A 108,626-nucleotide genomic window follows, 5' to 3' on the forward strand; every position below is an offset into this window, starting at 1 on the left:
GTTACACGTCCGCTTCCTCTTTCTACTGGTTTAATAGACTGTGGTAAGTCCTGCTACTCCTAACGGTTCTGCAGTAGGATGCAAACAACCCTGGAAACAGAAGGATAATGTAGCAGCATTTTTGGGAGGGTAATAATGCATTCTTGCGGGTGCTGTCACACCTCACAAAGCACTGAGCAGTTGCTTGCCCTGAAGCACTTACTAGTCCCACTAGGTGGAGTGATACATTAAAAATGGATTTGTCTTTGCTGAATCAAAGTTCCCCCAACTACCAAAAAATAGGGGAATTTTTCCATTGGTTTCAGCATGCTGTGATCAGGCTTTGCGATCTTATCGGCACCAGGGTTATGATTGCAGGTCTCTGTGAAATATAAATTCATTTCAGTGGCATGTTTTACAAAACTGGCAAAAAATACTTCTTAGTCCTTTTCTGAGTACAAGGGAAACCTTCTCTAGTATTACCTGAGGCAGCCACGCTTATACTGACATTACCATTTATGTATAAACAACAGGATAACTAAAACACAAAACCAATCAACCAACCAAAAATACTAAAGACGGTGAGAGGAGATGATTCCTGACTGAAATTCCCTTCCTTTCCCGGAAATGTCACTGGGTTTAGAAATCTGCCTTTTTCTAACTATTCTTAGAATTGGTTGAAAATATAAATTCTGAGGATTTGTGAGGGAGAAAAAAGTGTTCCTCAGGAAATAAACCAAATAAGGAAGATAATAATAATAATAATAATAATAATAATAATAAAAGACTGACTACTAAGCCATGCAAATTATCCCTTGTTAAGTGGATTTCTCAAGTATGTTTTTGCTGTCTCTTTTCAATGTTAGAGTCTATGAAGCAAGAAAAAGGCCTGAAGTTTTCCACAACCAACTTTGTGCAATTAAAGGAAATTGCAAGTTTATAATTTGGGCATTTTTAAGGGCAGTGATCTCTCTTTTCTCATGCTCTGTTGTCAAAAAGTCTGAAAATCCAATGTAATCCCATTTTGATCCTCCAGTTTGTGACTTTTTGCTAGAGCAGGGATGCTGGTATATCTTACTGACCATACAGGTTTGTTCCCTTCATCGAGGACCCACGGAAGAGCTGCTTTCTGTAGCAGTCGGCAACCACATGGCATATTTTTCATAAACTGCTAGCAGTTCTGCTTTACAAGTTGGGCATCTCCCTTTATGAAGGGGTTGCCTCTGACATGGATAATTAAAATTCTGCATTTAAGTTAGTTAAGTTCTTGGTGCTGGAGGCTGGAATTGGGATATTTCCTGATATTTACACTAGAGGTATTTGGCTCTTTACTCTTTCACAGAGAAATCTGCTGATGCTGAAGATCTGACCCGGACTGTCAGCACATTTTAGGACTTGTGAGTGGCACTCAATTGACAACTCCACTGCAGAAAGCAGGGAACCCTGAGCAGCAATTTTCTGGGCTGGGGTATGTTGCACCATCAATGTACTTCAGAATTCATGCTGTGGGTGACAAAGAAGCCAGGAGAGGGTGATATGAGCAGTGTCTGCCTCCTACTGCAGATTAAATTTTGCTGGTCTGTTTTCAGCCCCTATCTATCCCCAAGTGGTTCTTGTCCTGCAGTGACTGTTTGGGTCCTATTCCTAAAAATGTCTCCTGTCCCCACTTCAACTAGAAATTAGTTCTCTTCCAAATTTCATCTTTTTGAAGTATTACTTAATCATTAATGGGAAGTTATTTTTTAAGGGCAAAGAGCACAGAATATGGTTAATAAGGTTAATGATAGTCTTAGCGCTCATGGTCAATATGTGGCAAAAAAAGAGTACTTAGTCTAGGTTCATCCTACTGAATGCATCTATCCAGAAGATTGTTCTCCTTGGGCTAGACTATGATTCCTTGAATTTAGCAGCCCAGATGATAATGCAAGGTGCAGTTGAGGGGACTGCTACTTAACTGAGACACTGGCTTGAAACATGCCCCTTGTGACATTCAGCTTTGGCTGGCTATGTTTCAACACTATTTTTTAGTCTTTTATTGCATCTTGCATTGGTTAGCTCAGATCACATTACCTTGATTGGCCCTGGGGAGTTAAATCTGTTTAGCAGAGGGTTTTTTATGATAAAGACTTTCTTCCTCTCTCATATCATCAGTCCAGCCACGTGATCTGTTTCCTTTTTAAATCCCGAATTCCTAGACTGTCTGCTCATGCCAGGTCTGCTACAAACTATATGGCTCCACTGGCTTCTGGAGATCTGATTAATTGCTTGTGCTTTGCTACTGCTTCAGCTACTGAATTGTATTCCCAGGCAACTCTGCAGATATGGCCTTTCCACAGCAAGGCAAAAATCATGCCCCAGTGCAGAGACAGATTTTGGGTTGCCCTACCTAACAGACAGAGCCAACATTCAGCCACTCAGCACCTAAGGGGAAGGCAGTGTAGTGTAGCAAGGAATGTATGAAGTCTTCATTTGCCTTAGCTGCTAAGGCTTGGGGGTCTGAGATGCAAGATACTGCATGCTTGTCTGCTACAGAAACTCAGCAGAGGATAAAACCCTAGCTGGAAGCTCCCTTTCTAGTCCTTACTCTTTCACATCAGAGAAACACTGCATGGCCACGACTTCTGCTTGGTACTGAAGAGCCGGGGGCTGCCTGCCAGTTGGCTGTGAGGGTGACAGAGCACCGGAACAGGTTGCCCAGTGAGGTTGTGGAGTCTCCTTCTCTGGAGATATTCAAAACCTGCCTGGATGCAATTCTGTGTACCATGTGTTAGGTGACCTCGCTGGGCAGGGGGGCTGGACCAGGTGATCTCTGGTGGTCCCTTCCAACCTCAGCCATTCTGTGGTTCTGTATTCTGGCTGCTCAGGAGATGTTAACGCAGTGTGTGCGTACACTACACGTGGCTGAAGCTAGTGCTGCTTTGGTCCTCCAGGTTTTGCACCAAAAATACAGGCAGAGAAGAGAGGTCCTTGAATCTCTCAAGCTGGCTCTCTGCTGAAGCCAATGATCTGTATTTTTGCTGGCCTGGAAGAATCAGTTCATGTGCAAGGAACACGCTGCTGTTCTTGTCCTCCATTAGCTGCAGGGCAGAGGACACAGAAGACTGCAACAATTCCTCAATTTGAATGGGCTGCTCAAGTTTTGTGAAGTTACACGAGACAACTGGGCCTGAAAAATTTACATCTCATTCAACAAACCATGCTAAAAAGTTGATGCTCAAAGCACACGGTAATAGGACAGATCTTAGTCTTTGGTTTTCCAAATGCATGAGTTTGGCTCTACCCTGTACTAAAGTTCTGCTTGCTGCTTTGTGAAGCATTTGTTCTGTTCGAACACTGACCTGTTGTACATGGGGAGACATGCTCTCTGCTCTTTGAGGTTATGCCTTTCTGAGTAAATAGATCTTCTTGCTAAGAAATATAACTTGGATTAAATAGGTTCGGACCAACAGCATTTGTACATCTTACTCTTGCACTCAATTCTTTTCCAGTTCGTTGTTCCCAGCTTGAAATTCCCAAATTACTCCATTCCATTTTTCCAATTTCTCAAAAAGCAAAGCCCCAGCGCAGGATCCCAAGAATAGTCACTGGTTCTTTCCATCTGTGAGTGGTGATGCTCCAGTACCAAAACTCCCAGGAGGAAGAGAGGAATCTTTAATCATCTTTGCAACAGTAAAGACCTGCATTGTATCCCTGGTTTTGCCACAGCAGCTACAAGCAGTCAAGTTTCTGGGACAATTTGATAAGAACAAGGGTGCCACACAGTTTGCCATGTTTAAAAAAAATTAAAAAATAAAAAATTAATCATTTGGCTTTATTAAGTTTTGAGCAGCCCTTCTTAAGCCTGGTGCCTTTTCCTGAGTCACTGGTTAGGACCCTTTCAATTGAAATCTTTAAAAGGTGCATTCTCAACTCTCCAGTGAAAACCAGCTCCCTTCTAGCGGTAGGTGCAGGTTATTTACAAACTTGTGGAGAAACCAAAATTGTAGAAAGGGAACTCGTAGGTCAGACTACAGGGGATTTCTTTTTTTCCTTTTGGTTTGCTTTGATTCTATTACTTTGCCAGGGACTGACCCAAAGGACTTGGAAGTCCGATGGAAAGCTCAACCACGAGCAGCAAGGACATGCCTGCTGCTAGGCTGGAAGCCACCGGCATCTTTCCAGCATCTTTGGTGGGTTTTGTGTTAGCCCCTGGAAATGTTTTCCAATTGATATTAATTTTCAAGTGACATCTTGATTTCTTCCCTGTACAAACAGACCTGCTTGTCACTTACACATATTTACCTGTGTTCAACATACAGGTTTGTTGGTTTTTTTGGTTGTTATTGTTTCGTTTTTTGTTTTTTTTTTTTAATTATTTTCTTACAAAAACAATATGCTGCTAGATACATTTCCTGGAGGGAAATGGACACCTACCTACACTCAAAGCTATAGAGCTAATTTATACCTTGTTGAATTTATAATCTTGTCTATGCTTCTATGGACACTTTGTATGGGCTGCAGCTCAAACCTTAAAATAGTCAAGAATTTTTCCTTTCCCATATAGTATTCTATTTACTTTGACTTAAAAAAAAAAGCGTATAAATGCAATAATGCAGGTAGACTAGAAATACTAGATTGAAAATTAAAGTAGTTTAGCTTGTCCCATTGTGACTGACAGTGTTGTATGACACCCAACGCTGTACCCTAACATTTTCCAGGCTTTCTACGTAGCTGAATCTAGTATTAGCTTTGAAAACCCATTGTATGAGTGGTGGGTGGATGGGTTGGAAATGTGTGCTCTCTACACACTGTATGTTACTCACATCAGAAGCTGTATGGCCACTCCATATGCTGTGAAACTGTAAATGATTCCCAATACACCTGTAACTCTTACCAGGATTGTGAGAAATAAACTATATATAGATATCTATATATACATATAGATATATTGAATAATTCCTCATGTGAGCATCTTTGTGTATGTGGTGTGTGAGTGAAAATGGCTATCCTTCCTCTCACTCCTCAGCTGTGACCATGTTTCCTGCAGGCTGAATATTTGCTAGGATTAGAGATCCCAGTAAGAACCACAATGTAGGGCAGTCCTTGCTCCGAATCAATGCCAGCCTACCCAAGGAAGGTAGGCAAAGAAAGATTATTTTATTATTCCCAGAGAGAGATGAGGTGTAGAACAGCTAAATGACTTCTTCAGAGCCACCCAGGAAACACCTCCTGATTCCAATGATCCCCATTCTGCAGGCTGGTCTCCAGCCTTTGCTGCAGTATGAAATGCTCTCCCCACCAAATAAACTCTCTGATTTGCTTGGTTTTGTTTTTAAGTTGCCCTGGGATTGTCCATCGTCATGAGGAGTAAAACGAGCATCTGGCTGGTGTCCATGTCTGACGAGAGGGGAGGAGGTTTGGCAGTACACGTCACTGCGAATAGCGGCCATCACGCTACACGCTAGCTCCAAACAGGGGCTCTGCAGATATCTGCAGGCTTTTGGAAGTGAATCCCGCAAGAACTGGGAAGACAAAATCCCTCATTGTAAACCCCTTGGGGCCAGGAGAAAAGGGCAGCCTTTAGTTGCCAAAGCTTTAATTGCCTGTGATTCTTGCTGCAGAAACACAGATGAGGGCTCAGGTTTTTAGCTTGTCTTAATATTCATAAAAGCAGAAGCATAAATAAATTCTTGTCTGAGTCTGAGTCCTGAATCTGAGGACCTGGGATGGGTGGATTCCTGGCCCTCCAGCTAGGATGTGTAAAGCATCACATATACTGGGACAGTGAGGAAGTGCAGAGCCGTCCGGGCAGGGGTGGAAACCTGCCCTGCCCTACACGTACTGCGTGAGATCATCACTGCAAAGGAGCTGAGGCTCCTCTTCAGTCCCTAGGCTGGGGAAATGCATCCTCTGGCCAGCGAAGGCCAGCCCATCTCCTCTTAGCAGAAGAGGGTGTGCAGCCGTGACAGGGAAGGCAGCAGGGATGGCGTGACAGCAGGTGATGCTCCAGCATGGAAGGTTTCCCAATAGTTTGGAATCAGTGGAGGTGCCTGCACAAACCGTCCTCCTTGGACATGAAATGGAGCCGCTTGCTTGAGGGAGAGGAGGGAGAATGGTCTAGGCATCTTTCTGTTGTGCCTCCTTCAAACAAAAATGGCTTATGACTGCCAAGGAAGGCAGCAACATCATTGGCAAATTTACAGTGAGCGAAAGCATTTCCCAGAAATGTTCTTGCTCAGTCCTGAGTGTCCCAGCAGGTGGGCACGGCTGTGATGTAGCTTATTTGCAAATGCCCTATGGAATGCAAGGCACGTCTGCACACAGACGCGTCTTAGATAGCCCCCATCCATCCTTCCTCGTTTTCCCCCACCTTTTTCCCTGCACATGTTAACAGAAATTTAAAAAGTATGAAAAGCAGAGGAAATGTTTACAATTATCTTAACCTATACACTGCTTTTCCCCACTCCTTTCAATTCTAGCCCTCATTTAGCCAAACAACATGGTGTGATTCCAAATCACTGCACTCTAAACAAGAAACACTGTGGTTATGTTTTACCAGACCAGGTTCAAAGAGGAAGCACTCAGCTAACTTAACTGAAACATCCAGGCTCTACCAAACTGAACAGTCTGCATGAGGTAGCAAATAATTTTTATTGTCCTTGTTATCCTACTGCAGTGCTAGTTAGTACTCATGCTTGTTACCCTCCCAAAATAAGCAGACAGAGAGACTGCAAATTTCATCCAGTGCTTGCTGGAAGAGAAACCAACAGAAGAGCATTTACATAACCTACCAGCATGTGCTCTGGTAAAGCTGAGATGCTGGCACCTACTGAGCAGTGACCAAGTATTAAGACATCACTATATAGTTTAATTTCCTAGGAACTGAGGCTCTCACATGCATTTTTTTCTTTCTCTACGTCTTCACTTTCAATCATTGTAAAGTCCTCCAATGCTTTGTATTTTGGACAGTCTAGGGAGGATGCTAAGAGCTGATGGAGCAGGATTTGAGACAGCAGTTGCTTTCTGCTCTTGGATTTAGAAAATAAAATAAAATGGACTCACAAGTAAGGAATAAGGAGCATAAATCTAATGCTCAGTGCCATAAAGGCTAAGGCTGCTGGAGTGTCACCAACCTCCCTCCACAAGGTGGCTAAACTGAATAGTGCAAGGTACGCTTTGAGTTTTGCTTGGTTTTAATCTTGTTCTGGTAGCTAAGCTGGAGCAAAGAGAGAAGAGCATCCAGGTGTCTCTGCAATTAAGCAGTCTGCCGTTCAGAATGCGCTTTTAGAGAGGAAAGGAGACTGACGGGCAGGTGATTGGACAGACGGACAAGCAGACAGTAGGATGGCGTGATCTTTATTTCCTTTAGGAAATCTGGCTGGATATCAGGTCTCTTCAAATAAATAAACAAAAAAATAATGGCAGAATTGTATTGTCTTCATTTATACCTACCATTTTGTAATGGCATTGTTTGTTTATAGTGCTCTAGCAAACATCAAGACGTAAACCTATTAAATTACCACAGAGATGAAAAATGTAGATCCAGAAACTAAACAAGGCTGGCAAAAAAATCACAATTCTTCCAGTGACCCATAGAGCCAAAAGCAATGACATCTGCAATAAATGAATGTTTTTCTTGAGGAATAATATTAGTCATTAAAAATCAAGAGTAAACACAATTAATTTGATCTGAAAGAGAGATGAAGGTTGGGAAGGACACTTTCAAGAAGGTTTGGATGGCTTTATTTAGTTCCTTCTTATCTCCTGTGTCAGAAACCCATGTTCATGGGGCTTCACGGGGAAGCTTTCAGTACTCAGCCTGCTGAGGAGGGATTTCAGAAGTTGGAGCAAGGTGGGGAACCCAGCATCTCAGCAGGCCACGGCCTCTCAGCTGGGCACTCAACATTTGCTGACATTGCAACATTAACATTTGCTTTTTCATTTCCAACACGCTGACACTGCCTTCCCCTTCTCCAGCGTGGGGTGGCCAGCACATGCCTTCAGTCAATATCAATTGGGAGGGGGGTATAAAACTAGCACAGAAAGCCCAACTTCCACACAAAACCCGATGAGGAGAAGCACTAAAACCTACACAGCGCTGACTACGAGGGGAAATACAGGGGGCATCCACCGCAGGGTGCGGGGGCGGCGGGCCGGAGGGTTTAAAAGGCGCCGCGGGCCGCTCATGGCTGCTCCCCTCACGGCCGCTCCCTCTTCTTCTCCTCCCTGCGCATGCGCGGCCGGGCCGCATGAGGAGACGGCCACCGCCCCCGCCGCCCGGCTCCGCCATGTCGGAGCGGCTCGGCAAGCCCACCTGCCTCATCGTCGCCAGCGCTGCCGCTGCCGGTGAGAGGCCGCCGGGCCCCCTCCTCCTCTTCGTCCGGGGGCTACGCACCCCCTCTCCCCTCCCTGGGCTTCCCAGGCACGCCTGGGGGAAACGAGCGCCTTCCCTTCTGCCCTCCTTCCCCTCCTTGTTGCACCCCAACCCGCAGGGACGCGGTGCTCGCATCCTTATTTCTCCCCGTAGAAGGCTGTGCTTTTGTCTTAAAATAACTCTCTGAAATTCTGGAGAGCTTTTAGGATGAGCAGGGAAACCCAAGTCTTTGCGCCTTGCTAGGTGAAGCGTGCTGGTGTCGTGGATGCTAAAACACAGATGTGCTTTCCTTAAATCGCTGGGCTCCTGTTTTCCAGGTGTGTCAGCCCAGTCCTTCCTTCACTGCTTTACGCTGACCAGCTCTGCTTTTAATCTGCAAGTCGCCACTCCTGGGGTAAGTAAAAATGGGCAGTTGTTGTGATTTCAGCCTGAAACCAATTGATACCTTAATTGACAAGGGAGAAGTACGCTCATTTCTTTTCTTCAAGATGTTTTATTTGCTTACAGATTAAGGTACGATTCTTTTTACTGCTGGCTTCTTAATATTGAACCTGAATGTGAGCATGCCATAGTATGGTTCTGAACTTCTCTGTTCGGTATCCGCTCTTAACAATGAGTGGCCAGATGAGTATTTGAGAATCACTTCAATGGAAAAACTTGAAAACTTAAGGATTTTGAGAACTGAAGTCTCTCAAAATCCTATATTCTTATCTGTTAAGAAATGTAGCAGAAGTCTGCAGTGATACTAACCACAGTCTTTGAACCATGTTTCCACTAGGGGAAGTCAATTGATTTTGTGGATGTGAATGAGAGCAACATGCGCTGGATACAGGACTTCCGTATGAAGTCGTATGCAAGCCCTGCCAAGCTGGAGTCAATTGATGGTAAGGTCTTCGCTGTTGGCTGGTGCCTCATTTCTATTTATGAGGGAAATATGCTTCTTCATGTTAGAAGGCATAAAACCTTGCGTTTTAAGAGGAAGCTGTGGCAAGTACAGTTTATTTTTACTGATCTTACATTGGTAATTCCCTCTTACTATTCTGTAGTATATTACATATTATTAATTTTTGAAGTAAACGTTTTCCTAAAGTAGAAGCTAGCAGACAGTGCTTTTAAGCTTTGCGTAGGTAAGAATGTCTCATTAAAAACTTGTGTTCTCTGTTCTAAGAACCACCTCTTTTTCTCTACTCCACATGGATCTTGTAGTTTCCTTAGTTCTTCCAGTTTGTGAAGGTTGAGTGACTTATGTGATGATGTCCTAAATTTGTCAAATCTGAAATGGATTTATGGTCAATTTTTAAATTTGTATTACAGTTAGTTTCTGTTCCTTCTTACTAGGTGCTAGATACCATGCATTGCTGATTCCAAACTGTCCGGGGGCTGTGACTGACCTTGCAAACAGCGGGTACCTGGCCAAGATACTGCAGCATTTCAGCACTGAGGATAGTAAGTGAACATCATTAGATATTTTATTAAATCAAGTAATCCATGCTACCTTGCTATTGTTGCAAGGTAACAGTCTTGCAATGACTTGTTCTGGGGAATTATTTACATAGTAGTTGTAGAGTGTTGCAGCATACCGAACTGGAAGAGCTATTTTAGAAAAATGTCTCTTCTCTTAAAAAGTACTATCTTTGTGCAAATTATAAAAATAATAACAGTAGCTTTGGAATGTCTTTTGTAAGAAGAAGGTTCTCTCCTCAATGATGCAGAAATTGCTCCCTCCAAGTCAGTAGGGCTGAAGGTTCAGAGTGAGATGTGGGATGTATCAGAGTAGTCATTAAGGCCCCAGTAGATCAAGGCTTTTGGCTATTTGCAGATGTTCACAACTTCTCAAATATGCTTTGATTTTTTTTTTCTCTAGAGCCTATCTGTGCGATTGGACACGGTGTTGCAGCATTATGTTGTGCCACCAATGAGGATAAATCCTGGGTTTTTCAGGGATACAGTCTAACAGGGGTAGGTTGAGCTTTCATCTGACTTGTGTGGGGTCTTTTTCTGTTATGAGGCTCTCTACCTGTCCAGGGGTCTGTGACTTGAGGTGATGGTGCCAATGTTTCTGGTCTTATCCTAGAACTTCCTACACATGTAAGTTACCAGCTTGGTATGCTTAGTTTACATTCAAGGTGTGGAGAGTTATCATTGGCAAGGGGTCCCAATACCATGCAAAAAGGGATTGTCTCACTTCAGCTGTCACATGTTTTCCTTCCCACTGTTCTATAAACTTGAGTCTATAGGATGCTGGAAATGGCTGCTGCAGCTCTTTGGTTTAATAGCTGAGAGCTCTTAAGAATTACTTTTTTCTGTTACACAAATGCTGGAGGTAGACTTTATTTCTCAAGGTGCTCCATTGTTTTAATGGGTAGAGAGTTTCAGGGGTTGAGGAGGAAGGTGTTTAGCTGTTTCTTAGTTAAAAGCTAGTTTGTACAAAGTATGCAGATGCTGATGCTTTATCTACTGTACTGCCTTATCTCTGACCTTACAGGCCACTTATAGGGCAGTTACACCTGTGCACCAAGGTAATGCAAGCCTATATAGTATTACTTCTAGAGTTGAAAATTTACACCCAAATTAAGTTTATGGGACTCAAAAGCTATCATAGTGTCCTGATGTGCTTGTATTTGGTATTACAGTCTATGATGAAGCTTCTTAAATAAGAGGCATGATGTGGGCTAGCTATAGTTGGTCTGGAAACTGTAAAATTCAACTTTTTTCTTCCTGTATAAAATGTCAACCAAATACTTCTAATTTTTCTTCTCTTCATTTAAGCTGTTTCTCATATTCAGCTCCCAGTAATGGAGTAATGTTATTTGGACTCCACAAGTGACACTCTAAATGTTCCATATGTACATTTCAGTGCTGAACATCTAAGCAGGTCTTGTGCTTTTATGAAGTTAATTGCATGCATGCTGTTCAGTGCCCAGGCCTGCACCCTCTACGTAGTTAAATATCTGATCTATACCACACTCACCTCAGTGCAGATACATGATGTTCTTTTATCCTGTTTTGAATGGCTTATCCACAGGGTAGCTTCCTGAAAACCACTTGTACTAGAAATATTGGCTAGTGGTGTTGCAAAATTGGTACATGCGTAGCTTCAAGGTAAATGATCAGTGCTGCAAGATTAGGTTTTAGTTGAGAGTAAACACGTCTTAGGTTTGAGGACTGAATGTTTGAATATCAGCACCTCTAGACGTTGATGACCTGAAGATCAGGCTTGTCTGCTACTGGGCAAGAAGGTTTCCTAACACTTATATCAAGGTCTTGACTTGTTTCTGGTGTCACTGTATGATGATGCAGGAGTTCTCAGTGTTTTTCCTTGACTCTGTTGGGATGCTTTCTCTTTACTAATACCTCAAAGTGCCTTCAAAATATGGAACAGATATATTTTTGTTTCTGCTTTAAAGCAGTTGGTATGGTTAAGTAAGCAAACTCGATGCTGAGAATATCCAGCTGCAATAGCTTCTTATTTGGGACACTAATCTTGAGATAAAAATTGAATGCTTCCTGATATCAAGATCTAGCGTACTCCAGCAGACTTGCTGTGTGGGATGATGCATTACAGCTCTGCAGCAGTGTTTCAAGATCTTTTTTTTTTAAATTAGTTTGCAATTCTGTCTGTTCTGTGGATGCAAGGTGTTTTCTTTTCCTGTAATGATGATAACATCGAATTCAATTCCTATGGTGGCCAGTATCTTATCACCTTATACTTTCTAGTTCAGAATATTTTAAAGAAGCTCAAACTAGTAGTTTGGAAATTGAATCAAGTGGAATTTAAAAAATGCAATTGCAAAGTATGATGCTGTGTTAGTTCTTGGAAAGCTTCACAACTGAGGGGAGAGAGAGAATCATAGACATGACATCTTAGAGATGTTGCTTAGCTATTCTAGTTAAATAAGAAGTGTTTAAATATCAAATGTATACAGTGCAGGTCTCTTTGATGGCTTGAATTCAGGAACCCTTCAGCTGATCTGCAAAAAATGAGTTGTCACTTTCTTTTTCTCACATGGGAATCTTCAGTGTGCTCCCTATAGAAAGTCTGTAGAAGCTGTCTGTGGTCATCTAGTTTTCTGCTTTGTTTCTGTTGCATTTTCTATGTACAGCTGGGAGGATGGTAGTGGAAACAGAAAAAAATGACAGTTTTGCCTGGCTTATTTTCTATAAAAGCAAGAATTATTTCTTTTTGATCTTTTTCAGCCCTCTGTGTATGAACTAATAAGGCAGCCTAATTTTGCCAGTTTATCCATTATTGTGGAAGACTTTGTGAAAGATTCTGGAGCTACATTTAGCGGTACGTCACCCCCATTGTCCAGCACTTCATTTCATGGTCACGTGCTGGAAATTAATGTCTGTATACCCATTTTACACAGGTGAACGGGACTTTGGTGTGATATTTAATCTTGCGTTCTCATTTCAGATATAACTGAATACCCTAGTGGATTTGAAAAGATGAATAAGTGCTGTGAAATACTGCATGTGGATAAATAGGGCAGTACAGTAGAGCATGTTATCTACGTGGCTGTCCATACATACTTTTTTAACCTATGGTAAGCGTGAGGTAGCTTATCTTGCTGTGAAGACGGAACACATACTGCAGGGGAGAGTGTCTGCAGGAGAGTTTCCACTGATCTGCAGCTACACAGCCCATACCTGCAGGGAGACGTCTGTATGAAGGCAGTGTGCTGCAGCTGCTTCCTGGCTACACAGCAGGGAGCATGTGCTGCGGTGGGAGAGGTTAAGTCATAGGGTCTGGCTCTTTTAAGCAAATCTGTCTTATTGAAAGCCAGAGGCAGTATACTGAATACTTCTGGTTATTCTGATCAGTTGTCCTCTAGCTTTGAATAAAATACTTGATGGTGAATCTGGTTTTGTAGGTTTTTTCATTACTACTAATTTTATTAGTAGTAAAAATGTAGAAGTTTGCCTTTCAAACTGCTAAACACAAAGTTCTGTACTGCGTGAGAGGAAAGATCCATTTAAACATGTCCCTTCTTTCTCTAGAGTATTTCTGGATGTGCAGGGAAACATGTAATTTCCCTTTACAAGCTGCTGTCTTTCAGTACTGAAGAGCTATGGGGAGAATTAAAGAACAGAACCATTTACAGCATTTACAACCATTATTTGGTTTGCAGCTGTTTAGTCTCCTATTTTGCTAGTTTGAGTATGCACTTAAAGTTAATGAGATGTCTATGGTATTTAAGTCAGCCTTTATTTAACAGAATAATGCCAGCCATTGAACTGATACAATTTGAAGTGGCTGGATTAGATATTACATATGTGGTGTAGAACCAGGATCCTAATGCTGCATATCTATTTTTCCACTGACAAGAAAAAAGAAATGCCACACTTATCAAATTGATGTATACTTTTTGCTTAATCCTCTTCAGTCCATGCTGCCATCAGACTGTGTGTGCTTAAAATGACATCTTTATGCTTTTTGAATAAGCTGCTGCTACCTCCTTCTGCATAATTGGTTCAGTACTACCAGTTTAAAAGTTGTTGTTTCAGTGGTATGTTATGTCGTGTATTTGGCTGAAGAGGCGTTGACAAATGAAGCAAAAGAAGCATGTGTGGTTTGAAGGCACTTTGCTATGCTTAGGTCAGTAAGAGGCTGGGAGGGGCGGAGGAGAAAGTGAATTGGTTATTACTGACAAAATAAGGGTTCTGTCTGGAATGAAGTAACCTAAAAGTACTGCTTGGAGTACTGAACAATTAACACATCAGAATTATAATTGACCATAAAGTGTTTTCCTGAAGGTTCTCTGTAGCATCATGATCACAGCTTTGATGTCTTGCATAAGAAGAGTTTATACAAGGCAATTAGAACTTAAAGTTTTCTCTAAGGCTTGTGTTAGGAAAATCTCTTGATATATGCTATTTACCCATCTGGTGTTATTTGAATTAAGGGACCAGTGTTGCTGTCTTACCACTAGAAAGTCCTCTGAAATTCAGGACTGGGGGCTTGATGTTGTCTGTCTGTTGGGGTTATAGTTCAGCACGTCTGTCACCCAGGAAATCCTGGTCTTGTGCATTAGAGTTCTATGAGATGAAATACTGAAACTGAAATAGTGTCCGCTAACGTAATGCTTGTTGTTTTTCTCCTCTTGTATGTAGCCAGCAAGCCAGATGCTGTACATGTTGTGCTGGACAGGCACCTTGTGACAGGACAGAATGAGAATTCCACTCTTCCAGCGGTCCAGAATCTTCTTATGCTTTGCAATGTCAGGTGAGGCCATATGGGAAATGAGAACAAGACCAGGTAGTGTCAAAGCATCCTTTGCTTTCAGCAATCTTGTCCCCTAGACAATTCTTTTTCTCTGGCTGCTGAAGTGCATGTTGTCTTTGCTTGATCTGTCTGTTCAGTCTGATAAGTCTTTTGGTAAAAAAGCATTTGTGAGTATTTAAATAAAAGTTAAAAATGGGTTGGGAAGTACACAGCTATCCATCGAGGCTGGTGGTGTAAAACAGAGTAGGCTTTGCTAAATATTTCTGTTAAGGGAAACATCTGTTTTTTATGTTTTCGCAAGTTAGCATTTAGTCAGCTGTATTGTAGGATTCTGGAAACGAACAGATTTCTATTCTTTGGTAAGAGCTTGGCTATTTGACTGTCTTTCGTCTTCTCAGAAGAACACTTAACCACAAAAATATTCTTTCCTTCAGGTGAAAGGGTGTTAGAAGCCCCTTCCTGGCTGTGGACTAGCAAGTCATGTCATGTTTGGATGTTTCATTCAGCAAGAAATGAAAGAGCAGGTCTCTTTGCAAACAGAATGGATGAAGAGCCAGCAGGCTAAGGATTTTCTTGCCTGTTAACTGGATAAAACATGTCTTTAAATTTCTATCCTGGACTATGAAGCCACTGACATTGAAGTGGCAATGTCAGGTTTTGCACACACTGAATGGATGAAGGTTGTGAATAAGAAAACTTGGAAGTGCATCACACTTCAGAAGCAATTATGAAACCACCTTGCATTTGTGTTACTACATCTTTTTATTGCTTCTCTCTAGACCATTAACTTAAAGTTGTGGGAAACTATCTTTTAAAAAAAAGATCCGTGGCCATGAGTATGATTTGGTGAAGCTGAAGACCCTTCTCGAGGCTGGCATTATACTGATCATTAGTAATTCTACTCCAAAGAGCACTTGAACATTAGGGAATCATCTGGCATTTGTGGTTCAAATATAAAAGTCTACATCTAGTGCTTCAGTGAAATGCAATTTCATGTGTTCTTACCTTTCTGTTGGTAGGTCACAAAGTTACTGTCCGAACTTTAAATATCTGTGGTGTTCATGTATCCTTAGAATGGAATGCAAAATGTATAGCTAAACTGAATAAAGCAGAGTCGTTTGTTTGAAGACATTTTGCTGTAGTGCTACTGTTGGCATGATGTGTCCTTGTTTTGTTGCCTTGTATGTTCACATTAATGGGCTTGTTTAAAATGTCATCTCAGCTGATTTTTTAAATGGTCTTCTGTTAGCTGTTCTGCTTTGTGGCGTGTTACATTTTTTGTTCTTTTCAATGGTTGAAATATTTCTCTCTGGCAAGTACATTGCAGTTGTTGCTGGAATTTTACAGACAAAGGAAAAAGTGTAGTAGATAATATGGATCACATCTTGTGAGCAACAAACAGATCAAATCTGGCTTTCTTTCTTTCTGAGCAGCAGGTGTGACTTGAAGTTGAGCATGGAAAGGAATATGCATAAGAATATTTGTAGATCTGGTAGCTTAAATCTTTGTTTCTGACAAGCCTTCTCAGGGATTTAACCTCTGTCACCACCAGGACATAATTTCCATCTGGATTTCCAGTGGGCTATGTGGTGAAATGATGTGGAAAACTTTCTTGTATTTGTATTGCAGAAGTATTTGGAGTTAAGGTAATTTTGTGTTGAACATTGCAAAGCTACAGCAAGGAGACCTTGTCCCCAGATATTTTATTTAAATAAGTGAAGCTCCCCAACATAGATTGCCTGAGCTTCTGTGTAGGGAACTTAACAGGGGCTGGAGTCAGGTTTTCAGGATCCTAGAGGAGGTAGATGCAACTTCTGTGGCTCCTAAGATGAGAGCTTTGCCCCTCTTCATCTAGCCCCTGACTGCAGCTGCAAAGAAAATCTTTCCAGGAGAAACTGAGAAGCTACATGTCTCTGGTACCTTTCAGACTGCTTCCATGCACCTTTGCCAAAATCATTACACCTTTCATTGCTTACCTGTAAAAATGGAATACTGGTGACTACCATCTGTCCTGACTACCCTGTGTCCTGTTTTCTTAAGAAAATTTCTGTCCAGTCTCATCAAGAAGCTGCCAGGTGAAGAAGCAGTGTTCAGACCACTGCAGGTTCTGATCAATTCCATTGTATGTTCTTTCCTAGCAGCCAGGACCTGTTGAAATTGCCTTGTTTGTGCCAATATCAGGAAGTACACTGAAGTACAAAGTACATTGCCTTTAGATTTTTGCAATGCTTCCTTCTTGCCCTGTGAGAACATATGGAAGAGTTGGTGTCTATTTTCATTCTTCCACATTATCTCCTCAATCTAAATGGTCCCTGGTGTTGAAGCTGCTTCTGAAAAAGAGGAAGAATTGCATGATCCAATGCAATCCAGCAGAAAGTGGCTGGAGAGGGGATGTGTGTACTCCTGTGTCTACAGTTTTCTAATGGGGGATGGTGAGGAAGGAAGGATCCTGGCTGTGTGGATGTGGCTCAGCTTCTACCAAAACAGAATGATTTTGATAAAACACCCCTGTCACGTGGGTGGTGGGATAGCATAGTCATCTTCTGCGATTTCATTGAGAAATGGTGAACAATTAGCAGCAATGATTGTATGAGAACGTAAACAAATGATGTGACCAATTTTGGCCAAGGATTGGAAAAAAGATTATTTTTATTGCTGTGTTTAACAGTGGCATGGCCTCACCATAAACAGTGTGTGTGCTTCTGGGCTCCACAATGTAAAAAAAGATGTTAAGGTCCTTGAAAGTGTGCAGAGGAGGGCAACAAAGCTGGTAATAGGGCCAGAAGGCATGACCTCTGAGGACATTTGAATCCTCCAGTCTGCAGAAAAGGAGGCTCAGAGGAGACCTCATTGCTCTCTGCAGCTTTCTGAGGAGTGGAGGTGGAGAGGGAGGTGCTGGTCAGGATGGATATGAAGCAAAATTTCTTTACTGTGAGAGTGGTCAAACACTGGAACAGGCTTCCTAGAGAGGCGTAATTCCTGTCAGTGTTCAAGAGGCTTTTGGATGATGCCCTCAATAATATGCTTTAAGTTTTGGGTAGTCCTGAAGAGGTCAGGTGGTTGGCATGGATGATCTTTGTAGGTCCCTTCCAACTGAGCTTTTTTTTTTTTTTCGAAAGATGGAATTGAAGTAGAAAATGTGTAGCTGTTTAATGTCAAGCTAGACATGAACGGTGGAAAGGACTGCCTGGGATGTTGCAGCATCCCACAAGGTGGTGGTGCTGCTCCACACAAACCTTCACATTCCTCCTCTGCCACCAGCAAGCTCCATCCCCAAACACCAAGTACAAAAATGTTACTTTCCTCTTGTCAGTTCCCAGTCTGTGTACCTGGGCTGGGCAAGTGGCATACAGCTGAAAGAGAGGCAAAAAGCTGCGACGCTACCCAGCACTACGCTAGCATGAAATGCATGTTAATGCTGGATTATACATTAATCTATATGCAGCAAGCTGTACCCGTGGCTCTCTACTAATTTATAACCAGAGGGTCTGCTGCCCCATGCTCCTTCCTTTCTTAGGAGGATGAGGGTGGTATAGTTAGAAATCCTTCTTGTCATGAAAGCCTCAATAGTTGTCATCTTCCGGTGCCTCGTTCATTGGTGCTACCCTCCATGCTTTCCTTGCTAGGACTTATCCCCACGTGGAACAGGCTGTTGCTAAACACTTTTTCTCCATTTTTCTCCACCTTGCCCTTTTTCTTTATGTAAAGCCAAGGGCCAACTCCAAATCGTGTCCAATTCTTTCAAGTTGCTCATGTCTAATCTTGGGCAATCGAGTAAGATTTAAACAGCTGTGCTGCCACCTAAGGTGAGTCTGAGGAGCTCCTTCGGTCTGCTTGTGGGTTTGCTCTGGCCCCTTGATCTCCTAGATCAAACTCCAGCGAAACTGGAGCCATGTATCCCTGAGAATGAGGGAACAGGGCTTGTGCTGCGAGGGCACTGCAGAGATGAGGCTGAATTTCTTCCTTGTGCACAACATCCCCGGTCATCAGTGCAACGGGATGCCAGGCTGAGCATCAGGCTGCAACTGGGTGATGCAGTTTGTAGCAAGGCAAGTGTCCCCTCTGCTTTCTAGAAATGCTACATCTCCTAAGGCAATTTTGTCAGGAGGGTGCTGCGATTGTGTGAACTTTCCAAGACAAGTCACAGACTCCTTTGCAGGTACCCTGCATGATCCAAACACATCTGATCCCAGACTATAAGTTAGACCCCAGGGGTAAAGCAAACCCAAAATTGTACAGGTTAGATCATAAGCTTTGTTCCATTATGCTGATATCAAAACTGAGCAGCAGGGCATGCCGTGGCCCTTGACAGCCCTCACCCTGATGGTGCAGCGGCCACACAGCACACAGAAGCCTGGTGGGGTCACCTGCAGGCCCTGCTGCTCAGTTTTGATTTCAGAAGAAATGCAGGTCTTCTGATCCCAAAGGAGCAGTCCTCCACTGCCTTTTCCACCGGGAAGAAAAGCACAAAGGTGTTCTCTTTGCTCTGTAGAGCTTCCTCAGCAGCTACTGGCCGTGTTTGGAGGCAGGATGCTGAGCTAAATGGACCTGCAGTCAGACCATTCCGGCTTTTCTTAAGGAGTTGGACTTGATCCTTATGGGTCCCTTCCAACTCGGGATATTCTATGATTCTATGAGTGTTAGAGATGTATATCTGTTAGACTATTTTGAAGCCTCTTGTTCATAACTGATAATGTTAATAACACGGAGTTTTCTATTTCAGCTACTTTAATAAATAAACTTCCCAGGATCCTGTAGCTGGCCTAGTAAAGGGCTGATTTTTTCCCCCACAGCCTTGGCAGTATTTCCTTATATAAAAGTAGGCTTCTGTGTTTTTTTGCTTTTATGCACAGCTTTTCTCCTCTTGCTTGTAGGCCTGAGATTGTCAATTGATGTGACACGCAAACCAAATGTACTTGGGGATGCATTTGCCTGTTAGAGTGAACTGCAGAGGAACAGAGGAGTGTTAGCCTCCCTCCGTTCTGCTCCTGAGGCATTGTATGGGTGAATCTCCTGCATCTAAAGCCTGGCTGTCTGCATCAATACTTTCCTTGGGAAATCCTCAGCTATCAGTTCCATGGGATATGTCCCTTCTGAGCCCATCCCATTGTATGTTACAGCACAGCTTTCCTGGACCAGAAGGAAGACAGAGCAGAAGCACTGGCCTGGCCTCTAGGTGTCAGCTGGGAAATCATGAAAGTTTGCAGACCCTGCCTCGCAGAGAGAAGCTTTCATGGTAACAGATGATTTCACCTGCTAATGAAGGCACGCAATACAGATAAAGCAAATTCATGAGCTATGTGTAATTAATTTTATGAAAAATATACAAACAGAGAATGAAAGGAGAAACAAAAGTAAGAAGAATACTTTTAGTTTGTTTGTTTGTTTTTGAGACTATCATTAGTGTTACCTAAGCAGAAATTGTCAGGAGGAAAAACCTACTCAGTGTACCTCAGTTTCAAGATGAATTTGGGTATCCTTGGGGGAGCCTCTGCATGTACGTTGGTCTAAGCAGAAAGAGTTGTGCAGCCAAATCTCTGTTCTATCATGTTCTACTATAAAAGTAGCCAAATCCATATAAAAATATTGGATAGGATAATATTGTAAGGTAAAAAATCATACTCTAAGGCTCCTCAGAGCGCAGTAGTTTCTTCTTGCATTTTGCCCTTTAAGTTGCTGCTTCAGCTGGCTTGTACCTCCAAAGGTTCCTGATCCTTTTACTTCCACATGGCTAAAGCGAAGCTAAATTGTGCTGAACATGGAAAGTCTTTTTATTTATCCAAGAAGATGCAAAATCACTGAAATTAAATTTTATATTTTCTTTTTATACTAACAAATATTTTAAAGGCTGCAGAAAAAGCTGGGAGACAAAATGTTATATTTGATCCCAAACAAAAGGAATTTTGGATGTTTAATTCCATTTAGCCTGCTTATAGTAAGCCCCAAATTTATTTTCTCATGGTTTTTATTGTTTTATGTGATTTTTTTCAATTCTGTGAGCAAATCAGAAATCATTCACTTGCCAGCTGTATTCTGTGCTCCCAAGCTAAAATGTCTGCACAGTCTGTTAAACAAAATTTCCTTTTTACTGGGGTCTTTTTTTTTTTTTAATTATATTTCTACCATTTATTTCCCTGCCTAAGAACTACAGTGAAAATAAAAGCTTAAAATGCCCTTTTAGATCCCTTGCTTAGGTACTTGCCTGAGCAAAGCCTGCTGCTGTTGGAGGCTCTGTAACTTTAACAAATGCTTTTCTCTTGCAGCAATGATCCAGGACTCAGGATCTCTATGCACAGACACTTTCAGTATCCCACTGCATGAGCCAGACCCACATGTATAGGGAGTTACGGCACTGTTTCCTCTCAGAGTTCGGGAATGAAGGACAGAAAGTACAGCTTTGTCCAGCTTGGCATGCCATCAGACTTGTGGGGCATATTTGCATTCTCCCTGCAGTTGCAGGAGGTGTCCATAAATGCAGATGTGGATTTGCCCAAGGATAACCTCTGCACCATCACTGCATTATTGGCGTGGTTGATTGTCTTGTCCCTCCTCGAGACAAGCCCAGCCCAGAGAAATGCCTATTTGTTTGAAGCATGGGGTCTCTCTCCCTGACCATCTCCCAGGGAAAACTACAACCTTACATGTATGTGGAGTTTGTGGTGCTCTATCACTTGGACTAAAAGCACTTGGAGGAGGGCACAGTGCAAAATTTTGTCAGGCAGAAGACTGATCTCAGCCCTTTGTGCTGACTCTTCTGGTGTGGGGCTGGGGAAGCCCAGGTGAAGTCCATCATCTGGGGAACACTGGTAATTGGGCTTAGGTGTAGAGCGGGTTTTTAAGGGAGCTTTTACTGCCCTAAAAGTTTGCAAAGGCTTTGGGGAAGTTTTGGTTTATGTGTCTGGGAAGTGTCACTGGTTCTGGGTCAGTTTAATAAAGTTTAATAATTTTTAATTCAAGTTTTAAAGTATGCATATTGGTTTTTGGGATTTGTCCCCTGTTTTTTGTCCATGCTGGCTGTGTCTGGAGGGTGAGTTTCAGCATTTCTAGGCTTGTTGTTATGACTGTGATAGCTAAAAGCTTTTCTGAGAGACATCAACCCTCAGTTTCTTAATCTAATGAGGTTATAGAGACCTAGGCAGTTGCTAGAAGGAGTTTGTAAACTGGGTTCAGATGTGACCATGGGAGAGATGAATGAAACCTGAAAAAGATTGTGAGGGCAAGGGTGCTCTGTGTGCATGTTTTTCCTGCCTTCTCTTCCCCTGCTACTGCAATTACTGTCTTTTGAGCAATTGTAAGTGCCTGAATACTGATGCTGGCCCTGGGCAGCTCTCCCTCAGCTGCACAAGGTTCCATGTCCTGTGGCTCTGCTGGTAGTGTGAGGGCACAGGGCACTTGCCTCGCCCAGGAGGAAGAAGGGGTATTTCTTGCAGAAAGTGGAACCAAGTTCCTCCTCAAGCACGTAGAGACACCTTGCAGTGTCCCCATCATGGCCCCAGGCATTCAAGTTGTATGTAGGAGGGCAGTTCTGGAGAACTTTGGGGGGAAAAAGCAGCAGTTAGAGTGGGGCAACATGTGCTCCTTTCCCTCTGCAGTTTGTAATTTTTATAAATCCTTTCTTTCCTGAACTCATGCTTATGGTTTTTGTGTGTCTTGAGGTGAGATTAGCCTATAGACTAAACAAAGCTGGAAGAAGGATGTGAAGATCTTGAACTGGTTTAGGGTGGAGGGTTGAATATATGTTTTTGGTCTTAAAATAATTGTTTGTGGTCTTCTAGTTATGGCTTGATGTGAGTTAAGTGCAAGGGGGGTGGCATGCTATTAATTATCTGTGGTTGTTTGTTTTTTTTTTTTTTTTTTTTTTTTTTTTTTCCCCTTCCCCTCCCAAGAGCTGTGTTGCTTTGGTTGGGAAATGAGGAGTAGGTGTTTCCACAATTAAGTTATTGAGAAATTTAACAAAACTCCAGAAACAGGTGAAAGGGGCTATTGTGAAACAATCTGAGCTACCTACAGAAAGTGCTGTGCTTCTGTTTTGTGCTTTATCTTCCTGCTTTGCATAGGCTACTGCTCTAGATGTTTCAGACCCTGTCTTTTAAACTCAGGTTGAACCAGGCTGAGGGACTTATCCAGGTTTTTTGCAAAATGTGTTTTACCTCCAGGCTGTGAAGTCACGTACAAGGCCCACTGGGCTAGAGGACAACTTTACAAAATCTGTTTCCTTGGGTTCTGCCCCGTGCTTTTATGTGAAGGCAAACACAGTCTCGTCTGTGTCTGAGCTTGGAGATGTCTGATCTTGCTGCTTCTGGATGTGTGTTAATGGGGTCCTATGACCTGAGCTGCATTTTAAAGGGTAGTAATATTTTTTTTTCCTTGAGTAACACTCTCAGGCGTGTGTGTGGGGAAATTACTGTTACTGTTCTTCTCTTTACTCTGAGGGTGATGAGATGGGAGCTCAGAGAAGCTGTGGATGCCCCATCCCTGGAAGTGCTCAAGGCCAGGTTGGATGGGGCTTTGGGTAACCTGGTGTGGTGGGAGGTGACCCTGCCACAGACGGTCTAGTAGTTAGACTAGATGATCCTTAAAGGTCACTTACATCCCAAAAGATGCTATGATTCATGATTACTACTGTTAAGACCTCATTTGTGGTTTGGAACTGGAAGATAGCCAAACTCAGCTGCTTGATCTTATTATGAATGTTTCCAGTCCTGATCTGGTGTTCTTGCTGCAGCTCAGAGGAGCAGGCAGTTGTTTTGGGTTTCAGCAGAAATTGCCCACCCTGCTGTTGAGGGGCAGCAGGGAACCAACCTACAGCTTTACATGTAGTGCAGAGATCTGTAAATGTTTCTTTCCTTATTGTGTGGCTGAAGTAAATTCATGTTTTTCAAAGGAATAGGAAGAAATGTTTCCTTATGACAAATGGGAAGCGGGGAAGGAGATAATAGATGATTCCCCCCCGCCTCCCATGCCTCACTCTGCCTAGGAAATGGTTTGAAGCTGGGAAATAATTTGGTTCAGTAGTCTGCCAAAGAGTACTGGACACAGATGTGATCTGAACTGGGAGGAGGAGTGGGGAAGAAAGGGAGTGTTGGTGTAGTTAGGAGCTGATTTCTAGCAACTGGTGTAAAGGTAAAGCCCTTCCTGTTCCCTCAGTAAATCTTCAAAAAGTAATCAATTCTATCTCTAATTTCCCTGTAGCTTGAGAAGCAGTCCTGGCAGAGAGCAGAAGCCCTCTGTGGGAGCTGAGAGCCCAGCAGCTTGCAGTTTTACTGCTGAGTGCAATGCAGCATCTTGTCCCTAGCTCATTGCTGCCCTAAAACTGCTTCCTTGCTCAGAGCTGGTGTGCTGGGGATTTGAGTGTCCGTGATAGTGGCTTGAACCAACCTGCTGCCAGGAAATGCCTGGGGCTGTATATTAGTGATTAGCACTCAATTTGATTTCAGTCCTGAGAGAGGAAATCTGTTTATGGGAGGAATGTTCTGTACGCCTTGATGAGGTGCCTTCTGGAATCAATTTTCTGGAGTCTGCTGCTGATGTTACCTTATTATCTGATTGCTTTCAATAATGACTGTCAGCGAGAGCTGGCAGCTCTGGTGCTCCTTGCCTACACCAAGAAGTGCACAGAAGCATGTGTTAGTACACCAGTACCCACCTGCCGTGGTTTCACCACTATGCCTGCAATACCTGCTGGGCTGAGCAGCTGGAACAGGGAGGTGAGCTGTTTTATTTTTTTTTCTCCTGTTTCAGACGATGCAGGGTCATTCAGCTTTCCTTTTAGCCCTGCTTCATAATTTTATTCAGGGAAATGTCCATGGTTGACTTTAAACCTCAACTCGACATCCTCTTTTTTTTTTTTTTTTTTTTTCCATAAAAGCTCTGCTCTGGCATTCCCTAAAGTCATTAATGACAATGACTTAAACCATATTTCAAATCTGTGGTGTGAAACATCAACACATGAGGCAGAACATCTACGAAAAGCAGCTAAAGTATAAACTGGTTAAAGAAATAGCCAACAAAACATCCATCAGGATCACTACGTGTGCCTTTAGACAGACACTGATGAGGCCAAGCCTGCATGAGAACCCCTGCACCTCACGTGCCCTGTCACTGCTGTTCTCCATGGAATTATTTGTGGAGATTCCTTTAGGAAAGCAGCACAATGTTAATATTTTTTGGATTGCTGTCACTGTTGTTTCTCATTTCCTTGGGTTTTCCAGCAGTTGAAACCTTGGAGGACCTGGGATCCTGTAGGTTTATCAAGGGACAGCACGTTCCATGGCTTCCTCAGAGGCAGAACTTTGCTGTGCTGTGAGCATATCTCATGTATCAGTCCCTTATATGTTTGCGAGAGCTGGTATGGGGGAAGTGTAAGCTCAGCTCAATCCATTTCATGGCTCTAGGTGTGGGCAGCTGAGGCACTGATGACTGTGTCTCTGCATGACCCCAGGTAAGGGACTGGTAGACCCAGAGCCACTGGAAGATCTCCCCCAGTAGAGAGGAAATCTGAGTTCTATTGCCACATAAAGTACAGAGGCGACGAGGGGTTTTGCTGGATTTTCGTAGCCCTGTCTCGGTGATGAACTTTATCCCACTTATATCAATTTGCTTGGCTCCTGGTGGATAGGCTGCAGGTAATGTTCCAGTGGTGCCTGAGGCCTGCTCTGTGTGTGTGGTGGAACCTTGGCTCTTGTTCTTCCCTCCATCAGGGATGCTGCCTGCCATCATCCTTCTGTTTTTTTATTTATGTTTTGGCACAGATCTTGATTTATATATATATATTTTTTTAATTGTAGAATCTTTCAGGGACAGGATAGACCCATGTACCATATGTGTTTTATTAGTTTATGGTACATGAATGTGCAGGAAGAAATCTTCAGGATCAACTGTAAAATGTGCCTTTCCTTATGTAGAGAGCAGTAAGCAGCTCTGAGTGGGTAAGTCTCATCCCAAAGGATGCTCAGCCACCTGATCCACAAGCTTGTCAGAAGTTTAATTGGCTTCCAAAAAGCACTTGAGCTGAAGACTGCATTTAACAATAAGTTAACAAATGCAATAAGTGTGCTCTCCTGCTATTGCTAAGGCCCATTTTTTATTTGCTGTGAGTCCTGGTCTGAGGGTCTGGGATCACTTGAAAAATTTAATGATGCTTTCTGTCTCATGTCTAAGAGCTGTATGACAGGGTAATAACCAGCGATCCCATGTGCTGTCTGACTGCCTGTGGTCTCAGTTTGAAGGGCTGACAGCTTAAATAGTCTAATAAAGGTTTGGAAAGCCAGCACTCCTGCTGTCTTAGAGACAAGGAAATGGGACAAGGAGGTAGCCAGCTCTTCCTGTCAAGTCACTCAGGGAGGCTATGGCAGAGCCAGGAATTTCATCCAAATCTCCCAATTATCTGACCTGCTAAATCAGACACCCCTTCCAAGGGAATTTTGGAGCTGGAGGGAGACTTCTGCCGAGGCTGGTGTAGTAGAGCAGTGACTGAGATGCTGTTCTCTGCTTTGAGGCTCCCATTTAAGCTGCTTCAGGGCTACCTCAGAAGCAACAGAGGCAAAAGCAGCCTCTTGCTTCAAATCAAAGCTTGGGTAACAGCATTGAAAGCTGTGCCTTACCTCAGGTGGGAAATCTTCCAAATCTAAGTAGAAGAGCTTGGGGAGTGGTTACTTTTCCCATGGCATAGAACTGTTGCACTGGTTTCTGTTTCTGGCACTGGGAGCCTGGAAGTGCAGTTCACAGCCCTGCAAATCCCATCTTCGGTAATGGAATAGTGAGAAGCAATCCTTCAGTAATATAAAAATACCTGACAATGGCATGAGAAGAATTAATGTGATGCTCCCTAACAGCAGGAACACTGTCCACTTCTGGGAACCTTTATCTGTCTGGAGAGGGGAAATCTGCTCTTGGTGATGCAGCTGAGAGATGTATTCACAATTACTTGCTGGCAGAGGGCAGGGAAAGCATCACGTTGGTGTTGAGGTTGTACCAGCACAGCAGCATGGAGCCTTCCAGGAGGTATGTTGGTCCTAATTCTGACCGTGCTGCTTTCCATGGCGTACTTTGGAAATGTGATGTACAGCCTGCACACCCATGGGGAGGCTTTTGCCTTTCAGAGACCTCGCCGATGTTGGTGAGCAATCTGTAGGGTGCTGTGATGAGCCACTGGAAAGGTTCCTCTCTGCTTTCCCAGCCTTTTCCCTGTGTAAGCATCCGCTCTCCCCTGAGCTGTTTCCTGGCTGCTTGTAGCAGCGTGTGACCGCCAGGCTGCTGGAGAACATCTGGAACCTGCTGTGAAAGCTGAGATGACAAATGCAAGTCCTGTGTGGTTTATGTTTATGCACACTTCTCGCTGATGGTCCAGCCTTGTGGAAACACAGCTATGTCTGATGGGTCTGGAGCGTCTGTTAGCTCACTGAGCCTGAGCATTAGGATTTGTTAGCTGCCGACCAAATCAAAGCTTCCTGGGCAAAATGGCAGGGCTTTACTGGGACCAGTGGATCTGTTCATCCAATGCTGGAGCAGATCCTCACCTAGTGAGTCTCACTGCCTATAATGCACTTCAAGTTTCTGCTTTTCTGGAGTAAGGAAGCCTCAGCATCTCAATGTGTTGCAGTGCAGGAAGTCTCAGAGCAACTTAAACCAGAAACAGGCACAGCTCTGCTGAATGTGCTTTGTCCAGCTCTGCTTTTTAGCTCGTGACTGCTAGCGTTTGTGTTTCATTATGTGATATTTCAGGTGGTGTAGGAGCTATTTTCTCACAGCTAGGCTGATGCTGATGGCTTTTTGCCTCATTTAGGATGGAGGGACAATAAAGAAACAGCCCTGAAATACAAGTCAGGAACATCCAGCTGGTACTCATAGCTCCCCAGCCAGATGATGAATCAACTGAGCCTTCTTGGGGGCTGCTGGAGTTTATGGCATACCCATGCTTGTGGACGTGCTGCTTTGTGCAGCCATCCCAGGGAGAGGCTTTTAACTGGCATAAGGGAGGTGGTTTAGGGTGCAGATGCCAGGAGGGCAGTAACAGGCTGGCTGAAAACAAAGGCTTCTTAGGAGAAAGATCCATCCATGGTCGTAACAGGAACTGGCTGAAGTGGGGTTCAAAGTCTCAGCAACTCAGCAAGCCCCCAAGTTTTGCATGCCTGAATTCCCCCCCTGACACGGTGCAAAGCTGGTTGCTCACAGAGATGTGTAAAAGGTAAAGGGATCAGCAGAAAGACTCCTGTTGATACCAATGCACAGTTCAGACAGGTCCTTCTGTGCTGCGTCTGGAATGAAGCTGGTACAAGGACTGACCAGCCAGGCTGGGCTATCCTGGGGAGCTCAGCTCCATGCAGCACTGTGCAGTGTAATTATGCCTGAACCCTTCCACCTGTAAGAATGCAGTAGTGGCCTAAAATACCTGCTAATTCTTTTGCTAAGAAGTCAGGCGTCAAGACATGCTTGCCTTTATGTAAGCTGTGGATGACTGAATATCATCCTGCTACATAAGTGAGGTAATAGCCTGTAGAGAGGTTATCACCTGTCAGTGAGCCTGAGGAAGAAAGACCCTTGCTTTTCAGGGAGACCAGTGGCAACTGCACAGCCTTCTCTACACAGCAGTTTGTATTTGCCTCTTGTACAGCTCCAGGTCTTCTTACTCTTCGGAACATGGGATACTCAAGCTCTTCGTGTGTAATGTTGCATGTGGTGTTCACAGTTTGATAGACTAAGTAGGCTTGTTGCTGTGAGGAAACTTTTTTTTTTTGGCTGAGGATCCCCATCCTACCCTGCAATCTTATCTGACAGGATTATTGTAACAGCGGTTTTTAGAAAACACATTTAATTCTCTGCGTATGAGTTGTGTTACCTTTCAGGTGTCATCTCTGGTTGTTCTGGTTTGCCATGGTCTCGCTGGTCTATGATGTCTACAGTTGTCAATCTCACAACAGTGGTGTGTAACTTTATTCAAACTATCCCAGGGAATTTGTGACTGGATAAAAGCTTCATCCAGTGTGAGGAAGTCATGACTTAATACTTTTATGTATTAAGTCTGTTTATGGCTGGAAGTAAATTTGCTTGTTCTGGAAGTTGTGGTCTGCTAAAAAGCTAGGGATCTCTACTCATCTCATGCTCTGGGACAGAAATCAGTTTGAGAGAGATCTGAACAGCCTACAGGCTTGGACAGTGGCATCTCTGCAGTCCTTTAAGTTCAGTTTCAGGATTCAACCACTCAGTTTTTAAAGATTACAGGGCTCTAAATCACTGTACTGGCAATTTATGACTTGTAGCAGTAGGTTGGACAGCTGCGTGGCACAGCGTAGGGCGGTGTGGGCAGGGTATAAAGCCTTTAATGCTAGCTTGACCTTTGAAAGGAGGGGAAGAGGCTACCTCCCTCTGCACAGCTTGCTTTCTACCATGGCCTGCTTCTCACAGTTGCCTGCTGCAGTTGAGAGCAAAAGGGGCTGGAACCATCCTGTGAGGCAGCTTCATCTCCCCTTGACAGACTGGCACTTTTCCCAGTCCTGTGCAGGGCAGATCCAGGACAAAGCTGGGAAGATGTAGCACTTTATAGACATGTCTGGCACAATTTAACATCTGGTTTGCAAGCGTACAGCTATCTGTCACTTTAGTTGAAACAACAGCTTCCAGTTTGTTATAGCAATGTTCTGACAATACTGCTGAAGTGTCAGACTGATCTTACTGATCCGTTGCTTCCTTGGCTTGTTTTTCTTGTGTTATTCAAGCAGGATATTGCTTGTGTATAACTATTATAGCCTTAGTGTTGTTGGTTTTTGTTTGTTTGTTTTAAAGGCTAAGTTCAGGCCACTTCATAAGCAAATAGTTAAACATGTCTACATACAGACAGGAAACTCTTGTCTACGCTTGATGGAACTGGACCTATACAAATCAATAAGATATTTAATTAGTCTTTACAAAATACGCCATGAAATGTAAACAGATGCATCCCTACTTAATAGAGAGCCCTGTAATTGGGAAGTGCTGCATTTAGGATTAGGTCATTCCTCAGAGGAAGACTGACACACAGCTCTCATTCTTTTACAAAGAAGGAAGCTTAAAGACAAAAAGGAACAGAGGGAGTAATACAGAGGGTGTGTTTTTGGTTGTTTGTGGCTTTTTAAGTCATTTGCGTGATAGGGAACTGCTGCCAATCCTAACTGTCATAAAGAGATACACTAACTTGCTCTAAACATGATATACAAATCTGTAACATTTGAGTGAAACAAAGCTGTAACAAACAATCCTGAGTTACATCCACATGTTCATTTTGTCAGTTCAGATTAAACAGTTAAAGTTATTTATTAACTGCTTGGAAGACTTAGCTATCTAGTTTTGAAAAACTGTAACCTCCAATAATAACACAAGTTGTAGCTTATGCTGGTGTTGTAATAGCAGTGCCATTTTCAGCTTCAATCAATTGCACTTGTGCTCTTACCTTGCTCTGGGCTCTTAGGCAAGTGTTTGACAGAATCCCTAAAAATTGCTTATGATGCTGTTTTTCTCTTCCCCTGACAAAAAAAAAAACAACTTTAAAAGCTTCACCATTTTTGCTAATCGGTAAATTGCTGCTGCCACCTTAGTTGCAGAGAGAAGACAAATGACTGGAGCCATTGTTCCATTGTACATGTGTCAGATAAGAGTACTTCTGGGTATGTATAGAGAACATACATATGTTCATATGTATGATAGAGAGCTTTTGGAAATTTGGTTTTTTTAAAGTCATGGTAAGACAGCATGAAAGAAAACTGCTTTCTTAATGTGTTAAGTATAAATTTACAATTAGGAATTTAATACAAACAGCAATATCAATATTCTAGTAGAAATTGAACTATCATGTCAACTGAATCACCTGATTCCCCTGCAGCAGTGAACACATTACAAGGAAAGTATGTGTTAATTGGCATGTATTGACAAAAGTGCCACAAAAAAATTGAAGTTATTTGTCCCTTTGCAATTTGATAAAAAAGCATAATACAGAAATCTATGCATACACAGCATAAGACTTTTACAGGTAAGACATTTGTACATCCATTTAACCTCTGGTGATCCACTCATTCAGCCTTGACAAGTCAGGAGAATTCTGAATTTTCTACTTTCCATTTTCAGCACTGAACATTCGCTCCTAGAAGGAGAAGTGAACAAATAAGTGGCAGTTCGGGAACTGCGCTGTGCATTAGTAATGCAAGTTAAATCACTGTTAAGTAGTTGTCAGTCAACAAGGGCCTAGATGACATAATTGGTGTATTTCTGCTCCCCAAAGCACAAAACTCAGTTAATCCCATCAAAAGACTTATCCTACACTGACAGAAAACTTTCATATGTCCTAGCTATACTCATATCTGTGCTTGGTGCCTCCTACAAGGAGTACAAGCATGTACTATTTCTAACTCACTCTCTGAAGATTATTATTGATGTTAACTGTCAGCAGTGATACAAGTCTAGAATTAGACTTTTCACTTAGCCAGTAGTGTTATTTTGATTAGCTGCTACTCTGAACATTGCCTTAGGCCTAAAAAACAGGTGTGTCTATATACACCTGGCATGAATATAAAGTTCACTGCATCTCAAAAATAAAAAGTTCATTCCATGGAGGTGTCCAGTCTGCTAGCTGCCTGTCCTACATAACATGTACCACCTGTACAAAACTTGATCAGGCTTGCTGACACATTCCTAATCCTCTGCCATACCACAAGCAATTGAGGGTTAGCTGCAGTACTTGAAGGAACATGAGAGGTGGAAAGAGGCAGCATGACATAGCACCTACCTTTAACATTGTCTCCAACTTTATTGCATCTGCAGCAAATTTTCTGATCCCATCAGATAGTTTTTCCACAGCCATTTGGTCTTCATTATGGTGCCAACGGAATGCCTTCTCATCCAGGTGGATCTTCTCAAGATCACATGCCTGAGCTGCACAAGGGAAATTCAAAAAGAAACAAAATTGTATTATCAGATTGATATCAAAAGCCACCGGTATCTCAAAACCGTGGCCATCAACAACTGGAAAGTTTTGAACACTACTTTCAGTATGACTTTCTGCAAGACTGAAAGTGTTCCTACACTGTGTTCTGAAAAAAAGTTATACAGAAATCAGTCTCCCTTAAAACACAATGTTCATAGGTATGCCATTATCTCTTATCTGCTTCTGAATGGTACAGTACTTTCAGGCCTATTATCAAGAACTATGCAATGGTCCTACTGCAGCAAGATATTCTAAGCAAATATGCTGAACAATTAAGTCTTTGATTATTTGGCAAGCACCTAACAAAAGCTCAATTGATAACGTGCCTACGAGCTAGCTAGCACCCTGTAAGCAGCAACCCATGACAACAACTCTGTAAATCTCATCATCTGAGTTGAAAAGTAACATTTTAGTAAGGGAATGGAAAAGCAAGAGCAGTGCAACAGGAACATACGCTCAGAACTACTGTGGCATAATATCACTAGAACAAATTATTCTTGCATATTACTTCATTTCTAAAGTTTCTGGAGGAAAAAAAAAAATCTTTTGGCAGGCCTAGAGCTAACAATATCCTGATGCAATATCAGCATAATGATTAAACCCTGTTTGGCATCTTTGCTAACAATCAGTAAAAAAATCATCCCAAATATATGAAGTATAAAGTTCCTTCTTCCCTCCCTGTCCTCTTCGGGGAAGGTGCTCAAAACCCATATTAATTCCAGTTAGCATACTCAGAGGGACCCAAGACCCTAAGGAAGTAACTATGTATAGCAGTGGTAGTAGTACAGCTGTAATGTAACCCCTTCAGAGAGGGGTCAACATTCAGTCTTAAAACAGAATGGAAGCAGGCACTGTAGAGCTGAGGGGAAACAAATGCTCTTAATGCTCAAGAAGAAAGGGAGTCAAAGCAAGCCTATATTACGTAGAAGTAGACTTACCATCTTTAACACTGAGCGTGGGAGTTAGCTTGACATGCTCTTTGCTGAGCTCTGCCAAAAGCTTGGGTGAAATAGTGAGATAGTCACAGCCTGTAAGTGCTTTTATTTCTCCTGTATTTCGAAATGAAGCACCCATCACAATAGTTTTGTAGCCAAACTTTTTGTAGTAGTTATAGATCTTAGTGACACTCTTCACTCCTAAAGAAGAAAAATTGGCAGTTTTCAGAATAATTCATTTGAAGCACAGATGATTATTTAGAACATGCTGAAAACCATTTGTTTCACAAGGGGATTTTTAGAAGTAAATTGCAGTTCAAATGAGTAGATATTGGGGAAATTTTTTATTTTTTTTTAAAAAAAAAGCTTACCTGGATCCTCTGAAGGTTCATAGGTTTTCTTATCTCCGTTTGCAACATACCAATCCAGGATGCGTCCTACAAATGGGGAAATCAGAGTAACCCCAGCTTCAGCACAGGCAACTGCCTGGGCAAAGGAGAACAGCAAGGTCATGTTGCAGTGAATCCCATACTCTGCTTCCAGAACCCTGCAGACATAGGCAGGCTTAAATGGCATTTTCCTCACCTAATAAACTTACATTCTAGCAATGTTAGTAGGTTAAACTACTGATTTCTTGACTTTAATTAGAGATGTGGCACAGTTTATAAGCTTTAAAGTGTAAAGGTAGCAAAGCAAATGTTTTGCACTGCTGGTGATCTATTTAATATTGTTCTCTGAACCAAATGCAGATGACTTAACACAACATTTCAGGAAACTGTTTACAAATGGCCCAGCCCTTGTATGAACAAACTTTTCCTCATTCAGCAGAAAGCTTCAGTATAGCACCACGCTTGCTAGCTGTAGCCCTGGCAACAAGTTTCCTGGTGCAGTGCTTTCAAAACGATGCTTTATTTTATGTGTCGAACGTGTTTAAGTGTCCAAACAGCCAGAAACATACTATGAATCAGCATACCAGTTACAGAAGTACTTACTTGCCAGCCTGGATTCCTTCCCATGTTGAAGAGAGCTTTATGAGAATCCGATCTTTACCAATTCCTGCTTCCTTATAAAGGTCAATAAGACGCCGGGCCCTCTGAATCATTCCTTCCTTATCAAAGGACAACCTTTGGAACAAGAGCAGGACTTCTTAAGTTTTATTAAAAAAAACTCTCCGAAAGAAACAACATTCAGAACCACCATACTATGTTAGCAGAATTTATGTACTAGTAGCAGGTTTTTCTTCTCAGAGATACTTCCTTGACTGTCAAGTAGCAGTGACGCAGCACTGCTGCTGTTTCATTTGGAGAATCCGGAGCTCAACATAACTTTCTCAGAGAAAGTCATATTTTCCTCAGGTTTTTCCATAATGAATGTAGAAGCTGAGCCTTAGAAGTGACTTGACAAGGAGCACATGGACAGACAAATCCTATGCAAGTCACTAAACAAATTGCTAAAGCAGATCTCTTGGAAAATTGAGGACTATCACACAGAAGAGAATGAGCAAAGTTCTAGGTATACTAGAAGCATGATGTTTCCCTTGCCTAAGGACCAGAAGGAGGACAACAAAGATCAGATCTCTACATTACTTGTTCTTATGAAGTTTTGTCACCAAGTTATAACAAAGTCCTGATCAAGCAAATGAACTGCAATTCATTGTCTAAATATTAACAACACAAGCTCCTGGTAGTCTTGTAACAGTGAACTGTCCAGTCAAGAACATATTTCTTCAGCTCACATCATCTCTTTTTGTAGGCATAAATATACAGGGTAACCCAGAGGTAAGAGAGCCAACCTTGCATCTACTTCTGTGGACACGCGGCCAGGTATCCTCTTCAATATTTCAGCTCCAAATAATACAAAAAGTTTGTCACAAGCATTTTGTATTTGCTCATCTTCTGACCTAAAAAACATGAAGAACAGAATCATTTATTTTTTTTGGGGTGGGTAGCATGTTCAAGACTTGCCATTGATTTCAAGATCAAATTTCACAGTCCGTTTAACGTTAAATTCCTGCATTCAAATAAACACTTCTGCTCTGCTCCATGTTTGTTCTGCCCTCTGTGTACCACCGATAGTATTAGCCTTCAGACACTATTTCCTATTATGCTGTCAACTCAGGAATGTTTTCTGGAACAGTCCTAGAAGGCTATATGAGAACTGATAAATGGAGATGCATTTCTGAAACTTGTAACAAGCAGCTTTTCTTTAGGGTTGAGGCTTTCTGGTACAGGAGGTAAACCTACAAGCACGCAGGGGGAAAAGCCCTAGTATGTTGCTAGTAGTACTAAACACTATTTGCATAAATGAAGTATCTTAAATATAGACCTACGGGGGGAGGGGAACAACAACATTTTTCTTACCCGCCAAGTTTTTTTCCGTATGCAACCGCATCATCCACAAGTTTCTGGTAAGCTGGCATCTGAGCCGCAGCTAGTATCAGAGATGGGTTTGTGGTGGCATCTAGGGGCTTGTACTCGTCAATTGCTAGAAAAACAGAAAGAGTTCATTTAAAATATTAAATTAAAAGGATTTTGCTCAGATATGTAAAGATGGAAACACTTATGGCCATAGGGTAGTTGCATTCATGACAGAGCAGACTAGTGGATGGTGATGTTCAAATATCACTGCTTGAATGTTGGCTTGCATCAGAAGTACCACTACAAGGCTAACAGCACTACAGCAATACAACAGAGCAAAGCTTACTCACTACTTTAGGCAAAAGAAATAAACTTGTAGAAATGACAGATGAAGAGAAGTGATAGTAGACCTTCATATCATATTCACCATCATAGCTGAGTTCCAGGAATTAGAGGGGAAAGTAAAGAAAAAGGATTCTCTTCCCTTCTAGGGTTAGGCATTTGGGGTTTTGTTTGTCTACAACTGTTAGAACCAGAGAAAAAGAAAAATTCATCTGTCAAAAAAAACTGTTAGTGTCTTTTAGCATTTTAAAACCTCAAGTAGTTGCAGATGGCTTTTTGTTGTCAGGTCTTATAAGTTCCTTGTACTGCCAGGCTGCCTTTCGTATATAAGACACTTGAATGTTTGGCTTATCCTAATCCCTGGACTACACCTATTTCAGGTGGCAGCAGTTGTTTACCAAAGTAGGCTGTGACTGTGCATTGTCAGGCCCTAATCAGAGCTGAGCTGCCCAGCATGCCGGGTCTGACTCAGCAAACGGGTCAGTGCCTCTGCAGGCTCTTTGGTGACTGCTGCTTACAAGCTCTGGAGAGTTAACCAGAGTTAACGCAGCTGAATGTCCAGAATAACAAAATATCATCAGCTCCTTTTCCTCTGCATTTCTGCATGGGGATGAAAACACAAGTTAATAGAATATGACAGTTTTTGTAGAGATAGAAGAAAAATATTGTTTTTTTTCATAACTTCCCCATAGGCAACGATTGTGATCGTGAAGCAAGTTCATGCCATATAAACACATCTTTCAAAAAACACTTTAATTCACAGGGATGCCGCTCAGAATAATGTGGTACATTTATAAAACTGTATTCTGAAGCAGACACAATTTTAGAAAAGTATATTTTTGACAGCTTATTACATCTCTACAGTATTGCAGCACTTAAAATAATCTTATGGGTTTCTGGCAAGATGCATAAAGTAATCTCATTAAGTCTGTCACCCATCCTAAACAAGACAATTAAGCATGTCAGGCAAGAAACTGCAATTTTCCCCTGTAGAGGGCTAGGTAGGTATTCCAGGGGATGTTGAGGAGATACTGGTAATGATATGGTTATTCAGTATTTTCCAGATGCCTGTTCAATGTGAGGGTAATGTGGCTGATGGAAATGTTTAAAAAAAAAAGTGGTCTTGTGGGAAGCTCTTAGCCTGTATTTCAGCTGCCTGGTACAAGCTTTTGCAAGGGGGCACCTGTGACCGGTGTGCCACCTTTTCTCACTGTGAGCACAAGGAAAACTGTGCAAGAGTAAGCATAGGCTGGTCTGCCTTGCTTAAAACTGCAAAGTTATTGCAGCTACTACTGAAGCCAACCACCACTTGGTGCAGATATAAGTGGGCAGTTTGTCTCTTGCTTTGGGAACCGTTCAAACTAGCCTCTTTTCTTACACAGCACCATACAGACACGTTTATGTAAAAATCCTGGCAATTATGTTAGCAACAACTGCACCTTAATTAGTAGCAGTGTTTAAGCTGAACAGGGAGGGAGCCAGATGTCACCCGTAGCCTTGTTTGCACAGTAAGAAAGATCCACAGGTGACAACAGGCAGTCAGAGATCAACTGCAAAAGCATTTCAAGGAGCACATTTAAACTTTCCAGCAGGCAGCTCTCAGCCTCCTTACTGCCACCAACACTCAAACACCCCCCTGCCATCACGAGGATTCTTTGTTATGCTTTTCTGAAGCCAGGGTAGCCAGTGTAATGCCTTAAATTCATGTAATTTCACCGCACGCTGGTTTTTAACTAGGTTTGTTGCTACTCCAAGGCAGGTAAACCTGATGAGGCTCAAGCTGTTCCTGACTGCCTTAATTTCATCTTGACAGAGGCGTGTGAGTGCCCTGCGCCTTTCAGGTGCTGCAGTTGTCTGTTGTGTCAGTCAGAAAGGAAAGTAAATTTCCCTGTAATGTTTCACTTAACCGGACACTTGAAATCAGGCAATCCCAAGCACTTAACAGACAGACGTGGCCGAGAGCCAGTGCATATATACAGGCACACAGTCATCTTTGGGGCACGAATCTCATCTCTGACCACCTCTGTGCATTCCTAGCCTTAACTTTATTAACATAAGGCGGTGGATGGTGAATGTCTGGGGCAGTGCCTGCAGGATCAGGCAGGTAGGAGGCAGATGGCTGCGTTATGAGGGGCGGCAGGGCAGGATTCACCACACGATGCCTGTAAGACCCACAGAGGTTCAGGGAGGGGGCTCGGCCGGGATGTGCTGGGAGGGTCAGCGGGGACAGCCGGGGGCCTTGTGGACCAGCCCCACCACTTCCCAGGAAGCGCCAGCGCCTTCTCGTCAGATAAAGAACGCCAAAAAAACACCCTCTTGCATTATTTTATTGCTTCACAGCTGCTTTGCTTCCGCCTTCTGAAGAAGGGGAAAAAAAAAAAAAAAAAAACCACCACCACCCAACCGCACACAGCGGCTATCGGAGCGAGCTCCCCCCAGCCTGTTAATTACCAGCGAGCCCCCCGCAGACCGCCTGTTAATTACTAATAAGCCTGGCGTGCCCCTGCTCCGGCGGACACCCCGCAGGGCGGCTCAAAGCGGATTTCCAAGGGGCTGGACCCGGCAGCAGCGCCGTGCCCCTGCGGCCCCCCAGCGCCGGGAGCCGGGGTCTCGAACCCGCGACCCTGGGGGCAGCAGGGCAGCGCACCTGGCGGGGGGCGGCGCGCTCCCAGCCCCCCCCCCATCTCGCCGCGGTGGTTCGCTCCCCCTCCGCCCTTCGCCCCCTCGGCCGGACGCGTCCATTCTGCGCTGCGGGGGAAGGTGTAAGAGCCGCCGCCAGCCCCGCCGCTTTTCCCCTCCACCCTCACCGTTGAAATCCCCGGTGTCGGCCACCACCGTGGTGTGGTGCTTGAGCTGGTCCAGCGCCGACTCCATCTTCTGCCGCTTCACGGGGGACACCGACATTTTCCGCGGGGTGGGGGGGGGCTGGCGCCGGCCTTTAAGGGAGCTGCCTGCCCGGAGGGGAGCCGGCCTGCGCGCGCACCCGCCGCTCGTGCCCGACACCCGCGGCCTCGGCTCCCGGGGAGAGGTGGGGCCGCCCGCCCGGCCCTCCGCCAATCCCGTCTCGGGGGGGGGAGCGGCGAGCCAATCAGAAGCGCGGTGACAAGACGGACGGCGGCCAGCAAGAGGGAGAGAAGGGCGAGGGGAGGGAGGAAGCTTCTGATTGGCTGCTTTCGCCGCTCGGGTGGGCGGGAGCTCGTCACCTTGGGGACGGGGGATGCGGCTCCCCTGAGGGCAGCGCGGGGACGGGCGGGGGGGGTGAGCCGCCGTGTGGGCGTCCGGCGTCCCTCCCTTGTCACAGAATCACAGAATCATCTAGGTTGGGAGAGACCTTCAAGATCACCAAGTCCAACCTCTGACCTAACACTAACAAGTCCTCCACTAAACCGTATCATTGAGCTCTACATCTAAACGTCTTTTAAAGACCTCCAGGGATGGTGACTCAACCACTTCCCTGGGCAGCCCATTCCAATGCCTCACAACCCTTTCAGTAAAGAAGTTCTTCCTAATATCCAACCTAAACCTCCCCTGGTGTAAAGTTCTCTGTGTTCAGCTTTGGGCCCCTCACTACAAGGACATTGAGGCCCTGGAGCGTGTCCAGAGAAGGGCTACGAAGCTGGTGAAGGGCCTGGAGCACAAGTCCTGTGAGGAGCAGCTGAGAGAACTGGGGGTGTTTAGTCTGGAGAAGAGGAGGCTGAGGGGAGACCTTATTGCTTTCTACAACTGCCTGAAACAAAGGTGTAGGGAGCTGGGGGTTGGCCTCTTCTCGCAGATAACTAGTGATAGGACTAGAGGGAATGGCCTCAAGTTGTGCCAGGGGAGGTTCAGGTTGGAAATGAGGAGACATTTCTTCTCAGAAAGAGTGGTCAGGCATTGGGACGGGTTCCCAGGGAAGTGGTGGAGTCACCGTCCCTGGGGGTGTTCAAGGAAAGGTTGGATGTGGTGCTTAGGGACATGGTTTAGTGGGTGACATTGGTAGTAGGGTGATGGTTGGACCAGATGATCTTGGAGGTCTTTTACAATCTTAGTGATTCTATGATTCTCCTCAGGCACCTGCGGCTCTTGATGCGCCTCAGCTCCATTCAAGCTCCGGAGAAGGTGATCCTCTGCGCCAGCCATTTAAAAGCCCTGTTAGCACAGTTGCGCTTCAGAAATAGGGAATGGGACTTGGCCGCAGATGTTGCAGAAGCTGCCACTTGGCCTTCAGACAGAGGCAATTTGGATCGTGGTGTTCCCTTCGTTTTGTCTCGCATTGTTTCAGTTGTGGAAGCTGTGAGAGTAATTTCCCTTTCTGATATACAGGCACATGCTTTTCTAGAAACCTCTCACACTTTGTCCAACCCAGAGAGAGGACAATGGAAAGAAGCATTAGTTTTAAGTCTGCTTTGAATTCTATGACTGTAGGAAACATATTCTCATTGTCTCCAGGGTCCTTGCCAACACTTGCAAACCTTGAATGTCTCTGCTGCATATCCCTTTCCTTCTCTTTGTTCCTGGCCCTCCATTAGCTGTCATTGACCACAGTTGGGCATTTTTATCTTGTCAGTGCAAAATGTGGTCTTGGACAGTATCTGTTTGTGTGAGTACTGTTATTCTGTCTCAGTTGCTTGTTCCAGAGGTAACAGATTTTTGTTACTCAGCATGCCAAGAAAGGGGATGTTTTGGATTCAGCTGGTAAGTTTCCCAACATTTGATTGTTATCGTATGTGGAATTTTTACCTAGCACTATTTTTAGACGTGAATTATTATCAAGGCCATAACATCCTTTCTTTGAATGGCAGTCCCCAAGAAATGAAAGGAAACATGCTGTTTCAGATATTCTGCTATGTATCTGAGCAGACTCACAGCAACAGGTCATTATTAAAAGCCAACCCTTAACAACAGTTATAAGTCCTGTTGCTTTCTTTTATATTCAAAAGAAAGAGACAGAGATGAAGTTATAAGTATAACTTAACTATTTTAATAAATCTTATATAGTGCATGGTTATATCATTTTATCCTTCGTTCAATTACATTAATGTACAGTGCATTATAGCGTTATCTGCAGGCGGTACAAATATAACAGATGCACAGCTCAGTTGTAAGGAAATTTTTTAAAGTGACCTGCTATAAGGTTTACTGACACTCTTATTTTACGAAATGCTCCCCTGGCTCTTAGTTTCACAGAACTGTTGTGTACAATTCTATTAAAATCCCAAGTAACTATAATTCCATGTGATTCTATGTTTAACCTCATAGACAAAAACAAGAAAGGTATCATATTCCCAAGCTCACCATTTGTTTTTATTTTAATTTTAGAAACGATTCAGCTTCCTGTGCTTGTAACACCAATAGTTTGCCAGTATTCACACCTGCTTCCCATCTCCACCCAAATCCGGAGCCAGGGTTTCTCAGGAGAATTGTCCTCATCATCTCTCCCTGACCAGGTGAGTGCCCTTTGCAAATTCCAGCCACTGTGGCAAGCCAGAGGCATTGTGACTGAAAACATAATCCTCCTCTTCAAGCTCTCTGCCTGCACCCTAATTCTGCTGGTGCTAACAATTAGCTATTTAAATATTAAGCAAAATATATCATCAATTGGAAACACTGTTGGAATAACTAAGCCAAAATTGAGAGATGCGTCAGTATGCTCAGATTTAGACCCCTGTTTCCCTGCTGCTGCTTTGCATCTGCACAGCCTTGTTTCATTGAATGTGCAAGCGCAGGCCCAAATTATACAAAGACTTAGGTATGTGCCTAGACTTTTGAGGGGTTCTCTGTGAAGGTGGGGACCTTTCACAGCACCTACAGGAAAGCACGTGTGTAAAGTGTGCAAGTCTTTGTGGGGTCTGGGCCTGAATCCCCATTCAGCCAAAGTAAACACGTGAATGAGAGAAAGGTGAAGTCTTCCCAGTCCGTGAGCACTTCCTGTAGATGTGTTTGCCTTAGTGTATTCTTACCAAGTTTGTAAGTAAAACGTAGACCTAAATATTGTGTGCCAAACATGCTGTGGACAGGAAATCTATTATATGCTTGCTTGAGTCTTTAAAACTTTGACTAAAATATTGATGCACAATCACTTGATTATATCTCTACGGACAGGAATATTTTTCCTCATCCCTATTTATAGATTGTAGAAGTAAGGGGATATTTCTCTAGAAAGATATATACATATGCACATAACATTATTAAGAAAAACTGGAATTGAAGAACAGCAGCATCTACTAAATCAGATAACTTTTTTGCATTTTTTTTTTCCTTGTGGCTATTTATTTTATATTAAAACAGCCGTTCCAATTGTGTTTTGTTTTCTTATTTAGGAAGCATCTCAGATTATTCTTTGCAATGAAAATGTGAAGGTGAGGCTGAGTGGTGAACACCCAGAAAATGGCTTTGGGTGTGGCTAGGTGGGGAGCAAATGGTGGGGGCTTTTCTTCTTATCTGAGGCCTGGCTTCGGCAATTCTGCAGCTTTCGGATACAGGCTCCATGCCAAGGTGAAGGGCTGCGCAGCTGCCCTGAGCCCCAGCTTCTGTGTAAGTGGGGATGATCAGGCTGAGCTCACCTATTTGCAGATTAAAATCACTTCAGTTGTCACTCAGATCCTGCTCTTTATTACGCAATGAAAGCTTATTTCCACTGTTCAAAGGCAGCACTAACTGGTACGTGTATTTAAAGCAGCCCAGTCTTATGTAATGTGTGTTGCAATTCCAGAGGGCATAGGTGGACAGGAAGGGCACTGAACTGCCACTGAGCCTTTACTAGTGGGCTGCAGGGGATATCTGCCACCAAGAAGGAAACAAAAGGTAGGGAAAAGACATATTTCCATAGCCCAGACTCTAAACATTCAGGCTGGCTTGTTCTGTGCGGCGTGCCATGCCCTCCATCCCCGAGCCGTGCCGGCGAGGGGACCAGAAGCATGTACAGCCCTATGTTAAAAGCTCTGCGGGGTCCAGCCATTGTCCTACATTCAGACCTGTGTCAGTTCTGATCCACTCTGATCACATGCACATACAATTTCAGTATAAAATATATAGATATATATAAAAAAAAAACTTCATGCAATATTAAAACACCTTTCCCAATGGGACATGGTCTTAACATCTATCCTTATCAACAGTGTTCAAGGAATTGTCACTTTGATGGCAATTACACTGCTAAGTGTGGAGCACTGCTCTCTCTCGTCTGGACTGGGGATCATTGCTTTTGTTCCCTTTTTCTGCACTACTATGACTAATAGCTGAAAAAAAGCAGATAGATTTTAATTAGCAGAATCAATCCTCTCCTGGCGACGCTTCATAATTTCTTGGAGCTCTGTCTCCCCTCTGTTTTTCTAGAATGGAAACAAAACAGCAAGTTTGAATTTCGACTTCAAGCTGTGGTTAAATTATAATATTTAACTAATTCCGTAAGAGTACAGCGAATATCAAAGGCAGCAGTAAAAAGGCAGTCTAGTGGAGACAGAGCGATCTGCCTTACAGATTTGAGGCCTTTTTGCTTAAGAGAATTCTTAGTGTTTTTAGGGTCGGGTTCATTTGTTGGTTGTTGTGTTTTAACTGTGTTTCTTAAAATGCATGTTTAAAGCACCATCTGACACTGCTGATACAGGCATCCATTTGGGTGGGAGTTGTCCAGAAAGCTACTTACCTCCAGTTGGTTTTTTTCCACCGTGATTTTACTGTACACTCTGTTTCCCTCATCGCCACACACTTTCTTCAGTTCCTCTCTGTTCAGGGAGAAAAGCTGAGCTCCAGTAAGGATGCCAAGGTGTTCCACTGTCCTGGGGAGACACAAAACGAGGAGATAGTTGTGTTATACGTGGCCTCTTGCCAAAGGCGAGGATTCAGAGATAACAGGGCTGGGAGCAGATGAAGTACAGCCCCTGCACCAGGACCTTTTCACATGCAAGGCCCTGGCGATGTGGCAGCTGTTGGGTAATGTGAGCTCTCAGTGGGGTTGACAGCAGGCCAGGAGGAGCGGGTGAAGCCAGTGTCACCCCGGCATCCAGTGCGTGCCCAGCCCCGTGGTACTGCAGTGGTTTCACGCCAGACGCATTGCATTTGGGGAGTGATCCTCCAGCTTCTCGTAGCGCACTGCACAGAGCGTGAGTTGTAACTTGGGACCCTTGCCCACATGCAGCGTTTTGGTCTGTGTGGCTGGGGCGATTTCTTAGCCCTGGCTGAGTATTTGTCTCTTCCTCAGCTGTACTTCAGGACAGCTTCTCCAGAGATGGGCAGTCATGTGGAATTTGCATTTCAGAGCCTCTCGGGTCATGGGGTTAGTTAGTGAGTTAATTATTTTTCCTCTAAGTTCAGTACTTTGAACTGGCTAACTGGGGCCAGATGAGCAGCAGTGGAGGATGTTGTTCAGCATTTGCCTGTCGGTTGTGTGGATGAGCAAGGCCCTTGCTTTATTTGCAGCTACTTGTGAGATCTTGCTGTACTGTAAGACAGCGTTTATTTGATAGTATAGAGGAACAAAAGGGATTTGATTTGTGCTGAATGTACTGGTTATATAGCCTACATTTAATATGATTGAAATCTAGTTTGCAACACAGTCTCTGTAAGTAAATCCAGCTGAAATGTTGCAAGCTGCCTACCCAACTCCTTTTTAAATGAAGGACCAGCATTTCATATGGCAGCGATGCAGATCTTACCCTTTGCTGAATGACTTTGCCTCCAGCCAAGCTTTGACTTCTTCAGCACTGGATTCGAAGGTGAGGGGCACAGAAACTTCCTGAGGCTTTTCCACTTTGAAATTCCTGTGGGGAGGCTGAATTTTACTGTTTGTAATCTTCTTTAGCAATTCATCATTCACTTCGTCCATTTGATGCAGAAGTTCTGTGGAAACAAGGCACACCTTTTAGAGCACAAGGCTAAGAGTGGAAATGAAACCAAGTCTTCAGTCACAAGTCCAGTTAAATTAATGTTTGCAGTGAAATTGTAAGAAAGATCAGAATGTGGCTCAGCATTATTATTAGCTTTGTAAACACATCAAAAGATAGTGCTTACTTTTGTGTTTTAGTTCTAAAGAACAAGTTCAAGTACTTAATTAGAGCAATAGGTTTGCTCTAATTTGACATTTTGGATCTTCAAACTTCAATCAAGAACAGATGGGATACCACCATGGTTTTGGAGACTGGCACACTGATGGAGCAGGATTTGCTTGCCTTTCCTCCCAGCTTTTCAACTTCATTTGGATTTTGAAACCTTGCTTTTCTCTCTGGGAGAAACCTATATTTCTACACTTTTTCTCCAGAATGATGGAGAGGAGAAATCACAAAAACAACAGCCAAATGCTCATCATCCGCACAGCAGTCACTGAATCTAAAAAGCTGCTTAAGAGTTTCATACAGTTTAACCGTCCCCCAGGATTTTGGCCCAAGATTTTGACCTCACTGCTTCAGCAATGTCCATTGGACTAATCAGAGAGTCTTGGAACAACTGCTACTGTTCCTAGGAAAAATGGAATTTCTAGCCCTGATGATGCCTTAATAGAGCTGTGTAATTGCTAGAGAAAAGTGCAGAGTGCCAACTGGCAGACTGAACTGTCTCATTTAAAGCAAATCTCCAAATCTTGCTTAACTGGGCAGAGGTTGGTCTGGTGTGAAAGAGGAGAGCTCACATCTACAGAGGCACTTGCTTTTAGCCAGCAGGAGCTAGGCTACCCATTGAAAATTCTTGTTCAAAAGCACTTACTGGGGGAAAAGTATATTATATTGGGTAAGATATTAGGATAAGGTTTTAATAAGAACATGTTCGTTTTGCATGACTGGTATCTATAGCAGGTGCTGGTAAGGACCCATATTTTAACCTATTTTATATAAATATATATACATGTTGCAATTGATCTCTTGTTTCTTGTGTTGCTAACCTATCCCGTTCATCACACCTCATTCAAAGCACATAAACCCCTCCCCAACACCACCTAGCAGAAGTTTACTCAGTGGTGTAAAACACCTGATCTGGCGGTGTCTTTGCTACCAGCGGTGCTGCCAGGTGGTGACAAGGGACCGACTCTCTGATGTCTTGCTCTGCTGTTGAGTTTTTGCTTTAGATCACCATCTTCCTGTTTTTGAGTTACTTAGTTCCCTTCAGACTATTGAAATAAGGAAACTGCCCTGTAAACTTTGCAGCAGAAAGGCGGGGAAAAACAGACCACATGAGACAGCAGTGGTCAGGGAGGCCTGACTATATGTTCTTCAGAACAGGTTCCCATTTTTGTATACCTCTATGTTGCCATTTATTTTCCTTCCTGTTGTCTCTTTGCTGTTACCCAATGTGGAAGGCCAAGCCTGGGATCACCAGAGTCTTGGTTTTGAGCTGTAGTCCTGCTCCCTCCACTTTTCAGTCCTCACTGCTACTCCTAATAAGTAATTCACTGACCCAAATCCTCAGCCCTCCAGCTTTTGCTGTGCAGCTAAATAGAAGTGGCAGGAAGCTTGAACTGGCAGTTCACTCATAAAACTCCCGTGACGCATCGTCCAGTATCACTTTTTCCATGAAACTCTTTAAGACTGCGAGGAAAATGACTTGGTGTTATGAATAGATGTGTGTCTGTGATGCTGGTGTTGTGGGGCCTTCCCTTGTCCCAAAAGGGCTTCTGCTTTCAGGAGTGTGCAGTAGGTGAAAGAGGATGAACCCTGGCTGTGGCCCTCAGCAGCCCGTTCGCTAGAAGTGTATTTAAGGCGGTGAGGTGTGCAGGGCTCCTGGTATTTCTCATGCTCTGTGATCCTCTATGGCTTGTGCAGGGTGTGGGAGGGATGTGAGTCTGGTATTGACAGATCTGGTGGCTGGGATTTCTCTGAAACCTTGTGAAGGAACAAACCAGGTGGGCACTGCGTGTGCGACTAGAGGAAAGGAAGCAAGAGAAAGGGCTTGGCCTGAATACCGATGGTCGCTTAGACACGCTTAAATCATGCTGGGGGGTGAAAGGAAGCTCTCTCCTTGGGAGGAAGGGGAGGGTTAAGCTGATATTAAATCACCTTTTTGCCTGCCTTTTCTCAGGCTCCCTGGGAGCCCATGGCATGAGTCACTAAGCTCCTCAGGACTGCTCTGTTGGCTGCTGCACTACTTGGAATTTCCTCTCTACATCACTGCCAGTCCCTTGCTTATCACTAAAAGGTGCAGCCACTCCTCGCACAAAGCCGTGTGAGAGGGGCCGTGTGTTTGGGTAGGTCACTGGCTACATGCACACAGCAACCAAAAATAGCAAATAGCATTATTGCAAAAGCCAAGAGAGAAAGAAAACAGGACAGAGAGCATGCAAAAGCACATGTTCACAGGAACTTTAAAATTAAGTCCTGAAACACAAAGCCGTGGTGCCAAGCTCTTGGGCTGCCTGAGCCTGCTGTGAGCACAGCGTGGGACACATACGTTCTTTGGCGTCCTGGGGAGAGTTGCGTGATAACATTTCACTTCCCCATTTATCCCCAGCATAGCTGGCCGGTAGCTTGTGAGTTGGGCTGGATGGTCCATAACCTCTGGGGCTCAGGTCTCCTTTGTACCTCTGGTTAGCCTAGATGATAAGAAAGAAAAGCAAGGTGTAAGATTTTCTTTACCGTTTTTTATTTTCTTTAACTTTTTGCCTCCCCCCAATGGTAACAAGGAGAGGGACAAATTGCCGTGTTCTCCCTGTGGTGATCTGGGACCCCTCAGCTGAGTCTCATGTGAATGCAGGAGGTGCTGTGTGGAACAAGTTTGACTCTGGGCTCTCATGGGAATTAACACAAACCAAACCAAAGGCTGAACGCGGCATGAAGGCATTTACACCCCTAGGAAGCATGTCACACTTGCCACGTGGAGAGGCATGGTGATTTATGTTTGCTTACTACTGCTGTGGGTGACTGCTGTCACGTGCGTGACTTGGCACTCTAGCCTTTTGCTGTGCAGAAATTACTGCTCATAGGACTTCTCTGGAGATGGAGAGCAAAGGAAGCAAAAAGATTCTAATAAAAAAAAAAAAACAAGCAGAAATCCCATTTGGAGCTAAAACATCAGTAACTGGATGTTGAGTGTGACTATTTCTAAGTGCCTGGAGCAGTCTGGAAAGAGGCTTTTGGTATTTTCATGATTAAACTAGCAAGGCTTTTGTCCAGAGGCCTACTGGGGCACTTTATGCCTTGCCCAAACTGAGAAATACAGAAGTGGGGAATCAATTCCATGCTTCCATAGGGCGTTTGGAGCTCTCCACCTCCACATTTTTAAAATACAAAGTGCTTGAGAACTATATTCACTTAATACTCAGATGGTATTTCCATCTACCTCCACTCCAGCAGCTTATTCCTGCTGCCAAACTGAACTGGATGAGAGAACTGTCGTTTTTTGATATAATCCCCAGTAAAAAACTTCAGTATTTTGGTGGCAAAATGTGCTTTCATGACTGCATTAGCTCTCTCATCCTGTTCACAGCACAGCCCTGAAACCAGCAGAGTTTCACAACAGAAGGTGATAAACCAGAGGCTGAGAAGTGAGTGGGTTTGGGGGGAAGGCACTGGCAAAAGGTGGAACTATTTCAAGCCACCATAGCCAGCAGATGTTTGGGGACACCTCAGTGTCACCTTTTCTGTGTTTGGGATGATAACACGTGGTGCTAGGCTTGGGGTGGGTGTCCCTTTGAGCGAGGGTCTCGCTTCATAGCAGGCTGCTGTCTGTCCCGTACCCCTGCTTGCCAGGTGCCACTGGCAGCAGGCAGCGTGCTTGGCATCTTGGAGCGGGAGAAAAGCACTAGGCTGCTGCATGGCAGGAGGAATAGGCTTTTTTTTGGGTAGGGGGGATAAATGGTGGGAAAATGTGGGAATTTTATTGTAGGAGACTCAGGACCCTGGCTCATCTACTTGTGAGGTTTCACGCTGTCCTGCACGTGGTATCCTAAGAAGTCCAGGGAGGTCTAATTACAAGGTTATGGTCAGTGACTGATTATGCCCTGCACCTGGCTACAGGTTAAATATCACCTGACTAGAGACCTGTTCGAGCTCTTCCAGTTTCACCTCATCCAGGATGTTATAAGGGACGTAACCAGCCTGTCCGCTCCGGTTGAGCAACTTCCACCACTGCTTATTTTCTTCCAACACCTGAGACAGAAAAAAATACAATTTTGGTAGTGAGAACATCAGATTTCTGGCATATATAAATGGCACATAGTGAAAAGAAACCAGGCAGTAATGTGAAGTTGCCAGAATAACATCACTGGGGCCAGGAGCTGACAAACAGATCTGTTGCACTCATTTGCAATTCAGGAGTGAAGGCTTTCCTGCAAAGCATCTGAACTTACCCTAATGGTGAGAGGAGAGCACCTCTGGGGTGCTTAAGAACTCATAGTTCCTACTTAATTTACTTGTTTCTCCATCTTTTTTCTTTATTTTTATTTTTCAGTGATTGATTTTGCATTCTCTTTTTGAATTAAAATAAAAGCAATTCCTGCCAAAGGTGCTAGAGGGTTATCATATGACTTGATCATGTGTCACATCATAACCATGATGTGGCGAGGAGATCACCCACTGCTGAGATATCTCCTATTGCACCTGTCCCCCTGCTCCTTTCAGCAGGCTTGTTTCTAAGCAGATTTAAAAAAAAATAATTTTATTTTTAAATAATCACTTTGCGGTAAGTAATCTCCCTGGAATGGGTGAGCTTTGCTGGTAGCTACAGTTTGAACATTTTGAAGTCTTCACCTCAAATCTTAGGTCCATTACGGTTAGTGCGTAGACCAAGTTGTGTCCTACCTTCTCCAGTGGTGCAGTAAGAGAGAAGTTATGAGAAAGGATTATTTTGTAGAAAAGAATTCCCTTTTTGGGGGACAGGAAGGGGAGACGATAATGAGCATAGGCCTGGTAAGTGCATGAGCAGTATACTACAATGACTTGTTTTCTTTCCTCCTCAGTACTTAAGAAAAGATGCTACTGACGTGTTTCAGCTGAGCAAATGACCCGAAGCATAGTCAGCTCTAGATTTGAACAAAGCTTTGTTGCTGCTCAGAAAATACCAAGCAAAAATGAGCTGGCACTTGGTAGTACCTTGAGATCTCTCTGCTGTTCCTAGAAAGGGGAGGAAGGCACACCTCTTCCCTGAGCACATTCACTTACCTCCAGGATTTCATCCTTAAGCACTGAGAGTTCATTGGCATTTCGCGCAGTGAAATCATAGTGGATTTTGGCATATCTCTTCGGCAGGGCCATTCCCTGCGCCTCAAAATTCCTGCAGGAGGGGAAAAAAAAAGGACTGATAATGGAGGCCAGTTGAATAACTAAGGCATTATAGGGCCACTGGCAAAAGGCAAGTGGTGATGGCTGACACCGTCATTGGTGACGGTGAGGCTGCTGCTTTCAGGTGAAAGAAAAGGCTTCTTCCCCTGTCAGTTGCTTTTCTGCTGCAGGAAGGACTGAGAAGACTGACAAAGCACAAAGAAATGCTCTCATTCTACCCCTTGTGAAAAAAGTTTGTGAAACACTCGTATCCTGATAAGTGGAAATGACTGTCCTGTGTGCCAAGGCAGAGGAGAACCAAGCACCAAAGCTGGGAGAAGGGTGTCAAACATGAGCACAGGTTGAACTGACTGGAAATCTGTGGCCTTTTTCATCAGGCAGTGCTGAGCTACTGAAACAGAATTCCACAGGTTCACAGGAAAAGTGAGTTTGAATGTTGCTGTTCTAAGATACCCTTAATGTGGGGAGGAACGTGTTCAAGTGTTTTGCTTGGAAATTTTTGACACAAGAATACACAGCTTTCAGTGTTAAACCGGCTTTTCATTTGGAGAGAGAGATGAAATAAATATGTTAGATTGTCAAATGTGGAGATCTGAAATGCAAGATTTTGTTTGGCCCAAACTGAAATGTTTTGGGTTTAAGTTTTGTTTTGTTTTGCCTGGCTTAGCAAAAATTTGCATATCTTATCTTTTTCTTCTCCAGCTAGGATGGGAGCATAGTATTATTTTTTAATTCCAAAAACATTTGCAGTGTGGAAAAACTGGCTTGCCTAGTTGCATAAGTGTATGCAGGAACTATTTTAGTGCACCTTCTGTGGATCTTCTGCTTATGACTTGCAACCAGCTGCACAATACAGAAGAGTCCCAGGTGCCCATATCCACAGTGAGCATGGCAACAGGGGAGATTCTCCTCCAGTGGAGCTACAGCAGTTTATATCAAGGTCGGTGTAACTCAGTGAAGGCAGTGCTTCCAGCACCGCTAGCAGCTATGTTTTTTAGTGTTATGTTTTTCCATTCCTGAGTTCTTGGTTTTGGTCCGTGATTTGTGGGTCTTGGTTTGGTGTATGATCTGTGGAAACTCCTTTGTTTGCAGACTACCGCTGAGGCATCCGTAAAACCCAACTTTGAAAAGCAAGTACATTGTTTAGTTTAGTTCTTTTTTTACGTTTAGTTTTAGTTCATTTTGCTGTCTTCATTAGGTAGCTTTTGGTGGCCTGAAAAAGGTTGAAACCATTGGCTCAGTGGTTTAATACCATGCATTGTCTTTAGTTCACTTCATTTGGGACAGTGCTTGGTCTACTCACAGCCACGTGCACTACAGAAGTTTGGAGCAGACCTTTAGACAGAGTGAATCCACCAGTCAAGAAGGGGAGTGGTGGCCTTACCCGGCAGTGCCTGAAGGCAGGGAGGGGGGCAAAAAGCCTGAGTTATGTAGAAATTACTTCTTTTGTAGCATTCCAGAAGGTAAATGAGTCACAAGAAAAGGGGACAGTTGGAGGAGTATGAGGATAATGTGCATTCTGCGTGCACCTAGGTTTTACGCGAGAGACATTTTCTGGCTATTGTAATATTGCTTGGGGCTTTCGTGATGCTTCTCTGCAGCCCGAAGCCCTGGTTTAGCTAATAATACTGATGCATGGGTGCTTTTGCTAATATAGGGTCTCTCGGTTAGAAAAGTGGTTCAAACTACCCAGAAGACAGTGTGAATACAGCAGGAAGTACGGCTGTCCGAGGACTGTGATCTTGGCAAACAACTGGGCGGACTTGGTTGAAGTCCGCTCTGGGCTGAAGAGGCATGGAAGCACATTCTCAATTTTAGCATCTGCTTCAGTGCCGTTAGCTTAGATGTTTTTTCTTAAATGTAACACAAGGGAAAGTTGCTGTTGTTAGTCTGAAAGGTAGGTAAAAAGGTAAAACACCTGTCCCAGGAGGAAGGACATCCTCACCTATTCCTCCGTGAGCTCACGCTGTAGTTAGGCTGGGTGGTGTCTCAGGGTCACCTTGGTAAAGTGGCACGCTGCTAATTTGTATTCCGGAACTCGATACTACTATTTGTCATTTCCCTCTGCTGAGACTAACAGGTGAAAATATTTCTTACGCAAAATGTCTACCAGTCACTTAAGATGGGCTTAAATTTCTCATGTAAACTAATTCCTTATTTTTCATAACATCACCGAGAAAAATGGAATTGGACAAGAGAATTTGTTACCGTAATTCTGTCTCCACTCAGCACACTGTATCTGTACTGTTTTATGTCCCACCAGGAACTTTATTGGGACAAATGGGAAGAATAAATTGTTTTGCTGATACGATTGGATTTGAGGATTTTGCTGTGAATTTGAGCTTTTTGTAATAGCAGTAGAGCTCATAAATCTTTTGGATTAAAATATGAAAACATGAAACAAACAGTCTGTCTTGCATCTATTTTCCAGTCTAGTGCTGGCTCTGGAAAAGTCCATGGTTAACTGCTTTGCTGTGTCTGGACATCAAGTCTTTAAAATTTCATGGATCATTAGTGTAATCTGGGCCTGTTCTTGGGCAGAGGGGAAGGCAGTTCAGAACTTCATGTCAAATTGCTGCAACGTGGAGTGGCAGAGAATTCATTTGTCCTTTTGGAAGAGTTTGAAACTCAGAGGTCTCAGGAAATATCCAAAGGCACATGCTGTTTAATTTCACTTTGGTGGGCTGATGTTCTGAAACAACATACTGGTAGACTAATGAAATCAGCCAATGTTTTTGCCTCTTATGGTGGAAAACACATGTAACCCATTTCCTTGTAGACCTGCTGATGATTAAAAGCAGACAGCTTGTCTGATCTTGGAGTTCTCTTGATCTTGTTAACAAGTCTGAATTTATAATGGCAGAGAGCGATCTGCCAGGATGCCAAATCATCCTGGTACCATGATGTGGCGCAGTGCGTGCTTATGAGGTTACCGAGGGGAGCCGAGGCACCATTTTGGTGCTGGTACGTTACCTATTTACATGCTGAGTTACGTTCTGCTTAAAGGCATCCACAGCTTGTGTCTGATCAGCTGTCTGGCCGCGTTTGAGTGAGGAGTTACGGTAAGGATATCCATTGGCTGATGATAGCTGGAAAGGTAAACATGGTGTCAATGCTACCAGGAAAGGGGAAAGCTGCATCAAAGAGAAAGGAAGGTGATGAATCTGGCCTTATTTGCTTTCTGTATTTAACTGGAGTGACCAGATCCAACTGAATTTTGAGTTGACTACTTGTTACACGCCATTGCAAACTCCATGGTCGCACAGAGGAGTCAGACCAGAATTGGAGGAAGCTGTCAGAAGTGCCTGACAGCTTTGCTCTCCCTGCAGTGCTGCTGGGTTCCCCTGGTGCCAAATCCAGAGGCCAGAGAAAATAGCTGCAGGCTGGGCAGATCCCTCTCACTCTGAAAAGGGGAGAGGAGAGGAAGGGTGAAAGGAAGAAAGGATGATCGGGAGCACGAGACTAACCTCTTCTTGCAAGTGTCCGATGTCTATTTCCCAGGGAGCTCCACGGAAGATTTCTATGGGTGGTTCCCAGCCATTGCGGAATTTGGGGATGTAGGTGGGAATGTTTGCTTCTCGGGGCCATTCAGCTCTAGGACATGAAGCAGGGAACATGGGGAATATGTGGTGAGGCTCACAAAGAGCATTTGTTGGAAAGCATCCAGTACTGCTTGTCAGGGAGAGGCAGGGGCATTGGAGCATCCCTCTGACATGGCCATAAAATCAAGCACCCCCTTTGCCTTTCTTAAGAGCTCGGGGAGCCTGGTGAGATGGCAACTCTGTCCTCACCTGGATCTGGTCCATGTCTCTCCCAGCGACTCCCAGAGGCTTATCTCTTTTGGTGTCAGGTGTCCTCTGAGGAAATCTGTGGCATCTTTAGACAGAAGCGGGCTGACAACAGACCTGGCAAGCTCAGGGCCAGCACAGCTATTGACGATCTAGATTACACACAAACACAAATATGAGAGATACTGCAGGAAAGGTTCCAAATATCATAGCAGCACACATACAAGAATAGAAATCTAAGACAGAAAAATCAGTCGCTCTGATCGTTTGGAGTCCCTGTCCCTGCCCACTCCAAAGGAAGCCAATATACCCTCCATGGCAAGTACCTCTAAAACCAGACTAATTCATATCGGACTCGCATTTCCAAAGCTCTCCTCTGTGCCTTCATATGTAAGGGTGAGGTTTCACGACACAGATGAACTAAATTAATGGTTTGCTGCTACCTAAAAGGAATGCTGTATTCCCTCAGTATCCCCTTTCTATCCTTGTACTGTACTGTATTTGATTAGCAGATTAATTAAAAACAAACAAAAACCAAATAAAACCAGACAAATAAGGCAAATAATTGTTGGCTAAGTTCTCCACGGTATAAAATTAAAGCCAGAGGGCAACCCTTCATGTCAAGGTATGGCCTGACTCTTTTTGGCAGCAGCTGATTTTTAGATCAGTTCAGTTGTCTCAAGAAACATCAGTCTAAACCTTTGCATAACACAGGAGTTTTTCTATTGGAGTCAAAGCAGGGTTTAATCTAAAAATTAGTCGTTGTTGGAGACAGGATCACAAGCTGCCACATTAAAAAATGGAAAATTGCTTGGTATTTCTGCGTCACTTCTGGCTTCTTTTTCAAGTTGGGAATCCTGCATCTTCCTTTCAGTGCAAATACTGAGCCATGTTTACCTGAAGGTGAGATCAGGCAGATTCCCAATAAGAACCGTAAGTTGCCTTGCACTGCTCACAGTAATTCTTTATTAATGTGGTGGAAAGATTTGTATTTGCTAAGGTTTATGTGTTTAATTCAAGCTGGGTATCAGATCAGAGACCAGAAACACTGACGTTGTTACTTCTGGACTTTACTGAGACAGTTTTGGGCAGTTCTGAGCAACCTGCTGGCTCTTCTGCATAATTTAGCTGCCTGTAAGTGCAAAAGCGGCATTAGAAATAAAAAGTGAATTCACAGCAAAACCCATGAGTTAGGTTTACCAGTTCCAGTGGTCCAAATAGGAAATGCACCAACTCTGAAGCGCTTGGGTTCTGGATGTGCTTTCTCAGTTTGGCCTGAAAAGATGAAGGAAAATCCAGTTTAATCCTAACCTGGTTTTGGCTCCTCTTCTGTGACATGGAGGGATTGTTGCTGACTGATATTTGCTAGATTTAATAATGCAGCCTGAAAATAAAGGGAACTGTTAACAGTGTTCTTGAAATCAGGAAAGAAAACTAAGTGACTGGGGAGTAGGAATCATTCAGTTTTCAATCATTTCTATTTTGTGTTCATTTCTAACAGCCTTAACTTTCAGAAGGGGTGGAGTACCTACTGTATTAAAAGTCAGTCCATTTGAAGCTATTTTGAGCAGAAACAGAAAACCTTGGTTTACTTTGAAAAACCTTAGGGAGGAAGGGCCAGGCCTGTAGCTTCTGACTCTTGCAAAGCTGAAAATGCCGTTAGTTGCTGGGAACGAATACAACAGAGCGAGTGTTTTGCCTTCTTCAGCAAGGTCTTGCCTGCAGCACCTGGAGCTGCCCTGGACCCTGGGATGTGTGGCGTTTGGAGGAGTCGCTGCTGGAATGGAGGAATGAATGCTTCGGGTTACCTGGCTGTAAGAACTGAGCTGAGCTGTGGTGAGAAACCGCTTCAAGTTGTGCTTCCTTTCTACTGTATTTTGTGTCCTGTGCTATTGGCATTGCTGCAATGGAAAACATCCCCCTTCCCCTTCCGAAACGCGAGGCCTAGTCATTTCAAATGCTGGTGATTAAACATTAACGCAGAGCGGAAAGCGTGAAATAATTGATGGCAACGAGGCGCCTAAAGGAAGCGGCACTTCGCAAGGACGCAGGCACGGGGCATGTGACAGCGTGGGGCAGATATGCCGCTGCTCCACTGCTGATTCCCCCCTCGCCTTCTTACATTCCCCAGCCTCTCGCCTCCTCTTTGTGGGTTTGTGGACCAAGGCTGGATTGCAGGGAGAGCCAGAGCACGTGGCTGAATTTCCTACATGTTAGTTCCTGCGCTGCTCTCAGGGGAGCAGCTGCAATGCTGAGCTTGGCGGGGCACTTGTGGCTGTGTTACACGACTGGCACAGCGGCTGGTGTGGGACACCAGCCCCAACGTGCCATGCCTAAGGGTTTAGCTGACCACACCAGCCCCGCTGTATCCATCTCGGCTGTGCCAGCAGTCAGAAAGGGCTGGGGTGCAGCAGCCATCATTTCTTGACGCTTGGAGAATCCTCAGCTGCCTCTGCAGAGCAGCCTTTGCATCGGGCTGTGGATGCGTGGCATGGCCCTAGCAGGGCGCCTGATCGGTTTGTGTGGGAGCAGTTGTTGCTGGCCAAAGCTGCCACCTCCAAGACTCAGTTCTGGTCCTGAGCGAGCAAAAATGTGTGAATGCTCGCTTCTAAAGGAAAAGGTTGCAGCTCAGTGTCCTGCCTTAGGCTTGTTTACAGTCTCTGTGGTTTCCTTACTAATAACGTCTCAGGAAGGATCTTGTTCACTGGGCAAGTTCGGTCAGAGATGACAATCTCCTTCTGGCTCATTACCCTCCTGGTCTCACACACTTAACTAAGCAGAGCTGGGAACATGTCTGTGCTCCAGCTTTTCATCCCCTTCTTGACATCTCCCAGTGCAGCTCCTCCAGGGGAGAAACAGTGGAGGATCCAGAAACCTCGGGGCAATGAGGGACATCAGTTATGGATAACCAGAGACTTTTCAGGACCCTGGCTGAGCAGCTTCACTGCTGCTCTTTAGACAGGATCAGGTGAGAACAATTTAAAGTAGATAAGACTTTTTTTTTTCTTTTTTTTTTTTTTTTTTAATATTTACAGTTCTGGTTTGTGCCTCAGAAGGATAACAGGGACTAGAGCTCTCACAAAATTACGCAGATTTTCAAAGGCCACAAGCAAAAACGAGTATCATGAGTGGAGACGCCTGTATAAGCCTTTGCACAGCTGTCAGCACAGCAGGCACACTGGTTCTTGAATCTGCAAGCCCATGACTTCACAAGTGCTCTAAGCCAGGATTGCATCAGAAGGGAGCTGCGGGCACTGCAGGGCCCCAGCTGCTCAGTCCCTCCTGCGCTGCCGTTCCCTGAGGGAACGTGCACTCTGCAGCTGCAGGGTGAGCCTGGCTAGGGAACTGGTCTGACTTTAGCATTACCAAAAGAAATTGGTTGGTTTTCACGTGTATGACCTCTTCAGCCACGTGCCGGGGCACAATTGCTTGGCCTGGCATAGAGAGAAAGGAGGCACAGGGAGATGGAGAGGAATAGTTGGCTCCTTCCAGCAGCACAGCTGCACCTCAGCTCACAGCGTTTGTGGAATGGGTCCTAGGGCCTGCTGCGTGGGCACCACGGTGCTGGCTTTTCACAGGCAGCAGGAAGGCGCGTGCATTTTTCAGACGTGGACTTTAGGCTTCTAGTTTCAGTTTAACAACTTGGCCCAAGAAACCTGCACAAGCCTCGCACAATGTTTGGTTTGTGGTTGCTTCTGGCAGAGGAATATGGAATTCACACCTTTGTCCCTTGACAGTGTTTTTCAGTACAAATTTCGCTTCAAATGCTTAGTACGGCAATATATGGGAAACAGCCCTACCCCTGCATAAGACAAAAATATCCTCTGTCTTACCAAGAGGTTAAAAGCCAATTTGGTTTTCTGGAAGCAGTCGATGAACTCAGCCTCGTTCGGGGGTCTTGCTCGAAGAGTCAGCACGCCCTCTTTTATGAGAAGGTGGAGAGAAAGGCACTTTAATTAGAGTGTCCCCTTCCAGAGAGGGGTTCGTCTTGCTGGCATGCAGAAGAGACAGCAATAACAGGTATGGAGACTAGAACTACTAAAAATCAAGGGTTTGAGAATAGTCAGATGTCTTTCTCTGTGCTGGAGGCTTCACAAGGCTCTGTGTGCTCTACACTAGGTCCCCAGTGACCAGCAGGACCTCCCAGACTGTTCTGTCTGCTGTCGGGTCCATAGCAGCACTGCTGCACCGACCTGCCCTTGCTAAGGTGTGAACTGAGCTTTCATCCCAACCCTCACCTGTGCCCCCACATTCCCCATTTGTTGTAGCTGCTGCACTGTACCTGCTGGCCCTTTCTTCTTGTTCTTCTTCCCTTTCTTCCTTTGATTGAGCTGTTTGAATGCCTCTGCAGCCTTCTGAAGCCTGGCGACAAACACTTCGATATCATCCAGAGTGCAGTTCAGGATTTGCTGTGAGGACAGAAATGCAATGAACCCAGGTGGAAAAAGCCAAAACTGCACACAGCCAGGAAGCCTGAATCCCCGAGTGCCTCGATGTGTACCCGCTTCATTTCCCGGAAGAATGCGCAGGAATGGGGAATCCAGGCATGAAATTAATCTGGATTCATCGCTTTCCATACACAAAGCCGTGCCTGTTTCGTGTGCTGTACTTGCCAATGTAATAACTGAGCACTGGCTGATGGACATCTGGAGAATAACCCCAAGAGTAGACTATGGATCAGGGAGAAGCAGACCTTCTAAAATCAGCACAGTTACCTCAGGTCGAAGGAGATTGCACCTAACCAGTGATGGAGCTTTGCTTTTGCTCCCCTTATCTTTCTAAGCAGTAGGTATCAGCTGAACAATGACTGAACTATGCATAAAATGCTTGGTGGTGGAGGAGGAGCCCCTTGCTTCCTTCCTCTCTTCCCCCATCCCTTCCGCCTATTGACTGTGCACTGTTCTTGCTACCAACCGTTTCTTTTTCAATCTTCTGTGCTAAGATGATTCGGGACTCTTCATGGTCCTGGGAGGCAGATCCTCGTCGTTCATAGTCTGCAAACAAGGAAAGGGAGAGAAAAATATTTTTACCATCAAAGGTTGAAGATGGACTCCATTAAATGCAGGGACCGATGGGATGGTCGCTTCTGGCTGGGTTTGTTCATTCCTTTATTTTGAAAGCACCTCAGAAGACCGCAAAGGTGATCAAAGTTGCCAATTAAACCTTCCAAGTGTCACAGCAGCTGCCCCCAGCCTTGTGTGTCAGTATGCTGCATGTTTTCAGACACCAGCACTGGATGAATGGTGAGGAGCAGCCAGCTGCTGGTACAGGCAGAGACCTGCACGCCCAGGTCCCAGCGGCTGCCAGTCACTGACTCCTTTGCCTTTGACGCATTAAGCTGCCTTACACCTGCCGAGGAGCTGCCCCTTGCACTGCTGAGCACTCCACGGGTACGTCACGCAGGGTCAGAGCGGCTCCAACCCTCTCCTCTAACCCCCTGCTCCCTGCAGGAGCCTTGCTTGTGGCAGGGATGCCAGCTCAGCTAGCTGCCCATCAAGAAAGAAGAAATAAGACCTGGAGAGGAATGCAATGGCCCCTTGCTAGAAAACAGCACACCAGGAATTCTGCATGATTGATATTTAGGCAGGCCCAGGCAAAAAACAGCATTTTTCTACAAACTCATGTGCAATGTCTCAAGTGTTTTTAATCACTATTAAAAAAACTCACAAAAATAAAAACCACAGGTACCTCCCAGCTTCCAGAAGGCAGACACTCAGTGGGACAGCAATATTTCAGCGTGAGCACTTGCTCAGGCGGCCTCTTGTGACAACAATAATGTGTCAGCTCAGTGAAATGGGCTCTGAAAAGGCCAGCACAGCTGATGTTCGGGCAGCGGGATATATCAAGTGGGAGAATTGGGGAGGCAGTTCTGGCAGAGGGCTGGGGAAATTGTACGTCATCTTTAGGCATTAAGATGAGATGATTAATTTTGACAGGTTTTGTAGAAAAAGCAGTAAGGCACGTTTCAAAGGAGAAATGATCCCAGCAAACAGACATCATTCAAAGCTTTCTCCTGACTCCTGCTTTTGTGCCGGGCTCTCTTTTCTCAGATCCAGACATCCTGCCTGAGTAAATGCCCAGCTGTGCTGGTGGGAGCAATAGACTTAAACCTTTATGTTAAGCCTACTGGGAGGGCAGGGTTAAGGGTGGCTGTTACATGGAAAACTGCTGTGCGTCAGAATATAGATGTTGAGAGATGATCCAGCTCTGAAATAGAAATCTGATTTTCATTATGCAAAGCTGGACCTAAAATAGGCTCTTCATTCAAGAGGCTGGATCATCTGCTTGGCTTCAGTTCTCAGCCGAGGGAAATGAGTGTTTGCTCTCCTCAACTGGTATTCAGAGTTTCTTACTGTACCCTGCTTATAGATTTTCCTTGAGCCTAGAAATTAATCCCAAGAGAAGCTGGTACAATTGGCAGTGGTAAGAAAGGGTTAGAGTTTGCTGGTCATTTTAGTCAATCTGAGCTTTATTTCAGAGAAGGAGCTTATTTCTGTTACTGGGAACTTCTTTATCCAAAGAGAACTACAAGTTTTCTCCAGACAGCTCAAACTGGGATGAAGTTGGGATGGTTTTGGAGTATGGGGTAAGTTCAGATCTGCCTTTTTACCCTCCACTCTGGTATTCATGCAAACCACCTGACTTCTGTGGGTGAAATCTTGGTTCTTGTGAAGTCAGCAGGGCCAGGGATGTGCCTTTCTGGCCAGATCTGTCTTGTCTGTACGTTTTAAGATCAGCAGTGCCTGGTCCAAGCCTCATGCGATTGCTGTTTGGTAACAGCGTGTCACCTCTTTTGGGAATTTCAGTGTATTTACTGTTGCTTCATAACATAGTGAAAAGACATTGGGCAGCGATGCTGGGGGTGAAATGACCACAGGCTGTTTCAGGAGGGTGGGCTGCCCAGGCTAACGAGCTGCCATCCTCAGGACAGACCCGCTGAGCTCTCCCAGTACCTGGTTCATACTGGGAAGGGGGTGCCACCCGGTTCCTGTTCATCGCTGGCCCTCGCATGTCGTGCTGGATCGGGATGGGAGCCGGCCCTTGTGGTGGTGGGAGGATAGACTGTCTCTGCCTGATCTTTTCTTGGTTTGCTCTGCAAGGCAAACAACAGAGAACAACCCCTGTCAGAGGCTGACGATCCTATTTCCAAGAGAGCAGTGTGCGAATGCACTAGCCTGAGCAGGGGTACGTGCTCGGGGTGATGCTGTGTGCTCTGGCTGCCTTTCCCCCGTGCCCTGAGGCTTGCAGGTTTGGGAGGGGTGGCTGTGAGGGGACAGCAAGCGTCTTTGGGTAAGGAGAGCTGCAGCACCTGACTGGTTTAAATGGAGCTTGCAGCGTGTGGTCTGGAAGGCCTGTTCTTCCAGCGCACACCAGCTGGTAGCCGTGTAGGGCTGTTTCGGCTGGTGCTTTAGAGCAGGGAGTGTCTGTGAGGCTGGTGAGATTCCTTGCACAGAGTCAGCAGCACAAACCATTGGGGGGGGGTATATCACAGCAGCCAGGAGGCCTGCTTTGAAGTCTGTCAGCAGAAGAGTTCCCTCGGAGTGATTTGCTTCAGGGTGTAAAATCTCCTAGGGGTGGTTTATGTGAGATGGAGACTCCGTTCCCAGGCATGTAAACCAAGGATATATTTTGAGCAAGGAAATGCAAAGAACAGCCAAAATTCATATCCTTTTTGTAAATAGCAGCGAACCTCAGCTAAGCCCGCACGAGTGTGCTTCTTGTCTGGGTCCTCTTGAAGAGGGAGGCTGGCCTGGCAGTCACTGCATTCTGAGTGTTCTCTGCAAGGGATGTGATTTGGGGGATTTTGTTACTCCCAGCTCTACCCTGTAGTACTTACTTGAGCGTCTGTGGTCTTACTTTCTTCCCATGCTTGTGGTCTGCCAGGGCGCTTTCTATGTCTTCATGGACCATCTCCGCCTTAAAGATAAAACAGGGATGTTTTACTAAAGGACTGTGCTTTGGAAAATTTGAATTGAAGGCTCCAAGTGGGCAAAGGAAGAAATGGCTGGCAGAGAGCTAGGAGCATATCTCATTCTGTTACCCGATTGCTTGGCTGTGGTGTAAGCTGCACAAGACTGGCAGTGTTGGGGAGGCAGGAGCCTTGAGAGGTTAATGTGAAGGCATCGATACCTGGGCAGGCCTCTAGGGCATCTCATGGCTTCCTCTGCTGTCAGAGCCTGGAAAAGTCTGGCAGGGGGTCAAGCAGCGAGTGCCTGTGCAGCACAAGGTGCAGTCGGATGCTGTGCTGCTGGGATGGCTGTGCCTGAAGGCACTGCTGCCACGAGTGGGAGAGATGGCTTAGGATGGACCTTTTCCTTTGGGAAAGCCAGCTGCAGGCCACAGTAGCCCCATCTCACAGCACACCCCACTCGCATCCCGCTGGCAAGGAGGGCTCTGCTCACCTCCACCTCGTCGCAGTTGAAGAAGTGGATGTCAGGTTTGTGCTGCTCCGAATCCTGGCACACCAGGAGGAGGATGGAGGAATAGCGCATCTGATTCAGCACCGTCTGGCAGTGCTGGACTGTCGGCAGCGGGAAGTCCTCCAGCTCCTCCTGGAAAGGAAGAAGGAAGAGGCTGGGCAACGGGGATCTCTTGAACTCCTGGGATCCCTTCTTAAGGAGAGAGACCTGACAGAGCTTGTGCTTCTCAGCAGGGATTTGCTGGGCTCTTCAAATACTCATGTGGCAGTCTGCAAAGGGACAGTGGCTTGGGACTACGTAGGACCAGGAAAGAGGTGGATGGGAAACAGAACTCTTGTTCTCCTGAGTTCCTGAATATGGGGGCCCAGTGGGAGACTTGAACAACTTGAGCTCTCTTGCTCACTGTCATCTTACTGGTGTGCTTTATCTGCCCCAGTATCATGCATCCCAGCATCCCAGCGGAAAGATGCTTTCAGGGTAAGGGCAGCGAGGAGTCTGCCCTTCCATTGACTCTTGGATGACCTTGGGCAAATCTTTTTTAGTTTCTCCCTGCTAAACTTAGCACAGTACCCCCCTTCTCCTACTGTCTGGCTGCTCTTTCCCATCAGATTAGGTGCCCTGTGCGCACGTACATGTATTGCTATCAAAATGGGGCACTGTTCTCAAGCAGGGGACCCTGCGTGTTATTTTAATACCAGTAACAGGTCCTTCCCTCTCTGCTCATGCTATATGCAGGTCTCTGTGGACCTGTAAATCTGCATCACTCCCACAGAAAGCAGTTTTACTGTTTGCCTGGAGCACAGCTCAAGGTATCTTCCATCTGGAGTCTCTGTGCTCTGGAGCCATGAATAAATCAGCCCACACCTGCCTGCCCTTTGAATTACAGTCAGCCAGCCCCTGCATACCCCGGAGTGGATTTTGGTAGCGATCCCCCCTTGTTTGGGTTCCTCGCAAATGGCTCCCCAAAGCAGAAGGGGAAGAGGATACTGCACGCCCCAGGTTAACCTGCGCCCTCACAGAGCGCTCTGGGTACCTGCGACTCGCAGTCGAGCAGGCGGATGGACTTGTCGTTCACTTGCAGCAGCATCTCCTGCGTCCAGATCTTCTCTTTAGAGTTGAGCAGTATGAGTTTTCGGATGGCGTCATCCACCGTCACGATGGACTCGCTCTTGTCCATGATGAAGGTGGCCAAGTGCTGAAGGTGGGAGGGAAAGAGGAGAAAACAGGTGAAAAAGCTTTGATGCTGCTTGTGTCATAAATCACTGGTGAAACCATCTCTAGAGGTTTGGGCCGTTTGTTCTTTATTGCACGGGCACGGAAGAGTCACAGTGGAACGTGTTCGTTCTGGTTATTAGTACCAGGCCGTTCACAGTGGTGAAAGATTAGAGTTTTGTAACACAGCAAAGGTTTTCATAACGAGTTTCACTGCTTGCATATTTATCTCATCGTATGCCAGTTCTAGCAGCTCTGGCCGCCATCCAGCGTGCATGTTTGCAAGTGCTTTGCACAAACGAGTCAGTCCCCTGGCTTTTCTGAAACCGCAAGACAGCTCCAAGCCCGACAGCTGACTCCGCTCCAGCCTTTCAATCCCCTCATGCTGCTTTCCCACCAAAATCACTCAAATCAGCTCTCGTGGGAGTGAAAAGGGGCCTCTCTGACTGTATAAAGGAGTATTTTGGTACTTGCCTCTGTCCTGCACTGTGGCTTTGCTAGATTACCCTGGTCTTCCTCCACCTGCCCCATAGACCTGGCCTGGGGCTCTTCCCACTTCCAGCCTGATTTCCATGCTGCCCTCCCCTCTTGTGCTGGCTGATGTGTGCTGAGATGGTCATGTCCCAGACATGACTGCACTTGCATGCTTTCCCAGCCCTGCCCTGTGTCCTGAAGCGTGCAACGCTCCAAGCATTGCACTTGGCACCCGTTCAAGTTTATGAAGAGTCCGTGTAACCGAGCTGCACCTGCAGGCTTTTCACTGCTCGTGGGGCTCCACATGAAGGGAGTGCTAGGCAGGGCCGGGCAGGGAGGCAGTTACAGAAAGAAGTGTCTGCTGCATCCAAACGGTGCACGCGTGCCCCCAGCAGTGGGCGAAGGCCCCTCCAGAAATCCAGGTAACTAATTTCTCTCCTCTCTGATCAACAGCTCACGGTGCTGCTGGCCAGCCGGTGAGAGCAAGTGGTGCTCTCCGCAGATGGGGAGAGCGTGCTCTGCCAGCAGAGGGGACTGCAAGGCAGGAGAAGCCAGCTCAGAGCAGCCAGGTTATCTGTGCCCGTTGTCCCCATGTCAGTGACAGCACGGTCAGGCCACGTGTTCGGGTGACATCAGGGAACGGGAAGTACTGGGGAAGCAGAGGGAAACGGTCCCATTTCACCTTGTTCCCTGTGCTGCTCTGCTATGTTCCTGGCAGCGAGATAGGAAGGAGAACGTGCCGGAGTGGGAAAGCAGCTGAAAGTTTTCCCTGTTGTAACCAACTTCCTCCAGGAGAAGAAGGCGGGAGTTTTTCGGAAGGGCACATTACAGGCTTGATCAACACATCCTGCTGATGTTGGGGGCCTCCTGCTGCCAGCAGGCTTATCAGGACAGTTCCTGGCTCCGTCTCTCTTCCCTGGAATCTCTCTCACTCAGCCAATTCCCCGCACATCCCAATTCCCCTTCTTAATAGTATTAGGGTCACTGACATGCTGCTGCTGACTCAGGCTAGTGCATGGGTTAGCAGAAGTGCAGTGGTGCTGTAACTGCTCTGGCAGAAAGACCTGTGCTTTCTCCCAGTGATCACATAACAGGTTTAGGGCTCAGGCAGTTTCTTTCTGGTGCTTTTTGCTACAGTGGTGCTGTAGCAAGGGTCAGGGTCCAGACAGTGCAGAAACACAGTCTGTGTCCGCGAAGACTGGCGAGCAAGAGCTGCAAAACGCAAGAAGAGAACGAAAAAGAGCTGGGGGGAAATGTGTCTGTTCCCGGCACCAGCCTCAGCTCCTTGTGGTTAATGTCCACAATAGGCAGGTGTCTCAAAGAGCAGCAAAGGAGGAAGAGAGCAGTGCTCTGGGGAGGAAGTCCCTTCTACCTGTAAAAACCCAGGCTGAGTCTTTAAGCATGACATTCGGCAGTGGGCATTAGGGGTGGAGAGAATTTGTGGTGACCAATTTGTTGTTCAGGTGGTTGTTGGATAATTTGCGATGAATGGATAGACCAGAGAAGAGGATAAACACTTCAGAGGTTAAGTGAAGACCCAGTTCTGTGCTCATAAAGCAAAGGTATGGGGTGAGGCGCTATCTAAATAAAATTCCTGGCAGGTATTTGAGCAGCTCCACCGAAAGCTGAGATTAGCCGTCCAATCAGATATGAAGAACATGCTTGGGTATGTGTTACTGTAATTGTAAAATGCTGCACGCAAAGGTATTTGCAAAGTCAATATTATCCACGCAGAGGTGACAAACCCTCTGCCTGCGGAGCAGTGAAAGGAATTGGTTTATACCTGCTGACAGGAATCTTATCTGCTCTATTATTTTAACTGCCAGGTTTACAATCTTCATAAATTCCTTTGTTATTTACTGTTAAGTTAATTTTCGTGGAAACGAAAGCTACTTGTCTGACTAGGACTCATTAGAATATTTTTTCCTTTCCATTTTCTGTAGATACTGGTGGACCGAGCGGGGACAGAAGCTGGTTCTTACCTTTATCCCACTAAAAACCCCTTTCATCCAGACAGAGATTCAAATATGGTAATTTTTATAAGAATGGGCAATGATTTTCTCCACTTTTAAACTTTGATCAGCTTATAGATTACTTTAAGGGTGTAAAATGCCTCATATAAGGAAACCTCTTCCTGCCTCACTGCTTGCCACTGAAGTCCTGTTTGTCTTGGTCAAAGTTCAAGGTAGAAACTCACAAATGAGTGGCATATGGCATAATTAATAAAGAATTAATGTACGTGTCACTGTTTAAAGTCCCTTCTCTGACTCCACAAGTGACTTTATTTGTTAGGACTTGCTGATGGGGATGGCTGGCCAGGCCACTGATGGGGTGGATTGAATTAGTATCTCAGGTGGAAGCCAGGGCCTCCTTCCAAACGAGTGTTTTTAAAAGTCAAAGTTTCATTGTAGGCAAATGAGCAGCTCCCTTTATTTTTAACTGTGTTCTTAAGCTCTCTGCTGGACTGGGGCCTTAAATCAGAGAAGAGAGGACCCTGTCTACTAAACATGAACCTCATGAACTGTTTTCCCCTCTTGCCTTGCCAGGTTTTCAGTGACAAATGACCCAGCTGGGCAGAGTTCCCGTGGTACGGAGGCTGCTGGCTGGCAGCGGCACGTTGCGTTCCAGGCATCACCAGGCCCCGGGCAGCCAGGCCGGCTCCTCTCTTTAAGTGGATGTCTGTGACACTGGGGGATGAATTTGGCTGAATGCCTGTCATGGCTGAAGGGTTTTGAATTACTTGAGAGGACAGAGTAGCTGAGGGAGAGCTGAAAGATGATAGTCGATGTGGTCTGTGTTTTCTGGGCAGGTGAGTTCCTGTAACCACTGTGGAACAGTGTTTTTAATCTGTCTGTCAAGAAGGGTTTGAAGGACAGAGAAACAAGAGGGACAGCAGCTCCCACTACTCTCCTTCAAATGCAGAGGAGGGAGAGGACCACAGCCTCTCCGTTTCCTGTTTCCTCTTACTGAATTTCCCTTGTCTTTTTAACGTATTTTTTCTGTTCTCCACCCCCCAATTACTAAACGTTTTAATTTGCTGAATCTTGATCGTTTGTATTTTTGATAGACGATGGATTTGCATGCCATTTTCAATTTAAATTTGAAGTAGAAAAGAGGTCCATCTGTAATTAAACCAAATTCATGTTCTTTAATTACTGCTTTTTGTCGTCGCTTCCTGTCAACCATTTCCCATCTGCTGGCTGTAATGACCATGTCCAGCCGAATGACTGGTTAGTGCTGGCTCACAACAAGCCTTGACCTCTTTGTCCCCAGACACTCATCCTCGACATAGCCCAGCAAAGGACAGGGGACACGGCAGTAACTTCTGAGCCTTTGGTGCAGCCCAGCCATGCAGAAGCAGCAACCATTCCCTGTCTCTTTCCCCATCTCCAAAGCAGCCTGTCTAATATTGGAGTCTTTCCCACTCTTCAAGTTCAAAGAAGTGTGAGGGATCCAAGCTAGGAACAGTCGTAGGGTCAGATAAGACGTGTAATGCAAGGTGGGAGAAGCCATCAAAGCGTCTGTTTTGCTATAGCATTTAAACACGACCCAGAATTGTGCCCTGGAAAACTGTTTGTAGCCTTGTGGAAGGATCTGTGAGCTATACCAGAGTCTATTTGCATTGATTTTCAAACAGCGTCATACCATAATGGAACAACTGCTGCTCTTCAAAGGTAGGAGTTGGAGACGAGCAGCAGAGAAATAAAAGGAGCAGGAGAGCTGATATTACTTTTAGAAAGAGCAGGCAGTATGTGAGAGGAGAGAAAGGGATCCAGTCCAGCCCGAAGCCTCTGACTCGTAGGAAGGAGTGAGGTCAGTCTTTGGAGAGGAATCATCTCAGGACTTCTGCTGCTCTCCTGCAGTTTGCTCTCCTTTAGTCCTTTAGTTTGTCTCCTCAAAGCATCTTTGGTGAACAAACTCCTGTGCTTCACCTACATATGCTCTTTCCTTTCATCCCTCTTTGTCACAAAGGAATCCGAGAGGCCCCGAGGATCCCAGCTTCAGCAGTGTGTTCCATGGATGGAGAGGACTTGTGTGGTCTCAGCCACTTGCTCCAGGCTGGCTGGGTGGCCCACAGCACAAGGAGGGGAATTACAGTGGGTGGCTGTCTGCACGCATGCCCTGCAGTACAGGAGCTAGAAATTACAACCCCTTGGAGGGAAGCTCAGGAGGCAAATTTATCTACATGCAGGAGCTGGGAAAAAGAAATAGGGCAACGGGGAAGTCCCACCTCCCTTAAGGAAGAATGGAACAGCTTTGCTGTTTGCCTCTCCCAGGGTGTGGAGAGCAACACTTGTGTATTGTAAGAAGGTTCCCAGCTGGTCTTTGACCTAATAAACTCCAGAACAAATGAAATACATTTTATTATCAGCATCTATCACTGACGTAGGCCTCTCAGTCCCATAAAATTTCATTGCATACTCACCTGTACGTGGTACTGTGAAGTCTCATGCATAATGATATTGGAGTTGGAGTATTTTTTCCTTTGTTCTGAAAAAAAAAAGACAACAAGCTTTTGGTTCAATGGCTGTTTATTGGTATATTAGGGAGAATTATAGTTCTCATGATGGGGTGCTACTCTCTGAGCTTCCAGTTTCAATCAGTGTTGAGAATCAAGGACATCAACTTTTGTCTCAAGGATTGGCAAATTAGGTGTGTAGGATGCACATTTAAGTTGTATCCCTTAATGTTGCTGCTAATTTGATTCCAGCACTGTTTGTAGAGGAAGTGAAGTCTTGTGTACAGGGAAGCCTCAGACAACAAATGACAAGGGGCACTCGCGGAAGAGGGCTGGGAAGAAGAGGAACAACCTTAGCAGGCTGGCACAGGGCTATGACGTGCATGTGGCAAGAAGAAAAATCCAACAACAACTCTGCAGTTTGGACACAACAGCCCTTTTAAATGTCCTCCAGAAGGAACCCTCTGCACCGCTGTGACGTTGCTGGTTTGATTTCTTACATTTCCTGGCAAGGCACAGTGTAGGGCTGATAGGAAGGGCTGTAAGGATCAAGGCCAGCCAGTCAGAGCCTGGCTTTCTTGAACAATATTTTTATGAGGCAACAAATCTTTATTACTTCCTGCATTTCTCACTGGAAAGCAGCACTAGGAGCAATTGGAAAAAAAATATATATTGCTTGGATTTTCATGAGGCTATGGAATATAATCCTATAAGAATTTGCCCTGTCAGGTTTTACTCATAAATTAATTGGTATGTGTCCAGTGAGTCCATATATATACTTTGTGTACATATGTCCTGGTTTCAGTTAGGACAGAGTGAATTTTCCTCCTAGTAGCTGGCAGGGTGCTATGTTTTGGATTAGAATGAGAAGAGCGCTGATAACATGCTGATGTTTTAATTGTTGTAGAGCAGTGCTTACACCAAGCCAAGGACTTTTCAGCCTCTCTCTGTCCTGCTAGCGAGCAGGCTAGGGATGCAGCAGAAGCTGGGAGGGGACAGACCCAGGACAGCTGACCCAAACTGGCCAAAGGGGTATTCCATACCATCTGACGTCATGCTGAACAATATATAGGGGTGACTAGCCGGGGTGGGGGGGTGGCCGGCTGCTCGGGGATAGGCTGGGCATTGGTCAACGGGTGGTGAGCAATTGCATTGTGCATCACTTATTTCGTACACATTATTACTATTAATACTATTATTATTATTATTATTGTTGTTATTCTTTTCCCTGTCTTAATAAACTGTCTTTATCTCAACTCACAGGCTTCACTTTCCCGTTTCTCTCCCCCATCCCGGAGAGGGAGGGGGGAGGGTGAGCGAACGGCTGTGTGGTGTTTGACTGCCAGCCGGGCTAAACCACAACAACATAGTAGAGGAATAACTACCAGGTCTCAAGTCTCAGAGTGATTTGCGACTAACCAAACTGAAAACATCTTCCTCACCAGCAGAGGACATCCTCTGATCCCTGGTTTGCTTAGCAAATGTAATTGTCATTTTATATGTTTTCACCCATCCTAAGCTGGAAATAGCCTGTGTTATAATATCCTGTCCTCTGCAGCAATAGTCACAACCAAGAGGATTTCATGGCACAGCAAACACTGGGGCTGCTTGTGTTTTAAATAAATATATATCATTCTTAGTTTATTTGTGGTTTACTTCAAAGCTCTCTTTAATGCCTTCTCTAGGATTTTGGCTTCTCTATTTTTTTCCCTTTCCCTGTAAACACGGAACATGTGGTCTCATTTTACAAATTTCATATTTAGAGAGACTGGCACCCAGAAAAAGAATATCCTCATAGAAACTCATTTGGTAATTTGAACTCAGTTTCTAAACTATCTATCTATCTATCTATCTATCTATCTATCTATCTATCTATCTCTTTTGGTGAAGTGGTGCAAGACCCAGGTAAAACCTCCCAACATGTTTCTTTGGTTTATATTTTTAGCAGCAAGCCACGTTTTGATTGAAAAGCATTCCCCAGAGACTTAGAAGACATTCTGGTAATATGCACCCAAGGCTCGAGCAGTTCTCCCTGAACCCGGCCGCGGTCAGCAGGGATGCAGCAAAATGGCTGCGGGATGGGTGCCCATCACAACGCAAGGAGGAAGAGTGGTGAGTGTGGGTGATAAAATCTAAAGAAGAACAGAAGGGAGCGGCACCTGGTCTGCTTCTGTGCTGTTTGAGGAATTGTTAGAAGCTGCCTTCTTTTTTTTCTTTTTTTTTAAGGTGCCTAAGTGCATCTTATCGTGGCTGCTGTGGGAGGGACAGTGACAGCGGGACAGGAGGGCAGAGGCACAACAGGGCACCGGCATACAGGAAAGCTGTCATGCTCAGTGCAGGCAGTGCCTCTGGCAGCCTTTGCGTTCTCTCCTGGCTACATCCTAACAAAAGTACTCTCTGTCCACTTTGCCCCAGGAAAGCACAGTCTCCTGGTTGCTTCTAAACCGTGGAGTCATTTGCTACAAGTCTACCAAGCCTGTCCTTTACATCTGCTCCAGAACCACCAGGAGCCACAGAGACTCCTGGAAGTGGGCAAGTGGCTGGGAAGTAATTAGGCCAACACTTAACGAGTGTTCTCCTTTAAACCTTGTATGTGGAAAAGCACTTGGAGGGAGTAACTGCAGTGAACAGAGCATGCTGCTGTTACAAGAGCAGAAAACCCAAAAGCATCAATCAGGAGCTTTAGCTTAGTCTTGGGGGGTCCTAGCATTCAATTCTCAACAGAATTGCTTATATTTAATCCACCTGCTAGCAGATCCTGTGCAAATGGAGGGGAAACTGGCCCAAATCTGCTACTCATCTTTCCTGGAGAGTTGACAGGAGTTAAAATATCTAATAGGCAAGTGCTTTCTTGGCACCGATTGCCAGGATTTCTACAAACAAGCCACACATCCTTCCTGAGGAGTGTGTGTGCCCCCACGTGTAACATGCAGTTACATGCCTTGGTTTTCCTGCCTAGAACTAGATGTGATTTTGAGCCAGCTCACCCGTGAGTGCTCTTGTTCCAGCTTACTTCGATTCAGCTCACACCAAGTGGGAATTTGGGGTTTCTTTGACTGTCCTAACATGAGAGGGCTGGCAGGGAGGGCAGTTAAAAACTGGTTGAACAAGCTCAAATCTCTCAAGTATATTACACTGCTGGTCTTGTGCAGCGTTTTACTGCTCAGCGCTGTCACCCTGTGACTGCTCTGCTTTGGTCAGACACAAGGGGTGGTGGAGCTGGGATCAGGCCCTGGGACAAGTGCATGTCCGCAGCACGCTCTTGCTTTGAGTTCCACCCCTTTAGCGTGAACCTTTTCCCCTGGCCTCTTTTGCACCTCTGTTATGTTTTTATTTCTGCTTGACTTCCATCGAGACAGAAGGGAGGATGAACACGTTTCAGAGCTCAGCTAGGGCTCTGCAGGCTCTGCCAGCAGGTGTCTCTCCAGAACAAGCGCTGGCCTGAAGGGGTTGCTTTTTGTGGGATTTAACTTGGGATTTTCATCTTTCTCTGGCGAAACAAAAGTTTCCAGCACAGAAGAGCTTTTAAACTGAGCCCCTCGTGGTACTTCTGCAAAGACACAGTGCTGAGCACTGGTAGCAAAACTGCCTGCAGATGCAGGAACATCTTAATCATACAAAGAGGGGCCCCGAGAGGACAGAAATGAAAAGGGATGCTGGTGCTTTTGTTTGAAGCCTGGCAAGGGTTGATAGCAACAGATTTCTAACCCTTTTTATTTTCAAGCCTGAGAGGTGTCTCATCAGCTTGGCAGGACACCCGTGTACTTTGTACCTTCACAGAATCACACAGAACCACAGAATGGCTTGGATTGGAAGGGACCTTAAAGATCATCAAATTCCAACCCCCAGTGGCCCAGGCAGGGACACCTCCCACCAGACCAGGTTGCTCCTAGCCCCATCCAACCCAGCCTTGAAGACTTCCAGGGCTGGGGCACCCACAGCTTCTCTGGGCATCCTTGTACCTCTGTGCCTGTCACTGAAAACACAGTAGCATGCTTTCCCTCCACAGCTAAGTCCTGGTAGCATTGAAGTGGCTGCTGAGCACAGGTAGAAACGATTTCTCAGAGGGCACACTGGCTTAGGCATCGGCCGAGGCTCCAGGTCTCCAGGCCAGAGCCTTTACACTGCGACCACCGAGCCAGAGGCAGGGTGAGGGCAGCCTGGCGGGGAAGGACCTCAGACACCCAGCACAGCTCCCTGCTCAGCCCTTAGCTCCCAGAGTGACCTTGAGGAAATGAATTAATATTTCAGCACGGCCACTTCCCACCTTAGGCTCACATTGAAGGGTCAATGGCACTTCGTTTGCCGTACGTTTTAATTGCAGTCTGCTCTACTTCAAATGTGGGGCAAGGTCTGGAACAGGGCACGCGGCAACACACATCCGCAGGGAGTTGTGTCTCATGTGAGTAACTTTTTTGTCTCAGTAACCTCAATTTCCTCACCAAGCATTTCTGATGTACATCGATGACACTAATGGAAATGAGAACATCCCATCTGTGTGGGATGGAGGCAAATTTGGACTTCAAGACATCCCGTCCACTCCTTTGTAAAAGGGAGTGGAAAAAGACTGAAGCAGTCAGTCTGGAAACAAAGGATTTTTACTTTAGGACAGGAAACATCTTCAGCTCTGAAAGGAAGGGTGCTGAGCAGTGTCAAGAGCTGGTGGATACTGGGGAGATGGGGTTTACAGAGGGAGCCCAGCCACAGGTCCCTTCAGCCTTTTCCAGCCCTGGTGAGGGCCCTGTAGCCCGGTGCCAGTGCTGGGGGCCTGGAGCTCCCTCTCCACCAGCCTGTGAGCCAGAGTGGGCTGAGGGGTAGGCAGACAGGCGTTTCTGCCTGCTCCTGTTCGGGAGCAATCACTGCCATCAGCCAGGATTCTCACATCCCTCCCACTAGGGGTCTGTGGCAAGGCCCAGTGCCAGGTGCTGCTGCAGAGCTGGAGCTGCACAAACCTGACAGCAAGAAATAAAATAAGGCATGGGTGGCGTGTGGTGGGGAAATGCAGAGGTTCACACTCCCTCTGTTCATTCTCCCTGGGGGTATTACATTTAAGAGCCACAGAACTCGAACAATGTGCCTCTATTTTGTCTCAGGATGCCATTCAAGCGACATCCCAGAAGCTGCCCAGGCAGAGGAAGGGGGTGTTTTCTCTTTCCTGTCCCTCACTTTAAGATGTCTGCTTCTTCCTTCTCCTGAAATCTCTCCTTGTTGGCTTCTACCTGGCCCCTATGCCCATGGAAACCTTTCCTTTCATGTTTCCTCCTAGTATCCTCAAAATAAAACTTCACAGCCTGAGAACAGCTGGGCTTTTCTGGGCAGCAGAGGTGCAAAACACTGAAATGTCCTTTTCTAGTGCTCAGTTTTGATTTAAATGCAGGAAGAAGTAAGGATCTGGGCTGTAAATGACAAAATAGGCAATCTTAGGTCACATCTGTCTGAGATGTGGAAGCTTTAAGAAATAGTTAGGGTGTTATTGGTATATTTACTTCAAAGAAGTGTGATGAAACACTGTAGGCCTTTCTCTGGACTCATCATTATTTGCCTTAGCTTAAACCTGGCTCTGGTCATGCTGGGCTGAAACAAATATGCCACACAGAGTGATGCCCACATGGAGACCTGTGGCTGTTTAACTCTGTGGATAATAGGAGATCCTTTATGTGAGCCAGATGAACTCCCTTTTCCAGAAAAGACATGAGAAAATAGCACACGTGTCCGAGCGGCTCCCACACTGCCCTTCTGCATAGCCTTGTCCTCCATCTCCTTAATTTTGTATGAATGAACACTGGCGCGCTAGCAGCAGTAGCAATTTCCTCCCAGTTTATCTGACACCTCTCATGCTAGAATACTTTGCATTTCTACAGCGTCTTGCAATGGAGAAGATCCGAGCATGGTAACGTTACCCAATCCATACCGCATCCCCAGGAGGCAGGGAATTTGCATAATCCCCATGTGATGAATAAGAGTTACAGGAATATAAAGACGGTTTTCCTGAGATCGGATGGCAGCTGCTGTCACAGCACAGACACCAGCGTGCACCTCTTTAAATGAGTCACCTCTCCCTTTAGAGGCAGCTGTGGTGGAGGGCTACTGGGATGCAACACAGGCTGGATTGCAAAGGGCATGAGAGCTCCAGGGCCATGGCACAAGTACAGCAAACATCTGAAGGTGATAAAAGCTGGCGTGAGACCCACAGTGACCACTGCTGTACTTTTTCCCTTCTGTCTGCCAAGAGAACCGAAGAGACGGGAAAACAATAGAGCTTTGTCCCTTGCTTTTGGTGTCTGGCAACAAAAAGCCCTCATAACGTGGGGATCATCATCAGGCCAGAGGTGGTGGGTACGACCCACTGCTGCAGCCTCGAAAACAATGACAAGTAATTCACAGTCGCGTCATGCTGAGCCTAAACATTTGCTATATGTCTGGCACAGACACTCTGGAAAGTTTTGAATGACTCAAGCACGGATGCCACGTGGGATATTCACACATGCAGAACTGTATTTCTTCATTAAATTGTCTCATCTCTTGCCTCGAGAGATTTGGTCCCATGAGCCCTAGGACACCCCTTTCAGGAAAAAAAGTGTAAATGATTCTGTAACTGAATTCAGTTCAGTCTTTTCCTAAGCAGCTAGCTTTCATCTGGACTCATACCCAGAGTTGTGGGAAAAACTGCAAAGCCATTTTCTGAAGAATGTTATCTGTCACCAATATCTCGCAGAAAAAACAGCACTGCGGAAATGATGTTTCCCATTGGCACCAGTGGCCACATGAAGAAATGGAAAAAGCTGAGACCACTGCAGAGGTAACAAGGTGGATTTTGCCAACTCAGAATGGACTCAAAACTGGGTGCTGTGCTGAAAATCTAGTGGCAACACACAAAAGTCCTGGCTGGAACGGAGAGCATCTTGCTTGGCTTTACGTTGAGGAGTGGAAAGGATGAAAGACAGGAATTACTGAGAAAGAAGGTACGATCAACTCACATCCTGGAGGAATGGGGTTATCGGCTTAGTCCAGGAAGTCAAAACACATCTTAAGTGCCAAGTTCCCTCCCCATTTCCATGCAACACCCTTTTTTCCAGGGGTTGAGATGTGGCTGTGAACACTCCCTTCAACCTGGCACATTGTGTGCACAACAGATCGCCTAGTGGGATAAATTCTGTCCAGTGGGTTAAAGTTGGTTAAATTCAACAGGGATTTTGAGTAGTACAGAGGAGGGCAGAAGGGCCTCAGGACTGCTGTAGCACTAAGTGTGACACGAAGCATTCCAGCAGTTTTGGGGGAATTTGAGCACTTTCCTCCTGCTGGCGGAGGGGGGACCGTGGTGCTCTGCTGACCCTCATGAGGGCTTACAGGTCAGTTACAGGCAGGGTCCCAAAGCTCAGCCCCGAGATGCCATTTCTGCCCTTCCGTTGCAATCTCATTTCTGCTATAAACGAAAACTCGCCCACGCTCTTGCTGTACGCCAGGGCCAAGTCACTTGTGGTGCAAACAGGTGCTGCTGTGACAAACGCAGCCGTTCGCACCAGCGTTGCGAAGGCCCCAGCCTGTGCTCTGTGCACAGCCTTCGCTGCTTAATTAGGGAGTTTTATCACCCAGGATCCTCCCTCATCCTCCCCGCATCTCCCCATATTTGTTTTCTGCTGTTGCTGGGTGGAAGGCTCTGTAGAAAATGTGGGGGACGGACAACTCATCAGTGAAGCAGTCTGTAGGGAACCAAGGAGTAATATCAGCCAAGTGAAACGCGATACGATATAGCCTTGTGGTGTCGTTGCTTCTGCCCTACATGCAGCCCACGCTTGCACAACCGTGGGGGAGCACAGCCACCTCTGGTGTGGGCGTGGGAGGGAGACTGCACAGAAAGTCTGTCCCCCTGTCCCTGCCGGGTCAGGTCTGGGAGATGGCTGGCGAACTGCCTCGCCGCAGGTCTCGGCCACCTTGTGCTGGCAAGGTGAGAGTGCGGCAGCTGCAGAGCATCCGTCTCTGTAGGGGCTGGCACCACAGGGCAACAGGGACCACAGACCTAGAAAGGCTGTTATCCTACAAGGATTTTGAAGGGACCCAAGAGTCAGGACTATTGCTCAAGCACTGAGCTTTGTTTCAAAGCCCTGGTGAAAGACACGGACACAAAGCTGAGACACTGCAGGGGATGAGTAAGGATCCAGTGCAATGCAATTCAGAGCTGAGATACTGGTGTAAAAGTGGAGTGAGCCTGAGCAGATTTGGCTCTGCCATTCCCATTTGATAGTACTTATGCTCTCTTGCGCATTATGTTTTATGGTATCTATAGGATTGGTTTGTTATCATTGGCAGTACCAAGCCAAAGACCTCTCCTTGATTCCCTCCCACTGCATTGCATTGGAGACCTCCCTGTGTCCATTAGAGCAGCCTGAGGAAAGTCCTGCCTGTTGCCTTCTGGAGCTTGCCAATTCTTTATATTTTCTTTATATTTTACTATCTAGCAGCACACGCGCTCTTTATAGTAACCTGCCTATGTAGTATGAGATGGTTCTTCTGCCAAAGCAACAGGTCAGGACACAGCCCTTCAGAGGAGAAACGAAGCAGCAAATGCTTCAGAATGCTAATGGCAATTATGCAAATTTGCCAGGCCTGCATTATAAAGCAGCCTTACGAAACAGCATCCATTCCCAGGATGGGAGCAGGAGGCCAGATCTGATCTGGCAGTCTGATCGCTCATCTGCAGTGTGCAGCTCTGCCGACCCAACAGGCTCCTGCTTCCTCGCCGAGTGGGAGGACGCTCCAGGTTCTGCAGGGTTAGTCAAGGATCTGATTTCGGGCACTGCACAGACCTGCTGCGCCTGGGCTCCCGGCCCTGAGGCATCTGCAGGCTCTGTTGCTGCCGGAGCTTCCCTGCTCGGGGGTTCCCATGGTTGGCCAGCGCAGGGGAGAGCGTGTAGGACGTAGTGCTCCTGCCTGCCCCGTGCCATCGCCTGCCCGGCACTCCTCCACACCGCATGAGTATTTCAAGGAAGGAGAAACCACAGGAGGTTGGAATAACATTGCAACCAGCTTGTTTTGCACGTAGGAGCTGGGATAAGCAATGCCAGAGGAAAATTTTGCTGGCAGGGGTAGTGTCTGACAGGGGAGCACCTCGCTGCATTGGTGCGATGGTGTCAGCAAAGCCGCCCCAGTGCAGAGCCAGCCTTCGGCCCTAACTGTGTAACTAAGCCCTAACTAAGTAAAAGTGTGGCATTGCAAGAAGATCTGCTGAGAAGTGAGGAGAAAGGCAGCAGGAGTGAAAGGCTACCAAAAGCTTTAGAGCCACTGCCTAGGCTCCATTTCGGAAGCCTCTTTGCAGCTTCTTCCAAAGCATCGAGCACCCTGTCCTTCCTGCCACCACCACGGTCCTCTCTGAACTTCCAGAGGCTGTCAGTAACAGTGGCCATGACACTGGGAATCTGTGGGGACAGCTACCCCTTTTGGGTGGCACATGGCACGCGGTATCTGGAAGCTCCTGAAGTGAATGAGAAGGCTCTCATTGACGCTGGGGGTGTGAATGGGCCGGGCAGCGGGGAGCTGTTGTCTGATAGCATGTTGGCAGCTAGTCGGTGTCAGGAGGCTAAATTCCTCCCTGGCATGCCTAATGTTTGCCACTAGCTCAAGCCCAATTGCTCACATTCCTCTTTTATTAGCTGAAGACACAACCCACTCTAGAAGAGCAAATAAAAACCTGACCCTTGGGCACGGGCTGTGCACATCAAGTAACACTGCCTGCCTGTGCCCGGCACGCCGAGGGACGGACAGCAGCATCCTGAGCAGCCGCTCGGCAGAAAATAAGCAGGCTATTGAGAAACTCACAGGCAGAGGCATTTCCTGTTCCTTTAACATCAGAGCTGGAAGAAATATGCCAGGTTATTTTTCACTAAACAATTCAAAATGATGTTTTCTAAGCTCCCCGTAGCCGGTAATGACATTTTTTGAATATCAGGCCCTTGACTTAAGTAAACAAACTGACAAATTTGCTTCACTTGAGAACCAAAAACCACTCATAACAAAAAGTTTCCCCTATTGTTTTTGTCGTCATTAAGTAACTAATCCAGCGTTTGTTCCCAGAGTACCTGGGCACATCCAACAACCCATTTCCATTCAAGAAAATGTCCCTACGAATAAATTCTGAGCAGATCCTCCATGCAAGGAGAGAAATTGCACTCAGCAGGCTTGAAGCGGCAAGGAAAAAGGGCTGACCAGGCACTGTGGGGTCAGAGGGGGAAAGGCCTCTCTGCAGACCCCATTGCTAGCTGCCATCCCAAAAGCATTGTGATGGGGACATGAGGGCTGCCTACTCGGAGCAGCCAGGGCCAAGCTGAGCCAGCAGCACCCAGAGCAGAGCCTTCGCCTCCCGGCTGAGCCACCGCCGGGTTTTGGTCCGCAGGAACCACCAGGAATGCTGGCTCACTTGCTTTCTTCCAGCCCTGTTTCCAGCTGGAGTATTACGTTTCCAGGCTTTAAATAAAAGGCTCACCCGCAAGGCAGCGTTGGAGAGGAGCCGGCGTAATCTGAAGCTGGAATCTCGGGCGGGAAAGGGGACGTGAAGAAAGACGCTGAAGTGGCACAGAGGGAGCTGGGGGGCGGACAAGGGAATTATTCAAGGCTGATGGCGGGGGAGATGGGGAGCCAGTGTCTCAGGCAGTGCTCTGACTCGGACCCGTGTGAGCAGATCAGTGCTGCCCGGGGGTTTTCTTGCGGCAGGCTGGGGAAGCCAACAGCAGCAGCAGGTGGGAAAGCTGTCCTGCCTTTCTCTCCACCTATCGCAGGAGTATTTCAGCTCCTTGCTGTTGCCCCATTGCACTGGGAAAACGTCGGCAGGGACACTCCCTCCTCTGAGCAGCTTTCAGACCATGCTGGCACCGGGCGGGAGCAGGGAAAAGGTGAAATGTGTTGGTCCCGGTGGTGCAGCCGCTGGAGGCAGACAGCTGTGTGTCCCTGCGCCCTGTCCTGTGCTCGAGATCCTGGGCAAGCAGTAAGCAAGTCCTTTGGGAGGAGTGTGCAAGAAAAACTGGGCTGCTAAACGCCTGCTAACTTTACGGAAAGAAAGGCGGTAGCCAGTCAGTGTTTCTGTCTTTCTGCTTGAGCTGGCACAAGCCCTGTCTGTAAAGGTGTCTCGCCAAGGCCCTGCTTCACCTCGTGCTCACCCAAGGTGCAAGTGGGGACATGGGAGAGCAACTGGCAAGGAATTACAGGCCAGGGGCCATGCAGGGAGCTGTCCAGTCTTATCTTCCCCATACAGCCCCCGGAGGAGATACAGGAGGCCTGCAGAGACCCCCAGGAGCTGGCTTGTGACCATTAAACCTAAGTCAGTCATTCACCATCAGCGTATTGAATATGAGCCAGCAGTGTGCTCAGGTGGCCAAGAAGGCCAACAGCATCCTGGCCTGTATAAGAAGCAGTGTGGCCAGCAGGTCTAGGGAAGTGATTGTGCCCCTGTACTCGGCTCTGGTGAGGCCGCACCTCGAGTACTGTGTTCAGTTTTGGGCCCCTCGCTACAGGAAGGACATGGACGTGCTCGAGCGAGTCCAGAGAAGGGCGACCAAGCTGGTGAGGGGTCTGGAGAACAAGTCTTACGAGGAGCGGCTGAGGGAGCTGGGCTTGTTCAGCCTGGAGAAGAGGAGGCTCAGGGGAGACCTCATCGCTCTCTACAGTTACCTTAAAGGAGGCTGTAGTGAGGTGGGGATTGGTCTGTTCTCCCACGTGCCTGGTGACAGGACGAGGGGGAATGGGCGAAAGTTGCGACAGGGGAGTTTTAGGTTGGATGTTAGGAAGTACTTCTTTACCGAAAGGGTTATTAAGCATTGGAACGGGCTGCCCAGGGAGGTGGTGGAGTCACCGATCCTGGAGGTCTTTAAAAGACGTTTAGATGTAGAGCTTAGCGATATGGTTTAGTGGAGTGCTTAGTGTTAGGTCGGAGGTTGGACTCGATGATCTTGAGGTCTCTTCCAACCTAGAAATCTGTGTCTGTGTCTGTGTCTATTCTGCCTACACCTCAGGGGTCTCCTCTCCCCACGGCTCCCCAGGCAGATGATACCTGTCCCGGGGCCCGGCGGGAGCGGTGCTTGTCTTTGTGTTCGCATCCCGTGTCCTGTTACAGTGCCGAAGCCTTTCTTGGGTTACGGGAGGCATGCAGTGTCAAGTGATCGCGCCTCGCACGCTGCCGCCTTGCAGCTCCGGGTTTCTCCAGCCTAACTCAGGCCACCGGCAGTGCTCATGCCCTGAACTCCCTTTTCCAGCCCTGTGCCACACCAAGGTTGGGTCTTTCCCAGAAATGAGCGTATCGAGGAAGGTGGGCGGCTTGGCGCCGGCTCTTGTCAGGGCAGAAAGCAGCTGAGCATCACAGGGACAGACTCGGCACTAAAAAGAAGTGAGCTCTGCTGCAGGGCCATTTCCTTCTCCTAGCCCCGTGTGAAACCCGCTGTAACCATTAAACTCCCCTCGACTCTATACAGCTCCTCCCAGTTACAGTGCCTGATCCCTCACGAGAGACAGCACCATCCGATAATCCACAAAAGCAGCTTGGATGAGTGCCTGCAGATGTCCACCCGGCTATCGCCACAGGAAGGAGTGGCAAGCATGCACAGACACCTCCCTTCCAGCCCTTCCCTTGGCTCCTGCTGGACCCACGCTGGTTTCCCCCCCACAGCCTTTCATCTGGGTTCAGAAGAGATGCCGGTAAGCGGAGAAGCGGCTTAATTTATTTATGGTACGCATTAACATTTATTCAGCCAGTTGCTGTGCATTGAGCAAGGTGGCAACCTGAGAGGTGACAGCCATTCCCCCTGCTGCCCGCTGAGCTGGGGCTCTCTGTACGGGCAGCCACAGATGCTTCCAGAACATGGAGCTGAGCAAATGTGATGCTGTTCTGCTAAGGGGGGTGGGAAGGATAACACGGCTCCCGTGACAGCCGGGCAACTCCGCCAAGGATGGCTGAGCACCCTAGAAAGAGCTTTGATGGAGATTCTGGTAGAGATAGAGCTGGGGGAAGATATCTCAGGGCTGTAAGCCATTTTGCTGCAGAATTCCCTGGTGATTTGGGTCTCTCTGCATCCCTCTGCGCTCACCACAACGTAAAAGACTTGGTGCTGTGCCATGTACCTGGTGTCACAGTACTTAGAGCAGGCCAGCTGTGGCACCAGGGCAGCCACCTTCCTCAGGGGCTGGCACCTCTGCGGATCTGCGTGGCCCAGCAGCTGGGACCTGGGCGCTGTGAGCTGCATGCTATCGAGTCACAGAATCATTGAGGTTGGAAAAGACCCTTCAGATCGTCAAGTCCAACCATCACTACCAAGTCCACCACTGAACCATGTCCCTACGTGCCACATCCACACGTCTCTTAAATACCTCCAGGGATGGTGGCTCCACCACCTCCCTGGGCAGCCCGCCCCAACACCTGACCACCCTTCCCATGAGGAAATTCTTCCTAATATCCAATCTAAGACATCTGTGTGCTTTGGATCTGCAGAAGGACGTTACCCAGCGAGCTTTAAATGCAGCAGATGTCTGTGTGCTCATCGCACCCAGACTTTGGAGGCCTGACAGCGTGCACAGGCTGAGGGTCCAGCCTGACTGCACAGGAGAAAAACGGAAACATAAAAAGTCTCCTAAGCTCTGCATGTCCCTTAGCAGCATCATAATCACATAATCAAGGCCAGCTCGGCTTGATGTGATTTGTTTCATTATGAAACATAATTCTCCCTGGAATTTTAGTTCTTGCCTGCCCTCCACCCCCAAATGTGCCAGCTCACAGCAGAAACTGATGTTGGGGGAGGGAAGATTCAAGTGGGAAGGGGACCCAAACATTTAAATATCAGCTTAACACACGCTGAGTGTCCTTTGGAAAAGGCACGCTGAATTAGTGAGCAAGTCTCAAGCTCTGCCAGGCATAAACTCCACGGACGTGCTTGTGCATACGGAGCCGAGCCAGCCAACAGCCACTGATTTCTGCGGTAAATTACTGCAGCCCTCATAGTGCCCTGCTGAGGCGGGAGGGAAATCAGGGGCCGCTGATTTAATTCCTCTTGAGGATTTGGCCTCTGGACTTACAGTACTCATTTGAGGTTTGCTGTAATTTGGTGGGAGAGGTCCTGTTCTTGCTGAAATTTGCTTTTGGGGTGTGTCCGTGCAAAAAAAAATAAATAAAATTTGAAGATGTGAAGGTGTAACTCAGCATTTAAAATGACTTATTTGAGAAAGTGTTTGGTTTCAAAGCAGTTTTTCACCCTTTCCCTTTGCTTGCTTTTACGATGAAGGCATTGCAGGGTGGGCAGTACTCACCACCAGATGCTGCCACATCAGTCCTGTGCACACAATTAGATCCCACCCCAACACCCTGATAATTCAGAGCCCTGGGCTGTCTCCATCAGTGGGTGCTAACCTGAGCTCGTGCCCTGTTTCCAAGCCAGTTTTCAACTCTCAGTTTCATTTTCACATGTCTCTGTACAGTTTCCTATTTACCTTGCAACTAAAATGTTTCAGACCCTGATTTGCAAGATTTGCAAGAGCTTTCAGAGCACAGCAAAGGAAATGATGCTGTCAGAGGCAAGACGAGCTCGACTGAGATGGCAGTCCTGCGTGCAGAGTAGAGCAGCACCTGAACATTGCCACTCCTCAGCCTCTCTCTTCTTTCTGGGCTTAACATATGTCCTTTCATCCCCAGACAAATGACAGACACAATTCAAACCTTCTCTTGGCACCTGCCCATCATGCAGCATCGAGGCCACAAGTAGCCCTGTCCAGTAGCATTAAATTGCTCATCCACCTTTATTCCCATGTTTCACTTCTTTGCAGCTAATCAAAGTTAGCAGTTCCTGTGTTTAACACTTCATCCTCTAAGTACAGTCCCTACCTTCCCACCAGTGCCCTCTTCTCGAAATCCATCATTTGGGGGACAGAGTTTCAGGCCACTCCACACTGATAAAACTCCAGGCAAAGCCATCCAGCGACCAAAAGCACTTTCCAGGGACAAACACAGCCACCCTCGCCTTGCAGCACCAAGGGGAGCTTTCCAACCAAATACAAGCTCCCTGACAAGGGGCTGTCACAGCGCTTCCACACCCAGTGCAAACATCAACATGGCAAACTGACAGCTCTCTGGTGGGAACGTTTGCAGGTTTGGGCTCCCTAAAAGCTGCAAGTGTTCCCCCCAACAAAACCCCTTCTCCTTATTCAGAGAGCATCTGAGGGGGATGACTTCTGACACGGCTCTCTGCTTGTTCTGCCCATCCCAGCATACCCCACAGGACAGGGCTTCACCTGGGATGCATTAAGAGAGCTTCTAAGACCAGGAAGAACTGTTATTGATTCCTAAATGTTCTCTACTGCTCCTCAGCCTGTGTTTCGCTGGCTCCTCTGGAGCTCCAGTGGTTTATGGACAAGCAGCAGATCAGACTCTGCACAAGCGCCGATCCCACCGATTCCCTCTGCTTCCGACCAGCCAAAGGGCACTGGAGTTTTCATGGCTCACCGAGTAGTTAAAAGAGTATAATCATTAACATGCTGAGGACAGTTTTTCCTTTGCTGGGCCCCTTATGGAGTTATCTTGATAGCATAACTGGAGAGGATCTGGGTGGCGGGTGGGGGGCGAGAGGAAGCCGTGCCTGCGTTTGCTCATCTGTCCACACGAAATCACCACTGTGCCCCACGTGGGAGACAGCAGCATGGAGGCAAGGCGTGTTTTCACTGCCATGTCAGGGCAGCCTGCTGTGCGTGGAGGTCTGATACACAAGGCTGAGTACCAGCCTAAAGCTCCCTAGCAGCTGTCTCCAGATCTCCAGAGGTGCCCTTGCTATAGCAAACCCTACATGTCTGTGGGCATGACTTACCGTACAGGTCCTTTGCGCTCAGCTTGGAGGCTCCGTCCGCTCTGCCCATGCTGCCACTGTAAGAGAGACAAGGCAGAAATCAGCCGTCACTTGTTAACCTTGTTAACATCTGCTCTCACGTGCGATGCACACGGCAATCGTCACCGCAGCCCCATGGCAATCCCAAAGGAGAGCAGAACTGCCCTCCTCACCACAGCTATCTGGTATGCTATGGCCCCGAATCGCCTGTGTTTGCTCCTCTGACCGTGCCAGGGAAAAGGAGAACTCCCATTTTACCACGGAGTCCACCTAAACCCAAGGCAGCTTAAGAGCCAGGCCTTAGGGCCCTTGTTAATGGACCCTTTTAAAACCCACTGCAGCTGCTCAGACACTGAACACAGCCCCTGTAAAATGTGCAAGGACATAACTGAGCACAAAATGCTTTGAGTTTGGGGTGTCAGGCCGCCAGGCATGGGTTATATCCCCTGTAAGGCCATCCCTCCCCCTGCCCTGCCTGCCCGGGCTGTGTGTGGGAGTGCTCAGCCTGAGGGAATTGTGGGAACAGGGGAAGATCAAAGCAGCACCTCAGGGTGTCAGGCGCCATGGCTGAGGCAGGGGGTGGCTGGCAGCTCCTGTCACGATGTCCCCCTGGGTGCTGGCGATGCTTGGCAGCACTCCTACACCTGTACCCCGCTCTCTGGAGACCAGGAGTGTGCAGGAAGGACGTGCCCGTGAGGTGAGAGGCTGCAATGCTGGGTACCACCACAGCTTGTGAGGTGCCCAGGAAGGGTGAAACAAACCCCTGGAATTTTCAGGGGATGGCAGGTGGGACCCCCAGAAGCATCCCCCCAGGTGGTGGGAAGGAGCAGAGGTGCCAGCCACGAGATGGAGGGAGCCCACCATGGAGATCCTTACTTTGCTGAGCCAGGGCTGCTGCTGAGGGATCCCTTGAGACTCATGTCGCTTCACAGGACAGGCAACTGCAGCGGAAGCAGAGAACACGGGGTTAGCAATCAGAAACCAGCCATCACACACTCAGATGATTTATCCGTGTGCATGGTGCCCTCCTCACCTCTGATTTGGGGTCCCCAGGCAGCAGCCTGAGCAGGTGAGAGCGGTCAGTTGGGTACAGTGGGGTTTCCAGGCCGGTCTCTGCCCCGTGGCTCAGACACTTGTCACAGCTCTGACCTGGGCCGAGGTGAAGATGACACAACCTTTCTGAAACCTAGTTCCACCTCTACCCTCTCACCCAGCCCGTGCAGGCACACCCAGACTCCGTGGCATCTCAGCACAGCCGCCTTCTACCAACGCAGCCCTGATGATGGTTTAGCACGGCCTGACGAGGCCTTTGCCTTTATGGCCTGTCTGAGGCCGTTAACAGGCTCACAGATCACTGTGGCCGTGTGCTCACCATGGTAAGTGTCCTGAGTCATTTTTCATGCACATACTGCCATTATCTTATGCCATGTGGCTCTACACCAGCTGTTAAAGTATCCTTACCCAGCGTATTCCCCAACTAGAGAAAAGACTACTCCACCGGCAGCATAAGGATGGAGAAAAAAATTATTGCACTGGCTGGCTACTTGGTGAGAGGCAGGCAGGCTTAGCACTGATATTTCACCTCCTTTTGCTGATGAGAATTATAAATAACGAGAAAATGCTTGAGAGAGATGCAGGCGCTGCTCTGAGAGCAGAACTGCAAGAGAAAAAAAGGAAAGGAAAACAAGGTATAATAAAAACTTGGGGGACATTTCGTATTGGGATCCAAGATATCCACCTCAGTTCTAGTGCGTGAGTTGAAGGAAAGCCAAGACAAACTCTTCAAGGTTTTTTATTCCCTTTTAAGAAGCTTGGGAGGCACCTGTGTGTGGGCTGTGCACTCAGCGCCTCTTTTCCTTCTCCTGGGTCAGATCCCGCTCGCCTCATTATAAAATTGTCAGAATTCAAAGGTATGGCTTTAAAATACTCATTGGTGGTCTGAAGAAAGGCATTAATCACTGTCTTCAGTAGGAGCTCCTGCAATGGGACCTTTCAAGTTGGCTGGCACGTGCAGAACTGCCTCCCTGAGGTTTTGCTTAACTGAATTTAGGCTCGATCTGTGTGCAATCCCTGGGGAACACTTTGGAGTCATCCCTGGCATCTGGGATTTCCCAACAGGAGGCTGACTGTCTCTGCTGCAGGGCTTGTTGTATCATCAGCAGAACTGCCCGAGATTCCCTAGGTATCCGGTTTTATTCCTCGTGTTGGAAACGCTCGCTTGTGGTATTTTGCTCTGTGCGTTTTGCCCTGAGGTCAGGGCAGATTCACAGCTTTCCTACCGATTATAACACGTCAGAGGGATGTGCTTTGTGGTGATACAGCTCTCCAGGTGAGGCACACAGCCTGTGCGCACACTTCATGCGGGCACGCCGCTACTACCATTGCACAGCCACACGCTTGTGTTCACACTGATTCCCCTAGCATGTTCTGGGCTCAGCCTGATGGCTTTCAGCCTATTTTGTATCGCAGTAATGCTCCTCAGTGCTAAGGCATGGGTAGAAATTACTTTGAAGTGCAATTTGTAGATAGTATATTAAATTCCCATTTTCATATATTGAATTCCCATTTTCATCTCTCTTTTGGCAGACACCAAAGTCCATGCACACACAAATGTGGCTATAAATTCATATATGTTAGAATAGAAACTTGGTGTTCTGCCAACCTCTCTGAGCGTAAGAAAACCCGTCCCTGTGCCCAGCCTTAGGTACCTGTGAATTTTTCCTCTGTTAATAGCTGTCTGCTGGTTTCCTCTTACAGTCCTCAAACGGTTCCTATCTCTCAGATCTCTGTGTACATTAGCATAAGATACCTGGAAAAGGGAACGTGCTCTAATAAACCCAGCTCTCTTATGTTTACTTTATACTGTCTGAGCACTTTAGTCCCATGGCTAATGATCAGAGCTGGGAACGTTTCTGCTTATTAATGTAATATTTCTGGCTCCCTTTCACTTACTGCCGCAGGGCCGTGTCCTTAATGGGCAGAAATCCAGGTTACTCCAGAAGGTAAGGGAGTGCCGAGTTTGGCTGGTGGAGTTCAGAGCTTGCTCCCAGGCCCCAGATGTAAAAAACAACAGGAGGAACCAGGGTCATCGCCGAGGACATGCTGCTTTTGGTTTCTCCTTCACAAGAAAAAGACAAACTCTAGGGGATCTGGTCCTGCTTTCAGAAGAATCCGTCTGGCCAAATCCTGCCTTGCTGCCAGAGGAATGGGAATGGCAGCATTCACTGCTCAGCCTCAGGGGTAGAACAGGACCAGCCATAAAATGGGCCAATTCTTTATCTGCTGACGGTTAATAAGAAAATACCTAAGGGAATAAGCTGGGCTCCCTAGAGGAAGGCAGAATGAGCTAGTGTGTACCTCAGCTAGTAGAAGTGTCGCTAGACCTTTGCAGTTACCAGAACTACCTGCCAACGTGCTGCCTGCAGTGTGCAATGGGAACAACCCGCCGCCCAGGAAACAGCACGAGGGGTTTTGTGCCACTTATACGCTGATGCTCCAACAGGCTTTTGCTTAGCCGAGCAGAAGCTGCAATGCGTTAGCATGAAATGTCAGCAGTGCTGATATCAATTGCTCTGTCCGACCCATCTGCCTGAGTGATCCCTGCTCCATCTCCTTGTTCGTAATTACAGTAACCCCAGTGCCGCCAGTGCCCCCCTCCCTTCGCCTGCTGGGAGGTTGTGCTCGCTTCCAGGTTGCCTGCACCTGAACAAGGGCACGGAACAGGGAGCAGTGCGAGCGCCTGCCGAGTCAGCAGGTCTTTATCCTGTTGGGCTCCCTGCTTTTTATTTATTCATGCTATTTTCATTATTTAACCTTCTTGATGCTGCTTTAAGGACCATGTCTCTGTTCAAACTTGTGTTAAGCAAAATGAGGGTGTGGTGTGATGCTGACCAAATTAAACCAGGACAGATGCTTGTGCCAGACCTTTTAATTCAGTTTAAATTGTCTGATATTAATTGAATCCTGGCTGGTTGACTGGGGGAGGACACACTTCTGAGGGGCTGGAGTCTTTATAATTATTTTGCTAAATTGAGAGACAACCAGACTTGAATAAGATGAAGAAGTGGCTGAGAGAACATCACCTCTAAATGTGGATGGAGCCAGGGACAAGAAGCGAGAAGCTCAAGGGGCTGTGGCCGAGCAGCTTGCTTTCCTGGGTTCCCCGTCCCCATGGTGACATCCCTAAGAGCTCCATCAACCTGCAACCCCGATGCACATGTTGTCTTCTCCCTGCTGTCATTTCAGCTGTGCTCATGCTCTCCTGATTAGAGGGTTCCTGATCTCTCTCTTATCTCCCTGCAGGGTGTGGCTGCTTTCTCCTCCTTCCCCAGTGGGGCCAGCATGCATAAGGAAGGGAAGCAAGAGGCAAATTTAGCAGTGATCCTGTAAAGCCTCCATCCCACATCTCTGTCCGCCCAAGCCATGCCCAGAGGTCCCATGTGCTGAACTGGGGGCCCAAGGGAGACCAGTGGAAGCCAGTGCTGAAGGACACTGAGGTGGGTGAAGCATTGTGCTTTAAAGCCAAGGAAATCTCACTCCCTGACTTTCCGGACATCCTTGCCCTTGAAGGTCAAATATCCTCCCAAAGACACACACACATTCACGATAGGAGCCTGTCATTGTTGTCTGTGCTACATTTCTGTACTTTTATAGTAAGTGGAAAAGGGCCATGCATTGTTTTGACTTTCTTTGAGCCTTTGAAGAGGGAGCTGCACCCCTGCAAGGGTGGAGAAGCTCTGGGATAGAGGAAAAAGTAATAGCTCTCTTCTCTGTGGGCTGATCACTGCGATTGTCATACGGTATTTTTATCAGGAATACTTCCCGCTCGTCTGCTGTGGTCATGTATTGTTTTTGTTCTCAAGCAAATGGAAAGGGATTGTGAAAAATTCTAAATGCTGGGTGAAGATTGGACGCCTTGAAAGTGGGAAATACTCGTGTATTTTTAGGGCCAGTACAATTCTAATCATAATCACAGTGAATACCAGTAACAATAGCAGCATCTAGTGCCTGCAAGTGTTTTTCCTCATGGGTCTAAGAGCACCTTTAAGACTGAGATCAGAGTGGGCTGGAGAGGGTTTGTTGCTGTCAGAGCCCGTCACAATACATAGCTGTAGCAGCAGAGAAACGCTGGGCAAAATGTAACAGGTTTTGCTGGAGCAGCAGAAGAAAAATAAGGCCAAGCTCTACTTAAGACACTTGTGAGTGGAAAATTTGATGTGTTCAGTCTGAAATGATCTCCAATTTTACATCTGTTAAAACAGCAGGATTGTATACTTTAATGTCAGCTAGATTGCATTTGATGTTTATCAAGGACAAAATATATTCATCTATGTGTAAGAGCTGTTTGAGTGCGATTTTCCCTAAGTTGGTATTGAATGAAATTTTTGAAATATTCCATTTTCATTCCAAGCTGGGATGAAGCCAAATCTCAGAAACTTTCAGGAAAAATATTTTTTTTTTAAAAAAAAAGAACCTTCTTTCTCTGTGCAGTTCTGACTAGAGTTACTTCACCTGTTTTATGCACAAGAAAACTGTGGCATGAAGAGGTGGAAAGAACTCGTCAATGACCATGTACATCTTGGTTCTAGAGGAAGGAAAAGAAACCTCAACCTTGCATTTCATCCATTGCTCTGTCTGGTAGGACTTGCTACTCCTGAGCTGGGCAGAGTTTAAGAACCATCTCCAAAACCTTAAAACCCAACAAGCTACCTAGGTATAGAAGTAAGCTTTTCTGTGCATGGGCTAACTCACTTCTAACAGACCTTGAAAAATTCTGCTAGATGTGATAGGACTTCCAAAATGCCTGTGGACTTGCACTGAAACATTATCCTAATTGGAGCCATTGTACTAATACTGCTGGTTTAACCAATGTGTCACCAAAAAGGGGCCAAATAGGGCTTGATGTCCATAGCCTAAAGCTTTTCTTGACCAGATTGGGCCAAGGGGACTGAGGTCAACAAGCGAAGCAGTCCAGGCAGCCCCATCCATGCAGCACAGAGCTGGTGGTGGGAATGGCCTTGTTCTGCCCCACACATGAAGTGCCCTGGGACATGGTGAGGGAAGGCAACACCAAGCAGGTGACGGGGCTTGGGCATGGGTGAAATGTACATGATGGAAAGGCTGCCCCAGGGCAGGAGGGCACGGATCCCCGGCAGCATGCTGCTGTTTGTGCAGGCAGCCACAGCCGATTGGATGGGCCAGGCAGAGGTGCTCGATAAGCAAAAGCCTCAGCAAGCAGCAAAAAGCATCAGTTAGAAAGTTAGAAACATTAGCTGTCCACCTCGTGATGCTATCTTTTTAACTTCCCAGGACAACAAAGCGCTGTCTGTTAGAGTTGCTGGGTGTTTTTGTAAGGGAATGTCACACTGATGAAAGCTGTTTGACGGCCTGTCCTGCGGAGCTAGGTCTTGTCATGTATACAAGAGCAGGGGAGCACAGGCACTGTGGCAGGACGTGTCCTGCGCTGCTTGGCTCGTCCACGCTCCAGACAGCTCCTGTGAGCGTCCCTCCAGCTCCCATCATCTGCCCTGCCTGCTGTGGTAACGTGGGGGAGCTGGCAGACAGAAGGGGCAACATCCCACGCCATCCCACTAACAAAACAGCTTTGTGGTGTTGGGGAGGCTCTGCGGTGTGTGCTCAGTGCTCCCCATGGGGCACCCGAGAGCTGTAAATTCACATGGCCTGCTTTAGGTCTCTAAAGTGCTTGTGGGGTGTAACCCAGGAGCCTGCAGCAAATCTGAGAATTTAACCTGGGTCTCTTGTGTCCCGGTCCAGCATCCTTATGAAGGACCCACCCTTCTCTTGCCTTCAGTTGCTTTTCTGAACCTGCCAGTAAGGAAGTCTGGCAGGGCTCACTGAAAGAAACTCAAGCCTGTTCTGTAGAGTCTCTTCCAAGAGCATACGCTCCTAAAAAACCTATGTTTGGGCTAGTCAGATAGCATCAGGGGAAACCCATATCCAGAGCAAAGAAGCAAGTGAACATGCCACGTTTGTTGTTGCTGCTTTGTAAGAGCAAGCAAACAAGGCTCTTGTTTCCTCTTAAGACTGAAATTTCCAAATCCCATCTTTCAAATCAGGCCTTGCAAATCAAGGTGGTTCAGCAAGACCAAGTCCAAACTTCACAACTCCATTTGAACCTGTTGCTGGTGATTCCTGCTTTGAGAAGGGAAAAGCATCCAAACAATCTCTCTCAGAGACTCCCTGGGAGTCCCCTTTATTATCTGCCCTCTTTGAGATGTCTTTACAGAGCCCCATGTTTTGGAAAGCAATGAGTCCTGTTTTTTTGCTTCCTCCCTCCCACCCATGGCACCCTTTCAAGTTTTCATCTTTGCAGTGATAGAGCCACTCAAGATCACGGGGCGCTTTGGGAAGATGCTAGCCCCTATGGAAGAGGTGAGCCCGAATGCATTCATAGCATCAGGGTACGCACAGCACGTAGGTGTTACAGTCATTAGAATCACAGGCAGTGGGTACAGCCTGCTGGGTGCCTGGAAGGAACACTCCCTGCTCTGCACACGGGATTTTTCACATTGCAGAGATTCTCCACAAGACAAGCACCCGGATAAATACAACCCAGCCCAGCAGGTCAGTGACATCAGTTGCTGGCAGAAAGATGTTGTGGATTTAGCCAAATCCCAGCTGGGACTGGTGTGTCACTCACTGTATAGCTAGTGAACACATAGGCCCAGGTAGAGAAGAACCAAGTCTTCTTCAGCCTCCGTGGAAGAAGCAGGGAGCAGCTCTTTTAGACCAAGACACCTCCGATCTATAGCTACCCCTCTACTTTGATGGGCCCTGACTGCTGCTTTTTAAGTCTCTCCCCTTCTTATATGCTGTGCCCTTCTGTGCTCAGCCCAAATGGGATAAGACTTATACCCATCACTGAGGATCACAACCGAGGAGCCAGTGCCTTGTTCACCAACCTCCTCAGAAACACCAACTTGTGCTTAAAAAGTATTTCCTGAGAAAACAGGCCTACTTTCCAGCATCGAGAGTGGAACACCCACATGCTTGTCCGGCAGTTGGGCTTGGCATGAGCGGTCCCTGCGGGCCACACAGCCCTGCCAGCTTGCACTACGAGTTTGGAGGCAACACATCTGCTGTCTGCACTATTGATCCGTCATGGGGCTGAAATGGAAGCTTGTGTTGATGCTCAGAAACACAAACTGATACCGTGGAGCAGAAGTGCCAATATTTACAAATTCCCAATGTGAGATTCACGGATCACCTAGGGAAAGGATGGGAAATCATCCCCCTGCAGCACACCTGTATACACACACGCGCGTGTGTGGCTGTTTGCAGTCCGTGGCTGATCTGCAAACAGCCCTTAGTGGAGGCCCAGGTCAGGAGCCCAGGCAGTGCTGGAGGCTCTGGGTGCCCACAGAGGCCGGTGTGGGAGAGGAAGGCTCTCCGCACAAGCTGAACCAAACTAGGAGCTTTTATATTCCTGCCAGGAGGTAAAACTCCCCTTAAAGAAACAACCAAAAGCAAGTCTAGACAGTGCCTTGCCCTATAAATATCCAGGGAGAACGCACAAATAGCCACAATTGCCAGGATCTTGGGACAAAAATTGGAAGCTGACTCCACCTCTGCTGCCCCTCTGAAAGAAGTGTGGGCAGAGTCCCCGGGCTGAGTCACAGCTCCTGAATTCACGCTTTTCCTCTCTCTTGGAGAAACCCCACAGAAGCCACAGAAAAGCACAGAGCAGGCCTGGGCTCGCTGCTTCTGCTGAGCCCGGCTCCTCCAGGGCTGCCAAGCTGAGCATTACCTGTGCTTGGGCTGCGGTTTAGCAAGCCTCAGAATCCAGCCCAGAAATAGCGTGCCAAGTATTAATAGATGCTTTTGGAAACATGGAGGGAGGTGGAGGAGTGCATGCTGTATGAAAGCTCTTTAAAATGGTGTAAACTAAAAGGTCCTAGTTCCAAACTATCCCAATGGGACAAAGCGTGCTCTGAGTCCACTGGGAAGAAATGCAACACGAGTTCCTTAGGATTCCCAGGAAGGGAAGAGTGGTGTGGGGAATTTTGTAGCCTTTTCCTCCAGCCTGTTTTCCTTTGTGCCCACACCTTCTGCGAGCAAAGGCTGTCCCCTTGTCCGGCTGCTGGCAGATGGGGCATCGGGAAAAGAGAGTCGGGCAGGGAATGAGGGGGTTAGAGGGCAGCAAGGGGGTTAGAGCTGTGATTTTCAGAAGGGGGAAGGATTTGACACTGCGCCTCTGTTGCTGGAAGGGATCCTTTTTATTTTCTCTGCATAGAAATCAGGACTCGAATGTCAGGCCAGTAAAAACAGGGAGTGACTGCATGTGTGTCATGTTCCAGAGCAGGACGGATCACAGCCCAAGGCGCTGCCCTGTTCTGCTCCAGCCCAGCCTGAAGGAGGGCATTGAATCGCCTCTGTCTCCAGGCAAAGCACCAAAGCCCTGTGCGCAGCTGGCAGCGTGCTCATGTCTGCTGGCTGCAGGCGCTGACTCCCAGAGCTGGTCCTCACGTGCTCCTCACTGCACAACAGGAACACCTCTCCTTTCTCGTTCGGCTTTTCTGGGCTAGAAGGAGTTTGAAAGCTTTGCCAGCAGAGCTGGCACCGGTGTGGCAGGATGGGCTAGCAGCCGGGGCGATGGGGAAGGTGTAGGAGAAGGTTCCCATCTGCGTCCCTGCTGTTTCACGCAGTGGTGTTAAGGCTCTGATCAAGAGCACAACAAGCTGTTCTTCTTTGTGCTGGGACTTTAAGAAAGGAAAGCGAAACCACTTCTTCCAGAAGTAGTAGCTGGTCCAGCCGTCAGCCGACTGTCCTGACACCACACTGACACCTGGGTGGTCCCTGTTATCCCCCAGGGGTGTCCGTGGTTTATTGCCAGTCGCAGCCGTGCAGATTGGTGAGTGACTGGCCACTGCAGTGGTGATTGCTTTGGGCTGACCACCCAAGTGCATTAATAGTTCGTTAAACATTTGCTTTAATGTGTAGGTATGCTGCGACTCCACCTACTACCGTACAATCCTTACAAGCCAGCCTCTGCAGCTACTGCTTTTACAGGTGACCTAGCAGATAAATTTGGCAGACAAATGCATTTTCCACACTGCTTCCCAGCAAAGGCCTTAGCCCCAGGAGGACCATGACACTTAAACCTGAACATTGCTTGCCTGGCTAGTGCCAGCCTGGACAGGGAAGAAATGCTTCAGCGGAGGATGTCTGGGTGGCATGGCTGGTCCCTCACCAACCCTCAGGAGGGGCAGGAGGAGTTTGCCTTGTAAACAGACTCCTGCACGCCACTAGTTCATGAGTAAGACAGGGGTGTTGAGATTGATGGACGTTTCCACTGCCTCCTCCTAAAGGAAGAGTGTTTTTGGTCACTCCCTGAAGTGCTGATTCATTTGTCTGGCAGAGGTTCAGGTGTGCAGCAGGGCAGCTAGTGTGTCAAGAGCTTTTTTTTGCAGCTGAGAGAAGTTTGTTGTTAGGCTGAGAGTCACTTTTGGGGCCGTGTTCATCTTCAGTTTGTCTCCAGTATGGTTGTCTTGAAGTCCCTGGGGTTGCAGCAAGATGTAGAACATGATGGGTAATTGTGAACCAAGGAATGCTTCTTTCCCTGCGTAGGAAGGTCACACCACGAGATCATTCCCCAGAGACAGGGAGAGGACTGCAACCTTTCTCCCTCTGCCTGTGCCAGCAAGTAGCTGTTCCACACTGCTCCCTACTCCTTTTGCAAATGTCTGCCTATAGCACTTTGGGCTCGGGGCAGCTAATGCATCAATAATTTTCATTTCCTGCTTTAAAATTCACCCTCTGACTTTGGCCAGGAAGGTGGGGCAGAAGATATAAGGGAGATTCATCTCTTGAAAATCGCATTTGATGTTTTAAGGTTTTTCCAGCCTCTTTAGCCTAATCACGACAGCATTCGTTGCCACCTCTTCCCACCCCATTTTATGCTTCCTACTCATATCCTGTCTGTGTATTTTTGGCCACTTACGAACAATTCATTTGAGCTAAAACTTGGCACGTGGGAGCACCGGTACAAGTGTCACTGCAGGAAAACAAGCTGACATCAGTTTAACCAGCTCAGTGACTTGGTGGCAACCGCGGTACCAGGGACGTGACAGGGCTCAGGTCAAATTTTGGGCTGGCAAGGTGTGGGGATTCTCTTATCAAGTATCACTTTCTGGTCACCCCTGGAAGGCAGAAACAGGAGTTTCTCAAAATGTGCTTTGGCTGTCAGTCATTTATTTGTTTTACCTGTGAAATGTTGAGATTTTTGGATTCCTGCAGAATCCCCCTAGGAACTGAAATGGTGATTTCTGATGCAAAATGCGTTCTGTTGGAATGTATTTGACCAAACTTCCATGCTCTGCTTTGAGGATAGCCTCTTTTGCATGGTGAATTTGCAAATGAAGAAATAAGGGCAGAATGTGAGTGACAATTATTAAAGTAGGGAGTGTTGCTTTTCAAAGCAGGTTGGCAAAGCCATATCATACATCACAGGCATTGCTGTTTCTGCTGTCACCACTGCCCAGTATAAGAAACCTGCTTCTCGAAGGAGAGAACATACAGAGAGTCAGGAGATGACTGGCTATGGATAAACCACCCCTCTGCAGAGCAGTTTCAGGTTCCCTGATGATGGGTCTGGGATTACACAAAACAGGGATCTGCTTTTCCGTGTCCTGTGTCTATTTATGTTTTCCACAAATCTGCCCAGATTGCTCTTGCCAGTTACGGTGTGTCATACTCCTGCTCCCTCTTCGAATTCAAAAGACGAGATGCACAGGCACTGAAAACAGTGAGAACGAGAGCCAGGTGCTATTGCCAGAAACTCTGTGCAGAAAACCTGCTCCTTGCATAAGACAAACTGCACATCAGGGATGAGATTTCAGCTCGCCAGTCTGCAGCAGGTCTCCTGTGTATCCTCCAGCACATCCTTTAGACCCTGCAGGGCTCTGCTCCCACGGGTGAAAGGTCAAATAACAAAAATGGCGTAACAAAACTGTACGGTCTCACAAAGAGAGAGCTGCAGGCTGCAGTAGAATCAGCTCCTGTGGCTGGGAGGAGAGGTGCAGGGCAAGTGCCTGAGCTGGGAAGAGCGGCTGGCTGTCAGGGGAAGAGTTGCACTTGGTGCCTGGAAAGCCACAGAGGATGGGCACAAGGGCAGGTGATACAAATGGGCTCATTCCTTGCCTACTCTCTTTAACCGCTTCTTAAGCACCGTGTCATGCTGTCCTCTTGACCTAACTGTAGTGTTTGTTGGCAGTCTCCTAGAGATGTTCCTCGTATCAGCCCCTGTGGATGACTTAGGATACAGACACCTTCTCCTGGTAGTTCCTCTCTCCTGCTTTAAGCTCCTGCTTGACTTTCACGCTGAGGCCTGGGCTAAAGATGAGCGAGTGGTCCTGATTCCCCCTTAGTAACTGGCATTGTACGGTGACAAGTTACAGTCTTGGTTCCAGGAGCAGCTTCAGCACTTCCCACCCTCCCTGCTGTCCCTGGCCACCAAGGTGGTGGCCCCAGCAAGTGTGTGCAGGAGCACTGTGACCCAGAGCAGGAACCAATAGGACTTGAAACCCATTCCCCCAGACACACACATTTTTTCACCTCGCTGGTTCATTTTCCAGCCGGATCAGCTCCAGGACCTGACTCACAGCCCAGCCCCACGAGCTGTTGTGCCAGGACAACGAAGGAGAGTCACAGGAGCACGGGTGGCCAAGAATGCTTCAAGCCAGCATCACTGCCAAATGTGGAGCCTCCTCCTGCATGCATGCAGGTAAACCCTGGGCTTTCTCAGCGTAACCATCTGTGATCTGAAAGCTACCAGGCTCTGGGGATGAGGCCTGCAGGAGCGGGATTTTGCAGCACAAACAGCCAATTACGCAGTAACCAGAACAGTCCCGTGAGAGATCATTCCAAAAACAAACAAAAAAAATCTGTTCCCTTTGCCCTTTGTTTCATTTAGAATAGAAGGATGTGTGTGGTTGGGTTTATCAAAAGAATTTAAATGGCAGTTTCTAATCTTACAGTGCAGAAATGTTTTAACAATCTCACTGAAAAAAATAAAATAAAATTACACTTCTGCTAGGGCAAAGAGGAAAAGCATATTTGGTCCCTGCAGCAGAGGTCTGGGATGAGAGTCTGTGAGGATTACAAGAAACCAGGAGTGATAACAGAGCCGGAAAGGGCATAGAAGAGTTTCCTGCAATGTCTTGAAGAGGAAAGGCTTCATCAGCTGCTCCCATGTGCCCACAGGGGCTTGGCACAGGCATTTCCAGTCCCAAAAGACTAAAGCTCTGCAGGCAGACACGAAGGAGACGCTTTCTGCTGTGGGAAGCTCAGCACTATGGAGCAGGTTACCAGAGAGGCTATGCCATCTCCAGTCTTTATTTTCAAGAACCGACCAGGTAAAGCCCTGATTTCAGGGCTGACCCAGCTTTGGTTGGGCTAGAGACCTCCTGAGGTCCTTGCTGACCTGAATTACCCCACGATCCTCAAAGGGGAGAGGGGGAATGAGCAGCAAAGCCCTTTTATGCAAGGAGGTGGGCAACCTCCTTGTACAGGGGTCGGAGTTGTCAGAGGATGGCACACCGTTGTACCAATGCAGGCTGCGTGGATTCTCCTACGCCTAAAGGAGGAAGCAGAGGTGCTGCTTTCTACAGCCTGTGGTTTAAGGCAGAGTCCAGCTCTCCTCGACAGCCTGACTGTCTTTAGGGCATGCTGATCACTCAATGAGCTGCAGGCTTTGATGGGAGGGGCAGGTAGCCCAGAAAAGCACAGGAATACATGTTGTTTTGAGAGGGACAGGGGGTCTCTGAGAAACCAAAGGCATTTATCCTGCACCAGAGCAAACACCAGCTTTCCTGAACAGCAGATATGCAACCCTGGTAGCAAAACTTCCTGCACAGTTCCCCTCAACTGTAGATAAAATTATATTAAATGTAATTTTTAGCTCTTTCAGTAACTACCCTTCCTGGCCTGACCTTGGTTGACAAGCAGCCCTCCTGCTCCCAGCGCTTCCTGAAGACGCTCTTTCAGCACACCCAGCCCTGGTGGGGCTCAGCTGGGCTATGACAAAGTGCTACTCCTGGCGTTCTCCTGCCAGGTCCTCATCAGTCCTGCTCTGTTGGACCAACTTGTGGCAAAAGCTTAGCGTGGGCCTACTGCTAAGCTGGGTGTTTTGAGCTAACCAACTCCTAATTTCACTCGAGGTATTGCGGGACAGGATGCTGAGACAAGAGGTCCTGAGTGGCAGTCACCCATGCAGTGGAGAGCGGATTCTTCGTGCAGCATCTTGGCAGCTATTCGCACTTGTCTGGCCAAGAACAGATTGTGTTGGAGCCAGCATCACACACGGTGCTCTAGGGAAAACACTAAGGACTGATGAGAGTGGTGACAGCCCAGATTGGCCCTGCTGTCTTCACCAGTGCTTTAGATGTTCTCCTAACCTTTGACCGTTGGCTTACAAGGTCTTGGCAGGCAGGGAGCAGAGATTAGGAGTTTCCTTGGAGTTGTGCCAGGTGTGGGGCAGATGTTCTGGGGACCTGTCTGGTCTAGTTTGCAGGTGATTGCAGCAGGCGGGAACTGAGCGCTCAGCTTGTTTCATCCAGCCACCCTCAGCCCTCGCTTCCTAGGCTGTGATTAAACCTACATGACATTTCCTCCCACCGATCAGTCGCTGGGGTTGGGGCCAGACGCAGCTGCCTGGACACGGGGTGGCCCATCGCTTCTCTCCCTCCCCTGTGCTCAGCTCCATGCGGGTGTCAGGGTGAATTTGTCTGACTGCACTTCGTCCTACCCATCTAAACTTTTGACACCCCAAAACACCTGCAGCAAGGTGCTCCACAGCTCAGCTCTGCGTGGTGAGCTCAACCATCTCCTTTTGTCTGCATCGCACTTGCCAGCTGCCGGTTTCACGGGATGCCCCCTGGCTCTGTTATCAGTAAACAACTGTTCCCATTTCACTGTCTCCATGCCACAGGCAGCATTGCAGATCTTGAGGACAGCAGCACCTCAGCTCTGTCTCTTCCAAGCTCAAGAGTATTGGGAGTTTCGTAACTTAAGTCACGTATAAGGGAGCCCTTCCTTCTTTATTTTTAAACAGCAGCAGAGCGGAGGAGCAGTGGAAGAAGGGTGCTTCCACGTGTGAGAGGATTGCTCAGGCAGCTGATGGCCTGACCACACCTAGGGTGTTACCTGCTCCTACTGGCAAAGACCAGCAACGAGCACAGCTCTGGTACATTTGCTTTCAATTTATCCTGTTCAACCTGCTCTCACCTAGGTCAGTGCAGCAGCTCTTCTGACTAAGCTGCAGCTTTTCTGGCTTTTTTTTTTGTCAGTTGGTGAATTTTTTTTTTAACTTATTCAAGCAGTAGCAACTGACAGCAGCAACAAACCTGACAGTGCTGTGGATCTACAATCAACCCTGAGAGCCTTTTATGGCACATTTTCTCTCCCCACTTCTATTGAAAACAAAACAAAACAAACAAACATGCTCCCCACGTTATTCATATCTAACTTGCTCTGGCTTCGTTTGAGTGCCTGCTTGGAGAGAGCTTATGCCGAGATGCTGGACTGGGCTCTCCCCTCACCAGCCTCTGTTACTGAAGTACTGCAGGGCCAGCTGAAAAATGCTGACTTGGACCATTTAGGAACCAGCGCTTTGACTTCAGTGGGGCTAATTGCTGATCCCATGTCGCAGATGTACTACTGTCCTCCTGCAGTTTGGAAGGGTTTGTGTCAGCACAGTCGTGTACCATCACCACCCGGAGATCCGCTCGGGATGCTGGCCTGCAGGTGCCTGGTGCTGCAAGGCTCCGACCCCTGCCAGCCCGAGGGGCCTGGTTCTGTTCTCCTGTGGAGCTGAGCATGGATCCAGCCTGTTGAGGTCCATCTAATTCCAGTCAGAGGCTCATCTCTCAGTGTTGCTTGGGTGCAGGCTGGGGCACACTTCATCACGGAAGTGCTGCCTGTGTCAGATACTAAGGGCTGGAGTCTCAGCAGGGGACAACTGGGGAGCCAGCCCCTAATACCGAACCTTACACCGGACAAGCAGCACCCACACCTGCACAGGCTAATCTGGATGCTTGTTGTTCCTCTTCCTTCTTCAGAGAGTTTTGAAAGTCCCATATCTCGACCCAGAAGCAATGCCAAGAGCATCGGGTACTGAAAACAAGACGAACTGCCTTGCTGTGTGAAAGTCAGTGTTACAGATTAACCTGCGGGAATGGCCAGGAACAAGTCCATTCACTTCCTCCCCAGAGGAAAGCATAAATATCTTTCTAGGGAACAGAGAGGTTTTAATTAGTGCTCCCTTCTGCATAAAGCCTGGCTCTCCTACTCTGTCTCCTCAGATGAACACAGCTATAATTAAGAGGCAGCAGTGTCAGGAATGAGAGCAGGCTCCAGCCTGTGATTTATTAAGGGCTGTCGTGGGTGCAATTACCTTTCTCTCTTCCCCTCTCCCCAGTGTTTTCATAAAGTGAATTTACTGATGAAAGGGGTGTCTCAGGCTAGGGCAAATAGATGCCTCAGTGGTTATCTTCAGCACAGACACAGCAAAGGCAGAGTCGCTGCTTCTTTCTCCATAGAGTTACCATCGAAAGCCGTAAACCTGGCTTGGAGGATTTCATGTCTATGAGTCCCAGTTCTGGCCCAAGCCTCTGTGACTCCCTGTGAGCCACACCTGGACCAAGGACCAGCACCCACCAGCACCCTCCCCCAGCACTGCCAACCATCTCCTGCAGGATGAGGAGTGACCCTGAAGGAGTCCTGCTGGTGGCAACCAGGAGCGAGCAGCAGTAAAGGACAAGGCACTTGCTTTATCCTCAGCAAGGAGGTGGGTTAGGGTTAGGGTTTGGGTTTTGCTTTGTATTTGCTGGTGCAGGTATCTAAGTGAGCCCACAGCTTGGGTGGCAGCTCTAGTTCTCCCAGCAGCCAACGCCTCCAACACACAGAGAGCTTCTGAGTTAGACACAGCCCTGGTGTGAAGCCAGCCCAGGCACCTTGTCACCTTGTCCCGTCTCAGAAAACCACCGCGAGGAGCATCAAGTGAGTGGCACCCTGTTCCCCGCTGAAGCTCAGTGATCGGCTCCCAAATAGTTCCCACTTCTGGTCATCTTCAGCAAGAGGGAAGCTGCATGTAAACAGTCTGGGGGAGGCTGGTGTTGGCTTGGACTGTGCCTGCTGACTTGATTTAATCACCATCCTGCCAGCAGCAGTTTTTTTACTTTCTGAATTACTTAGCAAGGGTCAGCATTACTGCTGGGTGGCTGAACTTTGGTTTATTGCCATTCAAATGGTCCGCAATTTACCATTGTAGGATATAAATCTGGACAGGCTCAGACTGATAAGACAGTGAGGGAAAAAAAAAAAAAAAGGAAGTAGGAAGAACAAAATTCAAACAAATTCAAATTATGAAAAGGTTTGAGGTGCCAGTACCCCAGCTGGAAACCAAATAAAAGAAAGCATTTGCTGGCTCTTTTCAAGGTGGTGTTGAAGACCCCAGCCCACCTAATGTGGAGTGTTACTGCTCTACTGGCCATCAAAGGAGCCGCCTCCACCCAGGGCAAGTCTGGGCTGGAGGCCAGTGAGCCAGGAGGGCTCGTTTGTGCCACGCCTGCCCATCGTGGCAGCCAGGGCTGCTGCCAGATCCTATCAGCTGCCCCCTTCTTGTGAGTCCCCACCTTTGGCTTCCTCTTCCTATCCCCGTCCCACCACCACAACTGGGAACAGCCTCAGCACAGCCCCTCCTTGCTATGGGAGCCCACGGGACACAGACTCCTTCCTCGTGACAACAAGCCCAGAACAAACACAGGGTCAGTGGAGGAAGGTAGCATGTGTGCCCACTGTCCAGAAGGCAAGCTTTTGGGGAAGCTTTTGGTCTGCTTCCTTGGTGGGACCTCGGTGGTGGTGAGCACATCGCAATAAAACCCTTGGGAGCATTCAGGGAATGGGAACACGGGCTGGGCTCTCCTGGGGAACTGCAGTGCAGGTGAATGGGGAAGGTCTCCAGACTGGTCCAGCTCCCAGCTACACACCCTTCCTAACTGTGATTCTTCCTGATTTATCTGAACTACCAGGAAATAAAAACACCAGAGCTTTTTTGGTTAACCTCCTGTGGCATCGTGTATTTCAAGTTTGCAGGCAGTGCCATCCCCAGCCAGGTAGAATGGAAACCTCCCACTTCCCTGGGAGAGGAAAAGCTCTCCCAGTTGTGCAGAAGTGGCCCCGTCCACGCAGGAGCGGCTCAATGACAGCAGTGCATGGAATCGTCTCTCCGCTATCATGGCACCCCCTTCAAGTCCCTCTTGGCAGTGTTTCTGGAAGCTACCACCCTTCCCCTCCCTTCGAGTGGGAGGCTGGAATACCTCCTGGGTAGGCAGATAGGTATTTTTTTCTGGGCACCTGCTGAACCTTGGCCAAAGCAGGGTGGTTCAGGAGGCCACGCTGGAAAAGTCAAGTGCTGCCAGGCCTTCCCGGTACTGCGTGCGTGTTGCTGCTCACCGCAAGACAACCTGCTGCCGAGAAGGCTTTATTGCAGCGCGGGAAGCCATCGCTGCTGCTCCAGAAAGTCAGTGCACTGCCTGGGACACGCTAGGGAAGGCCGGTGAGGCTCGAGTATTTTTAGAGGGTGATGAATTTTATTGCCAATGACATCAAACTCATAGGCTAAAGGCCGTGCAAAGGCACCCGCTGACTGCTGTTTTGTAAAACAGACATGAGGCCAGACATCAGCCCCGCACAAGGAGAAGATGGCTGAGTCCTCGTCAAAACCACAAACCTGCCCTGACAGCACACAGAGCGAGACCATGGCATGGAAGAGAGAGAGAAAGCAAGAGAGTGTGGTGTAGATGGCTCTAAAGCAGTGCCCCAGGACCCAGCCCTCGGGGAATAACACTCCGAGGCTCCCCCCACGCGCTCAGGCTTTGCACCCGGACTTATTTGTATGGATGTTTCTCAAGCCCACACAAGCCAACGCGTATATTTCCTGTTTCACTCCTTTCTTTGTCTACCAGGACTGAAACCTCCCAAGTCCTTCAGCACATTAGGGTCTCTTCTGAATCGCTGTCCCTATGAAGTTATGCTTCCAGCCTGAATTCCCTGTGGCCCTAAGAAAAGCTCTCTGTTTTCCAGCACATTCAAAGCTATCTGGTGGAGGGTCAGATGCCAGCACACATCTGCAGATGGCCCTGAGGCCATCCATCTCAGCAGGGGCTCCTCGCTGGGACGAACAGCCCAGTTACTCCTCCGGAGTGATGCTAGCTGGCGTGGGTTGCTCCCGTGGAACCCCTCCCTGCCTCTTCATGCCCTTGCCTGAAGCCAGGCAGCCCCAGCAGGACAACCCTACAAAATGGTGGCTGCTGCTAACGCTACCGCAGATGGCGCCTTCTCCACAAAGCACCTGCATGCACGCGGGCGAGCTGCCATCCGGCTCGGCAAGCATCCGGTCCATGCAGACGAGGAGTTGGTCGGATGAAGCCCCAGCAGCAACAACCTGGAGGACCTACTTGGCTGGGCTTGGGGCCAGGTTTTGTCACTCCAGCTGATGGTGAGTTGTTTGCAGTCAACAAAAGCCGGCACCAAAGGAGAGAGGCTCTCTGCCCCTGATACGGAGCCCATGGCCCAGAAGATATTTCCCCCTTCAGGCTGCTCACCTCTGTCCTGGTGAGTTTGCCCACTCTGCTGTTGGGAGGTGACAGGCACAGTGGCAGAAAGCTGAGGTCCACGAGCTTGGCAAACTGCTTTATCACACTGAGCAAAGGGGGGAGTACGCATGTGTGCGCGCACAGCAGCAGCGCTCTTTCACAGCTGTTCCCTTCCTTGGGTCTTTACCAATCTCCTGATCAATGATGCTGGTGCTCAACTTCTTCTCAGGTGCCCAGAAACAGACCCAGCCCCTGTAACTTTTTTCCTTACATGACAAACCCATCCTGCCCCACAGAGCACAGCAGATCCTGTGCCGGACCGGCAGCAGATTCCTGTGTGTGCTGCAGGGCTGGGATCCAGCCGAGAGAGCAAGAGGTCCCCGACCAGCCTCGCTTCCTAACGCTTCAGGAGCAGAAACCAAGAGCAGATACAACCCAGGCCCAACAGCAGGCCCGGGGGTTAATCCATCTGTTTGTGTTATCCCAAAGACCAGTTTTTAACCTTGTTTTTAATAGGGCGAAGCAATGACCTTTGCCACTTTACAGACACGTTCCCACAGTGGATCCCAACTCCCTCTTCACAGCTGTGTTTTAAAGGGCTCCATGATCCCTCTGCTCTTTATGTGTGTTAATGACTAATTTTTCTCCCTTGTCAACCCAAAAATCGATCACTTGACTAAACAGAGCCAGGAGCCACGCTGCATGCGACAGTCTCAGGTAAAACCCTGCGTGGGTCTCCCCTTCGGCTGCTGTGCATCTGCGGGGGGCTGAGCCTGTCTCTGTCATTACTTTAACCCAGAAAAAAGTCCTTTTTTGGGACAGAGCCCACAGAAGAAGCTCGGCGCTGTAGCTCTTGGCCACGCGACCACTGACAGATCTACCCCCGGTTACAGCACTCGCTTCGTGCGGCGTTTCAGAGCAGCCCAGCACCAGAAGCGTTACCCCCTCCACTGCCCTAATTGTGGCAGGGCAATCACTGTATTTTACTACTGTGTTGTCTCAGAGTTATTCTTCATATTTAAAAATAACGTCAGTCAAATCATTTGTCCCTGAACCTTGTCCTCAGTGGAGTTTGCACTGGCATTTTCCAGGCAAATAAGTGAAAGGGGAAGGAGAGCAGCTCTCAGTCTCAGGAGTAGGAATGAAAGCTCGCAGGTAGCCGGAGCTGTCATGCGAGGGGATGGGGTGGCTCAGAGCGAGCCTCCCCCTGATTTTGAAATAGGGTAGTGAATCCTGCCAAGGTCACGGGCAGGGAGAGCTCATCGAAAGCAGCAGCCCGCAGAAGAGCCCGGTGGGTAGCGGCAAAAATTCTCAACACACACATCTCAAAAGCAGGAAACCCCAAGGTTTGCAAACAAACAGCTGCTCAAAGCTACTGTCTCTGAGCTTCATTAGAAACTAAAAAAAGATCCTGTTCTGTGCAGGACGGACATTTTGCTGCCAAGAAAGTGCCACCTACTGGATCTGGCCTGCCGGGGACGTACAAGAACGGGAAACAAACCCAGAAAAAAATAATGCTAGAAAAATAACTTTTTTTTTCACATTAAAAAAAAGGATATAAAACTATACATTTACAGTTATCCCAGCCACAGCCCCCTCTGATCACACCCCCTCCGAGGCTGAATCAGCTAAACTTTTGAAGCAGATAAACAGGGGGGTTGGGGGGCGGGGGGGGGATGTAAAGTTTTAGGGTTTGAAAGGAGACTCACCGGTGCCGAGAAGCCTCTGGTGTCTCCTGCAGTCTCCTTGGCTCCTGTACGTCCTGTCCCACTTAGCCGTGCCCTCCTAGTGAAATCCTGCTGCCATTCTCTGGCAGCCCAGCTCCCTGTGCCTCCCTGCGATGTGCTCTGTCCGTGAGCCGAGTGCCCCGGCCGAGAGGATGGTGGGGAGAGCAAGGCAGAGCCCACCCAGTGCCCCAGCCCGGGGGTCCCGCTGCCTCCGGCTTCGCTCTGCCCTTTCGTCCCCGTGCCACTCGCCCCAGTTGTCTGAGAGCAGGTGACAGAGGTTTCTTGGCAGAGGAGAGAGGAGGGGAGGGATGTGGAGGCAGCGAGAGGTGGAGCTGGACCCGGAGCAACAGGTTACTGTATAACCAGGAGCCGGTGGCCCCGGCGCAGCGGCTGCATCCCCGTGAGGTGTGGGGGCACCTGGGGCCTTCGCCCGCTCCTGGCCCAAGGGGAGCCAGAGCCGAGCCGTGCGCTGCCGCGGGGGGGGGGACGTGTAAAACTTCAGGTTTCTTCCGCCTGAGAACATTTTGTGCCCAAGCGGGAGGTAGAAGGCAGTGGGGGGGGGGGGGGGGAGGTGGGTGATTAAGGATTGTTTTGAGCTGGGTTTTCCATAGACAGCGAGGGAGGGGACGCGCTGCCCCAAGCGCCTCGCGGGGCGAACAAGGCACCTTTTGTGCAACCTGGCGCCCTTCTCTGCAGCTCTGCTGGTTGTTTTCCTCCGGTTTTGCTCTCGCCTGCTCCCTCTGCCCTGACATCTGCAGCGGGGAAAGATGCCGCGAGGTAGACAAAGAGGGCAAAAAGTTCTCTCCCCACATCCCCAAACCAGTGGGGGGATGAGGAGAGGAGCCCCCACCAGGGTACTGCATGGCACAGCTCTGTGCCCCTCAGGGTGGCACGGCCATAAAGCCCCTCTTCTTGCCCCAACTCCTCAGCTGGTGGGAGGTAGCAGGGCTCTGCCCCACGTCTCTGCCCCACGTTTCAGCCCCTGGCACTGGGCAGAGGCAAAACGCAGCTTTGGCAGAGGGTTACAGCAGGAAGGGGGCTGTGGTTACTTAAACCACCTTCGGGAGGACTGAGACGAGCAATTGCTGTGGCATGGGGGGAGCTGAGGGCTTGCTGGCCTTTGGCACCAGGCAAGGCTTTGGTAGCGGTACCGTGCCACCTGAGCAGGAATTGCTCCTCGGCTGGAGGTGCTCGTTGTGGGCTCTGCTCCGTTGACTGCTGCGGGCAGGACCCTGCCTTTGTTCACACACATGTGCCCACGCGCTCTGGCAGAGATGAGCTCTAAAAGACCATTTTGGCCATTGTGCAGAGCATTCCCATGCTATTGCAGTGCTGTGTCGGACCTTCCCTGCGGCTGTACAAGCCAGATCGTCTGTACCAGCAGGAGCCAGAGCATTGCCCCTTTTCACCAGGTACCAGGAGAGGCACTCTGAAAGCAAAAGCAGCTTCTGGCAATAAGGAACCAAGGTAGGACTTGAGCATCGCTCCTTGCATCGTGGCGAGTGCTCTCGCCATCCGTATGCATTACCCTCATGCTCTCTGAAAGGGTTTCTTTAGAAAACAAACCTCGGTCTCCTCTCATTTTCCCTTGTTGCTCCTCTCTTGCTTGCCAAAAAACAGAGGGAAATTTCAAAGGATGGTAAGGCTGCTCCTGAGCTTCTGTTGCCAGAATACATTGAGGATGTTTGGGTTGTGCTCTGGGGTCTGCCCTACTGCAAGCTCTGTGCTGCTGAGTGTGTGGTTTGGGGCTCAGAGGGACGCTGCTCTCTGGGAAACAGTCTCTCGTGTGGGCAGACTATTTCTTTCAAAAAGTGCCTAGTTTCATCTGTCTTAAGACTTAGTTTTTAAACATTTTTTTAAATTGATGGGATTAGCTCATGGGCTGAGGATCATTAAGCTGGAAAATACCAGCTGAGTTCATGGGTGTTAACGGCAGTGGTAGTGTGTGATCCATCTGGTTGGCGGATCTTGAAAAAAATGGAGCTTATTAAAAGATTTTATTAAAGTGGACGTGCATGACAGACCCCCCCCTCAGCCCTCCAGTGTGTGTTGAGCCCATGGCACATAGATGATAGACGCCACCCGCCACTGGCCCTAGGAAGCTGCAACTCCAGCAGAGACCAGAGAAATACAAAGACGCTTCCACCACGAGACGCAAGCCTGGAAGAAGCCTGGCCTCCTCAACACGGTGCCTGTCAAGCTCCCCGTCGTGGTGGTTTCCTCAGTGCCAGCTGCACCACAGGGGCTCGCGCTCAGTTCTCTGCCTGGCCCACGGCTGAAGCCACGCGGCAGAAACACCCCTGGTGAGTTATCGTGGGAGGAATGCTGCTGGGTGAGCCGGACGGGCAGGGGGAGAGCCAGCTCCCCAAAGGACAGCTTAGATTATCAGCAGCTCGGTTTTGGCAGGAGAATGACCTCTTCCGCTGTGGGGAAATGTGATCTGATGCTGCTCAGCGTAACACACCCACCCAGCACCCCGTCATCCTCCTCGCCACAGTGTCAGCGTGATCCTGGGGGCATCTCTGTGCATGCAAACACAGCTGGCCTTGGGAGAAGCAGCATTTGGAGACTGCCAACCACACCACCCAGGAGGGGAAGGGATATCGGTTCCAACAGCAGGAAAACATGGTGGTAACGTCCTGGAAGGCCTTGCAGCTGAAAGGTTTTGTGCAAGAGAGCCTTACCGCTAAAATGCGTCAGCTGCCACCAGGGCGTTCCAGTGGGACCGCTGGGCTGGGCTCCCTTTCCCGGGATGCAAACAGGTAGTTGGAAGGATATTGTTGGAGAAGCTATTTAATGTTTCAAGTGCTAACTGCTTGTTATCTGGCAGTTTCGGCTCCGCATTCATTATGAAAATAGGCACAGCGGGCTACCGTGAGGTGCCATGCCCCGTAGGGAATCTAACTGCTGAGCAGAGGAGGGAACTTCTGGGCAGGAAAGAAAACCACAACTGAGCTTAATACATCTTCCTTGCAACATCTGGTGCGGGTCAAAGTGGGGCAGAGGCAATAACCCAGACGGGGAGTTACCCTGCTGCACAGCAGCAGTGCCTGCACACCATCTTGCTTGGTTCCCACACACAGAGCCGGAGGAGCGCACATCCTCAGCCTCTCTCCTTCTTCCACGGCTCAAAGACGTTCAAAACTGGGATGAAGGCAGCTGTCACTGCAGGAATGCAGGACTTCGGTTGCATTTTGGTCTGTATGTTGTTTCTGCCTGCTGTGGAACACGGAAAAGTCAGAAAAGCTTTGGACCAATAAAGCCCCATCTCTCAAAATATCTGAGCGTGAAATGCCAGGAGGCCAACTTGCTTCTCGGGATCAGCCTTTTAAATCAGGTTGGCGGCAGACACCCATCTGATGGCTTGAGAACAAAGACTTCTTCCTTGCAGAGTAAACAACACCCAAACCCAGCTCCTCAAAATATGTGTTCCTCTAAATTTTTAATGCCGTTTTCATCCAACTTGCTCATCCTGTTTCAGAAGGGCTGGGTCTCATAATTAAAAGCTCCAGCAATCTTATGTCTGGCAAATGTCATCAATGGCTTTACTATGCTGTGCTCTAGCTTCTCGTGAGCAGTGGGAACAGTTTGGAAAGGAAGTTGCTGGTTAAAGAAATGCTCTGAGGTCAGGGCCTAAATCACTTTGGTCTTTGTTGGTACAGCACAGAGAGAAGCTGTCACGAAATCAGTCACCAGCATAAATGACAATTCCCATTCAAACCCTGGAAATACCCGAGGTGGAGGGGTTGTCTGAAGCTTCTTTCT

General features: G+C 47.2%; 3 protein-coding genes and 1 long non-coding RNA gene across 4 annotated transcripts; 2 read left to right on the top strand and 2 right to left on the bottom strand.

Annotated features, from left to right (window-relative positions):
• The first annotated feature begins 8,161 nt into the window (after positions 1 to 8,161).
• Positions 8,162 to 15,689, top strand: GATD1 (glutamine amidotransferase like class 1 domain containing 1). The gene is made up of 8 exons (XM_040559287.1): positions 8,162 to 8,304; positions 8,650 to 8,726; positions 9,111 to 9,216; positions 9,671 to 9,778; positions 10,197 to 10,291; positions 12,530 to 12,623; positions 14,447 to 14,558; positions 14,993 to 15,689. Exons 1-8 carry the CDS (start codon positions 8,208 to 8,210, stop codon positions 14,994 to 14,996), a joined length of 693 nt encoding a protein of 230 aa, XP_040415221.1. The 5' UTR covers positions 8,162 to 8,207; the 3' UTR covers positions 14,997 to 15,689.
• A 14,623-nt stretch (positions 15,690 to 30,312) lies between these two features.
• TALDO1 (transaldolase 1) lies at positions 30,313 to 38,176 on the bottom strand. The gene is made up of 8 exons (XM_040559060.1): positions 37,951 to 38,176; positions 34,805 to 34,928; positions 34,237 to 34,344; positions 33,437 to 33,568; positions 32,816 to 32,991; positions 32,448 to 32,645; positions 31,312 to 31,457; positions 30,313 to 30,669 (listed from the first exon to the last, which is right to left on the bottom strand). Exons 1-8 carry the CDS (start codon positions 38,045 to 38,047, stop codon positions 30,637 to 30,639), a joined length of 1,014 nt encoding a protein of 337 aa, XP_040414994.1. The 5' UTR covers positions 38,048 to 38,176; the 3' UTR covers positions 30,313 to 30,636.
• Positions 38,177 to 38,308: 132 nt separating this feature from the next.
• On the top strand, positions 38,309 to 40,527 carry LOC121070957. The gene is made up of 3 exons (XR_005820318.1): positions 38,309 to 38,462; positions 39,193 to 39,241; positions 40,442 to 40,527. It is a non-coding gene; the product is annotated as an uncharacterized LOC121070957 (long non-coding RNA).
• EPS8L2 (EPS8 like 2) lies at positions 40,088 to 105,159 on the bottom strand. The gene is made up of 21 exons (XM_040558797.1): positions 104,844 to 105,159; positions 84,398 to 84,462; positions 83,504 to 83,559; positions 67,644 to 67,708; positions 62,565 to 62,726; positions 61,514 to 61,663; positions 60,949 to 61,028; positions 60,065 to 60,204; positions 58,026 to 58,105; positions 57,394 to 57,520; positions 56,945 to 57,033; positions 54,312 to 54,386; positions 53,115 to 53,263; positions 52,791 to 52,917; positions 52,297 to 52,412; positions 49,204 to 49,315; positions 48,085 to 48,192; positions 46,496 to 46,637; positions 43,777 to 43,960; positions 42,768 to 42,900; positions 40,088 to 42,453 (listed from the first exon to the last, which is right to left on the bottom strand). Exons 2-21 carry the CDS (start codon positions 84,439 to 84,441, stop codon positions 42,382 to 42,384), a joined length of 2,211 nt encoding a protein of 736 aa, XP_040414731.1. The 5' UTR covers positions 84,442 to 84,462; positions 104,844 to 105,159; the 3' UTR covers positions 40,088 to 42,381.
• Positions 105,160 to 108,626: the final 3,467 nt, after the last annotated feature.

The sequence above is a fragment of the Cygnus olor genome, chromosome 5 (assembly GCF_009769625.2).
Source record: "Cygnus olor isolate bCygOlo1 chromosome 5, bCygOlo1.pri.v2, whole genome shotgun sequence".
Lineage (NCBI taxonomy): Eukaryota > Metazoa > Chordata > Aves > Anseriformes > Anatidae > Cygnus > Cygnus olor.

Excerpts from the sequence above, each read along its gene's own strand:
- GATD1 (XM_040559287.1), top strand. The coding sequence starts at position 8,208 with ATGAGGAGACGGCCACCGCCCCCGCCGCCCGGCTCCGCCATGTCGGAG. Across the intron at positions 9,217-9,670 it reads CAAGCTGGAGTCAATTGATG|GTGCTAGATACCATGCATTG; the intron begins GTAAGGTCTTCG and ends CCTTCTTACTAG. Across the intron at positions 10,292-12,529 it reads AGGGATACAGTCTAACAGGG|CCCTCTGTGTATGAACTAAT; the intron begins GTAGGTTGAGCT and ends GATCTTTTTCAG.
- TALDO1 (XM_040559060.1), bottom strand. The coding sequence starts at position 38,047 with ATGTCGGTGTCCCCCGTGAAGCGGCAGAAGATGGAGTCGGCGCTGGAC. Across the intron at positions 32,646-32,815 it reads TGAACCTTCAGAGGATCCAG|GAGTGAAGAGTGTCACTAAG; the intron begins GTAAGCTTTTTT and ends TTTCTTCTTTAG. Across the intron at positions 31,458-32,447 it reads CACGCTCAGTGTTAAAGATG|CTCAGGCATGTGATCTTGAG; the intron begins GTAAGTCTACTT and ends TCCCTTGTGCAG.
- EPS8L2 (XM_040558797.1), bottom strand. The coding sequence starts at position 84,441 with ATGAGTCTCAAGGGATCCCTCAGCAGCAGCCCTGGCTCAGCAAA. Across the intron at positions 60,205-60,948 it reads GTAAGACCACAGACGCTCAA|AGCAAACCAAGAAAAGATCA; the intron begins GTAAGTACTACA and ends TTTGCCTTGCAG. Across the intron at positions 52,918-53,114 it reads GAGACATGGACCAGATCCAG|AGCTGAATGGCCCCGAGAAG; the intron begins GTGAGGACAGAG and ends TTCATGTCCTAG.